General features: G+C 45.9%; 13 protein-coding genes, 1 long non-coding RNA gene and 1 other non-coding gene across 20 annotated transcripts; 6 read left to right on the forward strand and 9 right to left on the reverse strand.

Moving 5' to 3' along the window:
- Positions 1 to 19,724: 19,724 nt before the first annotated feature.
- Positions 19,725 to 21,229, reverse strand: LOC100839195 (protein REVEILLE 6). Its single transcript, XM_003566464.4, has 3 exons — positions 20,746 to 21,229; positions 20,183 to 20,642; positions 19,725 to 20,045 (listed from the first exon to the last, which is right to left on the reverse strand). The coding sequence occupies exons 1-3, from the start codon at positions 20,895 to 20,897 to the stop codon at positions 20,001 to 20,003; spliced, it is 657 nt and encodes a 218-aa protein (XP_003566512.2). The 5' UTR covers positions 20,898 to 21,229; the 3' UTR covers positions 19,725 to 20,000.
- Positions 21,230 to 21,360: 131 nt separating this feature from the next.
- On the reverse strand, positions 21,361 to 30,558 carry LOC100829801 (arginine--tRNA ligase, chloroplastic/mitochondrial). 2 transcript variants are annotated; one of them, XM_003568812.4, is made up of 18 exons: positions 30,391 to 30,558; positions 29,651 to 29,769; positions 29,429 to 29,553; positions 29,249 to 29,324; positions 29,002 to 29,103; positions 28,695 to 28,910; positions 27,842 to 27,922; positions 26,788 to 26,871; positions 26,597 to 26,701; positions 24,488 to 24,666; positions 24,242 to 24,326; positions 23,901 to 24,102; positions 23,755 to 23,824; positions 23,567 to 23,636; positions 23,194 to 23,283; positions 23,021 to 23,089; positions 22,005 to 22,103; positions 21,361 to 21,784 (listed from the first exon to the last, which is right to left on the reverse strand). In XM_003568812.4, exons 1-18 carry the CDS (start codon positions 30,491 to 30,493, stop codon positions 21,674 to 21,676), a joined length of 1,986 nt encoding a protein of 661 aa, XP_003568860.1. In that variant the 5' UTR covers positions 30,494 to 30,558; the 3' UTR covers positions 21,361 to 21,673. The 2 variants fall into 2 exon arrangements, with proteins under 2 accessions (XP_003568860.1, XP_010231676.1); XM_010233374.3 differs by having other exon boundaries at positions 29,651 to 29,773; positions 30,391 to 30,528.
- A 1,154-nt stretch (positions 30,559 to 31,712) lies between these two features.
- Positions 31,713 to 36,121, forward strand: LOC100839501 (serine/arginine-rich splicing factor RS2Z32). Of its 4 annotated transcripts, none has more exons than XM_010233372.2 (7): positions 31,713 to 31,868; positions 33,354 to 33,550; positions 34,101 to 34,140; positions 34,268 to 34,363; positions 34,614 to 34,810; positions 34,891 to 34,977; positions 35,509 to 36,121. In XM_010233372.2, the coding sequence occupies exons 2-7, from the start codon at positions 33,360 to 33,362 to the stop codon at positions 35,828 to 35,830; spliced, it is 933 nt and encodes a 310-aa protein (XP_010231674.1). In that variant the 5' UTR covers positions 31,713 to 31,868; positions 33,354 to 33,359; the 3' UTR covers positions 35,831 to 36,121. The 4 variants fall into 4 exon arrangements, with proteins under 4 accessions (XP_010231674.1, XP_010231673.1, XP_010231675.1 ...); XM_010233371.2 differs by having other exon boundaries at positions 31,718 to 31,876; XM_010233373.3 differs by lacking the exon at positions 31,713 to 31,868 and adding an exon at positions 33,874 to 33,938 and having other exon boundaries at positions 33,408 to 33,550.
- A 141-nt stretch (positions 36,122 to 36,262) lies between these two features.
- LOC100839805 (receptor-like protein kinase HERK 1) lies at positions 36,263 to 39,971 on the reverse strand. The gene is made up of 2 exons (XM_003566466.4): positions 39,527 to 39,971; positions 36,263 to 39,391 (listed from the first exon to the last, which is right to left on the reverse strand). Exon 2 carries the CDS (start codon positions 39,125 to 39,127, stop codon positions 36,608 to 36,610), a length of 2,520 nt encoding a protein of 839 aa, XP_003566514.1. The 5' UTR covers positions 39,128 to 39,391; positions 39,527 to 39,971; the 3' UTR covers positions 36,263 to 36,607.
- Positions 39,972 to 42,216: 2,245 nt separating this feature from the next.
- Positions 42,217 to 51,234, forward strand: LOC100840108 (cytadherence high molecular weight protein 2). The gene is made up of 18 exons (XM_003566467.4): positions 42,217 to 42,594; positions 43,557 to 43,763; positions 43,920 to 44,015; positions 44,180 to 44,232; positions 44,774 to 44,870; positions 45,617 to 45,690; positions 46,038 to 46,149; positions 47,093 to 47,203; positions 47,755 to 47,831; positions 48,030 to 48,096; positions 48,570 to 48,635; positions 49,197 to 49,304; positions 49,455 to 49,585; positions 49,729 to 49,795; positions 49,886 to 49,953; positions 50,047 to 50,140; positions 50,400 to 50,470; positions 50,571 to 51,234. Exons 1-18 carry the CDS (start codon positions 42,451 to 42,453, stop codon positions 50,905 to 50,907), a joined length of 1,980 nt encoding a protein of 659 aa, XP_003566515.1. The 5' UTR covers positions 42,217 to 42,450; the 3' UTR covers positions 50,908 to 51,234.
- Positions 51,235 to 54,394: 3,160 nt separating this feature from the next.
- Positions 54,395 to 55,973, reverse strand: LOC100840410 (peroxidase 5). Its single transcript, XM_014898594.2, has 3 exons — positions 55,475 to 55,973; positions 54,913 to 55,344; positions 54,395 to 54,819 (listed from the first exon to the last, which is right to left on the reverse strand). Exons 1-3 carry the CDS (start codon positions 55,790 to 55,792, stop codon positions 54,448 to 54,450), a joined length of 1,122 nt encoding a protein of 373 aa, XP_014754080.2. The 5' UTR covers positions 55,793 to 55,973; the 3' UTR covers positions 54,395 to 54,447.
- A 10,526-nt stretch (positions 55,974 to 66,499) lies between these two features.
- On the forward strand, positions 66,500 to 66,573 carry TRNAR-UCG. Its single transcript has one exon. It is a non-coding gene; the product is annotated as a tRNA-Arg (tRNA).
- Positions 66,574 to 68,136: 1,563 nt separating this feature from the next.
- LOC100841018 (probable inactive serine/threonine-protein kinase fnkC) lies at positions 68,137 to 70,786 on the forward strand. Its single transcript, XM_003566470.4, has 7 exons — positions 68,137 to 68,267; positions 68,666 to 68,722; positions 69,135 to 69,270; positions 69,366 to 69,532; positions 69,711 to 70,002; positions 70,205 to 70,359; positions 70,462 to 70,786. Exons 2-7 carry the CDS (start codon positions 68,701 to 68,703, stop codon positions 70,614 to 70,616), a joined length of 927 nt encoding a protein of 308 aa, XP_003566518.1. The 5' UTR covers positions 68,137 to 68,267; positions 68,666 to 68,700; the 3' UTR covers positions 70,617 to 70,786.
- Positions 70,787 to 70,855: 69 nt separating this feature from the next.
- LOC100831036 (probable GTP diphosphokinase CRSH1, chloroplastic) lies at positions 70,856 to 73,868 on the reverse strand. The gene is made up of 4 exons (XM_003568816.4): positions 73,413 to 73,868; positions 72,098 to 73,030; positions 71,366 to 71,644; positions 70,856 to 71,251 (listed from the first exon to the last, which is right to left on the reverse strand). Exons 1-4 carry the CDS (start codon positions 73,797 to 73,799, stop codon positions 71,114 to 71,116), a joined length of 1,737 nt encoding a protein of 578 aa, XP_003568864.1. The 5' UTR covers positions 73,800 to 73,868; the 3' UTR covers positions 70,856 to 71,113.
- Positions 73,869 to 77,259: 3,391 nt separating this feature from the next.
- On the reverse strand, positions 77,260 to 78,044 carry LOC100831343 (ubiquitin-40S ribosomal protein S27a). The gene has a single exon (XM_003568817.4). The coding sequence runs from the start codon at positions 77,943 to 77,945 to the stop codon at positions 77,478 to 77,480; it is 468 nt and encodes a 155-aa protein (XP_003568865.1). The 5' UTR covers positions 77,946 to 78,044; the 3' UTR covers positions 77,260 to 77,477.
- Positions 78,045 to 78,554: 510 nt separating this feature from the next.
- On the reverse strand, positions 78,555 to 84,589 carry LOC100830732 (protein MAEA homolog). The gene is made up of 7 exons (XM_003568815.4): positions 84,251 to 84,589; positions 83,868 to 84,062; positions 82,654 to 82,776; positions 79,646 to 79,831; positions 79,260 to 79,393; positions 78,961 to 79,147; positions 78,555 to 78,853 (listed from the first exon to the last, which is right to left on the reverse strand). Exons 1-7 carry the CDS (start codon positions 84,542 to 84,544, stop codon positions 78,752 to 78,754), a joined length of 1,221 nt encoding a protein of 406 aa, XP_003568863.1. The 5' UTR covers positions 84,545 to 84,589; the 3' UTR covers positions 78,555 to 78,751.
- Positions 80,354 to 82,647, reverse strand: LOC112270629. Its single transcript, XR_002962952.1, has 2 exons — positions 81,037 to 82,647; positions 80,354 to 80,879 (listed from the first exon to the last, which is right to left on the reverse strand). It is a non-coding gene; the product is annotated as an uncharacterized LOC112270629 (long non-coding RNA).
- Positions 84,590 to 86,680: 2,091 nt separating the features above from the next.
- LOC100830109 (dihydrolipoyl dehydrogenase, mitochondrial) lies at positions 86,681 to 90,387 on the reverse strand. Its single transcript, XM_003568813.4, has 2 exons — positions 89,998 to 90,387; positions 86,681 to 88,218 (listed from the first exon to the last, which is right to left on the reverse strand). Exons 1-2 carry the CDS (start codon positions 90,253 to 90,255, stop codon positions 86,968 to 86,970), a joined length of 1,509 nt encoding a protein of 502 aa, XP_003568861.1. The 5' UTR covers positions 90,256 to 90,387; the 3' UTR covers positions 86,681 to 86,967.
- A 3,666-nt stretch (positions 90,388 to 94,053) lies between these two features.
- LOC100832643 (tropinone reductase-like 3) lies at positions 94,054 to 98,194 on the forward strand. The gene is made up of 6 exons (XM_003568823.4): positions 94,054 to 94,320; positions 94,417 to 94,533; positions 95,759 to 95,893; positions 95,984 to 96,109; positions 97,525 to 97,626; positions 97,773 to 98,194. Exons 1-6 carry the CDS (start codon positions 94,189 to 94,191, stop codon positions 97,920 to 97,922), a joined length of 762 nt encoding a protein of 253 aa, XP_003568871.1. The 5' UTR covers positions 94,054 to 94,188; the 3' UTR covers positions 97,923 to 98,194.
- Positions 98,195 to 107,259: 9,065 nt separating this feature from the next.
- On the forward strand, positions 107,260 to 112,181 carry LOC100841624. 2 transcript variants are annotated; one of them, XM_014898211.2, is made up of 7 exons: positions 107,260 to 107,404; positions 108,690 to 108,796; positions 108,897 to 108,961; positions 109,044 to 109,514; positions 109,970 to 110,482; positions 110,571 to 110,786; positions 111,285 to 112,181. In XM_014898211.2, the coding sequence occupies exons 2-7, from the start codon at positions 108,706 to 108,708 to the stop codon at positions 112,020 to 112,022; spliced, it is 2,094 nt and encodes a 697-aa protein (XP_014753697.1). In that variant the 5' UTR covers positions 107,260 to 107,404; positions 108,690 to 108,705; the 3' UTR covers positions 112,023 to 112,181. The 2 variants fall into 2 exon arrangements, with proteins under 2 accessions (XP_014753697.1, XP_003566519.1); XM_003566471.4 differs by having other exon boundaries at positions 110,574 to 110,786.
- Positions 112,182 to 114,506: the final 2,325 nt, after the last annotated feature.

Consider the following 114,506-nt stretch of genomic DNA (forward strand, 5'->3'; position numbering starts at 1 on the left):
GTGTTTTAGGAGGATTCCTAGGCCGTTTGGGAGTCCCTCAAGGGCCTGGCCAAAAACCACCTAGTTCCCCTCCTATTTTTACCCCACGAACCCCCTTTTGGAGCCTCGGCTTTTGATTAGATAAAGTTTAACCTTTGCTACTTTTGTGTAATCGCGTGTGTCGGTTAGACCACCTGTTTTACCGTCATCAAGACTCCAACTATATTGAGTACTCAGATTCGTGAACCTTCATATCTCCTATTCGCAATTTCAGATTGCTTTTCATCTTGTTCTTACTTGTTCTTGGATTGCTTGCAGGAACAAAGACCTTCGTGGTCAGGTTGATCGTGCCCCCGCAGGATCAATAACCTTCTGGAGTTGGTGTATCGATCGATAAGGCGCTGCCTCCTAGGTTGTAGTCGGATCGTCAATGTCAACTCCTACCAAATCGATAATTAGGTATCTCATCGAAAGATCGGGACACCCTCGAGGCTATCACTTACCCGCGCCATCTCCTAGACTGACGCAGGTGCTCTTCGTGCAGTTGCCGGGAACGCTCCGGCTGCGCCCGCACCCATCGAGGTGTGGGTAATCGACCTCACCGGTGAGGTCAACCACGATGCTACCTCTGCCGGGGCCCTTCAACAATCTGCCCCGGCACCTGCTGGGGTAGCGACTGCTGCCGCAGGCGACGCCACGCAGACGACGCCACCTGCGACAAGTGACATGGGGCAGCCTCCGCCAGCCGAAGCAAGCAGCGGCGCCCTAGAGAAGCCCCCGAGACCCCAGCCCGCCCCTCTAGACGGGCAAGGAGCGGCGGGGCTCGGCCAAGCCGAAGGCGCATCTTCGAATCCTAAGCGCCCTAGGGGTCACAGACGGTTGCGGCAGGGTCCTCCTCCTCCGCCGGAGCCGCCTTCAACCTGGGAGCAGGGGAGCTCGTCGGGCGGTCATGGGGTCGGATTACTTTCGCCCCCAGCATGTTCCCGCAGGGGCACCAAGTGATTGACAACATCCAGCAGCAGCAGCGGATGTTCGTCGATTTCGTCAACGACGCGTAGTAGCACCATGCCCGCATCGTGGCGGAACTGGGCGCGGCGTGATGGGAGGCGGAGGAGCAACGCACCGAGCTGCAATGGCTGCAGGGGAGCTTCAGCAGGCGCAGCAGGCCAGGGCGGCGCCCGCGATGCAAGGGGTGCCAGAAGCTGAGGCCCTCCGGCAACTGTGGGACCTCTAGCAAGAGCACCAGCGGGAGCTCGAGCTAGTGAAGGCTACAGATGCCAAGAGCGAGGAGGAGCACCAGGCGGCTCTGGACTCGTTCCAGGGGCATCTCTGGGAGAAGACGGACTTACTATCCAACTACTCCCCAGAGATCCAGCGCCTTCACCGCGAGGTCGGAGAGCTGGAGACGGCGGCTGCAACAGCAGCCGAAGCCTCGGCGTGCCGAGAGAAGGAGCTACAGGACCAGGCTCGCTCCCGGGAGCACGAGCTTGCGGGGCAGCTCAAGGCCGCCCAAGATGCCACCTCGTCCCTTCAGGGCGAGCTTGACATGGTGCGGCAGGAACTCCGGCTCGTCGACGAGGTCAACACCAAGAAGGCGTCCGAGATCGGCAGGCTGAAGTCCGAGTGCCGCGAGCACAAGCTGCAGGCCCAGGAGGCTCGCGGTGCGTGCACCGAGCTGCGGGCCCGCAGGACGGGGGAGGTAGCCAGGCTGAAGAAGCTGGCGGACTCGGCGGTAGAGGCACTGCAAGGGTTCGACATCCCAGTGACCTCCTTCAACAGGGCGAACATGGGCAGCTTCACCTCCTTCTTCGCAGACTTCGTTGGCCGGCTGAACGGCCTGCAGAACTGCGTCGCGGCCTTCGGGGACCTGCAGGTCAGCCTTTCAGCCGAGCCGGTCGCCGGGCATATCTTTACCCGGGTCCACTCCGCCCACCCCGACTTCCCGTTCGAGTCGGTCTTCGACGCCTGGTCGGACGAGAAAGAGGCCAAGACCCACTGGGAAGCGGTGCAGAGCGTGGTGGACGAGATGGTGGTGCGGATGCAGGGCAAGGCCGTTGAAGCTGAAGCCGCTGATGAGGAGGTCGCCGGAGAAGCCCTCGGCGTCGAGTATGCTCCTGATGCCGACGCAGCCGCCCCGGGAGCGCCTCCTGCATAATTACCTGCTCGTTTTTGTTTTCCTGCAAATGGCGCAAGGCGCCTTAGAACTTTTTGTGTTAGCCTTTCCATGTCATTCCAAATGCTATTTGTGAACTCGTTTGCTCAAGCTTCATTATATTCAATGCTACTTTACTTGCTTTTTCGTCTAAAACTAGCTTGCCGGGGAGGGGCTCCGTCCTTCCTGTGTTTTATCCTTGCGTATCCGAGGACTTGCCAACTACATGCTTGGCCAGACTAGGGACCCGAGACGGACCCGCAATGCCGACCTAGGACCAGACAGCAGCGGCTAGTCACTCCGCCTGCCGGTTAACTATCCCAGCACGCATGCCTCCGGGACGGACCCGCGAGCCACGTGTGGGGGCGTCCTCCCCCCGCAAGCGTCCTTCCTACGCTCCGGCAACACGGGGGCTGAGCTTACCTTGGCAAACCAGTGTTACTAAAGAAAGAGCCAAGGACACAAAACAAAGTACTTAGCTTTTCGCTCTCTTTGCTCTTGCAGCACCTTGTTGAGAGTCGTGGCAAGGACGTGGTGGCAGTGCACCCTCCAGCGGCACCCTCGGAGCTGCGGAGACATGCACCACCACCGCGTCTTTGCGACGCCTCTCGCTTCTTGCATCGCCATTTCTGGTGTCGTTCCATAATAGATGTGGCAGGGCCGCGATGGTGGGAACACCCTCAGCGACAAGCACAGAGGGATGCACCACCATCGCCTCTCTGCGACATCTCTTGCTTTTTTGCCCGTTGCTGGTGTTGCACTTGCCCCGGTCTTTAAATAGCCGAAGTGCTGCCCTTGCCTCCACACGCGCGGGACCACCGGTTGCCGTGTGGAGGCACTGGCCCTGTCTCAGTTTCTTGCATCAAGTCTCGAAGTAATTGCCATATATGTACAACTTACTCGTAAGACGACGACACCCGTGACCACCCCACAAGCATCACAGTGTGCCTTCGCCCCATCTTTACCCTGCATGTCAGATTCGTGCAGTGCCCATGGTGTATAGCAAAAAAAGTCGAAATGCACGGAAAAAAAGCAGAAACTGGACAACCTCCTCCCTCCCAGCCCCCGGGCACAGAAGAGTCGACCTCAGACTTGGGTGTGAGCATTCTCTTATTTCCATGGTGCCTTACTGGCACGTAACACGTTGCAGACAGGTCCGGCAACTGCTAGGCCTCGTTCCGGGGTGTCCCGGCAACGAGCTTGGTTTTCGGGGTTCCGGCAGCCCCCTGCTCACAGCCGAGGATGAGGAGGGAATTCTGTGCACCTAGAGCAGGAGTCAGAAGCACACATTAATAGCAAATCACAGTTTTCATTGAAACAACACTTATCTTTATTCAACTTTGTGCTAGCGAATTACAATCGGGCTTTGCCCGGCTACACTAGCTTAAAGAGGCACGCTGCCGCAGCGTCACCCGTGGGTAAGGCGCCATCGTTTCACAGGTAGAACTTGCGCAGGTGCTCAATGTTCCAACTATTGGGAACCGGCAAGCCTTCTTCGGTTTTCAGCCGGACAGCCCCCGGTCTGGTTACCTGCACTATCCGAAAATGGCCTTCCCAGATTGGAGTCAACTTGTTCCCGGCCTTCGTTCCTTTTATCCGGCGCAGGACGAGGTCTCCAACCTCGAGCCCCCGGGGACGGACTCTTCTGTCGTGATAACGACGGAGTCCCTGCTGGTAGCCTGCAGCTCGCACAGCAGCCCGGAATCGAATCTCCTGGATGAAGGTAAGGTCATCAATCCTCTGCGTGTGTTGGCTCTTGTCGCCATACGTGCGTACCCGAGGTGAACCATGCTTGAGCTCGAGGGGCAGCATAGCTTCTGCCCCGTAGACGAGGGCAAAAGGAGTTTGACCCGTCGCCCGACTTGGTGTGGTCTGCAGTGACCACAGCACGGGCTGGAGTTTTTCAACCCAGTGCTTCCCGTGGCCCTTGAGCTTGTCAAAGGTTCTCGTCTTGAGCCCCCGCATCACCTCTACGTTGGCTCGCTCTACTTGCCCGTTGCTCCTAGGATGAGCAACAGAGGCAAAGTGAATCTTAGTGCCCATGTCCTCGCAGTAAGCTTGGAACACCACACTAGTGAATTGTGTGCCATTATCAATGATGATGCCGTTAGGCACACCAAACTGGCACACAATGTCCTTGAAAAACTTGATGGCCGCCTGCGCCGTGACGGCTCGGACAGGCTCCACCTCGATCCACTTCGAAACTTGTCGATGGCCATTAGCAAGTACTCGTAGCCACCAACCGCTCTCGACAACTTGCCGATGATGTCCAGCCCCCAGACAGCGAACGGCCACGAGAACGGGATGACTTGCAGGGCTTGCGCAGGCTGGTTCCTCTTCTTGGCGTGAAACTTACATGCTTCACAGGTCTAGACTAATTGCCCGGCGTCGGCTAATGCTGTTGGCCAGTAAAAGCCATGCCGGAATGCTTTCCCAGCTAGTGCCCTAGAGGCCACATGGTGCGAGCATGTGCCTCGATGTATATCCTCCAGCAACGTGTGCCCTTCTTCCTGGGGCACGCAGAGGAGCATAACTCCGTTAGGACGCCTCCGGTAGAGTTCCCTGTCCACCAGGGCGTACATTTTGGCTTGCCGGGCTACTCGCTCCGTGGCAACGTCTTCCTCTGGGAGGGTCCCATCCCTGAGGTAACGAATAATATCCGTCCCCCAGGGTGGTGGTTCTCGCTCGTGCATGCCGCAAGCTTGGTGGCATCGTGCCCCGCGGCTGCTGGGTCTCCTTGAGTTGCCGGAGGGGCTTCCCCGGCAACCATTTTGGGATCGACAGAGGGCTTTGATTGCCTCTGTACGAACACCCCAGGAGGCACCCTGCTGCGTTCATCTGCCCATTTGGATAGTTCATCCGCAACAAAGTTGTCCTTGCGCTTCACGTGCTCAAACCGGAGCCCCTTGAACTTGGACTCCAGTTTTCGCACTTCCTCCACGTACGCTGCCATTTGGGGGAGTCGTAGTCCTTCTTTACCTGGTTGATCACAAGTTAGGAGTCCCCGCGAACAACCAAGCGCTTGATGTCGAGAGCGATTGCCGCGCGTAGCCCGGCAAGCAGCCCCTCGTACTCTGTTGTGTTGTTGGTGGAGTTGGCGAAGTCGAGCTGTATTACGAACTTGAGCTGGTCTCCAGTGGGTGACTCGATCACCACTCCGGCTCCGGCGCCCTGCAGGCAGAAAGCGTCGTCAAAGTACATGACCCAGTACCCTTCGTCCAATCTGCCGGGAAGGCTCCCTTCCGGCTCTTCTTCCTCTACGCCTGTCAATGTCCACTCCGCGACGAAGTCGGCAAGAGCGGCACTCTTAATGCTCTTGGTGTTTGCGAAACGCAGCCCAAACTCCGCCAGCTCCATTCTCCACTCGGCCACCCTCCCAGTGGCTTCACGGTTGACGAGGACCCGCTCTAGGCAGAACCCCGACACCACCGTGATGCTGTGCGCCTGAAAGTAATAGCGCAGCTTCCTTGAAGCGAGCAGGATCCCAAGCAGAAGCTTCTAGACTTGCGGGTACCGTACCCAAGCATCGTGCAGCACCGTGCTGGCGAAGTACACGGGATGCTGCACTAGCCGCTTGCGGGGTGCAGCCTGCGTGGGCTGTCCCTCGGGTCCAGGGGCAGAGGTGGTAACTGGGGGTTCCTTCGGCTCGCCGGGACCCCCGGCTCTTCTGTCTCAGCCCTCGGGACTTGTTCTTCCCTCTCAGCAATGAGCACGGAGCTCACTACCTGGTCCGTCGCTGCCAAGTATAGCAGCAACGGCACGCCCGGCTTGGGGGGCGACGAGGACTGGCAGCGATTTCAGGTACTGCTTTAAGTCCTGGAACGCCGCTTCCGCCTTGGGGGTCCAATTGATTGGGCCCTTCTTCTTCATCACCTTGAAGAAAGGAAGGGCTCGCTCGCCCAGCCTTGAGATGAAACGTCCAAGCGCCGCAACGCACCCGTTGAGGCGCTGGACGTCTCTAACCTTGCGGGGTGCCTCCATCTTCTCGATCGCCTCGATCTTCTGTGGGTTGGCTTCGATTCACGTGTGAGACACCAGGAAGCCCAGCAAGTGCCTCGAGTCCATGCCGAACGTGCACTTCTCGGGGTTAAGCTTGAGCTTGATCCTGCGGTGGTTATTGAACGTCTCCTGCAAGTCGCCGACGAGCGAGTCCCTCCGCCGCGACTTGACGATGATATCGTCCATGTAGGCCTCGATATTCCGGCCTAGCTGGGGTCCCAAACACTCGCGCAAGGCATGCTGAAATGTTGAGCCCGCGTTCTTCAGCCCGAAAGGCATGCATGTATAATAGTAGCAGCCAACCGGGATGATAAACGCTGTTTTCTCCTCATCTTCGACCGCCATCTTAATCTGATGGTAGCCGGAGAAGGCATCCAGAAAGCATAAAGACTCACAACCTGCTGTAGAATGTACTATTTGATCGATTCGGGGTACAGGGAAGGCGTCCTTAGGACATGCACGATTGAGATCAGTGAAATCTACACACATGCGCAATTTAATTCCAGCCTTATGGACTACAACATGATTTGCTAAGCAAGTAGGGTACAACACTTCCCTGATGGCCCCGGCGTTCTTGAGCTTCTCCACTTCCTACTGGATGAAGTCCTTGCGTTCCTGTGCTTGCCGGCGAACTTTCTGCTTGACGGGCCACGTGTCTGGCCGCACCGCCAGCCAATGCTTGATCACCTCCTTGGGCACTCCGGGAAGATTGACGGCTCCCGAGTGAACACGTCAGAGTTCTCCCGGAGGAAGGCAACGCGGGCGCTTTCCTAGTTTTTGTCGAGGCTCGCACCGATGGAGACGGTGCGTGCCTCGTCGCCGGCATGCAGGGGCACCTTCTTGACCTTGGTGCCCTCCTCCTTCAGCTTCGCGCCCTTGCTAACGCGTGGGCTAGAGCTGGAGCTGCCCCTGGCGTCCTGCCCGGGAGCGGCTCGCGCCTTCTTCTGTGCGGGTTGTTGTCGTACCAGTGGCCCACGGGGTCCCACTGATACGGGACGCGTGGGTCGCCAGTGACAAAGCCCTATCAGGAAGGACTCCCGGGAAGCGACGAGCCCGGGAAGCCTGCCTCGAGGAGACGACCCCTGGCGAAGCTACAGCTAAGGGCCGAGTACAAGATCCTCCCGAGAACCCCGATCCCGGGAAGCCGAAGGAATGCCTCCCGGCAACTAGCCGGTGCGCTAGCCGGAAAGGTGCACCCCAGCAACCCACACTCGGGCATGCAAGCGGGACCCGCAGAATAGTGGAGACAGGACAAGACGGCGGGCGCAGTGCATTTAATGCACCGGCAAGAGTCTTATCGACAGGCCTAGTCTTGCTGAGCAAGACTAGAGCGACTACCCTACGAACCATTTTTCTACCGTGTACAGTGGACTGGGCGCTGCATCGCATCCAGCACGGATGAGTAAAATTGTATTCTATGCGATCGTGACACGCGTCTAGGGACGTGTCACCCTGCATGCATAGGCACCGGTCAAAGGGTTCAGCTTAGTTGGACCCTGAGTGAGTAGAACATAGCACGGTGTTCACCTAAGTAGCCAACCCGAGAACTCCTCGGGTGATCTGTACACACTCAAACTTGTGAATACAACTCAAAGCAGGACGTAGAGTATTACACCTCCGGGTGGCCCGAACCTGGGTAAAACTCTTATGTCTACACTTCGTGTCTATCGCCACGCCGGCGATCGCCGGAGCGATCCCCTCGCCCTCCACCGAACCAAAAAGGGGGTGCTCGGCATCCTCGGTGCCGGAGACCGTGCTCCGACAATTGTTCACCCGCAAGTTCTGAGCACCGACGCTCGGGACATACGACAGGACCGTGAACCCCAAGGATTTTCTCCTGACCTATACGTTGGGCATGCACGCAATTGGCACTGACGACAAGGTCAGGGCCAACTGGTTCCCGACGGTTCTCAAAGGATCAGCGAGGACTTGGTTGCTCAACCTGCCCACCGGGTCCATAGCCTCCTGGGCTAACCTGCGCGAGCAGTTCATGAACGTGTTCCAGGGCGGCTACAGGCGCTCGGGAACCATGGCGGAACTGCACACGGACGTGCAGAAACCGGGGGAGACGTTGCGGGACTTCACCAACACATTCACCAACCTCTCCTACTCCATCCCTAAGGCGGAAGCGGCCGCCATCATCAACACGTACGCCATCAACGTCCGTGACCCGAAGATGCGTGAGAAGCTCAACACGCACCGGATCCGGACCACAAGGGATCTCTACGCTCTCGCGCACAAGTGGACGATGGCCGAGGAAGGGCGCTTGGCGCCTGAGCTTGGCGCCAAAGCAGCGGCAAACCCACCAGAGGGCTCCGGGAAGAAGAGCTCCCGGAAACGCGGCGGGAAGCAAATGCTTGCCGCGGAGCCGGGGGCTCCCCAGAGGCCCACCAAGAAGGCGGCGTCGGCAGGAGCATCGGGCAGCAAGCCGCAGCGGCCGCGCGCTGCCCCATCCACACCAACGCCACCCACGACGCACAGGACTGCCGCACTCTCCAGAGCATCAAGGAGAAGCGCGACCAGCGCCACAACGAGCGCCGCGCTGCCGGGACTTCCTTCAACTGCGGGGACATCTGGCACCTCTCCCGGGACTGCCCAAACAACCCCCGCGGCGGAGCAGGCCGGGGCGCAGCCGGCAGCGACAAAGGAGAACCCGTGGGGGGTCAGGCCCGCGGCGGCAAGGACCGGCCTCCCCGGGGACGCGACAAGCCTTGTGCTTAGCAGCACGGGGATGTCTACAGCGACGACGACGCCGACGAGCCCGGCTTCTAGGAGCCTCGCGACGTCGCCTGCATCCATGGGGGAGCGGATGCTCTCACGTCTCATGCCGCCGTGAAGCGGCTCACGCGTGAGGTATGCGCCCTCCTCCCCAGCGTGGAGGTGCAGCAACCGTTGAGGTGGTCGCATGTGCCGATCACCTTCAACTCGGACGATCACCCGATCCGTACCTTGGGTTCAGGGGTGCTCCCGCTCGTAGTGTCGCCGATCATAAACAACGTGACGGTGACCAAGGTACTGGTGGACGGCGGGGCAAGCCTCAACCTGCTTTCCGCCAAACTGGTGGAAAAGCCTCAGCTACCCCTGGAACAGATGAAGCCCACCGACCCGTTCCGGGGATCAATCCCGGAGTGGTGCAACCCATGGGGCGAATCACGCTCCCGGTGACCTTCGGTTCCCGGGAAGCGTTCCGGACTGAGCACATCATTTTCGATGTGGCTCACACCCCATTGCCGTACAACGGGATCATTGGTCGGCCAGCGCTGATCAAGTTCATGGCGGCAACGCATTGCGCCTACGGCGTGATGAAGATGCCGTCAACATACGGCATTCTCTCCATCAAGTGCGACCTGAAGGACACTGCTTGGTGCGTGGGCGAGGTCGTGAAGACCTCCGCGGTGGCGGATCCCGGCGACTACGACGTTGGCGGGAGCGAGGATCCACTTGCGGGTGAACAACCCACATGGATGAAGACGGGAGCCGCTCCCGAGCAGGATGCCGGGGGCAGCTCCAGCTCCCGCCCGCGCGTGAGCAAGGGCACGAAGCTGAAGGAGGAGGGCACCAAGGTCAAGAGGTGCCCCTGCATGCCGGCAACGAGGCATGCACCGTCTCCATCGGTGCGAGCCTCGGCGACAAATAGGAAAGCGCCCTCGTCGCCTTCCTCCGGGAGAACTCTGACGTGTTCACTTGGGAGCCGTTAGATCTTCCCGGAGCCCTAGGGAGGTGATCGAGCATCGGCTGGCGATGCGGCCGGGCGCACGGCCATCAAGTAGAAGGTTCACCGGCAAGCACAAGAACGCAAGGACTTCATCTAGCAGGGAGTGCAAAAGCTCAAGAACGCCGGGGCGATCAAGGAAGTGTTGTACCCCACTTGGTTAGCAAACCCTGTTGTAGTCCATAAAGCTGGAAATAAATTGAGCATGTCTGCAGATTTTACCGATCTTAATCGTGAATGTCCTAAGGACCCCTTGCCTGTACCCCGTATCGATCAAATAGTAGATTCTACAACGGGTTGCGAGTCTTTGTGTTTCTAGACGCCTTCTCCAGCTACCATCAGATCAAGATGGCAGTCGAAGATGAGGAGAAAACAACGTTTATCACCCCGGTTGGCTGTTACTGTTACACGTGCATGCCTTTCGGGGTGAAGAATGCGGGCTCAAAATTTCAGCACGCCCTGCGCAAGTGTCTGGGACCCTAGCTAGGCCGGAACATCGAGGCCTACATGGACGATATCGTCATCAAGTCGCGGCGTATGGACTCGCTCGTCGATGACCTGCGTGAGACATTTGACAACCTCCGCAGGATCAAGCTCAAGCTTAACCCCGAGAAATGCACGTTTGGCATGGACTCGGGGCACTTGCTGGACTTCTTGGTCTCTCACAGGGGAATCGAAGCCAATCCACAGAAGATCGAAGCGGTCGAGAAGATGGAAGCACCCCGCAAGGTTAGAGACGTCCAGCACCTTAACGGGTGCGTTGCGGCGCTCGGGCGTTTCATTTCAAGGTGATGAAGAAGAAGGGTCTGATCAATTGGACTCTCGAGGCGGAAGCGGCGTTCCAGGACTTGAAGAGGTACCTGAAGTCACCGCCGGTCCTCGTCGCCCCCAAGCCGGGTGACCCGTTGCTGCTGTACCTGGCAGCAACAGACCAGGTGGTGAGCTCCGTGCTTGTCGCCGAGAGGGAAGAGCAAATCCCGGGGGATGAGGCGGAAGGGCCGGGGGATCCCGGCGAGCCGAAAGAACCCCCGGCTACCTCCTCTGCCTCTGGATCCGAGGGACAGCCCATGCAGGCTGCCCCCTGCAAGCGGCTAGTACAGCATCCCGTGTACTTTGTTAGCACGGTGTTGCGCGATGCTCGGGTACGGTACACACAGGTCCAGAAGCTTCTGATTGGGATCCTGCTCGCTTCAAGGAAGTTGCGCCATTATTTTCTGGTGCACGGCATCACGGTGGTGTCGGGGTTCTGTTTGGAGAGGGCCCTCACCAACCGTGAAGCCACCGGAAAGGTGGCCAAGTGGAGAATGGAGCTGGCGGAGTTCGGGCTGCGTTTCGCAAACACCAAGAGCATCAAGAGCACCGCCCTCGCTGACTTCGTCGCGGAGTGGACGTCGAGAGGCATAGATGAAGAAGAGCCGGAAGCGAGCATTCTCGGCACATTGGACGAATGGTACTGGGTCATGTACTTCGACGGTGCCTTCTGCTTGCAGGGTGCCGGGGCCTGAGTTGTGATCGAGTCGCCTACTGGAGACCAACTCAAGTTCGTAATACAGCTTGACTTCGCTAACTCCACCAACAACACAACAGAGTACGAGGGACTGCTTGCCGGCCTGCGCGCGGTGATCGCTCTCGACATCAAGCGCCTGGTTGTTCGCAGGGACTTCCAACTCGTGATCAACAAGGTAAACAAGGACTACGACTGCCCCAGATGGCAGCGTACATGGAGGAAGTGTGAAAATTGGAGTCTAAGTTCAAAGGACTTCGATTTGAACATGTAAAGTGCAAGGACAATTTTGTTGCGGATGAATTGTCCAAGTGGGCAGCAGAACGCGGCAAGGTGCCTCCAGGGGTGTTCGTGCAGAGGCAGTCGAAGCCCTCTGTCGATCCCAGGGCAGTTGCTGGGGAAGCCCCTCCGGCAACTCAAGGTGACCCTGCAGCTGCAGGACACTATGCCGCCAAATTCGTGGCATATACTAGCCGGGAGCCACCACCTTGGGGGACGGATATTATCCGCTACCTCAAGGACGGGGCTCTCCCGGAGGAAGACGTTGCCGCGGAGCGAGTAGCCCAGCAAGCTAAAATGTACGCCCTGGTGGACGGAGAACTCTACCGGAGGTGTCCTAACGGAGTCATGCTCCTCTGCGTGCCCCAGGAGGAAGGGCGCGCGTTGCTGGAAGATATACATCGAGGCACATGCTCACACCATGTGGCCTCCAGGGCACTAGCTGGAAAAGCGTTCCGGCACGGCTTCTACTGGCCAACAGCACTAGCCGATGCTGAGCAATTAGTCAAGACCTGTGAAGCATGCCAACCAGCGCAAGCCCTGCAAGTCATCCCGTCCTCGTGGCCGTTCGCGGTCTGGGGGATGGACATCGTCGGCAAGCTGCCGAGAGTAGTTGGCAGCTACGAGTACCTGCTCGTGGCCATCGACAAGTTCTCGAAGTGGATCGAAGGCCGGGAACAAGTTGACTTCAAATGGGAAGGCCCTTTCCGGGTAGTGCAGGTGACCAGAGCGGGGGCTGTCCGGCTGGAAACCTTGAGCACCTACGCAAGTTCTACGCAATAATTGGAACATTGAGCACCTACGCAAGTTCTACCCGTGAAATGGTGCGGCAGCGTGCCTCTTTAAGCTAGTGTAGCCGGGCAAGGCCCGATTGTAATCCGCTAGCACAAAGTTGAATAAAGATAAGTGTTACATTGGTAAATATTGTGCTTTGCTGTCTGTGAATGCTTCTATCTCCTGCTATAGGTGCACAAAATTGTCTCCTCATCCTTGGCTATGAGCAGGGGGCTGCAGGAACCCCGAAAACCAAGCTCGTTGCTAGGATGCCCCAGAACGAGGCCTAGCAGTTGCCGGACCTGTCCGCAACGTGTTACCTGCCAGCGAGGCACCGTGGAAATATAAAGATGCTCACACCCAGGTCTGAGGTCGACTCTTCTGTGCCCGGGGGCTGGGAGGTAGGAGGTTATCCAGTTTATACTGTTTTTCGTACATTTTGAATTTTTTGCTATGTACCTTGGGCACTGCAGGAATCTGACATGCAGGATAGAGATAAGGCGAAGTCACACTGTGATTCTCGTGGGGTGGTCACGGGTGTCGTCGTCTTGCGAGTAAGTTGTACATATATGGCAATTACTTTGAGGCTTGATGCAGGAGACTGAGAAAGGGCCAGTGCCTCCACAGGGCGACTGGTGGTCTCGGGCGTGTGGAGGCAAGAACAGCGCTTTGGTTATTTAAGGAGACCAGGGCAAGTGCAACACCAACAACGGACAAGAAAACAAGAGATGCGCAGAGAGGCGATGGTGGTGCATCCCTCTGTGCTTGTCACTGACGGCGTTCCCACCATCACGGCCCTGCCACATCTCTTATGGAGCGACACCAGAAGTCGCGATGAGACAAGCGAGTGGTGTTGTAAAGACGCGGTGGTTGTGCATGCCTCCGCGGCTCCAAGGGTGCTGCTGGAGGGTGCACTACCACTGCGTCCTTGCCACGGCTCTCAACAAGGCACAACGAGTGCAAAAATAACGGGAAGCTAAGTATCTCATTTTGGGTCTATGGTTTTGTCCTTTTTAGTAACACTGGTTTCCTGGGGTAAACTCGGTCCCTGTGTAGCCGGAGCGTAGGAAGGACGCTTGCAGGGTGAGGACGCCCCCCACACGTGGCTCGCGGGTTCGTCCTGGAGGCGTGCGCGCTGGGGTAGTTAACCCGCAGGCGGAGTGACTAGCCGCTATTGTTTGGTCCTAGTCCAGCCAATCATGTGGTTGGTGAGTCCCCGGGTATGCAAGGCTAAAACACGTGAAGGACAGAGCCCCTCCCCGGCAAGCTAGTCTTAAGCAAAGGAGTAAGTAAAAATAGCATCTGGTATATATTAAAGCTTGGGCAAAACAAGTTGACGAGTAACACTGATAATGACAAGGGAAAGCCAACATAAAAAGTTCTAAGCGCCACGCGCCACTTGCAGGAAAATTTTAAAAAAAAAGAACGAAGGGAACTACGCGGGAGGTGCTCCCGGGGCAGCTGCGTCGGTGCCAGGGGCGTCCTCGGCATCGGGGGCTTCTCCGGCAACCTCCTCAGCAGCGGCTTCGTCTTCAACGACCTTGCCCTACATTCGCGCCACCATCTCATCCACGATGCCCTGCACTGCCTCCCGGTGGGTCTTGGCCTCTTCCTCGTCCGACCAAGAGTCGAAGACCGACTCGAACGAGAAGTCGGGGTGGGCGGAGTGGACCCGGGTTAGAATCTGCCCGGCGACCTGCTCGGCCGCAAGGCCGACTTGCCGGTCCCTGAAGGCCGTGACACAGCTTTATAGGCCGCTCACCCGGCCGACGAAGTCTGCGAAGAACGAAGTGAAGCTCCCCATGTCTGCCGCATCGAAGGAAGCCACGGGGATGTCGAACCCCTGCAGTGCCTCCACCGCCGAGTCGACCAGCTTCTTCAGCCTGGCCACCTCCCGTGTCCTGCGGGCCTGCAGCTCTGTGCACGCGCCGCGAGCCTCCTCGCGGCACTCGGACTTCAGCCTACCGATCTCCGATGCCTTCTTCGTGTTGTCATCGTCGATCAGCTGGAGTTCCTGCCGCGCCATGTCAAGCTCGCCCTGAAGGGATGAGGTGGCATCTTGGGCGGCCTTGAGCTGCCCCGCAAGTTCGCACTCCCAGGAGCGGGCCTTCACCAGCTCGAGCTCCCGCCGGTGCTCTTGCTGGAGATCCCACAGCTGCTGGAGGACCTGCGCCTCCGGCACCCCTTGCACAGCAGGCGTTGCCCCAGCTTGCCGCGCCTGCTGGAGCTCCTCCCGGAGCCGCTGCAGCTCGGTGCGTTGCTCCTCCGCCTCCCGTCGCGCTGTGCCCAGCTCCGCCACTACACAGGCATGGTGCTGCTGATGAAGAAAACGGACAACTTCATGTGGACCCAACAAACAGAAGTGTCTTTTCAAGAGTTGAAGAAGATGATTGCTACGGCGCCGATATTGGCTTCACCCGTGGCCTGAGAACGAATGTTACTGTATGTACCAGCAACGAACCGAGTTGTCAGCGCCGTCATAGTGGTAGAAAGAGAAGAAGAGGGAAAGTCGGTCCAGAGGCCGGTATACTATTTAAGTGAGGTGTTATCGTCATCAAAACAGAACTATCCTCATTATCAAAAGATGGCATACGGTGTCTACATCGCGGCAAAGAAGCTGAAACATTACTTTGAAGCACACCAAATCCAAGTAATATGTGAAGCCCCTATCTCGGAGATTATGAGTAATAAAGATGCAAGTGGCCGAATAGCCAAATGGGCTATCGAGCTAGCACCATACGCGCTGCAGTTTGACCGACGGGATGCAGTAAAATCTCAGGCACTGGCAGATTTCCTGGTTGACTGGGCCAAGATGGAGTATGAGCCACAATCGCCCGAGACAAGTTATTGGAGAATGCATTTCGATGGGTCCAAAATGAAGAGCACGCTAGGTGCAGGCATAGTCCTTACCTCGCCTAAGCGTGACCAGTTGAAATATGTGTTGCAGATTCATTTTGCGGCATCCAATAATGTTGCCGAGTACGAGGCACTTGTTCATGGGCTGAAGATGGCCAAAGAAATATGTCGTACCAGTGGCCCACGGGGTCCCAGTGATACGGGACGCGTGGGTCACCAGTGACGAAGCCCCGTCAGGAAGGCCACCCGGGAAGCAGCGAGTCCGGGAAGCCTGCCTCGAGGAGACGGCCTTTACGAAGTTAAAGCTAAGGACCGAGTACAAGATGCTCCCGAGAACCCCGGTCCCGGGAGGCCGAAGGAATGCCTAAGTAGCCAACCCGGGAACTCCCCGGGTGATCTGTACGCACTCAAACTTGTGAATACCACTCAAAGCAAGACGTAGGGTATTACACCTCCGGGTGGCCCGAACCTGGGTAAAACTCTTGTGTCTACACTTCGTGTCTATCGTGACGCCGGCGATCGCCGGAACGATCACCTCGCCCTCCACCGAACCAAAAAGGGGGTGCTCGGCATCCCCGGTGCCGGAGACCGTGCTCCGACAAAATCGGTATTCGTCGAATCCAATGTTTCAGTGACTCCGACCTGGTGATCCAACAAGCCTCTGGTAATTGGGATGCATTGGATGCCAATATGGCGCTATATCGCTCTCATGTGCAGAAAATCAGCGGTCCCTTTGAAGGTTGTGAGTTCAATCACATACCCCAAGCGGAGAATGAATGTAACATCCCAATTTTTCCAAACTTTGCATCATGCATTTGCACTCATGAGCATCATGCCATTTATGCACTTTGAGCACCTTTAAACCAAGGATTTAAAATTTAAAACCTTTTATTAAGCCTTTTACCTTTTAATCTTACCTTGCATCTTTTTGGAATTTTCCAACCCATGGGGTTTTTGACAACAGAAAGGGGTTTATTGCAATAAGATAAGCGACCCCATAATTTTTGGAATTTAATTTGGAGTTGAAAAACTATTTTTTTTTAAATAACATTGCATTAGAGGCAATTATCAGGACAAAAGTATTTTCAAGTATTTTATTTTGAAGGGAATTTAGTCCCAAGAGTTCAATCATAAAAGTATATGATTCTGCAAATTTTCTCAAATTTATTTGAGTTCATTTCGAGTTCAAAATCAATAGTTATCAAAGAAACAGAAAAAGAAAAGGAGAAAAAGAAAAGAACAAAAAAAAGAAAAAAAGAATAACGGACCGGCCCGGCCGAATGGGCCGAACCGGTCCGGTCACCCCCCGCGCGCGCGTCGACCCTGCCGTGAACCGGCCCCACCTCGCGAACCGGCCCGGCCAGCCCGGCCGCCGCCACCCGCGAGTGCAACGGCCCCTGACAGGTGGGGCCAATCTGTCAGCCTTCTCCTACATCCGGCCGCGAATCTAGCGCCCGCCCGCCATTACACCCGCCTTCAAGACGCGATTTAGAGCCCCATCTATAAGACCCTCTCACATCACTATAAAACGGACACTCCCCTCTCCGTTTCCCCCCGCACCCCCCTCACTCCACTCGCGTCCACGCCGAGCAATTGCTCACCGGAGTTGCCACACCGCCGGCCATTCTTTCGCTCGCTGTCGTCACACCGGTGAGCCTTGGTCCAAACGCCCATCAATTTCCCCCTCCTCTCTTCCTTGCGCAACTTTTGACGTGAACGGCGGCGGCGATGGCACGGGAGCGGCGGCGCGGTCGGTTCGGGCGACGTGGGCAGCTCAGGGAAGCGCGCGGGAGGCGCGGCGCGTCGTGGCGGAGTCGGGGGCGGGGTCAGCGAGGCATGGGGTGGCCGGCGTTGTTGCCTAGGATGGCGCGAAGACGGCGGCGGGTGGCGGAGCTCCGGTCGGCATCGGGCGAGGCGTTGCAGTGCACGAAAAAGGAGAAGAAGCGCGTCAGGGGGTGCGCGAGGGAGAGAGAAAGACGAAGGAGCAAGCGGCGATGAGGATGGCTCTATGAGCTCGTCGGCGCGACGCAAAAATGGCGGCGGCAGGCGTGCGGCTCTGGCGAAGAATTCCGGCAGCGTGGGCGCTTGTGAGCGGGGGCGAGCAGAGGGGAAGAACAGAGGGGAGCTCAGGCTTTTAAAGGACGCGGCCGGCTCGCTCTGGGAAGGCCGAAATCGCCGGATTCCAGAGATTGCGGCGGCGCGGACTCGGCGGGCGGCTTTCGTAACGGGGAAGAAGTAGGTGACGGGTGGGCCCCACCTGTCAGTGGCTGCGGGCGCGCGCGCGGCTGGCTGGGCCGGCTCAGGCCGGTTCGGGCGCGCGGAACTGGGCCGGGCCGGTTTTCTCCTTTTTTTTTCTTTTAGCCTTTTCTTTTTTTCCTTTTTTTATTTCTTTGATATCTTTTGATTTTGAACTCCAAATTGGCCCAAATAAATTTCAGAAAATTTGTAAAATCATGTTTTATCATGATTCAATTTTTGGGAGTAATTTCCCCTCAAAATAAAATATATAAAAATACATTTGCCCATGCCTTTAGGGCTATATAACTATTTAAATAAAATAGTTTTTCAACTCCAAATAATTATCCAAAAATTATGGGATAGCTTATTTATGCAATAAACCCCTTTTATAAATAAACCCTATTGGTTTGAAGATCCATAGCTCAAATGGGTGTAAACCCTAGGGTTTAAATTGAAATAAAATCTTTTAAAGCCTTTTGAGATTCAAATTTGAATTCAAATATGCAATTGTGGCATGATGCTTATGGATGCAATGCACATGTAAAAATTTGAAATTTTAGGATGTTACATGTTATAAATTATGTGCACTAGGGAGAAGTATAATTTAGCATCGAACACAGCCGGTCCAAGTATAGTTTATCATCGAACACAACCGGGCCGGGCGGGCTAGGTGAGAAACAGCTAGATAAGTAGTAGAAGAAGAGTGAAAAAGACGTCAATATTTGTTGAGATCATGGCAAGAAGCCACTTTATGTTACGATCCATAAACTGCGCTTGTGAGGTAGGAAGCTCAAAATATTTACCGATGTCTCTGTAATTTATCTGTTTTCTATTACAAATTTTGCTTAGAAACAATGCGGTTTAGTGCGCACTGAAGAGGTGCGTTAACAAAATGACTCGTCAAAACCGACTTGCAAGGAAAAGGTAAGACGACATATCTTTTATATAAAAATAAAAAGAAATAATCAACATTTTTACAGGCTAAATAAGTGACAAGAAAAAAGAAACCGACACGAAATATATTGGTGATCATCATCTCTAGATAAGGGTGCATCCCGTGAATAGCTCCTGGTAGCACTCTATTGAGGCGGGAGAGAGTTTGGTCCTTTGGTTTCTTTGCCCGTCTCTCTCTTTTCCGATCACTGATAGGATGGAACTGAAATCAACGCTTTACGTGAGATGAACTTTTGGACTCTATTAGGCTGCAGAGCTCAGTACCTCCATGTGGAGGGATACATGGAGGGATCAGGTCAACAAATAGCTCCTTCTAGCACATACTCTGTACGTATGTACTCCGCGCCGGCTCCAATCATGTCACCCATCACAAAGAATAGGCGATGCTGCAGAGTCCCCAACCTGCCTACTCCCGCACGGCACGAGACTCTCTTTCTCACCGTCCCCGAAACGCATCGTGACATCGAAGCGCTGCACGCCGAGGCGCATGTCGGCGGCGAGGCTGTCCCTGACAAACCCGGTCAACCGGACCTGCCGCGCCGTCTTCCTCGCCGCGGCGCACATCGTCTGCCGCGTGGGCCCGATGGCGGCGAGCAGGACGCCGCGGTACCACACCTGAACCTCGGTGCCGGACGGGAGGCACTGGGCCCCCATGAAGGCCCGGGAGGCTGCCGAGGGTGAGGTTGAACTCGGGGTCCACCGTGGGCCCCCCGAGGTCCGCGGCCGGGTCCAGGCCCGAGCCCCGAGGCCGAGTCTATCGCCACGGAGTAGTGCGGCTTCTCGCATATCTGGGAAATGGCGAACACGATCCGGCCGAACACGACGAGCAGGATCGTGAGCAGCGTGCCCCAGAGGCAGCATTCTACTGCTGCGTCCTTAATGATCCGGTTGTTTGTTGTCCGGCCGGCAGATTTCTTCCTTTGATGCTTCGCGGGTTTGGCTCTTGGATTATACGATAAGACGGAGCATCACAGGGACCTTGGCTGGATATAAATACAGGATACACGGACCTTGTTTTCTCTTCGGAAACGATTTGCCAGAAATTCTCTGCCGTTTCCTTGTCGGAAACGGTCACCGAGGTACTCCGCGGGTTTTCCGAAACGGGGACGAACATATATGCTGCTGGCCTCCTGGCCTCTCCGGTCCCACACTTGCTACCGATATATCTGAAGCAACGTGCTCTGCTGACATGCCGCAGCTGCAGACATATATACTTTGTCGAGATCCGGTAGTCAACTAGTCATACACTCGATGGTTGTAAACTGTGATCGGGATTATTCACCAAGAAGAAATGCATTGCTTCAATTTGTACTAAAAACGACAGGAAGAAGGAAAGAAGCATGACAGTTGCCAGCAAATGTCCGATTTTTACAGGAGCAGGATGGAGCCTCTTTTTACACCGTTCCTCCAAACTAGTTTCTTTCTACACTCAAGTCAAGTCAAAGAAATCTAAAGAAAGATCTAGCTAGCAGCCCGTTGCATAATGTTGATCCACGCGAGAGACCGAGAGTGCATCCATTTTCTCTGACAAACGAGGAACCACCATGCCATGCCTAAGCAAAGAGGTTAGCTTGCAGATTGCTTAGCACGAGTAAGATCTGCAAGCACGAGCAGGAAGAAAAGGTTAGGCGAGAACTCACAAACACAGGGCCTAGCTAAATAGGCCCGTCGTTTCATAATTCTTGTCTCAAATTTGCCTAAACATAATTCTTGTCTGAAGTGTTTGGATGCTTACCGTGTCGACGACGAGAGGATCCATGCCCTGCAGCAGCAGGCACCAGAGCCGCGCCTCCACCGGGACATTCGCCGCCGCCGTGGCGTCGTCGGCGCCGAAGAAGTCGCCCACGAACCGGTAAACCTGGGCGAACCGCAGGTCGTCGGGAGACAGTGGGAGCTCAATGGCAATGGGGGTCCCGTCCTGGTCCAGCCAGGCGCCGTCGAGGTCCGGGCAGAGGTATTCAGGCGAAGCGCGTGGCCTGTGGCACTCCTCCATGCTGGGCACCTGCATGTCAATGTTGTCCGGCTGCGGCTGCTGGAGAAGGGCGGCGGAACGGCGAGGGTGGAGAGGCGGCGGCAGGCAGGCGGCGAGGCCGAACTTGTGGGCCTTGAGGAAGAACTTCTGGGCGTGGCTGCGGATCTGCACGCTCGTCTTCGTCGCCACCAACGCCTCGATCCTCTTCCAGTCGCGACCGAACCTGCAATGCAAAGAGGAATGCTTTCTCGTTCAGTTTCCAGAGTTTTCCATGCGCAAGCAGAGATAGCAGAGATGCCAGAGGGTCGGGTGATAGACTGACGTACAGGTTGAGGGCGTGGAGGAAGCGGTCGTGCTCCTCGGCTGTCCACCTCTCCCGCGGCCTCGTGATCGTGTACGGCTTCCGGAGCTTCTTCCTCCCTATCGTCGACGCTGACGACAACGCCTGCATTCTCACGCCTCCGAACATCGCTGCCATCAGTCTTCTTCTATCCCTTCTCAACTTCTTTCTTTACAGGAGCAACACTGAGAATTTCTCTCCTTTGCAGCTTGCAGAGCGGCAGCGACTCCCGAGTCTCGACTGCAGTGGTGATGAAAAACGGAGCTAGCTGCCCCGACGTATATGTAGTGTTCGGTGTTCGGCCGACTACCCGGGGCCAGGAACCGAGGCCGTGTGAGGCGTGCAAGACGTGCAGAATTTGACACGGTAAACGTGGCCTTCAGGCTCCGCTGACTCGTCGCACGTGCCAAGCGAAGAGATAAACGTGGCTTTCGGGGATCAAAGCCCTTCCAGACTTCCAGTTCCTTGTCAAACACTTGGTTAGGCCGACGGAGGGCGTCCAGCCTGCCCAAACTTAAGGAGCATAACAGAAATTGCACAAAAATAGCTGCACCACAGCGGGTACCACAACGCTGCCGTGCATTGCTAACCAGAGTCCCTCGACTACAAAAAATAAGACGCGTACAACGAACAACATAATTTGCCTCCTGGCACTTCAATGTAAATGCGATACACCTCCCAGGGTGTATTCTCTAGAGGGGGGAAAACAGTACTGTAGTAGACGAAACGGACAAACAAAACTAATTTGTTGACTATCAATTGCTATATAGTTTGCTTCTCTTCTCAAATGGGACAATCGATTTGAGTACGTTAGCTACACCAACTGGGTTACAACTTAAAAGGGACAAAAACTGCAAACCATGGAGGGGTTTGTGTGAAGATGAATAAGGGATGTAAGATAAAACATTGGCCAATCACAGCTTGTAAACCGGCGTGATCCCAAGAAGCTGGAAGCACTGTCGCATCACAATTGCAGTTGCTTCGCAAAGCAGCAGCCGGCTTGGCTCCTCTGGCGATCCTACCACCTGTTGTGTTCGGTAGAGACAGCGGTTAAATCTCAAGTGCTCAAGATCAACGGTGGAGTACAAGTATTCTAAAAAATGCTACGCAGTGGCTAGTCGCCAAATGTATGGTTAGTGGGACCCTAGATGGTAGGGAATGTTAATTAGCGCCTATGTTGGGCAGACACCGTTGACATTTTTTCATTTACAGGGAATTAAGCGATGGAAACAGAGAAAAGTATACCTGACAGTTTGTGTAGAACCTTGTAAACATTTCAGACAAGTTGTAAAGATATTCACACAGCACACTGGGAAGGAGATTTGTGCATGCCTCTTCGACAACCTGATGCACATAGCAGAACATAAATTAATACAAAAGAATAAAATCACTCCAAATAAAGCCACACTCTCTGCAATCATATTAATTTGAATAATCTGAGAAATAAAGAGCCAGAATGCTTTGCTAGTATTTCGGTGACTGGTCGGTGCAGCGGGGTCTACTCTTTTCACAAATGAAATTGTAGGCATTTCAATTCTTCATTTGTATTTTCAATTAAGTCTACGGATAAGCCCACTTCATCCCCTGAACTCTTGTGAAAGTTTAAGTTTCAACCTTGAAGTACAAAACCAGATGTTTCAACAGAAGTGGAAATGAGAGATGAATGGCATCTGGCACCATTGCTCTTATATAGAGAAACAAGAGAAAAACACCATGAATAGCACACTGGAGCTTTGGCTGAGGGCAAAAAGGGCACAGGGGTCCGGGGAAATAGCAAAATTGGAACAATGGAAGTGAGACAAGGCCATAGGTGGCAAAGTACAGGACCATGATGGTGGACTACCAGAGGGCAGCAAGACCTCCAAATAAAGCCACACTCTCATCGGCAGTTAAAGAGCCTCAAGGGCGCTGTCTTTCTTGAGGGTGGCACGCCAGTAAGTTGCATGTTCAGTGCGCCACCGCACGGACTTGTCGCAGAAGGACATGGTGTGCGCACTATTATCCTTGCCATGGTCTTCTCCGCATACTCTTTGAGCATGTCCATGACAGTGTCAGAGACAGGGATGGAAAGATGGCAAACTGCGTGCAGTGGAACCTGCTCATGTCTAAATAATTGACATGCCTGGTGGAGGATAAAGTCGGCATATCTGACTCTTATGTCTAGCATCCTAGGGTTGATAATCACGACGTGGCACCTCGCTGCTCGACAGTACTCCAATGATACTATTTCGCTCAATTTAGCTAGTAAGTACCAATCATACCTCTGCAAAACGGATAAGATACAATCCCAAGACGCGCTCATCTGGATGGCCAAGAGAAATGCTCCCACTCTGAAAACAAAACATGTCAACAATTTGAAATCCATCTCTGATGGCTGAAAGAATTGGCAGTTACACCATTGACAGCATTAACACATAAAGGCAACAAGCATTACCTTTTTTAGCTCTTCTACATCCATGTTGGATTTCCGTATAATGGAGCAAATACGAGCATGAGCATACTGAAGGTAGACAGCAGTATTTCCCTGTTCACAAAGGGAAAGAGGATGTAAATAACAATTTAGAAGAGTAAGCAAGAAGATGACTGGGTCAGAAAACACCCATGAATATATTTTCCATTTCATGCAAAGAAAGATCATACAGTAATGCCATGCCAGCAACAGAAAGACACAAAATAAATAATACAGTATTTAATACAGAGCTTTTGGTGAAGACTTTTAAGCCTTCCACAAAAAGTTGAGAACAAATAGATATCGAGGATGCTAAGATACAAGATAATCCAGTGAATGTGCTGGGGTTTGAAAGTACCTTATCACTTAGCATCTGTTCAAAGCTAAATGTGTAATTGGTCAATCTATTGTTCTTCAGATCTGCATACCTGGATTGAAGATAGAAAAGCATAAGAATACTAATTGATACGATTCAAAAAAGCTTAGTTATTCATATTTCAGTCCAGCAAGTTTTGTCTTCGTGAAAGAAGAAATTTTGATGCATACTTGACAGCGCCGTGTCCTACTGCCTCTGAAGTTTTTGCTAATTCCTCATCAGTCCAGTCAACAATTTTACCTAAATAAAACCATGCATATTTTATCTCAAAGGTTATTAAATTTAGAACACAAAATTCCATAATTGCAATGCTTACCATTTTCGGTGAGACGTTGGAGAAGCTCTGATTTACTTCGAGATATAGCTTCATCAAGTAGGTCTGCCAACCGTACAACATCAGTAGAACGAGTTCGGAAGCGCTTGCCATCTGCTCCAAGAACAAGGCCAAACCCAACATGACTCGTTTTTGGGAACTTTTTTTCTTTTGGATCTGGGAGCCAACCAGCCATCCTGGCAGCCTGTAATGTAAAAGAAAGACAGCAAAAACGAAATGAAATCTCATTGAAGCAATGAAGAGCTAAAACGGTTCCTTCATCTGACGCAAATACCTTACAAATCATGTGTTTCTGGTTAAGATAAATGGCACTTTATGCTTACCTTGAAAACCATATCAAAGTGCTGCTGCTGACCAACATCTGTCACATAAATAATCCACTCTGCCTTCTCTTCATTAAGCCGATACCTCCATAAAACAAAAAAAGGTGTAAGTTCACAGTCTATCAATATGTCAAAACTAGACTGCATCTATGATAAATGTATCAATTTGGCTTCTAAAGGAAACAGCTAAATTACTCAAGAGAGATGAGGTACAGAAGGAACAACAATTATTATTCAGTAACTAACCAAAGAGCAGCCAAGTCTGTTGAGGCATAGTTGAAGCCACCATCTCTTTTGACCACTATCAAAGGAATTTGATGACCTTCGATGAATATTACTCGAGCACCCTCACTTTCTGTGATCAAACCTTGGTTACTCAATTTCTCCAAAACTTGTGGAATATAAGGATTATAAAAGCTCTCCCCCTGAAAAATGAGTAATTAGCTTTGCTTCAGACTGTTTCAAAACATAAATCAATAAACTTTTTGGTTGCTTCTAAGTAAGAGACAGACAGGATGTACAGAAGTATTTAATGGTAAGCGAATGCAAGTAAGTACATACAGCTGCATTGATCAGGATGGTTTTAGATGAACAGCAGACACAAAAGAAGAAAGTGTTGCAGAAGTTTTGAAAAAAATTGTGTGAGTTTTGAAAAAAAAATGCATTAGTGTTACCACAAGCTCCAGTATGAAAAAAAATTGTGTAAGAACCTGATTCGTTCGATTCGCGATTCAAATTCACGGTTCACAAGTTGCTACCTCGTATGAATCAGGTTTGTTAGGGGGTATACATCTACGATTCATGAATCCGCAGTTTTTGAGTCGAGAGACGCTTGTAGGTATATGTATATATAAGTATAGCAAACAGCTATAGAAGATCCTAATAAGTCTTGTACTACTTGAGCTGGGCTAACATTAATAAGGTAGACGTTCCCAGAAAGATATGTTGGGAGATTAGTAAAGTGCATCGACATTGCCAGCCACGGGACCCATCATCATCCTCAAAAAATGTGCCATCGAATTCTTCAGTTCTTTACAGGAAAAATACCAACTCCTGAGTACTCTCCCCTGCGAACTACAGATCAGGACAGGATGGTATCCTATGGACGTCTGTGGCTGAGCTGTGCCAGCCTCCTAGATGCAGGCAGCTTCTGTGCATCTCCTGGCAAACCATAAAAGGAGAGGAAGCTGTCTTTCGAGCATTCACGACTGCAACTTGCTGGCCGCTGCAACTTCTCCATATCGCTCTTTTCGGCAGAACCAGGATAAGCCCCGGTAATTTCGTTTTTGGTGTCAACCGTTGACTTTGATTTGGTTTGTCGGTTCGACTGGATTCGTGAATCAGAGACCGAATCCCACCCGACCACGTAGATTTCGAACCCCAATCTGGTTCGATTGATCGGGATCAGGGTTCGAAGCCCTTTCCATCAAATCTGGTAACTATGCTCCACAAACACAACTCTGAAGCCCTGTAAATATCTCCAAGAAATATGGCTGGTAATATGAAAAGCAAGAAATTGGCCAAAAAAGTCAGGTTTAATAGGTTCCAGGTTTGTTTCATGTTACTGGAAATCATGAATGCATGATAACATAGATCAAGGGCATAGTAGCTTAGCTGATATAGCAACAATCAAAAGGTGAAGCTAAGTTGTAAACTTTTGGCAATTTTCAATCACTGAGACTTCACATAACATTGAAGGAAATAGGTCTAAATGTTTCGTCATGCTGAATCAACTAAAATTTAATGTTTGACTACGCAGAAACTATTTCAGTATGATTTTCAATTAGAGAAAGAAAACACAAAGCCTTCCCCCTCTCTTCTCTTATTTTAATGGCTGCTGTTGGTAGGCATGCTTTGCTGCTTATGGGGCTTTATGAATTGGGTTAGTCTTATGCCATTGGAACATCAAGGTGTGCAAGGATCTATCACTAAATTGGTGATAATGAATGAGTTAATTTGCTGTAAACTAGGTTAGGATGTGTCTACGAAGTCGCCTCGCCACATGCCATAGGGCATGGGTGTTATAAAGTTATGAAGGGATGGGTCGCTGCGACTCACCATACCGCTTTTGAAACCATAGGTATGGGTTGCAATAGCGTAGTATTAGGCTAATAGGCTCGTGCAAAATTCTATCTATCAATGCAACGAGATGCACATTGCACAGATTTCAGTTTTAGAAAGTACAATAGATCATTTCGCATACGACAAGCAAGGAATGTTGTTAAGCAAACATTGTAGAAACATGTTTCGGTGTTCACATAAACTCCCATCCAAAAAATTCATGTCCCAGCTACATGTTGAAACTTGATGAGCAACCTTTTTTAAGTAGTCAAATCTCAGTATAAAGTACACTACCTTTTCTTCAATCTGTACATTTAAGATCTTGTAAACCTGGTCAAATTCGTTCCTGCTGATTTCGCATATCTTTTTCCAAGCAGCACGATATTTCTCCTCACCTCCCTACAGAGTACATATTGCTTAGAAAGTAAGACAATAAGAGAAGACCAAGATTTTCCTGGACTTCAAATCCAAGAAGGCGAATTTACCTGTAGCCGAACAACAGCTTGTTGAGCCCTATCTTTAAATTCAGCATCATCATCAAATCTTGCTTTGGATGCTTTATAGAAAAGCTGCAGCAAATGACCAAATTGGAACATGATTTTTGTCTACTGAATCATAAATTCTAATGTGATGCAAAATAAGCACTTTCCACACCACCTTTGGTCTGATAAGCACATAGATCAAACAAAATAACTTGATTGACACCAATAAGAAGCAATGTAATACAGTAAGAGTGCAGGCATGCGCATGAACCAAAACGCAACAAATATCTTGAAAGTATGCGTTTCAGATTCTCTATAGTATTCATACTGAATACTCCCTCCATACCGAAATAAGTGACGTGGATTTGTATAAGAATCTATACAAATCCACGTCACTTATTTTGGGACGGGGGGAGTATATGCTAATGATATCCAATTCAGATTTGCTTACAAGCACAACTTCCATGGGCTTCGATGAATTAAATTCAGAAATGTACTTTGATGGACCACAAGGTAAGGGAAGCAGGTAGTGTCGCATGCTTTGCTAATTTCATCCATATGTTACTGAATTGGTCAAGGAAAATCATTACACTGATAAAACGGATGCATAGATTAAGTAGTTAAAGATACAAAATATATAAAGTTATCTGAGCGCAGTAGCATATAAATGCTACCAAGACGGAGGGAGTATGATTTATTCTGGGGGATTTGATGATTTCTCGGACCACTTTACTAGGACTTCGATCATTTGGCCAATCTCAATATCACTTACAGATGGCCCCATACCCCACATGTCAGTGACACGGGACGGGGCAAATCATCAAGTGCAAAGTAAAGTGGGGCAAATGATCAAATTTCCCGATTTATTCTACCACAACAAACTGCCCTGCAACTCAACTCATATTTAAGGAATATAGCTGTTACATGGAGATCTACTGCCAAACCCCATCCATGCTTACACGCATAGATGAGCATGTAGATGCTGTAGCCACGTGTTTTATAATCTTTTATTCCACATATGCTACCATAGTACCATCAAATGGATGGAACACCTTACCTGAAGATCGCCAATAGCCTGGTTGCCAACTTCCTCCCAATTCGGAAATTTTTCGAATAGATATTCTATGAGCATTCCAAACTGCACGAACAAAGACAAACACAGTTTAGTACCTGGAGCAGTAAATTCTTTCAAATTCGAAGGCGTCCATATGGTTCGAAAGCATCCATATGGGGAAACATTTTTTTCAGATGATAGTTCCTAGGGAACAAGCAAAAGTAGATATGTCTGCTAATACAGCATCATGGCTCCAATTTCTTCAGCACAGCACAAAATAGTTCAATCAAGTATAGTTTCAGCTTTTGCTATAGGCAGATAATAGACAGGAAAGCCTGGATACTAAAAGTAGAGCATGATAACTAGAAGGTTATAACCAGCGGTCAAACAGATAATCAAAAACATGATGGTGAGTTGGTGACTGGATAAACAAAAAAAATGGATTGTAAAGTGGGAATAAGCCCTAGGGTAACCAACTACGGAAGTGCAGAATTAATGCACATTTTTATAGTTATGAATGAAGCACATCATATTGTACAAGGTCATAGGTAAAGATATCAAGGAAAATAGCACCAGCAGAAGCTGCAAAACATTCGTTGGTCCAAAGAACAGCACCAAATGCAACAGTGTTTCGCAAAACTGAAGGCACATGAAGCAAAGATTAAAGGATGCGGACACAAAAAAGGTAAACCCCTGGTGGGAAAGGAAAGGATGAACCGGGTTTGCATGATCTAATTCCCTACTTCCCGCAGGAAACAAAAAGGATAAACATAGTAAAGTATCATATGTTTGAACCAGTATTTTTCATCAGTAAGCGAATATTAAAAACTAAAGGTTGTGGCATGCGGTCCGTTACCTGTGTACCCCAGTCTCCGACATGATTGCGTCGGAGAACTTCAACATTTGAGAACTCAAACATGCGTGCAAGGGTGTCACCAATGATTGTTGACCTCAGATGCCCAACATGCATCTCCTTTGCAATATTAGGGGATGAAAAATCAATAACTAACTTCTTAACTGGCAGAATTGGCGCCCAAGTTTTGATACCATTCACAAGCATATCTTGTATTCTCTGCAACAATGTAGTCCATCGGCACTTGACGGTAAAGAATTGCAGGACAAATAATACACGCAAAGCTTGTAGATAAAACATCCAGCCAGACCTTTGCAACCCAGTTGTTGGATAAGACAATATTCACAAAACCAGGACCAGCAACAGAGGTTGATTCAATAACATCGCAGGCAGGCAGGTTCTTGGAAATGGCCTGAGAAAAAATTAGCATGTATGAAAAAGGAACAATGAAGGAACAAGGAAATACTGGTAGCAGAGGCTATGGAAGAAATATCCTATTCCACGAGATCTTCTTGAAGTTAAACATCAGCACTACAACGAGCAAGGAAGATTCTAACCTGTCCAATCGCATTGGGGTTTTTGAAACTTGTCCCAGATCCTTTAACTCTTGACCACAATCCCATTGCATTGTTGCTGCATATGGTTTGCATATAGTCACTTGATGAGCACATTGAAGGTATGATAACAAACAGGAGTAGCCGATGTGTAGCAAGCATAGCAAGAAGCCAACAAAATACCACTGGTAGTCACCAAACTTTGCTGTGCAAACTTCAACCATCGGTTCAACATCCACTTCAGGCACCGTCGCCCGAAGCGACAAAACCACTAAGTTGGAGATCTGCTGCTTCACACTCCCAGCTCCCTGTGCAACACATTTGCAGCCGTCACCACCTCAATCAAGTAGTTCCAGGCAAAACACACACAGCAATTATCTCCAGAACCGGCAACCCAATACTCACCAGCGCTGCCGGTTCCTGTGGCTGGGCAGAGACGGAAGTGGAGGTTTCGTCTCCCATGGTGGTGGAAGCGTAGCAGGCACTCCTTGGCAGCCTTGCGGAGGAAGATGCTCTACAGTGACCTAGCTAGATAGGCAGCGCAAAAATGAGCAAACAGGCCAACATTAGGCAACAAAAACGGCACTATGAAGTGAAAACTTGAATGGCCAGCGAAGTCCCTGTCCACGAATTCCCAGCTCCAGCTACTAGAATTTCCATAAGTTAACTTCAGCAGAGTGGATATTGAACTGCGGCCCTTATCACACACCCCAACCCCACCCACAATTCCAAAAGTTATGAATAAATTCGCATGCTCCTATCCTATGCTCAACTCAACTGCCGCAAACGGACTAAAGCTGAGAACCCCGATTCCCTGACACGGGAAACTAAATTAATCCAAGCATCCTAAACCCTAAACCCCGCAAAAAGTCCACTTGATAATCCGCCATTAATCCCCAGCTCCAGCTACTCGAATGTTCATAAGTTAACCTAGCAGAGTGGAGAATGAACTGCAGTACAGGCACGAACTCTAAACCCAGAACCGCACCTGAGTCAACCCCCAAAATCCAAATTCCTGCGGCGTTATCGGACCTAGCGACACCGCGCCGACGCGGGGGCGGAGCAGCGCTAGTCGGGTAGAAGTAGAACAACCGGAGCGAGGGTGAAATCAATCGAATGGGGGGAGGAAGGAATCAAGGACTGACCGAATCGCGGGGCGGCGCGGTGGGCGGAGACGAGGAAGAGTCGCGAGGGGGTAGGCGCCGCCGCTGCGGTTGCTGCTGCTGCTGCTGCCGCGAATGCCCGCATCTCGCCTTCGCTCCGTGAATAAATACGCTGACGCCGCGTGCGAGTGCAACGGGGCAAGGGCGAGGCGAGGGTTTTCGGCTTTTCGCTGCCTTATCGGCCCCGTCCAGTCGTTCCCTAGGGTAAGCGTGGATATGGAGCCCCAAAATGATTTTTTTCGTTCAAAATTTTCTCAAACGAGCGTGGTTGTAACGTGATTGAGTTTGGTTCACGCGAATTCGGTTTCAGGCGCAGTTGCTTAGCTCAAATTATTTTATACGGAGTAGTTTGATGTAGAAAATAGGTAGAGGCACCAAAACTTAGCTTTAAAAGCAAAATCTGACAAAAAAAAAGGTTATCATAATCCATCTCAATGTCAGACTCAACCTGCCTTCGTCCTTGTAAAAGTATTCATCCTAATTGAACCAATCAATATAAGTACGCATTTTTTTTTGACTTGTCAGTTGTTTCCTTGACCTTTTATAGTGGGCAAGCATGCATTTCAATATTCAACTTTGATTATATCAAAATATACAATTTTGTCTATGACGAAATTATACCATCATGTTTATATCCGAAATTACATTTTTAAGTGATACAACTTTTATACCCCATAACACGTATATTGTTGGTATAATTGTTGTCAATGTAAAAAATTTAAATGGGTATGCATGTTCACCATAAAAAGATGGAGGAAATGGCAGATTTTGTGTCAGTCACCAAACCTACTTATGTGGTGATGCTAGTTTTGCGAGACAGCCTCACGTCAAGCACTGATCTAGGTTGTGTTTTTTAAATTGAAAAACAACCAATATGCGTTTTTTATAACGCAAGGCAACTTCGGATTGATGCAAGAAGTACAACATCAGACAACCATTACTGTTTCCACGTGGTCCGTTTACATTGGGAAGGACAATTTGAGTCTTAAAAGATAATACTCCCCCAGCCAAAATTATTTGTCACTGATCTAATGTACTGAGACAAGTAATATGGATCGGAGTGAGTTATGTTTTTGAGAAGTAACGGCGAGACATATATAATCAAATGGAATTGCAATGAGAAATTCGTAAAACGCTAACATTGACGAGATTGGCTCGATTTTTAAACAAAAGCACAACGGTTCGAAAACAAAGAGCACGCAAACACAATGTCACCGCTTATAGCTGGTGGGCCCCAGTACCAGTGATCCAAGCCGTCGTCCATCTCTGGACCACCCCAATCGCCACCGTCCAAAAGCCCCAAACCCACGCGCCCATCATATAAACCACGCCCAACACCGCCGCCGATAGCTCCTCCGTCTCCGTCTCTTCGCCGCCTCTCCTCGCCGGCTAGGGTTCCCGCGACGCCGCCTCGCCGCCTAAGGTTCTTCCGACGCCGCTTCGGCCTTCTCGCTTCGCTGGTAGGTTGGTAGGTGCCACCACCTGAACCCCGACCCGAGCATTTCTTCTGCGCGATTTTTTGTCTTCCTTCGGTGTCCTCCGCTGTTCGGCTTAATTTTGCTGGGTGTTCGGATTGCGTCCTTGCTTGTCGGTTGGTATTAGATCGTCCGCGCCGTTCGGTCGTACAGTATGTCTTGGATTCTGTGTTCCTTGGTTTGATTTTGTTCGCGAGTTGTGCGTTTTTAGGTTCCATTGTTTGTTTGCGAATGCCGAATGGTAGAATCGATGGGCCGGGAAGATGTTCTTCGTCAGGAATTTGTAGAGACGTATCCTTGTTAGCTTTGAATTTCGTAGCCTTTTTGGTAGGTTTGGGCAACGTTCGTGATAGGGTTTAAGGTAGTACAGTTTTCGTGCTGTTTAATTGGGCTATGCTCTGAGTGATCATCTCTAATGAAGCCTCAACATTTCTCTTCCTACTATGCGAGAAAAGCTCGGGAGTTCAATTATGCTGTTTCGAGTATAATGCAATCTTCTTCAGGAAAGTGCAAAGCACTGCGTATCATTTAAATGATAGAAATACGATGGTTTACAAGCCTAATACATGGTCATTACAACCGAGTACGACCATAGCGTACACCAACTTTTTTTTTGTATTAGATGGAAAACATCAAAATGGCCCAAAAGCTACCCAACACCTCGGTGGTCATTGCAGCAGACACATCATCAAACCAGCAATGTCCTTAATGGTTAATGCCTTCCATGCACACACCTGGCACAACACATAATACAATCTTCAATAGGAACCGTCTTTTGTGTTATCCATTGCATTCCAGTCTGCTTCCACCTTTAGATGGCAAAGCTTATTTCGATTGCCTCTTGTATGGAAATTCCATTCAACTGTCCTAATTCTGAATTAATAGATAGCTAATGTATCAAGGTAATTAATGATCACGCGGCAAGTTAATGGAAAGTTAGGCACAATTGCATGTTTAGACACTTTTCTGTTTAATCTGTTATATGACGTTACCCGGGCATGTTTTGATGCTTATCTCTTTTTAATGTTTTGATGCACTCAATCTCCTGCAAAGCTGAAGATATAGCACATTCTTCTGCTGGAATTATTTTTGTGTCACCTGGTCCTGGTGCATTCCTGCCCTCTCCAGATATGTGTAATGAATGGTTTATTTCGATTTGACTCGAGTACTCCACTGTTGTATGTATGGAGATTTTATGACTTCTACTGGAGTTAATTTTTTGTGTTATCTGGTGTATCCCATTCCACTTCTGATATGGGATAGTTTATTTCGATGCTACTCCACTGCCGTTTATATGGACATTTTGTAGACGTGTCTTAAATCTTTCCAGTCATTGAATAGATTGACCAGTGTATCTAGGTGATGATCATGCAGCAGATTAGTGAAAAGTTAGGTGCATCTCCATGTTTACTTATGTTTATGTCATACAATGTTCTTGGTGCATACCTTGATGTGCTCATTCTTTTACAGTCCAAGATGCCTCGGTACGATGATCGTTATGATCGGTACGGTGACCGTTACGATCGGTACGATGATCGTTATGATCGGTACAGTGACCGTTACGACCGGTATGATAGATACGGCGACAACACCAAGTTGTATGTGGGCCGCCTTTCTACACGCACCCGTACACAGGATGTTGAGTACCTCTTCGGCAGATATGGAAGGTGAGCAATTTGGGTCTGAATCTGTGCCCTTTTATGCTGTTTTGAGTTGTTCCTGAAATGAACTTGTACCCTTCGATTTAGCATGTTTTCTTGTGGAATCTGGAATCATTTAATTTGCTCTACGCAATGTCATATTCGTCCGGATTATGGGTCTTCTTGGGTTCCTCGGCATTGATTGATGTGGCCCAGAGATTAGGCTGCCATTGTATTACTTATTTATTGATAGGCCATTTTTAGTTTACCATTCAAAAGAGGTGTCTTGTAGCTACATCAACTCTTCATAATTATCCTTTCTGGCCGTGACTTGGGTAATCTTGTTGAAGGTATTGAGGGGCTATTACCCAACCTTGGTGTCCATGGTGGGAGGGTACCTTTGGTGGAAATTGGTGTCTGTACTCCGGAACTTATAGAAGATTTTGGCCATTCTTTGGGGAAAAAACTTCTGCCTATTTTATATAATGATGTTTAGTTTAACTGACGAGTGATAACTGGTGATGCATTTTTGTTACCATCTTGATGGTTTTGCTGTTTCTGTCTACCGTTTTCGCAGGGTGCGAAATGTGGAGCTGAAGCATGATTATGGATTTGTTGTGAGTATACCTTCTTAGTTCTTACAGCTCTGATTTGCATGTTCTATTCCTGGAATCCAGCTAATTGCCTACATCATTGGATTGACTACTTCCTGGGATATATTCGTTTTGCTGGATCATATTGCAGGAGTTTAGCGATCCCCGTGATGCAGATGATGCAAGGTATGAACTTGATGGCCGAGATTTTGATGGGAGCCGCATCATTGTTGAGTTTGCCAAAGGGGTAAGCTGGTGCTGTTTATCATTGTTTTATACTACCGTAACTTCTGCCTGAATTCTATGTACCTATTCTATGCATGTTTTGCGGCTACTTGACTAGAGATTTTTTGAATACTAGAATGGGAGCCGCATCATTGTTGAGTTTGCCAAAGGGGATGATATCTTTTGCTTATCTTCTTGCTTACACCTTTGCTTTATGCTTTCCTGTTACTGGCTTCCTGACTTACATGGGCATGCTTGTGTTGATTTTCTAGACCCCGCGTGGTCCAGGAGGTTCCTTCAATTACGTGGGCAGGAGCCTCCCTCCTGGTTCTGGCCGTTGCTTTAACTGTGGGATCGAAGGCCACTGGGCTCGTGATTGCAAAGCCGGGAACTGGAAAAATAAGTGCTACCGCTGTGGAGAAATGGGCCATATTGAAAAAAACTGCCAGAACAGTCCTAAGAATCTCAAGTATTTCCTTGAATTCTCCAGTGAGCTTGCTTGTGACATTTCACCAGTGCATACTTAATTTGTAACTTCTGCAAATGTAGGCGAGGGGGACGCTACTCAAGGTCCCCATCACCTCAGCGTGGAAGGAGCCGAAGCAGGAGTTACAGCAGGGGCCACAAGGGTTACAGGTATGAATTATGAACAGTGTTTCCTTAATTTGAACTTGTTGCCATGATGATTTTGTGGTGTTTGTGCAATTGGGCTATGCTTCATTATGTGTGTATCAAGGCTGAATATGTCTTGGTATACTAATGTAGTAACTGAATCTTGTTAGCATTAGAATTGGATGTATGAAATACTGTTTTCTTACTAGAATTATCCCTCTAGAGATTGGTCAAAATTGACCATAAAATGCAATATGTATTCCTTTTGCTGCATACTAGTAATCTTTAACTCTGATCTCTTCATTCCCGGTTCTGCTATTTGTTGGTATGTATGTGCCGTGTGAATGTTAAGCAACCAGATTTCTGGTCATGCTCTGCTGACTGCTGGCTAATAATTCAGAAGGCTTTGTTGGTCATGAGTCTCGTAAATTGATGGAGCATGCAGTACTTTGTACAGCATGTGCAAATTGTGCCTTTTCATTCTTCTCTGTCGAGTTACTTTTCTATTGCTGTTTGTTATTATCAACAACAACTTTCTGCTTTGCTTGTTACCAGTCAATCGCCTTCTCCAAGGAGGGATGTCCTTGAGGAAATGCCTTCTCCAAGGAGGGATGATCGTGGCGCTGGTCTCAAGGAAAGGCGGCCAATAAGCTCCAGTTACAGTCCTAGGAGGAGTGCTTCACCTTCAGGTTGCAACCGTAGCCCAACATCGAATGGCATGAGCCACCCACCAAGGAAGCAAGCTGAAGGCAACGGATCGCATCACAGTGCGAGAGGCGACAGCCAGAGCCCAGCCCATGACAGGCGCCCAGCCACCAATGGGCGGGGCTTGGCCCCTGAGCATGATGGCAAATCTGGTGTGCCACCTGGAACTTGAAACCTTGTCGCTGCAGCATCTCTTGGAAGGAGCAACTTGAATGTTGGTAGACTATGTTGATGCATGAAACTTCATGTCTGAGGAATGTTGATGCGCGTTGTGCAACCTTCTGTCTATTTTGTGTGTGACGGTACCAGTGTTGTCCAGACTTGTACTCAGGGTCAAGATAGTCAACTTCATGTCTGAGTACTGCCTTTCATGAAGTTTTTGGCTTGTTGCTGTCAGCAAAAATATTGTCTAAGCCTTGTTGAGTTTATGCTTGTTGTGGTCAGCAATATCCATATTTGTTTACCTTTGTGCAACAATTTTCTGTGAAGTTCGTGGGGACATTTTGTGAAATTCCAACGTCCCAAGGAAGTCCTTAACACTGGAATGTTACATAAAAGGAAGGAGACTTGGAAACTTCTAACAGATAATCAACTCATTCAAAACAGCACATGTAAAATTGTCCAATTCCTCACAAAAAGACTGAGAAACTTCTGACAAATCATCAAATATTCAACAAGCAAATGTACAGCTGATGATTGGCCAATCAAACACCGTGAATACGACACAAAAAAATAACAAAAAAAAGTCAAGAAACTTCTACTAGATGAAAATATCAGCAATCCATTCAGAGAACACATGTACATCAAGACTTGAATGCAGATCAGAACTTGCGTTGCTATGCATGAGGGCAAAATCATACACGGTATGGACAATCAATAAACATCAGTTGTCTCTAGCTCAACACGATCCATCAACCTTTCCAGTAGCACATGACCAATTCAGCCCAGTTCACCTCCCTTCAGTGTTCATCAGCTGTGAGAAGGCATCATTGGTCGACATCTGAGAGTAGTTGATATTCGTGTGGCTTTCGTCTGCGGTGCTGATCTCCAGGGAGCCTACTCTCCTAGCTTCTGAAGGGAGTTCAGATATCTGATTCATGCTGTCGATGTTTGTGATGTCAGGGCCAGACTCCTGCAGCTGAAGCACAAACTCCAGATTCCACAGGACATCTCCCATGGTAGGGCGATCGACGCCGTACTCGGCAAGGCATTTCTCAACTGTCTCCCCGTACTTCCTCAAAGATTCCGGCCTGATTGTTCCAGCGATTCGTTGATCAACAATCTGATCAAGCTCTCCCCTCTTTTGCCACTTGCTGGCCCACTCTGCAAGGTTGATCATTTCTCTTGGAAGTGACGGGTCAATAACTGGCCTTGCACAGATCACCTCTAGCAAGACCACGCCGAACGAGTACACATCGGACTTGTCGGTCAGCTTCTGTCTTCGGTAGTACTCAGGGTCAAGATACCCAAAACTGCCTTTCACCGCTGTGCTAACATGTGTCTGGTCCAGTTCAGGCCCCGTCTTCGAGAGGCCAAAATCAGAAACCTTGGCCATGAGATTCTCATCAAGGAGAATGTTTGCTGACTTGACATCACGATGGATGATCGACTTTGCAAAACCAGTGTGGAGGTAGTGGAGCCCCCTTGCAGCTCCTATGCAGATTTCCACCCTTTTCTTCCAGCTGAGTGCAGGTATATCACTACCATACAAGTGACCCTTGAGAGTGCCTTTCTCCATGTACTCATACACCAAGATCATCTCATTGTGCTCATTGCAGTACCCAATAAGAGATACAAGGTGGCGGTGTCGCAGCCCCGATAGCAGCTCGATCTCCGTTCGGAATTCCTTGATCCCTTGATGAGACTTATGGTTTCCCCGCTTCACAGCAACTTTGGTGCCATCCTGCAGAACTGCTTTGTATACCTTCCCAAAGCCTCCAACTCCAATAATCATTTGCTCATCAAAGTGATTTGTTGCCTCTTGCAGCACAACGAAAGGGATCTGGTAGGTCGCATCACCGTTAGTCCCAGATGTAAGAGTGGTCCGGCTGGTTGTTCGGGTACCTGTGCTAAGAAAGCTAATACCATTAAGAGTGAGTGGTGTCCAAGCACTTGAAGTTCGGCTTGTCGATGCCGTTTGCGGCTTCTTGTTCTTCTTTCTTCTGAGGACAAAGCAGAGAATAGCAACAGCGGTAGCAGCACAAACAGCTAGAATAGAGCCCAATATGATAGGCAATTCCCTCTTTTGTGATGGTGGTGGCTGCACGATCTCAACAGTTCCAGTACTGATGTTCATCTTCATGATCTCCAGGCCATTCAGGATGCCATCTTGCGCCACATTATTCAAGCTGGAAGGCCCAATGCTGACACTGAGCTTGCCAGACGGATCACTTGATTCCAAGATGACATCTGTGTAGTATGGCACGGCCAAGGTACCAAAACCTTTTTCGGAGAGATCAAGATCTTCTGCTGCTGACCACCGATCCACATAAACATCAAAGTAGAGGGCAGCCATTGCCTTGCTTACTATATCACACAAATGGAACCGGATGAGATAGCTTGCACGACGGTCAACATTGAATTGCCATGTCATGTTGGATGCTGAAGCAGTGTTGTTTTGCGCAACCAACCGCCTCGCAGTATTGTAGACACTATCCGGTGCATCCTCCTCCGTTGCTGCTCCTCTTTGGTAATTCAGTTTCCCTTCGTAAGTAACTGTTTGAGTGGTTGTGGAATTTAGGAAGAAGCTTTGATCAGTATCCCATGATCGCCAGAGCGTGTCATTGTCAGCAGTCACCTTCCTTCCACCCACATTAATCCTGTAGAATGTCTGAAATGGCTGCGCTGCAAGGCCAGCATACTGTCTGATAGGATTCACACTTTGCCCCAAATCCAGAATCAGATCATCAGGAACCGATATGACTTCAATAGCATTGATGAAGGATGTGCTGTTCCCTAGTGGCACAAATGTGAGAATGAGCATGCCCCTGGTGATGTTCAAAGAATACTCCCTGACCACCGGCGAGGAATTGCTCGGCGGAGTGAAATTGTCGAGTAGCACAGCATCCTGCGTTGACACTTTGAACTTGGCCACTGCAAGATCATAGCTTTGATATTTGAAACTGAAAAAGTGCAGCCGGACAAAATGCCGGCCACGGCTCTTCATCTTGAAGGAGTAGGACGATGGCACACCGAATATTCTTGCAGTTTGATACAGAACAGCATAGTCAGAAGCCGGGACCGAATCCAGGAAGGTGTTTGCGGCGACACTCTGATGGGATGTCAGGATAGTCGACTTGGAATTGTCGGCTTCAAAGACCCTCCGTCCGACAGAGGCGTCGACCGTGGAGCCGCAGTTGATGAGGTAGTTGTCTGCAGGGGTGAATTCAGCATTGCAGGTACCAGAAAGAACCGAGATGCTCCAAAGAAAGACCACAGCTAACTTTCGTTCATTAGTGGCAGTACCCATGATGAATCCAGATACAAATTGGACTACAAGGAAACAAGGAATTCCACGAAGATGCAACCCGCCAGTTCAATGAAAAGGGGAAGCTACAGCAGTTCAGTAGGGCCCGGTTGATTAATTCCACACCAAAGCTGAGCACATTTCAGACTGCAAGGAGACACTCAAGCTCGAATTTTCAGTGCCAGGCAGGAGCAGAAACCCTTCCTCGTCAGGCAAGCAAGAACCTTATCAAGCACACCCGCAGCATCGGTCGACCAAGAACTGGATCTGCACAGTAGTTGCGTAAAGACACGGTCAGCACCGACCATCTCCAACATGCAGCAAACCCCAAAACAAAACAAAACAAAAATCACTCGATTAATCGACCCAATTCCCCGAACCGAGAGAGGAGGGGTTAGTTACCTCTGCTGGCCTCCAAGCATTTCATGTCCGCCCAAGCAATTTCGCCGGAAACTCCACCACGAATTTCGCCGGAAGCAGTTTCTTGAATGCCGCAAGAACAAAGAATCCCACGCGGAAAGGAAAGGGAGCAAGCGAAACGAAAGCACCTCCTTTGGGACGAAGCAGAGCAACCAAACCCAATGGCTAGCGGGGAAGTGTGGACGGGGTTGATGATGGGAGACGGCTGGACCGCTGGCTGGAGTGATGGCAGCCAGCAGCGAGGTTGGCAGGATTGCCAGTGGAGGAAGAAGAATGGCGTCTGGCGAGTGGAAACGGCAACGAGTGGGCAAACGGCAAGGTTTGGATGTTTCCTCCGTCTCTTGCAAGAACGGGTCATTAATTAGGGAGGGGCTGGCTCACAGAGCAGAGAGAGGAAAGTTGGGTGGGGAGATGAACATTGCAGAGAGGTGCGGATGAGCTGGGTGGGCCCATGGACGGTGAAGGAGGTTGCTTGCTCCACTCCACTTGGCACCCAAAGCTCCATCGACGCGTTTGTAGGAAGTTTGTGGAAAATGCTGTCAAGAAAAGAAATTTGTGGAAAATATGATAAAATCGGTGTGTTTAGAACACAACTAATTAGCTAGCGAGCACGATTTGGTGGAATCAAGTGCACATGAGTGTTTGTCGGAGTGCGTGAAGAACTATTGCCCATTTCTGTCGGGACTTTTTCTCGATTTAGCGGTCCGTCGTGATGAGGTTAGGAACTATAGTCATGGATCCCCAGGAGTTTAAGGGTTGGCGGTTAAACTCGCGAGCGGGAAGAGAGGCGCGCGGTAGCATTGCCTCTCGTGAGGTGATGGATAGACGGTCAATTTGTGTTGGTGAACTAGTTGACATGACATCCGAGGAGTCCTGGATTGTGTCCAAAAAATATCTTTAAAAAAAATACCGCATTTCCAAGTATATGCATATTTGGTATTGTTTCTATTCTTTTTCTTATCCTTCCTCTTAACATAAGTACACCAAAAAATGACGACTTTTTTACATGTTTACATATTGGGACCTCCTACATGATGATGAATTCTATGGAAGACGCTATCTTCTCGTGACAAAAAAGAAACAAGATTCAATGCTCTCTTCGTAAAAAAAATATTAAGTGCTAAACTTGGCAACTAAATCAACATGCATATAAAAGAATCGAACATATAGGTATGTAATTTATTTAGACTCTTTTGGCATTTGAATTCTTTTATTCACAGCGTAACTTTGACTCACCCGTTGCTCTAGTAAAAATATACTGGTGTTTCACATGGCACTCTGTTTTTGCGAAAGAAATAGCTCACCCCGCACTCCTATTTTTATTTTTCATGCATAATTCATAGTCCAAAACAGATAAATAAAAGAAAAAAACAGCAGCACATCCACATACTATCGGCAGCTAACCGCAGGATCCTCAACAACATATCGATTCAGGCCGCCAAAGGACCCACACACTTGACTCCAATTGGCATCCAGCTGAAAGAAGTTTGAAAGTAAAGCAAAAGAATTTTAAGTGATATAGGCAAAAGAAAGAGCAAAATTAATAAACATCAAGAAAATGTGAAAACCAGGAAGAACATGTCCTGAGTTGAGCAGAGAGAGCCTTAAAAGAGAAAACAAGAGAAAATTAAAATAATAACAAAGGTGGCGGATGATATCTAATTGGGAGAAGATCTTGACGTGTTGATGTCATCTAAGTTGGCACACAGGTCAGCCATAGCTGTACCATCCAGATAACTGACGTTTTGAGACTGGGAGATGTTGACGCATGGTAACACGCAATTACAGACGAAGGATGTGTTGTTCCCTCGAATGGAAAAGATCCTTGGTAATGTTGGATGATTACCCTGTGGCCACCAGCGAGGAATTGCTCGACAGAATGAAAGTGTCAAGGAGTACCACGCCCTGCATCGACACTTTGAACTTCGCTTCAGAGGATTGTACCTTTGATTTCGATATCTGAAACTGAACTGAAGAGGTTTAGCCAGGAAAAATGCCGGACGTGAATCTCCGTCCTGAAGGAGTAGGACGCAGGCAATGCCGAATGTCCTCCCAGTCTCAAGCAAGGATAAACCTTAAATAACATCCACAACATCGCTGGTAGAGTTGTCTTCTGACCAGCGACCGGAAGACCCTAGCCCATCATCCCACCGCCGTCTCAAAATAAGTGACATGAATTTATATAGATTTTTATACAAATCAACGTCACTTATATTTTGTGACGGATGGAGTATTTTTTCGTTTCGTTCATAAATACATAAAATACAAGATGTTCTAGTTTCGTACTAAGTCAAATTCTTAAAGTTTCATCAAGTTATAAAATATCAATCAACATCAAATTATTTTATTAAATCCATCAAGATATATATCTTCATAATATACTTGTTTCATTGTTTGATACCGTAGACATCGCTACAATTCTCTGCAAAACTTGATCAAGCTATAAGAAGTTTGACCTAGGATAAAACTATGACATCTTTTATTTACGAACAAAGATAGTAATACAATGATACTGATTTTTTATATAAATTTGGTCAAAAGTGAAGAAGTTTAAGTTAGGACAGACTAAAACATCTTATATTCAAGAACGAAAGCAGAAGTTCTTGCATGTGCGATTCTTTTTTCACAAAGTTTTACCAAGGAAAGTGTTAAGCATAAGCAGCTGGCTGGCGTCACTGGGAGTGGGAGAGAGAGAGCCCCGGAGCAAACCACGGGAAGAAGACTCGGAAAGTCCAAAACCCAAATCCAAAGAGCACGTCGCTACCACCTCTCCCTCTCTCTCGCCGCCGTGGTCTTCACTTCAGTTGAAGTCGTCGCCGCCGCCCTCGTTGTCGGCGCCCGTGCCATTCGAAGCCCAAAGCCCTTAGCCCTAGCTTCCCCGCTGGAGGACAGGAAAGGGGACGGAGATGTCGTCGTGGCTACGCAGCGCGGTGAGCCGGGCGGTGGAGGCCGGCGGCCGCAGCGGCGTCGCGCGCGCCGTCAAGGGGTACGCTGACGCCGTCGCCCACCACGCCGGGCAGGCCGTCTCCGACATCCTCCACGACCGCGGGGTGAGTGAGCTCGCCGACCCTTCCTTGCCCTCCTTCGACAGGGCATCCTCCTCTTTGGCTTCCCGAATCCAAATTCGGCAGCGTGAAGTGGGGTGGGGATTGTTTGACTGAGGTTAATTCGTTGCATCGGCACGTCAATGTGATGAGCTCAGTGCACTTGTTAGGAATCCAAGCTTTAATTTGTGCCGTGCGACTAGTGTGGTTAGTGCCCTAGCTTGTTTTGGCCTCGAATTGGAGGACTGAGAAGAGCTTGTCAGTGCGAGTATTGCTTTGACGAGTTTTTGCTTGTGTGCTGCTGAAGTGTCCTTTTGAATCCATTCACACACAAGAAACATCTCATTCTTAGATCGTTCATGTTTCCTTAGTGGCATTTTGAACACGGTGGTTGTCTTGTCCATATGCTTGTGATTTGTTTGGTTTGACGAAGTGATACATCTTAACTACAAACCTAATGTTTTTTTATTTGAGAAATGAAATACTGAGATACATCGCCACTTCATACCTCATGAGCACATGGCTAGTTGAAAGTAAGGGATGGGGCCATTCCGCCATAATCATGATGCTATGCTCTCACGACGGATCAGTTCATCAAAACAAAACCCTATTTGTGTTTTCTAGGCTTGATGTGGTTAGTGGTCACAGTGGCAAATCAAATACAAGTATGGAAGGAATCAAGGAAGTTTCCATTTTTACAGTCGTAATGTCCATGTCAATCTGTTTCTTTACCATTACAAATGAAGTGACTTTGGAATTAGCTCACATTGTCTGTGTTGAAAGAGTTGATTTCTCAGGAAGTTATCTAGATACTATGAAGTGGTTTTGTTACACAAGTAAACAGATTAAGGGTTGGATTCTTACTCATGTTTTGGATGTGAAGAATAGCGGTCACTGGTCAGGTTGCAAGTTTGCATCTGCTTTCTGTTGTTTTATCTAAGACGTGTCTGTTACTGTGTGATCTACAGGGCACACAAAACTACAAAAGTTTCAAGAAAACAGTAGCACGCTTGGAAGAGGCAGCAGTTTCATGCCGTGGCAGTGAAAGAGTTGAATTGTTGAGACGTTGGTTGGGAGCATTACAAGACATTGAAGCTGAACTTGCTGGTTCAGATTTGAAGGATTCCGAAGATCATGATTCTGTTGGTGAATTGGATACTTTAAAACAACCACTGGTGAGATTGTGTGTTTCATCTTTGTTGGTTTCATCTAGTTATTTGAGAAGACATTGATTTTAGTTAAGTCTTCTATTATTGTTTTGCACATACCTTGGTTATATTTTAGACTTCACTGAGTTCATATATTTCTGTAAACTGAATTGTTGGGAGCAGACTTTGTTTTATGATCCTGATATCGAAGGAGCACCTATGAACTTCCGTGACGTGTTCCTGTACAGCCAGGCACTCGAAGACATTTCACAATCCATGGTGAGTTTGCCCAGCCGTGCTGCCCTGGACACATAATTAATTATCTATTTCAGTCTTTTTTTCATTCCGAAACCAGTCCATACTTTCAAGTTCCAATACTAGAATGTTATTGTTTTTTCTTAGACAGATTAATGCTAAAGAGTACTAATCTTTTCTATAAACAGATTCTTGAAGCTCCATCTGAGGAAGAAGTTTCACTTCTCTTGGAAATTTTTGGGTGAGTTGCTTCTAAAATAACCTGCGATATCTTTTCTTTCTTTTGATGTTTTTTCAATATTATTAAACTTTTCCCAGCCTACAGACCGAATTTATCAATATTATTAAGTGAATTGCTAATACAAGGTTCAACACTGTTACTTCCTTCACTGACTTTTGACTTTACCATATCTAACTAACTCAACTTTACTATTTTCGATTAGATCTTACGGAAAGGAATAAAACAGAAGTTCACATATGCATACTGTTAGCAACTAGCTGCTTCTGATAAACAGCACTTCTTTTGCAATTGGTTTTACCAATCAGATATAACATTATGTGTTCCTTATGTTGTTAGCTTTCCACAGACACTTGAATGCTCTTAACTGTTAGTTACTAAAATATTCATTAGTAATTTATTGTGGATTTTTTTTTTCTGAGAAACCATACAATCTCAGCTATGTCACAATTCATGTTATCTTTATTGACTTCTCTCCTATTAGTTAATGTTTTACTGAGTATAATAATAAACTTACTGTTGCAACTAATGCTGTTTTTTGCAGCCTGTGTCTCACTGGTGGGAAAGAAGTCAACAAGGCAATCATGGACAATGTGCAAGACTTGGCCAAGGCCTTCTCAAATTACAAAGATGAAGTCTTGGTAAGTTCGTCGTTGCTTTTAATCGTATTTATTTCTGAAAACCACATCAATTTTATGCTATGTGTGTTATAGGTTTCTCAGCATAAATGGTATCTGATACTAATTCCTTACTTCCTTGGTTGTTCTGTTACTTGTATAGTTTAAGTTTGCCCTAAAGAGAACTTTAGTGTAATTGGTCACAACAAATAGATGAAGGTTTTCTCTTCTGGCTAGGCCTATTGGATCTAGCACCATCTGCTACTATTTTTCTGTTGAAATGGTTGAAATTTGTAAGTGAAGTGCCCACGTGGCACTATTTTCTCCTTCAAAACTGCTTCCTAATTTTATTTAAGAAATGAACCAATTTTTTATGTTGCTTACTGTCAGCATACACATGGATACATGCACATTACCTTCAATAGATTCTTCTAGATACTTCAAATCAACTTTGATTTGATGAAGAAATTCAGATGAACATATAGTACCATGCTAAATTCTTTTAATTGGGCTCCACACTCTGACTGTTCTTACTCCTTGCTTCAACACTGGGGAAGGGCTTATGCAGTATTTGGTTTCGTTGAACTGCAGAAACCTAAGAAACCTTTTCTTAAGCAAAAAGAGGTAGCTTTTTGCTCGAAGTCTTATTTATGGCAACATTTGCTGATGTGCGTATTCTCATATATTTCTGAAAAACTGAATGTGATGCACACATTACTAAATTTTGTAATTGAAAAGTGTCCAACAATCCATTCGATCTGTGTGAACAGGTGAAGCGTGAAGAGCTACTTGAATATACGCGGAATGTGATTTCAGGACTAAAGAGAAACGCTGATATTATGAGGTGAATTACTTAATCTGCTGATTAGTTGTCTGTTATTTTGAGTGTATGTTGCCTCTCGAATTTCTTTTCAATTATCAGACATTTTAGTTTGTAGCTTAACACAGAACAAAAACATCTGTCAAATGATGTTCGAATTTTACTTTTCTGATTACAAGCTACAAACTAAAGCTTGTGTGAAGACCTCTACAGAATTTTGGGAACATCAAATACTGTGGATCAACATTAGAAATATTTGTGCATTCCTGCAACACCAAGATCCTCAAATACTTATAGAGATATGTGGTGCTTTTATTTAATGGGTTTCAGGCTATATTAGCTTCTTAGTTGCACTCCATAATTAATTTCAGGATAGATGCTGAAACACTTGAGTTGTGGAGAAAACTAGACGAGAAGGAAAAATCTCGGTCAACCGAAGATCAAGACAAAGCATCAGAGAAGATTGTTGTTGCCAATATTGAGGTGTTACTTAGCCATATATATTATGAGTTTGTGCTTGCTTCCTTTTTTTTCATTTACCACGGTTATTACATTGCTCCGTGGCTAGACGTGAGAAGAGGTTCTGCATTGACAGTTCCTTATCTGGCTTGAAAGTTTCTAAATGGTGTGTTTAGCTCTATAAATCTATGGCCCGGTACTTGTCTCTCTGTTCAAAAGTATATTTTGTTCTCGATTTTTTCATGATCTCTCTTATGTAAGTTTGGTCGTCATGTTTAATTATTTAACAATAATGTGTTGGCATAAAAATAATGGTGTCATGCTGCAAAATGAACACAAAAATGGTATGATCTCACATGATCAGTCTAAATAGCTATGTATGTATACGTCCAAAGTTAGGAAAGTTTGCCTTCACAACTGCAAAACATTTTATTTCGAAAAGGAGGAGCGTTTTAGTCGGATTTAGATGGGAATGTATCAGGTGCTATCCAGTGAAAACTTGCAATCCTAGCCATTAGATCTTAAATAAATAGATTAGATGAAAGGTGGAAACTCTAACCACTTAAATGTGTTTTATGAAAAAAATAGACCTCTAGTCGTTTGTTATTTATTTATTTATAAAATGTGTTTAAGTGATTAGAGTTCCCCCTTTCATCTGATCCATTTATTTGATATCTAATGGTTGGGCTTGAAAGTTTTCAAGTTTTCACTGGTTAGAGATTTTCACCTGCTACGTTGCCAATTTAGATATACATTCTTATGCATATGAGAAATGTCCTACCTGAAAACTAATAGGATTAACTCTATGATTATGGTAATTTGTATATTCCGTCCTTACTGTACATGCATATTTATCTATTTACTCTTGACTGATCAATTTTTGTTGATCTTTGTGTTCTTGTTTGGGTGATGTTTCTAAATTTCAAGTGTTTTTCAAAGAAGGTAACTGTTTTTTGTTTTCCCCCAGGCTTTAAAAGAAGCACTTACTGAAGTCCGCTTTTGCTCTAGAGTGGAAGAACTTCTACTGAAGAAGAAGTCAATTACTCATGGGGACTCCATGGAGCTGCATTCTCAGAAGGCATGCTCATGTTTTATGTTTATGACCTTTGTTTGACATTGAATTATGTTGCCTTACATTCCTTGCTGTTATTTGGTTAGTCCCACTAGAGTGTAATTTTAGGTTAGCAATCCTAGCCAAGCATCAATGTTGGACGAATTACAAACATTCTCTAGTTATCTTTGTTTGCAATTGCCGACGTTGTAATAGCAGCTCCTTTCTTCAACGGTAAAGTTCTGCTTTGATAGTTTCCTACTGTCATACATACATCTCCATTCATCTGCTTGGATTATTACTTCTTTGGAATCCTGGAATTTGAATCACCGTATAAGATCTGTAATCATAGGCGTATGAATTTTCATGCTGATTCATTTCTTGCTTTTGCTGGTTCTACTTTTCATGTGATGGTTGACACACTTAAAAAACAATGATATGATATAGTTATATCCCGAGAAAGTCCGTGAAGTAGGATTTGTGCTTCAAATAGTTGTTTTAGTAATCTCATCATTAATTATGTTTAGACCTGCAAATATGTGGTTTGGAATACTCACAATCTTCACAAATGCTTGCAGGTTGATAAACTAAAGGTCCTGGCAGATTCCCTTGCTAGTTCATCCTCCAAAGCAGAACAGCGTATTATAGACCACAGGTACTCTTTGGTTCTCATTTTTGTTGCTTTGTCATGAAGTTGTATCTTTCTGTGGCTTCGTTATTTTTTGAGACCATCTGTGGCTCATTTTCTTTTGCATATAATTTTTCAGACTCATTTATCCTTGCACGTATAAAATGATCAAAATATAGTACCAGCAACTTTTAGGTCAGGTATTTACTTTTGATCTTATACCAGGCGTCAGAAAGAAGATGCTCTGAATTTTCGTGTTAAAAAGGAGAACGAAGTGAATGCGGCCGAAAACGTAAGTTTACTATATTGTATGCATGAGTGAAATACATTGGTGCATTTTTGGGACTTTAATTCCACGAATCAATATAATCGTGTTCCTATTTGGAACTTGCTCTCATTTGGATTCCACATCCAACGATCTGAATGTTTGCCTTCCTCTGTAGTCCCTACAGACTTCCTGTGTCCCAAACAGGGTCAGCCTGTCAGTTTCCATCTGCTAAATCCTGTAGTTATGTCCAATAACATGCGTCCGTACACTTTTGTTTATAGCTTCTTATTTCCTAAAAGTTGCATGTTGGTTACCCATGTTTAGCATGTGTGTGTGTGTGTTGGGGGCGGTGTCCTCAGAACATAGGATCATGTTTGCAGATATGCTACAAAACACGTATGCATATGATTAAGTTCTTCTTTATGTCTTCTACCCTGCTTATGGTTGTAATGAAATGTGGCCTCCTTACCTTCTTTTCTTCTTATTTCCTGATAAAGGGATTGCTTGCTGAGATGACTGAACTGGAGAAGCAAAGAGATGAGCTTGAGGCTCAGTTGAAAAAGGTACGTTCCCCCCTTGATTTAAGATTCCTAGAAGATACATTTTGATGGAGCATATCAAATTTTAATCATGTGCACTCCTTGTGTATCTAATCTGAATTCTGATCTTATACATATATTTTGGTATGTACAACCTTGTTTGAAGTTGGATTATAAATATTCATTGGTAAGCTTAAACTGTGGCTAATGAGGCCCGTGACAAGATCATTTTCCAGTATGCAAGAATACAAGATGCAATAGAGTTAAGGTACCCTGGTATATCTGACCCGGTGACACCTAAAAAAGGAAAAAAAAAACCGTTAGTCGCCTTGTTCTCATCGGAGGAATTCGTCTGGAAAAAGTAAGACACGAGAAACTGCATTAGCCCCCATTTTAGACAGGAAGTTCAGTTAGTATCCACCATTAAGCATTAATGTCCATTTCGAATTAAAGCATGAATCTGGAGACGTTTCTGTGTCGTTTTCTCTATAACAGACACACTGTGAAATTTGAGATTTTAGTACCCCCACACCATCTTCAGTTTTTTGAATTATGTTCTCTTGTGATGATACTTCTCATTTGCAGGTCAATATATCAATAAATGCTGCTGCTGCACGGCTCAAGACAACAAGGGAAGAGAGAGACCAATTTGACGAAGCGAATAATCAGATCATATTTAGTTTAAAAACGAAGGTGCTGATACTTTCCTGTTTGTGGGGGATTGAGCTTCTTTTTTGACATTCAACAACTTTTTCATCATACTGTTAACCATCTTTAATTTCTTAAAGATATATTGGTTACCCAAGATGGTGCTTGATTCTTTTTCTTTTGGCACCAACTTAGGAGGATGACCTCTCGAAATCCATTGCCACATGCAATGTGGAAGCCAATGTAGTCAAGACCTGGATTAGTTTCCTTGAGGACACCTGGCAGCTCCAGTCCTCGTACAATGAAAAGAAGGAAAAGAAAACAAGGTATGTAGCACTTGTTGCTGTACCCTGATTCTTCTTCTCTTATCATGTAAAGGTTTAGTTAGAAACCACCTGTATACAATCTATTCTTGGATAAATTTAGGTGCTACCTGTTTTACCTCTGTAATATGTTATGGCCTTTGCAGTGATGAGTTGGAGAGATGTGTGAACGATTTCCTGAAGTTGACCAAACATCACCTTTCAGCCTTCAAGGTAAGGCTGTTCTTGTTTCGTAGCATCCATCCACTAGGATGTACGTCTCCATTTCGTGATGTCCCAATCTATGAATTTTGTATTTATCAGGAAGTCCTAAGCCCGTCAATTGAAAGCATTCAAACATATGTGGATAATTTGGCAGTCTTGAACTCAAGGTGCGTCACTGTAGTCTCTTTCTATTATATATTTCTCCTTGTACTGAAGCTGTCCGATTGGCTTTGTAATTAAATTCTGGACTTCTCTTGTAGGGAAGAGGCAACAGAAAATGAAGACGATGAAGCATCCAAGAAGACGAACCCACGTAAATCCCTTGAGGAGGAATATTTGGAAACTGAAAAGAAGGTTTCACTCGGCAACTTTAGCTTCAGCTTGCTTTTCAAATTCCAAGTGCTGTTTTTCTTTTACAAGTTGATCTGCACGTTCTTTCACATCTCTTTTACATGATACTCTGAAGTATACTTGAAGCATGCTCCATAATGATATGATCATTAGTCAAATCAATTATTCCATATTTTTATTTAGTTTGACAGCTTCTAAACCTATTCAATGTCTCGTACAAAATATAGATGTAACTGACTGATGGTGGTGACGATATTTTCAGATCATTGTTGCTTTCAGCATCGCTGATCACATAAAGAAGTTGTTCTATTCTGAGCATGGGGCTAATTCAAGGTATTTTTGGCTATTCTCTCATCATGAATTATTTTCAAATTTGTATCCATGTGATCTTACTCAATGGAGTTGGAAGACTGAACTTCACGTATTTATTCAGGAGAGATGACCCAGTGGTGAAGAACCTAATTGACGAGATCGAGAAGATGAGGGAGGCATTTGAATCTATAGAAAGGCCGACCCTGAGCATAGAAGATCACAGATCGAAGGCACTACCTGAGGAAAGATCTGACTTGAGCCCTTCGCCTATTCAAGCGCCTGCTACCCCTAAAGCTGCGCACATTGACTCTCCGAAATCTCCCATGAAGCCCGAGCATCAGCTGGATCCTGATGCTGAACTTGCAAACCTGGGAGCAGACTTTGGGAAGGACAGCAAAGATTACTCCGGCGAGGAGATCAGCGGATGGGAGTTTGATGAGCTCGAAGAGGAGAGCTGACATGCTGTCGGTATCAAACAACAAAACTCTACTAGATTCAGTTTGGCCGCACTGACATGTATGGCTCCACTTCTGGTGTACCCCAACAAATGTGCACAGTTGGATGTATATATATAAATTGGTTGTTCGATTATGCGGTTACTGTCTGCGGATATTCAGATCGACCTGTGACCTTGGCAAGGCATTTGCTATTTGTTTGTTCTTGCCATGACCATGTTGTCTTACATGTGTACTGATTACTGAACAGAACTATTTGTAAGGCTCGCAAGCCTCTTGAGTCTTGACAGACTATTGCATCTTCAATACACACATTGGGACTTCAGTAAATTTTGCTTGACAGCACTTTCATGCCATGAGCCCGTGGCGTACTCTGCTCTCCGTTTTTGTTGGCGAACTCATCTAGTGCGTTTCAAATTGAATGCATATTGTGCTTCATCGTTTGAACCGGGAAGTACAATAATAGTTTGAACCGGGAAGTATAAACTCTTCTGTTTTGTATGTTCGTACTCTTTTTTCTTCTTCTGACGAACCTCGTCAAGAGGGGCAAAGGGAGTCCTGCGATTTAAGTCAAAGATGATTGGTCACAGGGCTCGGTTATGTCAAAGAGAAGCAGGCCCGTCCCTTTGTCTGTACTCTTAGACCCACTGTACGTTGGGGTCCATTGTACGTTTAGACCCACTGTTTGTTGATTTGCCAAATTAGTGAAAGAAGAACAAATATGAATTAAATGATCTAAAATCATAAATGATAATGATCCAATTGGAGTACAACTTTCTTCAAGAGTTAAATCCATTGCAGATCCTAAAGCATTGGTGTGGTGTCATAATAGTATGAAAATGTAATTTTAGGTCATAAAAGTATTTTAAGTGTGTCATCGGCAGTCCTAAGCACCGCGGAGTTGATCAACGCCATATTATCAGCATAGGTTTTGGCGGCAAGACTCCCACGTGAAGTGGTTGGGAATTTTTTGCAATAACCCCCCTCCCTCCATATAAAGCATTTTCCCCTCATCTTCTTCCTCCGTTGCTTTGAGCCCAGCGGCGACTGGCTAGAGCTCGGGAAGAAGATGCTCGCATGGCGCTCGAGCGTGTGCGGTCCGGATGAGAGGGAATCACGAGGCTGGGGCCTAGTCAGGGATGCGAGAAAAGCTCGCCAGAACTAGAAGAGGAGGCGCTCATGCGAGAAAGAAGAGAGAGGGCCGCGATTTGGGGTCGGGACATTTCTAGGGGGCAAATTGCATATCCGAATATACTTACGTAATCCTACGTGGCCGGTCAGCGCCGGTCAACGGGGCACCTGAGCAGGTATGTGCTTAGGACCGTCGTTGGCACATTTAAAATACTTGTAGAATTCAGATCTGTATTTTCATACTATTAGGACTTAGATGACACCAAATCGATGCTTTTACCACATGTCGTGCATTTCACTCTTTTTTCAATTATGTACTGTACGTACTATCATTTTTAGTCCGTGACATTGCACAAGGTATCGTGCTAGTGTAATGTATCCATTTTGGAAGTTTGGAGTGACAGCCTCAAACATAGGTTGAGCCGTTGAGGGCTTTACGCTGGCTCGACAAAAACTTGGATGTTGGTCCCGATGACTTCCCATCTTAAATCAACAACACTAGACGGGATTTCAATAGCAGAGCGCGACTCGCCATCGACTCGTACGGGTGAAAGAAAGCGGAGAGTTATCTGAAAACACGTTCTTAATGTAATGCTGGAATATTTAATAAAATATTTTTTTAATATAAAAGGTTCGATTGACCTTAAACGATAACCGTGCAAAGACCACTGCTAGAAGGCCACGCCGAGAAACCTCGAAACCTTCTTAACGTAGGAGACACCGCTCGACTGAATGACGGCGCCTTCGTCCTCGGGCGGCTGCGCGGCCAGCCGTCCACCACTTCCGCCCGCGCATGTAGAACGGCACAAGGTTCTCGACGAAATGTCCTCGGGCGGTACCCTCCGGCGCGCTACGTTCGACGAAATGGCCATGGAGCAGGTCCTGGACGAGGCGAGACGCGCGCGAGGTGCTCGACGAAATGTCCAGGCAGGCAAGTTAAGCCTCGCATGGTCGCGTCGCCGCCGCGTCATGCCGCAGCAGGTTCGGCATCAGCAGGTCGGTTAACTTCCTGTGTATATACTATAGTTGTAGATTACATGAGCAATGGCTACGCGCTCTCCTCAATGTTCCTTCCAGGACTTGACATTTTTGGTCAACGCACCGTAATAACTTTGCACAGAAGTAAGCTAAGACATAGAGGGAGAGCGCACAGATATATCATTTGTTAGTTATTCCACAAAACCCTTTCAATGACAAGGCAAAAAAACATACAGTCAAGATCTAGGCTCACATGTGTCCACACACTCAATTAATAGATAAGATGCAAGCAAGATAACCTTAAACAGGCGCTGTCAGAATTGACATTATTCAGTTCTTTCTACCTCTGAGAGTGACGGTCTAACTAACCGATAGTGAATATGCGCAGACCTGGAATTTCTTGACAGAAACTGATAAGCTTGTTTGCATTGATTAGGGCTAAGCCCAAGTTTCATAAATCTACAGTAGTGATTGATGACAACATTGCAATTGGTGTAGCATGGTGGACTACTGGACTATTCCGTAGCAGAAAACCAATCCTCATCAGAACGGATTGGGAACCGCTAGAAACTTACCCTGTCAGGCCAATGTTCTTTATGCAATATATATTGCAGTGAGAAGTGAATTGAAGACACTTGTTTGACCATCTCACTTCTATCTTAATCGGTATGGTTAACATTGAACTAAGACCAAAGACTTTTTTGTTAGTGACTAAATAGTGCAAGAAAAACACCACGATGTTCAGCAAGGTTGATTTCAGTGGTCGTGAGATGTGATGTCAGCCAACCAAGTCGTATGAAGTAGGATGATGATTCATGTACAAAGGAAATTAAACAATTTCACCTTGCTGTTTGCAAGAAACTGCAGTTCAGTCAACTTCCTGACTAACTAATCTGTAGCCCTGGAAACCTTTATTTAAAGTAATGTTATTTTCATGGGGAAAAAACAGAGATTTCTTGTACCAGAAGTGACAAAATTCTGTCAGTGGCTCAGTGCAACAATTATTAGACAACGTAATATTTAGGACATACCATTAGCATACTTTAAAGAAGACAGTAGTTGAATTTGGTTCTCAACAAAACTGGTGTCGAGTCGAGTACTTGTCAGCAAATTGAGTCAAATAGATTGAATTAAAGTAAGGGTGCTGCTGATGATCGTATCCTCATTGATCTCACCGCTTTAATTAGGGCTAAAACATACGTTTGGGTAGAGAAATGCACACGGCCACACGCTTAATTTGCAGAGGAATTGAACATTTGGCACTGCCGGGCTGCCGGCTCATTTACTTCTCTTGCAAACAGGCTCACAAAATGTACTGATGACAGATAAAACAGCACATCAACATTATTAATTTATGGAACTTAACAAACCAGATTATTTATCGCATCACACTGACATCACATCACACACACACACACATGTACTGACAACAGATCAGCTCGCAGCCACCAGCTGGGTGGTGGTAGGGTTGATGACCCTGCAGTTGCGCCTGATCTCGCCCTGCGACCTGGAGAGCACCTCAATCTGGCCCAGCTTGATCATGGACCGTGCGAAAGCCGTCTTGAACGCAGCCTCGCTGCTCACGAAGGAGTCCACCAGTGCTCTCATGGTGGTGTTGGTCAGCAGCGCCGCATCAGACTCGAAGAGGCCCAGGTTGTTGACGAGCCCCAGGTAGTATTTGTTGTCGAACCTCACCGGCGTCATCAGGTCCATCAGCGTCGTCATCGTCGGGAACGTCTGGTTGCTGTTCGGCGGGCAGATGCCCTTCAGCAGGAACGCGTACGCCTTGCTCAGCGCCGGATCAATCTGAAAATAAGGAATCAATTCGTGTATTATGATGATAATATAGTATATCTCTTTTGGATTATGTGTTTTGTTGTTGAATGATTATATTATTACTTTGTCGGATGAGTTGAAATTGTAGAGGCGGTCGGTGAAGCTGCTGCAGTGGGAGACGCCGATGGTGTGGGCGCCGGAGAGAATGACGATGTCGTCGAGGGTGAGGTTCTTGCGGGCGAAGCCGGTGGCAAGCTGGGAGGCGGTGGAGGTCGGGCCGGGGAGGTTATCGTCGGCATTCTGCTCCGTGGAGACCTGGCCGTCGCGGCGGCCCGAGGGCACCTGGTAGCCGAGGCCGCCGGAGAGCACGACACTGTCCCGCGCTGCGAAGGCCAGGACGTCGGCGCAGGAGACCACACCAGGGCACGCCGCCTCCACGGCCGCCTTGGCACGGTCCACCACGTCGAAGAAGCGGAGGCTTGGGTTGTTGGCCGCCGAGTCCTTCTCCGCCCTGTTCCCCGGCGTCGAGTCGATCAGCACCGACCCGTCGCACCCCTGCATGCCAACGGGTAGCCATGCATGTCAGCTGTAAGTATAAATGAATTGCATGTTGTCCTATCCTAATCAGTTTGAGCTTTTACAATATCATAAAACTCGGGCAGGGAGCATGCGTGTGGTGGCTCACTTTGACGAAGCAGTCGTGGAAGTGGAGGCGGATGAGGGCCGGAGCAACGCCGGAGTCATTGACGAAGGCGGCGGCGACGGTCTGCTGCACCAGGGCCTCGGCCGATGGGCAGGTCTGGTCGTAGAAGCCGACGTCGATGCAGGCGCCCACGGCGGCGGTCCAGGCTGCCAGGGTCACGACGGCGAGCGCCGAGGCCAAGCTGGAGAAGCGCTTCATGGTGGCTAGCTGCACCGTTGCTCCTGCTGCTTTGGAGCGTGTATGTCCGTCTGGGTACACTAACACGGGTGGTTTTATAGGTCTTTGGGTCGGTTGGGTCATTGGCTCGTTGCAAGGGAATGCAGTTTTAATTTAGTTGTCTATTTCTTCTCTGCTGAAAGTACAACTGTTCCCCTCTCAAAAAAGAAATGTATATAACTGTTCCCCTCTCAAAAAAGAAAACTATGCTGTTCTTCTTCCTTGGTTGCTTGGTCAGTTAACCTTTGAGTTTGAAGTAGCTTACTTCCGAAATTTAATGTGCATATGCATACCCATTTCTGCATCTTAATTTATACTATTCTGGTAGTAGTTGCCAGCAGGACTTAACTTACATACATGTGGGTCTTCATATATCTATATACTTGGTTTTATTTGAGGGTCAGTAAATACATGTATAGATGATCTCGTGGACTTGTACGTGCCTAGAATCACACTTACAAGTTTCAAAAATAAAATAATAATAATAGTTTGGTCTGATTTGGACAAACAATGTGCATGGCGTATCCGACGAAAACTCTATAAAAAAAACAGTGTAGAACTTTCCAAAACTTCTAAAAATAGGAGTAGCATGTTTTGGGGAAATGATGTTCTATAATACGCGTAAAATTTCAAACTAAAATTCAATTGTGTTTGGGAGGAATTGAAAAGATAAATTTATAAATAAATAGTGCCAAAAGTGAAGAGTCGCTATTCAAGGTATGCTTTTTTGTGTGGAAGTTCTATATATGATTTTCATGGAGTTTAACCATAGGGGTTACTTGATATTTCATCATTTACATTAATTACATCGGACACCCCATCATTTTTCGTTGCACAAAATTAACTGACGTGGATTTGCATAGTATATAGATTCTTATATAAATCCACGGCAGTTAATTCGGAACGAGGGAGTAGATATGAGGTTACTGAGGTTTTTATTCAAAGCCTTTTGCTGAGACTGATGCGTGATTATTTTTCTAACAGTACTACCCGGCTGGTTGTATAGATGGATGTACGTCCACGGATCAGATCTTCCGCGTAAGCTCCTTCTAAGTTGTTTACTTCCTTGAATATGTAATGCTTTGTTAAGATTGTGAAAATCAGAGCATGTCATGATCACTTGCGTGAATTAATTAGTCATTGTGAGGGAAACGTGTTGTGGAAATGGTTATTTGTTTTTTTTTTAAGGAAAACACTTTCCATTAATTCAAAACGGTCGAACGATTACAGTGGGGTCCCAAAACGGGGTCATCAGGCCATGGCAAGGCCTCAAACAGAGAGCCCGCTGACACACTAGTCCGTGCATGCTGGGCTAAGTTATGGGCCATCACATTAGCCGTCCGACTTATCCAGGAGCAACAGTGGTCATCGAAATTTTGGAGCAAAGCCTTAATGTCGGACAGCATGAAGCAGATGCCCGAACGATCTTCAGTGTCGTTGCACAGCCCCGAGATTAACGCAGTGCAGTCAGATTCTAGGTGAAGCTTGGCGCGGTGGTCTTCACAGAGGATAGCAATGCCGTTCTTCGCAGCTCTAGCTTCCGCTTCAATGGCAGAATCACACCAGCCAATTCTCCCCCACGCCGACCTGATAATCGACCCAGAGGGTGATCTCAAAACTGCTCCCCACCAAGCCTCACTGGTTTGCAGGACAAAGCTCGCATCAACGTTCATTTTCATCCATCCCTGGCCTGGAGGATCCCACGACACTGGAGCAGGAGGAGACCTGCAGATGGTGTTCTGAATCGGCTTTGAGGCCTGGGGGCAGACCATCTCAGTGACCGTGGAACTATCAAGACAACTTAGGATGCCTTCGTCAGTACCCTTTAAACACTCCATTGCCTTCGAGTAGCTGGTAATGAAGTGAGCAGAATCCTCAACCGTATCTTTTCCATCCCCAAAAATTACATTGTTCCGTAGGTGCCAGGCCCTCCACCACAGGAACAAAAGCCGCTGACGTGTGGTCGTGTCCACAGAATCGAGGATGATCAGAGCCCAGTTCAGTCCCTCTTTGTGCAGATCAGCTTCGGCTGGTAGCTTCCAAACCTGTCGCATGCGTCGACGGAGATCCCTGGCTCTCGGGCATGACATTACTGCATGGAAGCTGATTTCATCCTCGAGACCGCAAACCGAGCAGGTAGGGACACCCTTCCGGAGGCGGCGGCACCGAAGAGATTGCACAGCAAGGGAATTAGTCGCCAACTTCCATCCAAAAACTCGAACTTTCGGTGGAACCTTAGCCTTCCAGATAACATCCCAGATCTTACGATCACCTTGCGGGCAGCAGCTAGTTTCCCCTGGGGAACTGGGAAGGGAGAGGTCGAGGGCGAGACGATAAGCTGATTTAACGGTGAAAATACCAAGTTTCTCACCTTGCCAAGCAATCACATCTTCAACCTGACGGGACGGGAGCTTTATGTGGGCGATCGTATCAGCATCATGTGGGTAGAAGATCTGGTTAAGGAGAGGAACGTTCCAGCCTGACCGGTCCGGAAGAATGAGGTCAGAGACTCGTCTGAGGCGTGTAGGCGCCGCCTTTCCAGACACTCGCAGGTTTCCTCTCGGTAGCCAATTGTGTCTCCAAATGTCCACAGAATTACCATTCCCAATACGCCATATGTACCCTTTCTTGAGAAGCTCGAGTCCATGCTTGATTCCCTGCCACACCGGCGATTGTGATTTGATAAACGCCGTGTCCAGCAAGTTGCCGTTCGAAAAGTATTTTGATCTGATGAACCTAGCACAAAGGCTGTCGGGTTTATCAATAAGCCGCCATGCCTGTTTCGCCAGCAAGGCCTGATTGAACAGCGCCGTTCCAGATTTTCGCAGAGGCCTTTTGAGAACTTAAATACACTCATCGTGTACGTAGGAAGCGACTGAACAACAGACTTGATCAGGATTTCTTTGCCCCCGGCAGTCAAGTATTTCTCTGACCAATCGCTGAGTCTCTTGGCCTCTTCTCCTTGATCGATTGGAACCGGCCATTCTTCATAGCACCCTCTGGAACAGGCAGCCCAAGATACTTTTCATCGAAAGTGGTATTCGACACACCCAAAACAGCAGCAACCGCAACACCATTCTCTTGAGTAACATTTTTGCCGAGCAATATGGAGCATTTGCTTGGACTAAGCAGCTGCCCGGTACACTTCTCATATGTAGCCGGGACGTTTTTAATTACTTGAGCTTGATCTTCCGAGGCTTCAAAGAAAAGGAGGCTGTCATCTGTGAAGAGGAGGTGGGAGATACCGGGGCTGCAGCGAGTGATCTTCAGGTCCCTTAGACTGGCATCCTCAATCTCCTTCGCAATCAGAGTGGAAAGCCCATCCGCCACGAAAAGGAATAAGAATGGCGACAAAGGATCCCCTTGTCTTAATCCCCTAGTAGGCTTAAAAACATCAAGGATATGACCATTAATTTTTACCGCATACCTGACAGAGCGCACGCAGGACATGATCCAGGAATCCACTTCTCAACGAACCCGAATTTACGGAGGGCCGCTTCTAGATAGCCCCAATCCACACGGTCATATTGATATGGACATGCTAACCATGGATACGACCATTAGAACCCTAATTGTTGGTGTATCTAATAACAATTATAATCAGGTGAATTCAATTATAAAATGTTTTCAATATGTTACTTGCAAAGAGGCGCAGCTACTATCTTGTGTAATCTTATTATGTAGGCATCTTATTGAACTTTACAAGTCCAAAGTGAAGATGAAGTGTGATAGCCTGCAAAGGGAGATTCAAAGTGAAGCCTATCAAGTCTACTTTCCAACAAATCAAACGGCACATGATTCGGAGCTTGCCAGAGAAAGATATCACGAATTAAAGTTGAATCCGATTCGGGTCCGAACTGTCAGAAGATCCGAATTTGTTTTAATCACCCAGGCCGCATACGGAGTCCAAATCAAACAAACAAGTACTTGTTGGAAAGGTAATTACAAGACCTTTCCAACGGATCTGGCTCCATCAAGAGATTCGACTCGTGACCGTGGCGGACAAAACAAGCGAACGGATCTGTTTTTCTGTTTCCTAAAGAGTTGTAGTTTGTTAGGAAAGTTAGAGATAGAGTTGGATTTCAGTCTCCTTACTCAAGGTGGACGAAAATATCTCTCCCTCCTCCTTTATATACCCCATGAACCCCCCTAAGGAGACTGAAATCCAACTCTATATAAAGGAGGGTTCATGGGGTATATAAATAGGAGGGAGATATATTTTCGTCCACCTTGAGTAAGGAGGCCGAAATCCAACTCTATCTCTAACTTTCCTAACAAACTACAACTCTTTAGAAAATAGAAAAACAGATCCGTTCGCTTGTTTTGTCCGCCACGGTCAGCACGAGTCGAATCTCTTGATGGAGCCAGATCCGTTGGAAAGGTCTTGTAATTACCTTTACAACAAGTACTTGTTTGTTTGATTTGGACTCCGTATGCGACCTGGGTGATTAAAACAAATTCGGGTCTCCTGACAGTTCGGACCCGAATCGGATTCAACTTTAATTCGTGATATCTTTCTCTAGCAAGCTCCGAATCATGTGCCGTTTGATTTGTTGGAAAGTGGACTTGATAGGCTTCACTTTGAATCTCCCTTTGCAGGCTATCACACTTCATCTTCACTTTGGACTTGTAAAATTCAATAAGATGCCTACATAATAAGATTACACAAGACAGTACTCTTTGCAAGTAACATATTGAAAACATTTTTTAATTGAATTCACCTGATTATAATTGTTATTAGATACATCAACAATTAGGGTTCTAATGGTCGTATCCATGGTTAGCATGTCCATATCACCTTCTGTCTTCGTCTTCGAAGGATCCGTGAGCAGGGCAGCAGGTGCATCTACGCCAGGATCTCCCTCCCGTCCGTCCACGGACAGCCTTCTCATCGCATGCGCCGCAGTCTTCGCGGCCGGCACAAGCGGGTCAGACACTGTGCGGTCAGACGACACAGCAGTCTATCCCAGAGCCACCTCCTTGGGTAGGGCCGCCGGAAGGGCGGGGGCTTGCCCCACCCGCAGCGGTAGCATGTCCAGCTTCCTGGCCGGGGGCGTGTAGTGCAGCTTCTTCTTCGCCTTCATGTGCTCGCCTGGGAGGTAGAAGCTGCGCCGGTCGAACCTCCTGTACGGCGACGCAACCTGGTCGATGGAGAACCTGTATTTCTTCTGTTCTTCTGGGATCAAGCAAGAGCGGGCGTCGTGGCCGACTATACCACAGAAATAACAGAACCGTGGCATACGCTCATACTTAACGTCGTACCTCGTCGGGCTGGTGTCTGCCTTGTCCTGGATGCGAACCTCGCTCTCGATGGGCTTCGTGATGTCGTGCTCGATCCTGACGCGGAGGAAGTCATCCCACACCTTTCCGTGGTTGTCGGCGAAGACCATCCTGACTGGACCGATCAGCTCCCCAACCTTCCTTCCGGCCACTGCATTCATCATGGGCACGGGGAGGTCGAGGATCCTCACCCACACCGGCATGATATTGATCTTCATCTCCGCGATCGCGGACTTGCCGTCGTAGGCGGCAACGACCATGACGCCCCCAGATAGGTCCAGGGGCCGCCGGCTAGGACGTGGCGGTAGTCTCCCTCGTGCATGAACTCCATGAGGAAGCGGCCTCCGGCGAACTCCTTGTATTCCAGCCCGCCGCGGAGCTGCCAGATCTCCCACAAGCGCTGGAAGAGCTTGGTGGCGCTGAAAGTGCTGGTGGTGACGAAGCGGCCGACCACAAGCCACTGGTCAGCCATCTCCAGCTTGAGCTTCTCGAAGTCGACGACCAAGATCTTGGCTGGACTAGCGGCAGGCGGGTGCCGGACCGACGTCTCCTCCTCCGGCCCCATGGCCTTCACTCCGAAGTTGTTCTCCTCCCCTTCCACAACATGTTCCTTCCCCGGTCGTCGGACGAACTCGGACGCTCCCTCTCCCACCGAGCTCCCCTGACCCTCCCCCGCAAGCTTCCGATGCTCAGCCATCTCAACTCTCCAAGGGGGGTCTGGCGGTGTGTCGAAATTCAACTGCTTCGAATGGTTCTCGACTTCCTGGTACTCCCGCCCGGGGTAGCACTCGTAGATATACCAGTGGGGGCATGCCGATTGAGATCATCCAGAATCGGCATGGAGCCGTCACCGCCAAGGATCCCGCATCCCTCATGAGGAAAACAACAGTGAATTCGGGACCGCCGATCTGCAGAGGCAACTGCCAGGATCGGCATGGAGCTGTCATCGCTGAGGGATCCGCCTCCCTCGAGAGGAAGGCAGCAGTGAATCCGGGATCGGCGATCTGCAGAGGCAATGTCGCGCCTGAACCGGATCGGATCCGGTGATGTTTCCTTCTTCACGCCCGCCATAAACGGGGGCATCAATTCCCGCCGGTTGCAACTTAAGAACGGGCGCCGGATCCGTGATTGGGATCGCGTCACCCCGCTCGCCGGCAAGGGCCACGGAGGCGGACCTCCCGCCTGTCTCCTGATTTGGTGGTGCTCGAATCAAATCCAGCATCATCTGGCGGAGTTCAGCGACCTCCGGGAGAAGATCTTCGCGGATCGGGGCAATCTTCCTTAGATCTCCACCGCTGGCGGCGTGCGCCTGAGCCGCACGGAACCAACGTCGGAGACCTTCCCTGTCCAACCACGCATTCACGTCCGGGTCCGCAAGGCGCGAGACACCCAGATACCCAGCCCCAACTGCCGGAAGAGGTGCGGCGGCCATCCGGCCGGATCCGTCGCCTTCGGAAATCCTCACCCTAACAGACATTCCGTGCCGACTCTGTCATGGGCGAGCTTCGACAGGAAACTGGAAATGGTTATTTGTAGTTCCATCTTGTTGACACACTCATTATACGGACAAAATTGAATGTTGAAAATTCTGTTCCACTACCAGTCTGGATTTTATGGGACAATTTGATGCATAACTTAAAGTTATGTTATTTTTTGACTGAAAACTGTAGGAAAGATTCTACAGTATATATATATTCCCCAGAAAAATAAATACAGGGGAAAAAGGGAGCAAAGAAAAAAGAAAAAACTGGATTTTCTTCCTTCAATCTGATTTTTTCCCCATGCATGTACTCCGATAAACTAAACTTATTATGCACTAGATATAAAATCCTAACAGTCAAATGAATACCCCAGAAATCTAATGCTTATCATCTTCTGGTTTTGTTTAAACATGCATGTCACCTTGACATAAGGAACGGGTATTGAGCCTGATGCTGCCAAAGTTGAGAGCATACGCTCTATACAATGTTTTTGTATTCTTTCTGTTCTGACTTATGTACCATTGTACTATTGAGGAACAACACATGGGAAAACCATTGAACAATCAAACAACTCTTCCTCCTAAATCAAATTTATTCCTCACAAGACATCGAGAAATAAAAATCTAAGTAGTGGCCAAGTGGGAGGGAGTGGTTGCAGTGCAAATGCTCGCAAAAGGTTGAATTCCTCGTGTTGTTATTCAATAAGCATATATGAGTACGAAAATAATGACAATAAGAAAAATATATCCAACGAGGTTGCAACTTCAAGAAGTCCAACTTTAGCCCAATTTGATTCAATCAGCATGACACCCTAATTAATGAAGGCATGCCCTGTTACGATTTGTATGTAGACACACAGAACCACAGTCAAATCATATTGGATAACTTAGGGCCTGTTTGGGAGGGCTCCATTCCACCTAAACTTCACTCCACCTCTAAACTCCACTCCATCTCAGCTCCACTTCACCTGATAAATGTGTTTGGCACAAAAATCAGCTCCACTCCACCTCTAAAATATCTTGGCACAAACATCACAGAACTTAGCAATTGCACAATTGGTGTGGATGCACTTTCGTGTAGGACCACAGAACCTAGCAATTGCCAATTGCAGAACCTAGCAATTCGCGGGATGGAGAAATCAACAAAGAACTTGCCCAGGCCGTGACAGACGAACACAGAGGGACGGAAGAGTAGGGGAAGTAGCGTTTTTGCTTCCGCAAAGGGCGGCCGCCGGACCACGAAGTGGCCCTCCACGCGGCGGCGGCGGCGCCACGGAGGAGCAGGAGCGGCGGACCTCCACGCGGCGGCGGCGGCGCCACGGAGGAGCAAGGGCGGCGGACCTACACGCGGCGACGGCGGCGCTACGAAGGAGCAGGGGCGGCGGGCTCTGCTAGGGCCGGAGATGCGCCGCCAATCCCGTCATGGGAGAAGTACAACTCGTACGGGGAGGAGCCGAGCAGGGAGATGAGGAATCAGGGAGGGTCTCGGGAGATAACGGTTCGGTCTTCATAATGGCATTGGTGGGTAATTAATCCCTACTTTAGGTGAAGTGGAGCAGGTGAAGCATCTATTTCTTTACTCCAGTAAAATAAACTAGATGAGTGTACTGTTCCACTTCACCTGACACATGAAGTTTAGGGTGTTTGGGACAACTTCACATGCTTCACTGGTGAAGCTGTGAAGTGGAGCTGTACCAAACAGGCACTTAATGCTAATAATACTTAAGTACAGTACAAGTGTACAACGTAAACAGTCCAAATCCTAAATTTGAAATTTCTAGAAACACAACACCACTTTTGTTTCTTGAGTTAATTTGTTGCATGCCTTTCGGTATCGATCCTTTGCACAAAAAACTCCTCAGTCGTATCATAATTTTCTATTCATATTCATGTTTATGCACGCATAAATTAACTACTCTTTGGTTACAGTAGAAAAATCTCGCAGATCCATGGTTAAGCCAAGAATACAAAAATTTAGTGAAAGGGAAATCTTGCCCTTGTGTGGGTTTTAATGAATGATGACAACATGGTTGATGAACTAATGAGTTACACGGAGTGTTTCAGGTTTTAGTTCCTCAGAAGAATTGGTTTAACCAACATCGAAGACCCCTAAAAATTGAAGTACAGGTACTGGCTTGAAATATGAAGAACTCAGTGAAGAACGGTGAAGAACATGAAGCGTAGCATTCTTCATAGGTCTTTCCGTAGCTTTTTCTTCATTTGAGTATAGGAACGCCGTACTATTAAGGGGGGGTTTGAAGTGTGGACCTGGTTCAGGTGAAACCTATTCTTCGTGTTCAGCTTAGGCGAAAACCATTTTCTGTGTGAGTGTTTTTCGTCGGAATGAAGAATGAAGCATTTCAGGCTTCACAGAAACTTCCGCGTGAAGTCTTCACTCTGATTTCAAATGTGTTTGAAAATCTGTCGCTTTCGTGCTTGACCACCTAATCTAACCGTTGTGAGACAAAGAGATAAAATGTGAGCTGGAGTCTCAGAGATCACTTTATCCAACGGGTCACAACGGCTAGATAAGCCGTGGCCAAGGCTATATAAGATGACCCAACCCAAAGGAGTTCGGTGGTGATCCCCAGTGAGTTGTTTTGAAGAACACCAGATAAAACCCTTAGAGCTGAACTGAGCGTGAAGAATGGGATTCCCTCTCTAGCCGAGCACTTGAAACTTGTTACTCTTGGTGATTGGCATCACCTAGACGGTTAGGAGTCAGCGTTGAAAAGCAATCAAAGATTGTGATTTGTCATCAACCAGTCTGTGAAGGTCCGGAGATCACCTCAAGATCTACCACGAGTAACTGGGCGAGACTTAGGTCTTACCTCAGGAGAATTGGATGGACTTGTGTGTCCGCGAGTCTTGTGTGACTCAGCCCCTCAACGGAGACGTAGGATTGTGCCAACAATCTGAACTTCAGAAAACAAATCCCTGTGTCTTCAGTCCTGGTGATTTCATTCCTCATCTTTTTACTCTCTGTTGAAGTATAATTGATTCTATTGTGTTCTGTCTTCATTGCTGCTGTTATAAACTTGTTCATCTTTTTTTTTTCCGCTGCTACTCTAAAATTGCTAAGTGTAATCCCTGTTGTTGAAGTACTGGGACTGTTTTCAGTCTTCGTCTTCATATTTTGAAGAAAGAATTAAAACTGGTCACATTCATCCCCAACCCCCTCTGTGACGTACTCGATCTTTCATTTAGTAACTACCACGCGCTACTCACAAAGACATATTTCCACGATCAAACAAAATCTGTCTTTTGTATCTTGGAAGGAAGGAATATCTGTCTCCATTACGCATTTCCCACGGAATAAGATGACACGCAGATTAATTTAGTTAGCATTTTGAGATTGCATCCACAAAGTGTCAGTAAAGGAAAACTAACTCCAAATTAACTTATGTCACGGTACTCGCACCTAATATCAAATTTGTTTTGCAGTCATTTAGTCAAGATGGATAGCAGTAATTTACATATATGGATGATATCGCAATCCTTAATGTTTCATATGGATTTACTTTTGACGAATGTTTCATTGTGATTTAAATAATTAACCTTTGATGAGATTTAGTGCAATTAGGGCGACTATGGTTGATCAAACATATAGAGAGGGAAAAAAACATTAACTAGAACTAGAATTCTTAGCTCACCTAACCCAATGAGGCAGGCATGGTACGTATCTGCCGTATGGATCAGATTAGGGTGAAGGCTGTATGGATCAATTTGTTGGTACAGGACGTAAGTATAAGAGATTTTCTACGCTCTTCGAGCACTATATATATACATCCATTCTCATTTCGAATTTAACAAAAAACAAAAGGTGGTGCAAAAACCTCGAGCACTATGTATCAGGTCCATTATAGTGTTGAATCCTCGATATATACCAGTATACTCCATACGATTTATACATCTGGAACTCCATTTGTTCCCTTATCTCCAAATATCCGTCCCAGCCTATTCCTTTTTCACATCTCCTTAAGTCACTAGAAATGAAATTAATAATCTGCGGTGTTAAGTTTCACACTAAGGACCGCATAGCGCAGTGGATTAGCGCGTCTGACTTCGGATCAGAAGGTCGTGGGTTCGACTCCCACTGTGGTCGGTTGGTTATTTATTTTCCTTTTTTTCTTCCTTCAGATGTTCTCGTGGGAGTAGATGGATGCTGAAAACATGATTACCAAATATTCCATACCATGAATCTGACACTGATTATTTTGCTAAATTGCTGCACAAGTTTATGCACATATTTTGTACTAGCTTAGTATAAAATTGTATTAAATCTGAAACACTTATTATGAATCAGAGAAAGTACTATTTTTTTTGGTACACACGTGTACTTATTTACAGTTGAATGATGTACGCCACGTCTCTACAAACTAGTAGTAGGCAGAAAAATGTATGTATATCACGTACGTACTGCATTAAAGCAAACACACCGAAATGAGACATGTAGCTACATGCAGCTAGCGCAGTGGAGGCCGGTAGCCATCTGTCACCGCGAAGAGCTTGCAATTGCGCCACACCGAACTCCACGACACGATATCTCTGACCCGTCCCAAAAGACCGTTTGTTTCACCTTTATGCAAACTAACGAAAGGAAATTAAGGAGTAATTTGCAGCCGAAACTTTGTTAGCGCACCACACCGCTGGAGCTCGGCACGTAGTTGTTGTAGCGTTCCTCGAGTATGCCGAAAACAGATGCTGCCTATTCCCATGAAATGAAAACAAGACATGGCACGATGATGATGATCGATCAGGCCCTGTATTCAGTAAAGGGCCCAAGCTAGGAGGCAAGGAGAAGTTGGGCAGCCATGAACGAGGCATGAATGCTATTGCTCCTTATCTCAACTGAGGACGAGCATGAAGGTTTTGCTAAAAAAAAGAAACAAGAAGAACAAGGCGGCACAATTGATACAAGCATCACCCTGTGTATGGATCATTGTTCCAAACTACTCCTTCCGTGCTGAAATAAGTGACATGGATTTGTATAAGAAGCAATACAAATCAACGTCATTTATTTCGTGACGGAGGGAGTATTTTAATTTTATCTTAGCCTAGTAAGAGGTTGGTTTGTGCACATGTCGAAGAAATGAATCTACTTCACATCTTACGACTTACTACATGCCAAGTTTTAGTGCACGTCATAAGTTCTCTGCAAACATTTATATTTTTGTGACATATAAAAAAACAAGTAATATATATTTTGAGCTTCTCATCTCCATAACATTATACAGACAAAAAGTCAACATATTTTCTCATGAAAATTTACATGTACATATTCCATTCTAATATCATTTACATGGGGTTTTGGGGGATTTTTTTTTAAATGGTTTGAATGTTTGTATGTTCTTTAAAAATAGAATATCATGTATGGCTAGAGGGTTTTTTGCTTCTTTTTTTTGCGAAGTCTATAGAGGTTTTCTATTAAAGAGAATTTATCCACATGTTAAACGTAACCATTGGTTGTCTACTCTCTTCTGGCAAAAACAAAAAAATTGGATATCTACTCTCTCTCTCTCTCTCTCATTTTTACAAGTCCTTTGGTTATCTACTCTGTACAAATTGTATTTCAATTTTTCGCTGGTTTTGATGTTTGGCCCGTCCCAAAAGACTGTACTGCCCTTCGTGCACCAAACAAACGGCTGCCTCCGAAAAGCAGGGCAGGGTTGAGCAAGCCACATCGCATCTCCCCTTCGCCTCCATAAAACCCTCCTTGTGGGCTGTGGCGTAGTGGGGCGCCTCACGGGAGTTAGGGTTCAAGGGCAGGCGGCGACGAAGGCACCGCATCTGCGCGAGGTATGATCCGCCCCCAAATCCCCCACCCCATTTCGTTTCTGTGAGATCGTGATTAGTGATCGTGTGAGCTGGGAAAAAAAGGAAAGAGAAGTGACCATTTTTCGGGAGTTTATTGTGGACGGTTTGGGGTTTCCTAATGCGAGTTCTTGGCTTTTTTTTTTTTTATAAGAGGGTTCTTTACCGATCATGACAAAAGAAAAATCATTTCTTTTTTCAATGATCTGCTTTGTTTGTGGAGGCCGGAGGGATCTCTTGAATCTTATCTTCATTTTTGTTTCCGTGTAATTTTGAAGATTTCTGGGGAGAGGAAATGGTCCTTTGTTTCTCATGTGCACAACAACTCTGAATGTTGTAAATATATAATCGATTCATGTCGTGGTGATTGGTTTCGATTGCAGAGAATTCCTGGGGAGATCGAGGAAGTGCAAGAGCTATGGGCAATTCGTGTGTTACTGGTGTGATTTCTGTCCAGCTTTGTTTTCGCTTCAACTATTTGGATCCTTCCCTTCTATAAACAAGATTCAGACTGTCCCTTGTATGAACAAAAATCAGTTGTTCCGATAACGGCAGTTTATATTAACGCAACAAGATGATGCTACAAAATAATAAATCAGAGAAGAGTTGAATTGTTGTACTAGAAGATAATCTAAATGTATTATGCCATGCAGAAGCAGATTTTCTGCCTTTTTGGCCAAAACTCCTACGGTAGCATGTTAGGGATCACTCATCACAGATAACTGGGAAAGAGGTGTTTATTTACACTGGCGTATCAACCGCCTTTTTTACAGCTGTTTTGACTCCGTAGACTGTAGTTCTAACTTGAGCTGCTACTGTGATCTAACTGTGATGATGTTACCTTGTTTTTAGTGAAATCCAACGATCCAGAGTTTTATCGTGATGGGCAGCCAACGTTCAAGTGGAGGATCGATGGTTTCTCCTCGCTGCTTGCTAAGGATCAAGGATGGACCTGCTCCAGTGTGTTTGAGATCAGGGGGCATAGCTGGTGCAATTAACATGCTAGTATTTCTTTTTATCTATTCTTACAGAGTGGCTTGATGCATGTCATGAACACACTTGTTTGTTGTCTCTCTCTTGCAGGTACTTGCAACTGAACCCAAGGGACACAAAGAGTGATGACACCGATGAATATGTTTCTCTTAGGCTTGAGCTGTCCCAAACATCTGTGAGATCCGACACGGTCGTGGAGACATATTTCAAGTTCTTGATATATGACCAGTCATATGGAAAGCACCATCAACAGAATGGTAACTTGGCAAATTGTGCAATCCTGAAAAAGGAATCTGGTTCTTTAACCTTCCTAAGCTAGTCGGCTACTAGAATCATAACCTGTTTCACAAAGAGAAAAACATCAGTTCAAACAAAAGAGAATAAGCGTCAGTTCTCTATTTATATATGCCCTACATTTTGATATTTTGTACGCAGTGAACCACAAATTTCAGCCTACAAGTACAAGCTCTGGGACCTCATGCCTGATCCCCCTCACGAAACTCAAGGAGCAGTCCTCTGGATTCCTCGTCAACAACTGCTGTGTTTTCGGTGTTGAGTTCGGCGCAGTTGTCACTGTTAAAGCTAATGGTGCGTCAGAGACACTGTTTGTTCAGAAGGTTAACAGCATCTGCAGTGATCCCAAAGTCTACACCTGGAACATTGACGACTTCTTTGCATTGAAGAGCCCAAACAACTCTCCAGAGTTTGAGCTCTGTGGACACAAATGGTGATACTGTCTTGAATTTCAATGCTTAACATGTTAATGTCAAAATTCGTTATTTGTCACTGGTTTTATACATGATCGAATTCCACTTTAACATAAAGGCTGCCATATATACTAACTCACTGTATACCACGTAAAAAAAAGACCATTGCAGTTCTTACTGATGGTTGGTGGAAGTAACTATGTGATGCTCTCCGATTTTCAGGTTCATCACCATCTATCCATCTGGAGCCGATAAGGATGAGAACTACCTCTCTTTGTTCCTGGGCATGAAGACGCCAGATACGCAGAATGCAAAGCTGGTAGAATTGAGCATAATGATCAAAGACCAGGAAACTGGCAAGCACCGGAAAGCAAAAGGTTAGCTCTTTTTCGCTCAACTAATGGACTGGTGCTCAGATACTAAATAAATAATTATCATCACATTTCCTGATTGACACACTGTTTTTTGTTGACCTCTAGGCCGGCGCCAATTCTCAAAGAAATCCCCCTCATGGGGATGGCACAAGTTCATATTGCTGGAAGATTTCAAGGACTCATCAAATGGTTATCTTGTGAAAACAAAGTGTTGCATCGAAGCTCAAGTCGCAATCATTGGTTCCTCCCAGATGGAGTAGATTATTTATCCTCGGCATATATATGCTCATGTCTGTTTAAATTGTCTGTGGTTGGACTGAATTAGGATTCTGCCTCCGTATCTTTGTTTGTTTGCTTGTGTTTGAACTACTAAATTTAGCTTCCAAAAAAAAACTATTGAACGTGTCAATCCCAAATAAAGATTCAGAAATGGGTTTGTTTCTTAGGTTGGTCATGTCTTGCTGGGAGGTCTCGTGCAGAGTGGCCAACTTTTAATAAGTAGTAAGTAGTACCGAAGCATATCCATATTAATACTTGTAATTGGCAAGTATGTACAACACAGCTAGCTTCTGGTACAGTGTGGAGAACAACCTCAACTTTTCAAGACTTTGCTCTATAACTTTACATACAATCAGCAAGTATGTACAATAAAATGATGTGATCACATCTCAATGCAGTATGCACCAACATCAAACTGCAACAAGTTGGTGATTTGGTTGGTTTCAATTGGTTCAATTCCTTCAAAAAAAAATCCACTTCAGATCACTAGCAGTTTGTCGCCGAGCTCCTTGCGGTAAAAGTGAATGAGACCTGCGCTGTCGATCATTTGCAGCTTATCCTTTAGTATCTTTGTGTAGTGGTCATCCCTGTCCTCCAAGCTTCTCATCAACTCAACCTGATAACCAGAAACAATTCAATGGTATCAGAAACTGTGTGCCCCAACGAGCAATTTCCAGAATAAGGAAGGGCAAGAATAATTCATCAACAATAGAAGTTGTACGGAACCCACCTGTCTCTGGAATGACTCAAATTCGTCGAAGCTCAGGGATCCGTCACTGTTTGCATCAAGGAGATGCATTAGCTCCATAGCATCCTTGTCCCCGGCACCAAGATCTTCCATCACCTCTGTGAGCTCCTCTATGCTGATCCTCCCATCCCCATTTTTATCTAGCAGGCAGAAAGCCTGGTTCTTGCATTCACCGCCCTGAGAATCACTAGCTGGGAGGTCTCGAAGGCGCAGAGCTGCCAACTCTGCCGCGGCCAACATAATAGCCTTGAGCCTTTTAGCCTGAGAAAAAAAAAATCAAGGAATGCTGATTCTTAGTCATGCCCCCCAAAAATTCTTTCAGCTTAGTCTAAAAAAGGTATAAAAATATTGTTCCAGCATTACATGATAAAATCTCTTTGATCAACCATCAGTAGACAAGTGTATCAATTTGCAACATAAACAAAACCTGGTCATTACCATCTAGGTTGTGAGCTCTGAACTAACTGTTTATGGCCCAATGACAAACTTGGTAAGAAGCCTCATATGCAAGATCTATTTTAGGCAAACCTTGGAGGAAGTAGCATTAAATATAACTCAACAAGTCTGTAGATTTTTTTGGTTCACTGGTTACAGCAAAATACTTATCTAGTATGTTCGAAAGCTACTTCCAGTGTGCCTTATAAAATCCAAAGGTTGTCTGTACTGGAAAAGTGGAAAGGAATGAACAGAATGAGAATTAGGCAGATGTGGCACCTCTCCAGGATCAGTAAGACCACCCTTGTAGAGAGAGTGAGACGCTTCTCCACCAATGGCAATTATGTGCATCTCCTTGGTGCGTATTTGTATCTCCATTAGTGGCCTTGTCTTTCCAGGTTCACTTACATCGATTGCCACATGCAGGCTTTGATAGCCATTTCTTTTTGGCCGTGTGACATAGTCCTTTGTCCTACCTGGTACTTCCTTCCAAAGAGTTCGAATGATTTCATGTGTCCTGTAACAGGCCCTGGGGCCCCAGTCGCATGATCCAACATCACATCGAGGGTCCAAGATTACCCGTAAACCAAGTATGTCATTTACTTCTTCTGGTTTCCGACCATCTTTTACTAACTTCTTCATAGTACTGAAACGGCTTTTGTACCGCCCTTCGACTGATATGTCCTGCACAATCTTGTTCAGCTCGTCATCAGATTTCAGTGCCTGAATCAACTGCTCCTTGTAGGCTTTTATCAAGAACTTGCACTCGGCTTCTCGGTTCCTCAACCATTGATCGACATGGTCATATGAATGAGGAAACAAGTACCGAAATGAAAGATCCTCTAACTCCAGTGATAGATCGCCCGCCCCAACAGCATGGGCAAGTGGGGCATATATCTTCATTACTTCAAGAGATTTTATCCTCTGAAGATGCTTGGGGAGGTACTCAAGGTGTCGCATCGTGTCGAGCTTCAGAGCAAGCTCCAAGATTACCGCACGGATGTCGTAGTACGAAAGAAAGAACTTTCTCAACGCGCTCACACTTTCATCGTTCAAGATGTCAACCTTCGAAGGAGCAAGCTTAAGCCTTAAGCTCTCGTGCAGTAAGTCAGCTATGCCAGTCCCAATTTGCTCTTTTACATCACTCATGTTTATAGCTCCCGCATCAAGCGCTTTCCTCAGTATGCCGGCTGAAATAACTTCCGCGTCCATCTGCCATCATGCATACAACAACAATGGGAAAGCCCTGTTAAACATGAGATCTTAAGAGCAGATGAATAAACGAAAATAATGCTTAACTGCATTATGAAAAAAAAAACAGTGCGAATCTCTTATGAATCACCATAACCTTATAGGAAAATGGAGGTGATCAGAAATTGGTAAAACAAAAAATCAACCAGGGATCAGTAGTCCGAGATAAACACTGACCATCAGTACTGTCAGTTCAATTATTACAATGATGCCCTCTAATCATGGTAGGAAATACGAATGAGCAATCAAATGGAAAGCATGATCCAAACAATAGCATTCCCTGACATAAAACTGGAGATGAACAGAGGTGGCGGTGCTATAGGGTCGCGGGCTCGGTAAGTACCTGGAGGTCGGCGAGGGTCGCGGCCACGGCGAGGGCTCGCGAGAGGGCCCGGCCGCCATCGCCATCGCCGCCGCCGCGGAGGGCGGGGAGGGCCAGCTTGAGCGCGCGGAAGAGGAGGCGCGACGAGGAGGTGGTCGCCAGCCCCTCCCCCATCCGCCCCGTCAGCTCGTTGAACGTGCCCACCAGCTCCGCCACCAGCCGCCCTCCCCCCTCCGCCGGGGTCCATGACGACGACGAGGAGGTGGACGGGGCTGAGGAGGAAGTGGAAGCGGCAGAGGCGGGGAGGCGCAGGCGGTGAAGGCGAAGCGGGCTGGGGCTGGGGCGCGGGCGCAGGCCGAGGCGGTGCTGGTGGCCGCCGGCGGGGACGGCAGCGGCGGCGGTCGCCATGGGTGGGGGCCCGCCTCGCGGGATGGATTGGGAGCCACTGGCTCGCGCTTTGCCACGTAGGATTCCTTGGCCGCGCGGGAAGAGATGGGTTTTTGATCCGAGGTTCGCTGCTTGTTCACTTCACGCCAAGTGCGGCCACATTCTGAAATTCAACTTTTCAAATTTTAAATATTGCGAAACAAAATTAAAAAAACATGGCCATATATCAGGTTATATGACATATATGCATGCAAAATCATTACTTTCTCCGTCCAACAAAGAATGTCTCAATTTTGATTAAATTTTAATACATCTATACCGTAAGTAGATACATCCAAATTTTGACAAATTTGAGACATCTTTTGTTGGATGGAGGGAGTATATACTTACCCGCAAAATAATTGGTTATATACTTTCGGTGAAAACAAAGCTTGTATTAGAACTATTTTCCTGCCGCAAATGGTATAAATAGTGTGAAGCAGGCTTGTAGCTCGGCCTCACACCAAACTACTCGATCTCACAACCTATGCTTTCATCGAATGCGATGAACTTGGTATGTATATTGATCGTCTTGCACCGCCTTATCACCACATCCTCAACAAACTATGTCAAACACTAATCCGAGGCTCCCTCTATCCCTAACCTTTACTCAGAGAAAAAATTTAGTAGCGCTATTGCACCTTGTGGTACAATCCCTCGACGAGCTCATCTTACCTTGTCTCGTAAACTCCAAGTTTCTGTGGTAATTTTAGACTTGTTCCCCGCCCAACTTTACTTTGTTGTTGAAACTAGCACATTGGAAGATTAGTCGGCCAAAATATCAGGTTCTTCTCCTACCAATATTGAATGTAACATGTTGAACTAGATCTTCATGAAAACTTGCACGATTTAGATTAGGGATATCATTTTGTTTCTTTCTCTATCAATAGAAAAACCTCCCGTCATTTCTTATTTTTGTCTCATCTCATTTGATCATCGACTCATTCTTGACGAAAGCAATGGTAGTAGCTCCAACACCAACTTTGTATGCCCAAGAGACAACTTTGCTTTCTCTTGGTTTGTGAGGTCTTGATAAGACGACCTTTGCATTCTAGGTTTGGTTTCTTTTTCTAATTTCAAAATAGCGACGATGGATGAAATTCCATTGATAAAGAGACATTTCCAACAGACTTATGAATGACGGGTCATAGGTTATCCTACCAAGGGATATTTCCAACAGACCTGTACAAGAATGAAGAATTGAATTAAAGGGCTTTGACCCTGGGAGTAGGTAATCTGTTCGTTGTCCTTGTCTCTATCTCCAATCTTTTTCTTTTTTTTGAATGGCTCTATCTCCAATCTTGGATTAGGGAAGGAGATATTCGTGGCTCTTGGCGGAAGAAAGTTCATGTTGCTGGACTACCCTTTTCCATGTCATGGAGACACCATTTGTGACATGGAACGAAAAGAGTTTCTGGGAAAAATTTGATTTTACATAAATTCAATTAACAGGGTATAAAGATTGATTAAACTGAATCAATAACTGAGAACAAAATTTCCACATAAAATAAAATAATTACATATGATTCTGAGTCAAAATCACTATCACTATATCTTATCTAAAATACAAACACACACCGTTTAAGGCGAACCGCTCATTTCAAATAACATTACAAACCAAAAGCTACACCAACTTCATGACGTAAACTGTATTGACTGTAGACGATAGTAAAACCAGCAGGAGACCATTGTTTCATGTCCTCTCTTTTTTTCAAGATTGTTCCATACGTCCTCTCGCCTAGACTTCTTCAAGGGTTCAAACCGTACAAAGGAGACAGATAAACTTAGTATTCTTCTATAGCTAAAGAGAGAGGACATAAGCGTTTGGTGCCATAAGAAATGCCACCACGGCGACGTCGCTCGTCAACAGCCGGGTAAACGTAGGCGTTTGGCGCCACTCAGTGCGCACGGGGAAGCGGAAACGAACTTTGGCAAAAACATTATCGCCAGGAGCAAAAAGCAACCAATTATGGCATAAGATCTGGTATGATATCGAATGACGATCAAGCATGCCGTGCGCTTCACACAGGCAATTTGGTCACACAGAGACAATAATCCAATTAAAATCACCTGCTTCATAGTTCTCAGGATCTTCTAAAAAACTCTGCACGATAATTCTGAACTATTAAGCAGTTGGACTTCACTCTTAAGCGGTGGTGAAACACATCGACACACACACACACACACACACATCAATAGAAGAACCATCAAACAATCCCAACAGTTTTCAAATAACGATCACGCGTGCAGTATGCTTCACACAGGCAATTTTGGCACACAAAGACAAGCAACAGTCAAAATCACCTGCTTCAGGACTCGGAATCATCTAAAACAATCTGCAAAATAATAGTACTGACTTCCCTAAGCAATTAAATTTCACTCAAGGAGTGGTGAAACACTATCAAACAAAGCAGATAATAATTCCCCCAGCGGACAGGAATGAATTATAGTATTAACACAAGCTTGACACACCAAAATGGTCCAAAACCACACAATTAAGAACACCAATAAATGTCAGTTACCACATGAACATCACATCAACAAAGATAAAACTAAGTCATCATGGATGATAGATTATAAACAATAATTTAAGCTCACATTGGCTCAGCAGTAAGTAAACAAATACCAAGGAAAGATGCTACTCAACATTCAGAACAAATCTAAATCTAAATGAGATAACTATGAGAAAACAGTACCAACAAGAATCCAGCTTGAGCACCCTAGAGCACTGTAATGATCATTTTCAAACAACCTCACATAAGTAGCTAAGCCTAAGCTAACAAATCTTTCACATAGGCGAAACCAACGTACAATACCTGTCACATCCACAGCAATTAAAGCAGCATGAAACATGGAATTAATGAACATTCACAAACCCAAACAACACTGACGAAAATCCACCCGTAGGATTGGTTGTTGTTTGAAGCCATAGCAAGACAAATGCATCACGCTACCTTTGTTGCTTCAGAATGAACTTCCTGAACACGCCATTGCAATAATGTCCATGAACATACCAAGCGGTAGACAAACATCAGGGCAGCACTATGCTCTACACTAGCAATCATTGTGCTGCCACTGTCCATAACCAATAAACCTACAAGAGTACATGTATGCAAAGACATCATCTAGCTTCAGTTCAACACACATACCTAGGACCCACTACAATCAAGCAAAGCACTTCAACGGTATGGAAGGAACTGTATGAGCTAACACAAAAATTAACCCACCAAAATAATCAACCCATGGCAGTGAAGCAACAATAATATCACTATAACCATGTAAGACATGGATATCTATCGGATTACTTACCTGCAATGAAAAGGGAGTACCAGACACTAAAAAAATCTAACACTGAATATGAGCGTTAAACATTTCAAGTCGCCGCGCCAATATCAGATCAACAAGTGCGAGAATACGATAACACGATATCCGATCAGGTAAATTAACGTCACCCAGAAGGATAGCATATTTAACCAAAATTTAAACTTGCATCGCAACAGCTCAGCAATAGGCAATCAAATATTATCCATGAAACATACTACTCCAGGTTTCAGTTTTAAAGACAAACGGAACACATATCTAAACGAGATGTAACGAACACCTCAGCAGAGTTCATGATACGGTAGGGTAAAAAAGCAGAGAGCCCCGCAAAAGCCACCTCTACGCCTTCTGGTTGTAGACGTAGGTGAGGCCGCACTTGCCGCAGTAGTGGCGGTCGAAGTGGTTGGCCATGAATGTCCCGGCGCCGCACTCGGCGTTGGGGCACTCCTTCCGGAGCCTGGTGACCTTGCCGGTGGCGTCGTCCACCTTGTAGAACTGGAGGACGGCGAGCTTCACCTTCTTGTGCTTGTGCTTTTGCTTCTTGGGCTTGGTGTAGGTCTTCTTCTTGCGCTTCTTGGCGCCACCGCGCAGGCGGAGCACCAGGTGGAGGGTGGACTCCTTCTGGATGTTGTAGTCGGCGAGGGTGCGGCCGTCCTCGAGCTGCTTGCCGGCGAAGATGAGGCGCTGCTGGTCCGGCGGGATGCCCTCCTTGTCCTGGATCTTGGCCTTCACGTTGTCGATGGTGTCCGAGGACTCCACCTCCAGCGTGATGGTCTTGCCCGTCAGGGTCTTCACGAAGATCTGCATCTTAGCGGCGGTGGGGGGGGTCGCCTCCGCGGCGGCGGCGGCGACGGCGGGGGTAGGGTTTGGGTTTGGGTTTGGGTGGAGGCTAGGGTTTCGCAGGCGGTTGTAGAGTTTGGCTTTATAAAGAGGACGCGGGGTCGTGGGCTGTCAGATCTAGGGGTTCCGGATCGGACGGCTGGATTTCGTCGAGTTGAGATCTGTTGGGCTGGGCTGGTATTTGTGGCCCATGAGTCGTGACGGGTTGGGTTGCGAGGTTCCCGCTTTCCTGCTACGGAAGCGCATGAAGAAGAACTCACAAGGAGAACACAGAATCATTCTCTCCACACAACTTCTGGTATCTACGACGAAACTAATCGTTGGTTGGACTCGGCTCTACGACGAAAATCCTTGATCCAACAACATCCACTCTAGTTGGTTCTGATGACATCAACGTGTTTGTATAATAACTATAGTCATTGGTGTTCATGCTGCTTTATTCGGCACTTCAGTAACCTGCTTGTTTCCTTGTTGCTTGCGTCTACTTTAATAAACCTTCTTTTTTTTTTGAGAAAATATGTGGCAACTATGCTTTAATCTGTTTTTCAATGTTTAAATAGAGCAGCAATTCAGTCATTAAACAGGAAAAGTAAATGATGGAAATAGAATCAGTAGTTTCAATTTCAATAGAACTTTTGCTACAACTCAAATTAACTTCATATGATGCACAATACTGTGGGTGATCATCCATTCATTCTATGTACATTCGGACCGCAAATCAATCAGATGATCATCATCTTCCAACACGAGCTATGACAGCATCACCATGATCATCATGAGATGTAGGCCTTGACGAGTTCGGTGTAATTGTAGACTTCTCCTGTCCTGGGGCATGTGATCTTGCCCTCATTCTTTTTGGCCATCTCATCAAGGGCCTGAGATTTGCACCAGCAGCACGCACAAGAAATACATTTTAAGTTCTGAATTCTGTGAATGTTTTTTGGGTTTAGGGGTAGCAGAAGCAGCTCTGTTTGGCACGTACCTTAGTGCTGTACACATAGCCGTTGGGCAGGACTAGCGGTGGATTCTCAGTGTCCATGAGCTCCTTAGTTATGTGGCACACGAGCTTCGAGTGGTGCTGCTTGGAAAAGGGCAGCGGCTCTGCAAGTTTTCGGAATCCGTCCAGGGACAGAGGGTCTTCTTTGGGGCAGTTGCCCTCGAAGCAGAATCTTTGCAAGGTCAAGGAGGAAATAAACAAGATATTCGGGTCATGATACCACAGATTTAGATTGTGATAACAAGTGAGAAAGGGGGGGAAAGTATTGATCATGTGAAGGATACGGAGTCTTGAGAGCTGTCAGGCCTGCTTGCAGGTAGATGTTCAGTAATGGCTCCAATGTCATGCCATATAATTTATAGAATTCTTGTTTAAACTGATCCACAAGAGAGTCCCACTGGTTCAGCTCAAACAAGACCTGCGAGTAAAACAGTGTTAGCCAGGTACAAAATCAGCAATACCTTTATACTGCAGCTCCCTTTTCCTAGATGTATACTGCAGCTCTCACTGTTCCACCAGTACTCCAAGATCCGTGCAGACCATGCTTAAGCACGGACATCTTACTCCAGCTGGTATCATATTTCTGATGAAGTGATGCAACTAAACCAAGATAATATAGACAATGCTGCTAACCCAACTAAATCAAGATAATATAGACAATGCTGCTAACCTTGTAAGGAACACAGTTTGTAGTGCTTCTGAAAACTAGTGTTGCAAAAACACGTTGCAATTCTTTCATGTGTGTAGACGCCCAGGGAGCAAGGTATTTCCGACCATATGCTATAGCCTGCAGGGAGTTCTTAGCCCTGACTAGTTCCACAAACTCTTGAAGTCTCAGTAAAAACTCAAGCTTACTCTGCAGGGTAAATAATATAAGACACTAGAATGTACCAGAGAAAGATTGTATTGAGATAAAGAAGGTAATATATGACAATGAGAAGCTAGCAAAATCTGGATTCTTTAATATCTTTGGAAAAATGTAAAGAGGAACGGTCATACCCTATCTTACTCATCAATATTACCATGAACTCTTTGTAAATTATACTGTATTTCTTTTGATCTGGACGTTTCCAAGCATTAAGATGCATAGAACAAATCACTTCCGTCTTTGAATGCCGAATATAAAGAAAGACATATGACAATATCCATGCCAAATAGTTATAAATGTTGAAAACGACCTATCCGGCATCAGGTGACCAACAAGTTCAATAGTTTCAAAAGCAACTAGTATGATTGATGAACTATCAATAGTCATAGTGTCACGTGCTTAGGGAATTTGGGGATTAGAGGAAGCTCGCAGGAAGTAAGGGTGCTCTACGGGAGGACGAGGCTTGTAACCTCGTCGCCCCGTGGCAGTGAAGAGTAAAATGCACCGTCAGTCACTGAACTTGTGTTGCCCGTGCAATCTAGTCCTCATTCTCTGAAAATGCACATTTGAGTCATCAAACTAAAAAATACGGTGCAATACGATCCTATACGACCGAGAGCTACGTATTTTGATGACGTGGCATATTTCTGACAGGGATGGCCCACATACTGACAGGTATTTGGTTGGTTGTACATTTTTGCAGAACCCCCTCTGCAACTTTTTTTTTACTGTCCAAATCCCACCGATTCCTCCAGCCTCTCCACGTCTACGACACCATATTCCACGGCTTCTCTGCCACCCGCCCGTGCTCGCCAAGTTCACAAATTGAGGACCAGTCCATTGTTGTGCAACACAAGCCATTCCCACGGGCCTGGAATCTGATCCGAGGTCTCATGCCGCCGCGCTGCTAGTGCTCTGGTCCACGCACCCCGGGTGGTCGCCGGCGGCGATCCGCTCCGAGTTGATGACCACAACCATCGTCACCGACAACCAGCCACGGCCACGGTGTTCGTTCAAAATCATTTGGAATCAGAATCTGATTGACAGGAGAGAAATATCAGTTCTCAATTTTGTTCAGTTAAATGGTTAAAACTTGATTACATGTGGATAATGGCTGCTTAGTCACCGCTGTGGCCAGGGTCAAGTTCAACCAGCCGTGCCCAAATCCAAACCCTCACTAACTGAACACCTACCATAGTGATTTCAGTTGGCGTAAGCTTCTTCCTTTCCATCACGAGGCTGAAGCAAGGGCGGAGCCAGAAAAAAAGTCAAGAGGGGGCACTTAGACATTCTTAAGAAGCTCTAACTTAAATTAGTGGGGACATCAATGGTGAAAATCTAACATTTGTACTAGTGAATCAAAATTGAGTGGGGGCATTGGCCCCCATGGCTTATATGCTGGATCCGCCCATGGGTGAAGCGCATCCTTCCTAAATCCATTCACTGCCAAACACACGTTCAGTCGGCACAGAGGTGAACGAGCGAGTTCTTGACGAAGACGAGGGACACGAATCCGTTCTCGCATGCCTCGGCGTAGATCGTGCATTTCAGTCAAATTCAGATCCGTTTGTTTTTTCAGTCCATGATATAACCAAATTGGATGGATCTTCCACCCGTTTAGCTAAGAAAGAATAGATACAGAGGTGGATAATAGATCGATATGAAGATCATGAGCTGCCCCATAATGAAACCGCCAGTAGTCGCGAATATCCCCTTCTTCCCTAATCCAAGATTGGAGAAAGAAGATCTAAGAGGGCCCTATGGGGAATGTGGTCAGAAATCCTTAATAGAGTCCGACCACAACGACCGAATTAATTATCCTCATCGAGAAACTTAGACTACTAAATGGAAAAGATTTGAAAATCATGGCATGGGTCTCCTTTTTTTCTTTCTTTAGAGTTTTCTATATGCAGAATTTCTCGATGTTTTGATGAGAATTTCTTGACTTTCCAAGTCCTTCGCCGTAGCGGAGCGCGAGGAGGCGCGCGCAGGCCTGGGCCCGGGGCGACAAACAGAAATACCTCGGGCACCGACCTGAACTACCCACTGATCTCCGTGGTGCTCCAAGACAGTAACCAGTCCCGGCGGCGTTGCGCAGCCAGCCCAGCGGCGGCGCGTGGCAAGACGCACAGCAGCGGCGGCACGAGACCGGGCATCAGATTGCGGCAGCTTGCGGTCTCGGCAGCCCAGCGGATTTTTTTTTTTCAATTTGTTTTGCTTTCAGTCTTATAAACGAATCGATGGGCTTTGGATAGAAAAGAGGAAGTCGCAGAGGGGGTTCCACAAAAATGTACAGCCAGCCAAATACCTGTCAGTACGTGGGCCATCCCTGCCAGAAATGTGCCGCATCATCAAAATACGTAGCATTTTACTCGGCAGGGAATTGGGGTGCCCAAGGCACAGGGGAAAATAGGGTTTTGGGTTTTTGCTTGCTTGCTTTATTGATTGACTGGGGGGGGGGCTATAAATAGCCATTACAAACTTGGGGATCAAGCTAGGCTCTTACAGAATTGGAATAGGACTCCTAATCAGATTGGAAACAGTAGGGAAAACCTTCTACCGGATGAAACCTTTCTATCTCCAATCTAGACTCTTAGTTACTCAAATTAACTAAGCTGACCCAGACGTTAGGTCCTTCTCTGCCCTAGGTGGCCGGCGCCTATACGTGCGCCCCCACATGACACATAGTCTCAGAGATCATGGACCTATTATTCACCAGTGTTCTATCATATGGATAGATTCATTACTCCATCTCAATGTTATGCATATTGAAGAATACCAATAATGAAATAGCACGGAGTAATACAAACCTTTGATTTCTTTAACCGAGATTTATTTTCTGCACACCAAGCTAAAGCAGGAGCAATTTCCTTATTCTGAAGAGAATCAATTACTCTTTTCGCATCTAGGAAGACATCAATATCAACAAGGTCCTGCATATCAACAGCTTCAGGTTAGGTTCCTGACCGACAATGAAGGCAGTAGGTACTAACATTTCTTAGTTCCAGCATGATTTGATAGATAACATATCTCATTATCTAAATAATTATAAAAAGCAGCTGGTACTGGTAGAAAGCAACTCCTATTTCAATGTTACAGCTTCTTGTTTAGGCAATAGCATCACAAACACAAAGCAACATGTTGTCACAGGCACATAATCACACAATAGCACCAAAAAGCAGCACATTAGGCAACTGGCAAATAATCACATCTAGCTGGACACCTCAATAATAACGTTATGTCCAAAAGGAAGAGAAATTAAATTACGTCATCTCCATGACACATGGTTTGAGTAAAGCCTTCCAAACAAATGAAAGAAGTAGAAACCGAGATGTATCAATAAAATCTCCTTATTCAGCAACATGCTGGTAATGTGAAATCAGTAGAATATAACTCTAACTGAAGTTGATTCATACAGCTCAATGCGACATCAGCCAAATACAGGACACCAGTAAGGCATTTAACTCGTTCATCTCATGGGATTAGTCCCGCCTCATAGGAGTCAAACCCCGGTGGACGGCTTGGTGTCCGTGCATCCCCAACAAACCAAGTGACGCTTGGTTCTGAGTCAATAACAACACCAGTTGAAGGATTATCCATGGAATGGAAGTTACCAGTTCAATTCGGCGACTCTGAAATCTTGTATGAATATGACTGATAGTATCTACTTCCGTAACAAAGAAGCGCAATCTCAAAGCTTTGTTGTGAAAATGCAAATCAAAATTATATGCAAGCCACAGCCCACTATTTGTCTGCCTGCTGCTGCTAAATTAGATGATTCTCACTTCTTTTTTGCGGGGCACAAAGATCTATTGTCTTCCTATTCCTACTTAAAAAATCATCCTCAATCCAACCATGAGTTTCTTTTTTGCCACAACAGACATCGACACCCTCTCAATCCCAATGCCAGGTTTTGTTCACTCTACTTACAGTTTGCCAAGTTATACTTCCCTAAATATATTCTGTATAACTACGTGAATCAAGGTATTCAACCAGTATCTCCTCTTGCCCACCATTCTTATACCTGAATGCCAGAGGTCTCAGCGAGCTTGGCGGCAGTGTCGTAGTATGACATCCTCAGCATGTAATCAACTAGGATGCGCTTGAGCCGCATGTCCTCCCACTCGCCGTCGTCGCCGGCGCTGGCAGCGGCCAGCCGGTCCAGCCGCGCACGGCACCTCTGCACCTGGAGCTCCTCCGCCCGAGCGCCCTCCTCCATCTGAAGGTCGTCATCAGGAATCAATTTTTCGGCAACTAAACATAAAAGAGAGGCACGATCCTTTTCAGTAGAATCTGAGAAACACGAACTGATTAGCTAGAAAGCTGGGATCTTTTCTAAAAACAAGTATGATTCGGCCAGAGATTGGGGGATGGATGCGTGTGGGGACTGGGGGGGTTGGACAGTGCCTTGCGCTTGAGGCCATGGAGGCGAGAGACGAGGGAGGTGAGGTGGTCCACGGCGGCGGCGGCGCCGTTGTCCCCGGGCGCCGCGGAGGCGGAGGAGAGGACGGCGGCGATCTCCTTCTCGGCGAGGCGGTGGTTGGTGCGAGCGGTGGCCCTGAGGGCCTCCAGGGGCACGCGCACCAGCTGGTGCTCCAGCCGCACCGACTCCGCCGCGCGCGTCTGGCGGCCCGCCGCCGCCGACGGTGCCGGCGAGGCGGACGACGGCGACGGCGATGGCGTGTCGATGGCCATCTCCATCTTTTCTTTTTCTTCGGACTCGCCCAGAAGAGAGAGAGAAAGAGAAAAGGAGAGAGAGTTGTGGATTTGCTGGAGATTAAAAAGGAGAGAAGAGAAGAGGAGGTTTTGTGATGCTGTCTGGGTACTGATGTGCTGCTGGTGTGTTGTTTGGGCTTAATTATTCCTGGTCCAACCAATTGTTTTTCCAGTGCATCCATAAAAAATGTGTTTTTTCCCATAGGATAAAAGCAAAGGGAGATTATTTTATGAGAATAATATAAAGTGGAGTAGATCAATTCTGTCATGATCTGGGTCATGTTTGGAAAGTGAGAATGCGAGGTTGTGAAAGTTTATGGCACACACTAGTGTATGCTTTAAAGGTTCCAAAACACTTGTGACTTCCTCGTGCATAATTTGAAAAAGACACGTGTATAGTACAAATTATTATTTATATTTATATAAAATGTGTTTTTCTAGACCTAAGTCCAACAGGAACGTTGTTGCCCGTGAAGATACAATACATATTAAGGAGTTCTAAACCAACTAGGCTAAATAGTGATACAAGGCCGTGCATGGGCACAAACCCTAACGACCCACAGTTGCATGCCACAGTACCAATCTATACAAATCTACGTCACTTATTTGGGACGGAGAGAGTAGTTTTTTAAATGGGACATAAAATTTTAGAATGGAGGAGTATTTATTGTGCCACATACCTTCACTTCCATAAGTTTAAGAAGCCACTTGATCAATTAACATTGGTTTTTTACCTTAAGATCTTTCACCAGTAAAATCAACTAAAGTACCATAAAAAATAGAATTTCATCAACATCTGAATTTTTTAATATATATTATTTATTTTATTCTTTTGTATCTAGCAAAATTGTAAGGTAGAAACAAAAAAATCCTGAATTCCCCATTTAATCCGGAAAAAAAAGAGATTTTTGTTCGTAGAACATCGATAAAGAAAAAAAAACGACTATCGGATTTGAACCATGACCCTCGCATTACAAATAGACATCCTTCATCCTGGGGCGGCAAATATAGTCCATTTATTCCATCTATATTTTCTTTATGTCATTACTTTGCCAAAATAATCGTGACTGGTTACGAATCTTGACGAGTATCTCGAAAAATGAGAACATAAACATAGGTAGGCTGAGTTGACCAGAACCAAACTACTCCCGTAAGACAAGAGTTTTCTTTTCCAACCGCCAAGTATTTTCTTGAAAGGATCAGCATTCCTCGACCGCCTTCCGCTCCTTATTTTGCAGCTTGTGATGGTGGATAGGTATCCTTCGATATTGGAAAGGGAAAGAACTATCCACACAATCGGAGTGCCCAATATATTTATCCTCTGTTTTGGCCGCTTTACCAAAGAGCTAGGTATATTCAGATCATCCTACAAACGATCACCGTTGTAATACCTCAATAGGTCCGGAAATGGACCAAAATCTTTCTATCTGCCACGAAAAAGAATGAAAACAAAATCGTTTACATGCGGAACATTGTTGAAACATAATTTTCCATATTCATACATGTGGAATTCCACATATCGACTTTGTGGCTCAGTCTAAAGTTCGACCAAAACCCAATCTCATCCAAATCAACCTCATAATATGCCTAAATACCTAGAATCTCTCCTGAAACGCCTCCATGACCATGACCCATCGCAATCCCACATCTTTTGTGCCTCCACGTTGTTGTTGCATTGACCCCGGCTAGCGTGCGCCTCTTCGTCAGCACGACAATTACTTCGTCAGCCGCCTATCCTCCACCCCTCCGAACGCCTTCACCCCCTGATTTTTATGTTCCAGAAAACATTCACTTTATTTACCTCCATATTCGTTCTGTGTTCATTTTCGGTAATGTTTACTTCCACTTTCGCTAAAAATACAAAAACAAATGTGATAACACAGAGTTCCATCCCTTTTTGGCCCTACATTTGAGTGTTTTGTACCCTGATATCAGAAATCACGAGCATGGGCTCTTGGCCTCTTGCAGATCACTCGTAGTTTTAAGCATCTAAGACTAAGGGAGGACTGCCCTGATACAGAGCTGTGGACGAGCACCAGCTGCTTCATCACAGTGATAAAATGTGTGCAATATGACCTCGTTATGCTGCAAGATAAAGCCATTCGAGCACAGCCATACATGTAAAGACATCAAAATTTGGGTAATCGAATTGAGGTAGATGGCACAAATACAGTGAGATGATAGTGTGATATTTCTTCTCGCATATATTACCTGATGAAAAGTAGCTCTAATCTAGGGAATGTCGGCAACATTAGTTTAGCATATTATTTGGGAGTGCGAAGGTGTCCATTCACAGTTCCCCAGAGGAAACGAGCTGACAAAAAGGATGTTTTGAGAATACATCAATTCAAAATTATTTCAAGAACTTGGCAAGTGTTTGGAGCTGGCAGTTGAAATCATATCACGAATCACATGTGGATCGCCTTGTCGTAGGTCTGCATGCACGCCTCCTTCAGGGCCTCGCTCACTGTCGGATGTGCGTGGCATGTCCGGGCAATGTCCTCGCTCGACGCTCCATACTGAAGTGCAAGCACAGCCTCATGGATGATCTCTCCCGCACCAGGGGACATTATGTGTACACCAAGGATTCTGTCCGTTTCCTTCTCGGAAATTACCTTCACCATCCCTTCAGCATCATCGATTGCCTTTGCCCGACTGTTAGCCAACAGGGGAAACTTCCCAACCTGGTAGGCTACTCCAGATGCCTTGACTTGTTCTTCCGTCTTGCCAACAGAGGCCACCTCTGGGTGTGTGTACACCACGCCGGGTACAGTGTCATAATCAACATGGCCCTCCTTCCCCGCAATAAATTCAACACATGCAACACCATCTTCTTCAGCTTTGTGTGCAAGCATTGGTCCAGGTATCGCATCCCCAATAGCATAGACACCCTTAACGTTTGTCATAAATCGCTTGTCGACAAGGATCCTTCCACCCTTGTCTGTCTCAACACCAATGGCATCCAACCCAATGCCAGCAGTGTATGGGACTCTGCCGGCAGATACAAGGACAATATCAGCATCAATAATAGTCTGCTCTCCACCAGCTGCAGGCTCCACAGTTAACTTGACACCACTTCCAGAAGTATCAACCCCAACTACCTTTGTCTTGAGCATGAACTTCATTTTTTGCTTCTCCAGCATACGTTGAAACTGCTTCCTTATCTCTCCATCCATGGATGGGACAATATCAGGGGCAAACTCAACGACAGTGACCTCAGACCCAAGCCTGTTCCAAACAGAACCCATCTCTAGACCTATGTATCCAGCTCCAATAACCACCAACTTCTTTGGTATTTCTGAAAGTGCAAGAGCTCCAGTAGATGACACAATCTTTTTCTCATCTATTGTAACTCCGGGGAGAGATTTCACATCTGAGCCAGTGGCAACAATTATGTTCTTCCCTTTGACGATAGTGCTACCACCATCGACTAAATCCACAGATACCTCTGATGGGGAGACGAGCTTCCCGAACCCTTTAACATATTCAACCTTGTTCTTCTTGAACAGGCCTTCAATGCCTTTTGTAAGCCCAGCAACAGCCTTGTCTTTCTGAGACATCATTGCAGGCAGATCTACCTCTAGATTGGAGAACTTGACACCATGGTGTGCAAAAGAAGACTTCGCCTCATGGTACATATGTGATGAATGCAGAAGAGCCTGGAATGGTCAGGAAGGAACACACATTAGATCCAAATGCTACAACCGAACGACACAGTTGCAATTTTGCAGGTTTCCGATATGCTAGCTTCAAATTACAGCCAAACCACAATTTTTAAAACAGAAATACAATAGATTTTGCAGCAGTATTTGAGGAATCACCTCTCGGTGTATTTATCTGGTTTGACCACATAACAGGTGATAATATATATTAAAAACTAGAAACCATACAAATAAGCTAAATGCATGCCTGACCAGTGTAGAATTAGCAAAACAGCTTGAAGGTTGATCAACTAAAAATTAACTTGAAGTAAGCTTGGTATTCCAATGGAAATCTACTTATTCCCTCCGTCCAACAAAGGATGTCTCAAGTTTGTCAAAATTTGGATGTATCTAGGCATGACTTAGTGTATAGATGCCTTCAAATTTGATCAAAGTTGAGACATCCTTTGTTGGACGGAGGGGGTATACACAATACTTAGTTGAAATTGAACACTATGGAGAATCAAGACGAGAACTGAAGGCTCTATTTGAGCATATATCCTCTCAGTAACATCATTGAGAAGCTAGAGCAAGAAAGTAAAAACTAAAGAAAACAGAAACTGAATGCTTAAAGCTTGAGCTCTCAAAGTACTTGAATTTGACATCATCTCTTCAAGGAAACTGCAAATTCAATTAACATTTTTTGAACCCACAAATAGAGAGCATTATAAACAACTGGTATTGCATTCGAACAATATAACAGCATTCAAGAGTCCAGACCAACTTGTGAGGTTTATTTATGATCCATCATCTAGCTTCTAAATTTATTTGAACATTGGGAAAACACCGCGGCTATTTTATTGGATCAGATCAGTTGACGCCACCTTATATGCACCGCCAGACCTGGTTTCAACCAGTAATACGGTAGTATGGACCCTAAGAGCTAAAACCAACACAGATATTGGCAAACCCCCAGTAATACTAAGTTATGGACCCAAACACCTAAAACAACACAGCTATCTACAAATGGTATTGGGAATTAGCAAATGAGGAAGCTGGGAACACATAAACGTACACAGACTAGCACAAAAATTGTATAACAAGATATAGAATAGCTAAAGAACCAGACTCAAATGACGTAAAGAAAAAATCATATAAAACAATTGACACTAGTTGAGGTCTATCTGATATTCACACCCCACGTTAATGTCATCCGTGTACACTACCAAATGCCTGCCTTTGTTTGCAGCAGTTGTGGCATATCTGCAATTGTGCATATGAGATGTCAATAAACAACGAAGGCACAAACCTGTTGCACTATAAACTATCAAAATTTTGGTACACCAACAAGAGCTATCACCTACTTCTAACACATTTACCACTGGAGGGCATCAACCTGAAGAAACAATGCACTACACCACTACCTTGCAATCAATAACCCAAGCAAACATCAGCTACAAAATAGGTCACCAAAAGTCCAAAACATCCCCGCACTGAATTCTCCAGCTCATCCAGTGTTGAGTGATGATAATGGTAGCCTCATGACCTCATCAGCATGCCCCCAGAGTAAACCCCTGGAAATTGCATAACCTACAAGGAATCAACTAGAACAAAGTCCACAACTAACGCCCAAATCACCACAAGTTACGCGCCTGCGCCCCGCAAACCCTAGCGCCGAAATCGTGATGCGACACGCACGGATCTACGACCTCCGGGCTATCTCCAACGACACGAAGCTAGCGCATCCATCTGGATCGCGTATCCACAAAGGAGGCGGCGGCGGCAAGAATAAGATACCTTGGACGGGATGCAGCCGACGTTGAGGCAGGTGCCCCCGAGCGCGCCCCTCTTCTCGATGCAGGTGGTCTTGAGCCCGAGCTGCGCCGCCTTGATGGCCGCCACGTACCCGCCGGGCCCGCCGCCGATCACGACGACGTCGCTCTCCTCCGCGGACGACGCGTACCCCCTCCACGCGGCGGAGACCCCCGCCGCGTGAGGCCGCCGCAGCAGCACGGCCTCCGCCGCGCGCCTCCTCGCCAAGCTCGCCATCGCCATCTCGCAGACCCTTCCTCCTCGCTTCGATTTTCCTTTTGGGGGGAAATATACGTGGAAATTCTCCTCTTCTTTTGGTTTCTGACCTTCCGCGCAAGAAAGAAGAGGAGAGAAATGGCAGAGTTGTGAATACTGAACACGAAGGGTCAAGGAATACTGCCACGACTCACGAGCAGGTGCGGTGTACACTCTGCGTGCAGGGAGTGGGCGACCATGATCTAAGGCCGACATGTGGGCCATCACGTACGGGAAGTTCATCCGGGCCCAGCCTGTCAGCGTGAAGGAACCGGTACGTGGCTACTGGGCCCTATGGGAATTTGGGAAGGCCTTAACTTTCGCAATTTCGGGCCCAAAGTTGAAAGAGCTACGGTGCAAAGAATTTTGACAAAGTTGGGGCATATTTCATCAAATGTACTCCGTAGTACTCTTTCATTTCCATAATTCTTGTCTAAAATTTGATAAAAATGGATGTATTTATTTCTAAAAAGTGTCTACATACATGTAGACAAGAATTATGGAACGGAGGGAGTATCTTCGTATCACAACGTAGGACGCAGAATTTTTGTTGGCAAGAAGTGTCAAAATATACAATGTCAGACTATGATATTGTTACGAATGCTATATTAAAAAAATGCTACTTAGACTGGTAACTATTCTCTCAACTGTTGTCTTTTTTTAGATCATCACCAGCTTTGTACCCGTGCTTTGCTACGGATCATCACGAAAAGAAATAGGAGTGTCTATTTCTCAATCGACTAAAAAATAGTTATTTCTCGGTTGGCAATTGTAGCTATCCAATGAATTTTCTTATCCCTCGGACTTACATTAACCTTGCACAAAATCTCAATGATTGAATCAAAAGGTTGTTATGAACGACTTAGAAATAGTTATTTCTCAGTCGCTTAAGAAATAAACCGAAAATAAAACTTACAACATAAGACAACATGATAGTCAGCTTATGATAGGCTTTGCTGAAGTTGAACTCTGAACCCAAACTAATGGAGGTGGGAGAGGAAAGACAATAGCAGAGACTATGTAAGTGAGGATTGTGATCTAAAGTTTTAACTCTTGAGTTTGTACAATTTACTTGATAGGGGTGACAAGAGAAGGATTAGAAAGAAATGAATTGACGACCACCAAATCCAAACTTTACAAGTAGGAAAGATACTAACTTTTGTTCGTGAGAAGTGTCAAGATATACAATGTCAGACTATAATGTTATTATATATTCCCTCCGTTTCATAATCCTTGTCTCAAATTTTTCAAAAAATTGATATATCTATTCCTAAAAAGCATCTAGATACATGTAATATTTCGGCAAGAATTATGATACGGATGGAGTATGAATAAGTGGCCTGTGCGTTGCTATGATCTTCACAAATTATTTATATTCAGAACATGCTACTTACAGACTGATAACTATTCTCTTTATTGTTGCCTTTTTTTTAGAACATGTGGCAAACGTTGCTAATGGGCTTAGGTCAAGCCCATAAATTCTGGCTGCTGTGGTAGCAGAGATTTGCAGATGAAGGAAGATCAACTGTAAATGATATAAATGTATTTCATAATGGATATAATGATCTTCTTTTATCATCGCAGTTGTTGATATTTTTTATTAGAAGATTGGTCAAAGTTAAGAATATTTGACAATAAGCAAAAGTTACACACCCCATATTTTGGAACGAATGAATATAACTTTTGCATCATCTTTGTTCGAAGCTATTTTTAAAATTTATTAAAAAATATATGCTACATATACTCCCTCCGTTTCATAAAGATTGACACGCTTTTGAAGTAGAGCTAGTTCAAAACCGCGCCAAACTTTATATGGAACGGAGGGAGTATATAATACGTGTATCAAATAAATATACTACGGAGTAATTAACCCAATCCACGCAGCGGACCAGTGCAAAGCAGAGTCATCCGGCGAACCACGTTCTGTTCGCCGTTTAGTACCACCTCGACCGTGACGTGCGGATTCAACGCGTAGATATACCTTGGCCGGCCACACGTAGCGCCGCGCGGCAAGCGCGGTTAGCACAGCAGTCAAATCGATTCGTACGTTGAGACCACAAGCGGTAGCGCGAGGAGCGGAGCGGCTTGCCCCTCTCGCGATCGACGGCGCGCCGCCGGTAGCAAAAGAGAGCGGCACAGACAAAAAACGGACGCAAAATAACCGGAGGCAGCCAACGAACGACTATAGTTGAATAATAAAATGAACGTGTTAAACCGAATAATAACCGGACACAAACACACGCGGACGAACCGACGGATTGTGAAATGGAGAGGCGCTTCCTAGAACAACAGCAGAAGATGACGCGACATACAGATAATTGGCAGCAGAGGATGATGACACGTTGCGACGACATACAGATACAGATAAAGCCGGTTCAGGATTCAGTTAGCTCGATCGGGGCACCCTTCTCAAGAGCGGCGGCGCACTCGATCCGACTCTCGTGTAGCTACTCGATGGCGGGTTGTGTTCTTCGGGAGCGGCAGCGCGCTTTGGCGTTACTATTTCTCATAGCACACAACACGTGTGCTTTGCTTTTTCCTCTTTTTTGAATACAAATATACATGTCTTAACTTGCGCTTAAGAAAAAGAGATCTCAAAAAAAATACTCCGTACATGTTGTAACGGACTGATAAAAGAGTAAATTGCAGAGGAACACATAAGTAGCAGCTCTTGTAACAGAAAACCACGAATCCAAGTTTTTTTAACTAATACCACGACATGAAAACTAATGAATAACAAAAAACCCGAAAGTGGCCGGTTGGAGCTAGTTAGCATTTGTGGCCCACATGTCATACACAAGAGCCGGTTCTTTGGCTCGCAGCTCATTCCCGGCAGCCGAGCCGACTCTTCATTTACACGTGGACGAGCCGGCTCGTTCCCCTCTCCTTCCCGTTCTTCTTCCCAGCTACGGCCACGAGTGCCCCCCGCCGCCGCGCCGAGCGCAACCGCACAAGACGACACCACATCCGCAGGCGCGGATCTGAGCGTTAGTGGGAGAGAGATCGGTGGAGATGGCAGGGAGGCTAACCGCGATGGGGTCCCGCGTCCTTGGCGGCCATGGCGCCGCCGCACGTGCCGCAACCTCCGCTCTCCGGCACCGCGCCGGCATGGGTCTCCCCGCCGGCAGACACATCGTTCCTGACAAGCCCGTAAGCTAGGACACAGCCCCCCCCCCCCCCCCCCCCACACACACACACCCGTCTCTCCTTTTCTCTCTTCGTGTCATCGGGGGGATTGGGGGGTGCTCCTCGCAGCTGCCGACGAACGACGAGCTGGTGTGGGACAACGGAACGCCCTTCCCGGAGCAGGGACGACGAGCCAGTCCCAGACCCCGGGCGTCCTCTCGGCCAGGCCCAGTTCTGCCGCCCTGCAAACCCACCGGCCATTACCGCCGGAGCAGCAGCGGCGCGTGTCCCGATCCGGTGGAGCCTGTCCCGATCGAGGAAGACGGACTCGAGGTAGACGGTGTCCTTTCTTCGGCTCAGCAGCTGTTGGCTCGGCTCAAGCCGATGGCTCAAATAAAAATTATCTCAGAAACCTGTCTCTTGAGTATGACGTGTGGGTCCGAATCATTAACTTGGATAAAACCAATGATTTATGTGTTTTTTTTTACTCATTAGTCGGTACGAGTTAAAAGCTTTTGAATTCGTGGGTTTTTGTTACGAGAGCCTCTCGATGTCTCTGTGCAATTTACTCTCGGTAAGACTGCGGCCGGCCCGTGAAACGGTGAAAGGCCTGGCGAAGATTCTCGCCTTTTCACCCAAACGGATATCCTGCTCTGCCTAGTTTGCATCGACGCTTCTCCCACTTGAAAACGGCAACGCACACGCTTCCATCGGGGAGGGACAACAACACAGCTGCAACTCTGCAAGCAGAGCAAAGGGAGCGCCGCGAAGCCGACGATTCAAGCCTGACCGACGATGGAGGTCAAGTGCCGGCGTCTGGAGGGGAAGGTGGCCGTCGTGACGGCCTCCACGCAGGGCATCGGCCTCGCCATCGCCGAGCGCCTCGGCCTCGAGGGCGCCGCCGTCGTCATCTCTTCACGCAGGCAGGTCGACACTCTTCCCCACCCTCCTCCTGCCTGGTGGTTCTCGGTTGCCTCTGCGCCAGCTCGTTTCTCTCTGATCTGGGTGGTTTCTTTGCTGCAGAAGAACGTGGACGAGGCGGTGGCGGGGCTCAGGGCCAAGGGGATCACCGTGCTCGGAGCCGTCTGCCACGTCTCCAACGCGGAGCAGCGCAAGCACCTCATCGACGCGGCCGTCAAGGTGAGTTTGAGAATTTTGGGATCTCTGGCTCTGACTGTAGTGGGCGGTGATTCCGTGCGTCGGTGCTGTGGTTACTTATTACAGTATTATCAGATTCGTTACTTAGGAGTTGGGATGTTGGAAGAGATCAGCACTCTGTAGTTCAATTTTGGTCTGGGGTGAGGATTAGGTTTACGACTGAGTTGTTCTTAGCATATTGACTGAATTCAGCATAGCATTCTTGTTGCCTGTTGGGCAAAATGTGAGGGGGGCGAAACTGCAGTTCTGAACAAAGCAGTTTTCTGTCGAAACCCAACTAGAGATCTCATTTGGAGAGCAGTATATGTGCATCCACAACTGTGGAAATTTTTTAGTTCTTTACTATGTAACTAATAAATTGAAACACATTCATCCACGTCTCCACCTGATTTTCCAAACTTGCTTGAAGTTATTTAACAAAAATATATCAAACGAACCAACTAAAACTCAATGAACCACAATAACCAACCACCTAAAAAATCTCTAACAGTAATGGAAGATGATGCCTGATGCGGTACACAAATCCGTAGGTGTGGCACCAGCCTAGGCGGAACTGAGTGAGCCTGACAGCATGGCCAAGGTGTGGAATGGGCCAAGTCGACAGTAATGTCCTAATGTGACCAGTTATATAATTTGTATCCATAGCAAATCACGGGTATTCAGTTAGTTTATTTAAATTGTATAGTTGCTACTCAGTTGAGCTTAAATTCCCTCCATGTCTGATGATGTGAGCTTACACTACCTCCATGTCTGATGATGTAATAAGAGTCTATGATAGATTCACACAGTTAGTGTATGAACTTACATGTACTTATGCTTATAGCAACCAAGCATTAAAATTATTGTAGCAGTGAACAGTTTGTAGTTTGTACGTCGATTTGTGATATAAGAGATAGTTTGGGGATGAAGAAAGAAGAATCAGGGAGCAGAATGCATTTTCTCTCAGTCGATAGGCAATACCATTACACGACAAGGCTTAAAACCAGGTTCTCGTGCAGCCTGTCCATGAAGCTAGAATGTAACGCAATTAGTGACCTGAATGACATGAGCCAGCAGCTGACACAGCCCAAGTGCCTGGAGTTCAAATTATGACGGGTCTCGCCTCCTTTTGTGGGTTTTTTGTTCGTGATGTTCATTATCATTGGCACCAGGCGATTCTGTTCCTGTACAGAGCTGCTCCATGACAACAATTATTTATGTTTTGCAGAATTTTGGACATATTGATATTGTTGTCTCCAATGCCGCTGCAAATCCCTCCGTAGAGGGCATACTCGAAACGAAAGAGTCCGTACTTGACAAGCTATGGGACATTAATGTTAAAGCTTCCATTCTTCTTCTTCAGGTAAATGAATTCTGCATTCTAAATCACAATTTACATGTTCTATAGATCAACTTTTGTGCAGTACATCACTTATTCTTTTCCTTATGTTAGGATGCCGCACCACACTTGACGAACGGATCATCTGTGATAATAATTTCTTCAATTACTGGTTATAATCCTGAATCAGGTTTAGCGATGTATGGTGTTACAAAAACTGCTCTTTTGGGTCTCACAAAGGTATATGTTAATCCTTCGTAACTGTTGTGTTGGTCCTGCGTCTGCGTATTGATTCATATCAAAGCTGTCTTGTCATTCTCTTTATATAAAGAATGGAGAACAATGTTCCGTTGTGTTCATTAATCCCTTTGTTTCACTTTATTTTTGTCCACAAACCACCATGTGCATAACCGCACAGACCTTGCAAGCACTGAAACTGAGAAAAAGTTAACGGGGTGTGCTTAGTTGTTACCTATCAAATATTAAAAGATATGCTCCGAACACCTAATCTCTTAAAGCATTTAACTATGGGTAGTCAGTGGAATCATTGCATCTTGATTCGCTCAATGGACTATTACGTTCAAATGATGATTCTTGGGAGTTGGGACCATGGACTGATATAGTAAAACGGACAGGGTAGTTGTTATGATAAAAATATTATATATGTGAGAACATATTTATTGTAAGCTGTTAACTAGTGCACAGTTGATTAAACAAGGATCACATTTAGGTAACACTTAATTATATGTGAGAGTTATGTTCGACAGCTGAGACATGCTCCTTCCTTGTGGTGACACTTGACTTTAGAGAGCAAAGCTGACCCTATCACGGTGAGTGTATGCTCCTAAGAAATTATGCAAAATGATCTGGTAGCTACAAGTTAATTACAATTAAACCTTAAATTTTCTCTAACTGGGAATTTTCTCGCTGTATAAGTATAAGAGATTGAATGTTGGACTACCTTGAGAAAGTTTTTCAGTTGGATACTACATTTCTTCCAAATCCTTGCACAATACCGCGATAATTGTTTATGTACTGTGAAGTATATAGACTACAGTTAACAATATTCAGTGATTTTCACATCCGTGAAGGCCTAACCATGATTTATGTGACTACGAATATGCAAACAGGTGCTCACAAGCTCGATAGAAGTTATTTAATTAGCATGATGACTGTTGCACTCACATATGGCGCCAGATATTGCATGGGAGCTATAGTTTAGAATACCAGTATACCACATTTCCTGGACTTAAAAAAGGAAAATTATAAACTTTGTAAAGATATTATATTAGTGATGATTGTAGATTTTCTTTACTTATCCTTGTGTGCACATGATTTTGAATTGTTTTGTTGTGCATTTCGAAATAATATCAAAACACTCACACGTCTGGTATGATTGCTCAAAAATATGATCACAAGTGCATTGTACAAAAACAAAAGAGACTATAACTACGCTGTACAAAAATTAAGTGCAATCATATCTTTTTCTTTTGTATGATGCACATATTATAATATTTGCACATTTCTTTTGCACATGATTTTTATGTGGTCACCTGTAAGCTTACATATGCTTTTCCTTCAAAATTGTCATGGTATACATTGTTTTGGACCTGAAGAGCTCTTTTCTCCACTGATTATCCTTTTCTAATTTCTAGGCTCTTGCTTCCGAGATGGGCCCAAAGACTCGTGTTAACTGTATAGCTCCTGGTTTTGTTCCTACACGTTTTGCTGGCTTCCTCACAACTAATGAGACCCTTGTAAGTAGTACTCCTTTTCCGTATATTTTGATTGCAAACTATTTCAGAACAAATGTTTACTGTGTAAATAGTTATAGTTCCTGCACCAACAAAATCCAATATATGTATTCTTCCATGGACATGTACCTAACCAAAACATTTTACAGAGAAAGGAGCTTATCGAGAGGAGCTCGCTCAAGAGACTGGGCACCGTGGAAGACATGGCTTCAGCCGCAGCGTTCCTGGCATCTGATGACGCGTCGTTCATTACAGCTGAGACCATTGTCGTTGCTGGAGGAACACAATCCAGACTGTAAACCTGGCTGAAGTCCGGAGGCTCAAATCAGCTGAAGTTGAGTACATTACATTGGCATGGTCAATAAATCTAGTGCTGGTATAGGTACGCTAGTACTGCTGTGTCGCCCTTAGATAATCACATGTATACTGTAATAAATTTGATGACAATTTTGTTTTGGACGCAATATCATCATTAAACTTGTTTGGATAGTTCGATATAGTCCTTGAACTAAAAAACTGCCCTTGTAGAACACCAAACTTGTTTATATACTGTATATCTTGCTTTCTCGCTGATGTGGCACTTTTGCGATGAACGGGGCCTACAACAGCCACCACGAGTAGTCGTGTCTAGCTTGTAAGCTCTAGAGTAAATTACACCGCATGTCCATGAACTTGGCAGCGATATTTAGTTTCATCCATTAACTTGAAAACTATTCAAATGACTCACTAAACTTGACAGCTTTGTTCATTTTAGTCCAAATGGTCAAAATCAGGTGAAATTCGTCCACGATGGCATGTGTCGTGGACCTGGCTGGTGTGTGAGGGGACTTTTCACAATTTTCTATGGACCTTTTCTGTTTAATCCCCTCGAATCTCTAGAATGGGGAGACGTTGCCCTCGCCGGTGAACCCACTTCGGGTTGGCATATGCGGCGTCCACGCGAATGGCTCCGTCGATGGGTTCGGCGGCGGCTACTCGAACAGCCAGATCCACGCTACATGCCATCATGACCGAATTTCGTCTGAATCTAGCCATTTGGACTAAAATGAGCAAAGCTGTCAAGTTTAGTAAGTCATTTGAGGAATTTTCAAGTTAATGGATGAAACTGAACATCGCTGTCAAGTTCATTGACCCGCAGTGTAATTTCCTCTAAGCTCTAATACATCAGTTCTGTCACAAATACTTGTTGCCATTAGCACAAAGGGATTAACCAATCTCCTTACTCTGCCGGCTTATGGAGAGATATAGGGAGCGAAGCAGGACCTACACATCGTTTTTATTGACTTGAAGAAGGCTTATGACAGGATACCAAGGACGGTCATGTGGTGGGCATTAGAGAAGCACAAAGTCCCAATGAAGTACATTTCCCTCATCGAAGATATGTACTCTAATGTTGTGACAAGTGTTCGCGTAGGAAGTAGTGAGACTGATCCATTTCCAGTTACGATTGGACTACATCAAGGGTCGGCCTTGAGCCCATACATTTTTGACTTGGTGATATAGATGAGGTCACTAATGATATACAAGGAGATATTCCCTGGTGTATGCTCTTTGCTAATGATGTGGTTCTAATAGAAGAGAGCAGGGTGGGCGTCAGTAGGAAGCTAGAGCTGTGGAGACAAACCTTGGAATCCAAGAGGTTTAAGCTCAGTAGGACTAAGACCGAGTATATGTGGTGCAAATTTAGTGGCTCTAGGTGCGCTGACGGAGAGGTTAGTCTAGGAGGGCAAATAGTGCCTAAGAGGGACACCTTTCGATACTTGGATTCAATGCTGCAAAGCAATGGGCGTATCGATGAGGATGTTAGCCACACGATCAAGGCAAGGTGGATGAAGTGGCGGCAAGGGTATGGAATTCTATGTGACAAGAAGGTCCCACATAAGTTAAAAGGTAAGTTTTATAGGACGGCCGTCAGACCTGCCATGCTTTATGGAGCGGAATGTTGGCCCACCAAAAGACAACACATCCAACAAATGAGTGTGTCCGAGATGCGTATGCCAAGGTGGATGTGTGGACACACAAGAAGAGACCGGATCAGAAATGAGGTGATTCGTGATAGGGTAGGGGTGGCATGAATTGAAGAAAAACTTGTACAAAACAGACTTATGTGGTTCGGGCATGTCCAACGGAGGCCACCAGAAGCACCAGTAAACAGTGGAATTTTAAAGGGTTTTGATAATGCTAAGAGGGGTAGAGGACGACCTAAGTTAACATGGGTGGAGGCAGTTAAAAGGGACCTAAAAGACTAGAATGTGTCCAAAGATCTGGCTTTCGACAGGGCTGCATGGAAATCTGCAATCCATGTGTTTGAACCTTGATTTTTTCTTTGTTTTTGTGTTTACCCACATTTTTCTGTTTGGGTTTCATATCTAATCTACCCCAATTTGCTTGGGACAAAAGGCTTAGTTGTTGTTGTTGTTGTTGTTGTTGTTGTTGTTGTACGTACTCAATCAATAAAGAATATCAAGGGCGAGAAGTTGACTATAACGAAAGCAATTCCTATCGACATGAATCTGCGCACACCCAACACCACAATTCCATACTCAACAAAACCTGAATACATAAACTGAACTCATAAGAACAAATTTAGTTGGCGGTGGACGTGGCATTTGGCATGGGTCACGATTATCAAACCAATTTTTAATGAGCACCCAGGTCCTAATTTTATTTTAAGTGGCGCATGCGAGGTCCTAAGCTGGTTCCGTCCCGTTTGACCTGCCTACGTGGCAAGTTGACGCGGTACACGTCGGCAGGGATGCCACATTCAAAAGCAATTTCATTTCAATTTCAAAGGAGTTTCATTCATAAACTTGAATGTGAGAACTTTATGAATGAAACTCTTTTGAAATTGAAATGAAATTGTTTTTGAAATTAAATGTGAGAAGTTTATAAACGGAACTCCTTTGAAATTGAAATGAAACTGCTTTTGAATGTGCCCTCCGTTGACGTGTACTGGGTCAACTTGCCACGTAGACGGGTCAAACGGGCCGGAACCAGCTTAGGACCACATGTGCGCCTAAATAAAAATAGGACTTAGCTTTGCAATTTCATAATTTTAGGACTAAAGTGACACCAATTCAATAATAGTAGGACCGTGGATGTATTTACCTCATCTTTAATTGCAGAGACGCAAATGGATAGAGTACACTCTTTAGTTAAATAAATAAATTGTTCTTTCAAAAAGTGACGTAACTTTGCAAATTTATTCATTTGATTGAACTAACCAGGGTCGGAGAGTACTTTAATGATGACTCATTTGCATGATTGCATCTCTATTTTATTGGATAGGAAGATGGGAACATCCAAACCAGAATATGTCCTTTCAGTTAAAAAAAAAAGAATATGTCCTTTCGGGTGCAAATGTACAGCTAAGATGGAACATACAATCCACCACTTTGTATATTTTGACAGAACCCTTACATACATGCCTTTCTCACTGTCACTCTATCCCTTTCTCTCGTCCTAAATGAGGGGGTTTCGTATAACAAGTCATGCAACAAAATGACCGATGGTGCGCTCACTGGTTGTATATCTCCCTACTCAGTAGTCACCATATGTGTCGTTAGTTCGTTTTCAACAAAGGCAAGGCACTCCTGCTACGTATCCCAAATCTCCGTTGTACGGGATAGTTTCTTACTGTCTCCTTCGATAGTTCCACCCGAAGGAGAGCACTTCTGTACAGCCACAAGGTTCTTCGTTTGTACAGCCACAAGGTTCTTCATTTGTCTCTACACAATGCTTTTTAAAAAGAACGACCAGTAGAGGTTTCTTCTATAGGGTCCATAGCACGAGAACTTGTACCACAAAATGAGAACATGATTGCAAAGGGAAATTCAATTTATTGGAATAGACATGCTTAACATACAACTTTCCTTTTCAAGAAGCCCTGAACACACAGAACAAGAGATGAGATTACTTCACCACCAAGAAGTTACAACTCTTGATCTTTGGAGCACACAATACAAATGTGGAAGGAAATGGTACAACTAGTACTGCTAGGGTCAGGCTGTATTCTTCTGCCGATGCCTTTGCAACACTCCTGCTTGATCGTATTGATCTTACATATACCCCTAAATTCTTGACTCAAATATAGATGTATCTATTCTTAAAAAGCGTCTAGATACATGTAATATTTCGACAACAATTTAGGATCGGGGAGAATAGCAATTACAAGGTGGATCTCGCTCATAACTTTGAGTCTATGGAGGCAGATTGATCTTGATGAGGGGGGCCCCGATCTTCTCAGAGAGCAAAGTGGATAACTTGTATGATTCTACAAATCTTCTGGCTGTTCACCCGTTGCCGCACGACGAACTTGCAACCCAATGGAAATTCGCAACACCACACATTTGCGCAGTAGTCCGCCGACCACAAGCGGTTTCACAATCTTCCAATTCCCAGCGAAACGACAGATTACGCTCGAACTTTTCAGTAGATAAAACACCCTATCGAAACGAATATGGTGTAGGTAAAATTCCTGATTGAAACAAAGAGGAATTATATACTTTCAGATGAATGCTTGGAGCAATTCAACAAAAGGTTCTGAATAAGCTAAAACGTGGTCCCCAAACAAAATCAACACCCTTTTTAGAGTTCATTCAATGGGGCAACAATGGTGCTGAAATCTTTTACAAAGCGTCTATAAAAACCAGCAAGGCCATGAAAACTTCTAACTTGACTAACATTGACAGGAGTAGGCCAATTTTTAATTGCTTCAATTTTAGATTCATCAACCTCAACCCCATGGGCAGAAACAACATAACCCAAGAAAATGACCCTACCTTTGCAAAATGTACACTTTTCCATGTTACCAAATAATTTAGCATCACGCAACACTTGTAAGATTTGTCTAATATGATCAACATGTTCAGATGCGGTGCGGCTATAAATAAGTATATCATCAAAATACACAACCACAAATTTGCCTATGAAATGCCTTAAAACATGATTCATTAAACGCATGAAAGTACTAGGTGCATTAGTTAACCCAAAAGGCATGACTAACCACTCATATAAACCGAATTTAGTTTTAAAGGTTGTTTTTGACTCATCCCTTCTTTCATCCTAATTTGATGGTATCCACTACGCAAATCAATTTTAGAGAATATAGCAGCACCACTCAACTCGTCTAACATATCTTCTAAACGCGGAATAGGATGACGATATCGAATAGTGATGTTATTAATCGCTCTACAATCTACACACATGCGCCAAGTACCATCTTTCTTAGGCACTAAAATAACAGGAACAGCACAAGGACTTAAGCTTACGCGAATATAACCTTTATCGAGAAGCGCTTGTACTTGTTTCTGAATTTCCTTCGTCTCATCGGGGTTCGTACGGTATGGTGGACGATTGGGCAGCGACGCTCCTAGGATCAAGTCAATTTGATGCTCAATCCCTCTCATCGGTGGCAAACCAGCGGGGACTTCATCCGGAAACACATCGCTGAATTCCTGCAAAACATGAGAAACACTAATAGGCAGCGGGGTTATCTCGTTAGTAGAAAGAAGGACACCTTTGCCAAGCACAAAAGGCTCCAAAGTAGGATCCTCGCTGAACTCTCTCAAATCTGATTTGGTGGTTAGCATTACTAAGGAATTCTCTCCCTCACCGTTCTGTTTACCACTCAAATTTGGCTTGTGGCACTCACTCACCGAAAGTGGAGTCGCTCGTCTATCTAATCTCTCACGCTCATTCTCACGATTTACTTCAACTTTCTGCCGTGATTCATTAACGATCTGTTGTGGTGTCATCGGACGCAATATCATCTCCTTGCCATGCCAATTGTGACTATAAGTGTTAGCTCTCCCATTGTGACGAACATTTCTATCGGATTGCCACGGGCGTCCCAACAGCAAATGACACACGGTCATTGGAACCACATCGCACTCGATGGTGTCCTTATATGGTCCAATCTGAAACTCAACACGCACCATGTGGCTAATCTTCATCTCGCCGTGATCAATAAGCCACTGAATATAGTATGGATTGGGGTGCGGTAAATACTTCAACTTCAGTTTCATGCAAAGCTCTTTACTAGCTAGATCGTGACAACTTCCTCCATCGATAATCACCTTGCACGCCTTGTCGTGTCCCACAACGGCCTTGCTTTGAAACAAATTGCAGCGCTGCTCCTCAGCCCAAGCTAATGCTTTTGATGAATTGAAGAATCATTTAACTGCTGCACCTTTCCTTGTTTTACCTAATTTTGCTAAACAATTTGAGATTGAGTGTGATGCTAGTGGAATAGGTATTGGTGGTGTTTTGATGCAAGAGGGTCGTCCGATTGCATATTTTAGTGAGAAATTGAATGGAGCACAATTGAACTATCCTGTTTATGACAAAGAATTATATGCTCTTGTTCGTGTTCTTGAAGTTTGGCAACATTATTTATGACCTAAAGAGTTCATTATACATTCTGATCATGAGGCTTTAAAGTATTTGAAAGGCCAAGCTAAGTTGAACCGACGACATGCTAAGTGGGTGGAATTTATTGAATCTTTTCCTTACATTATTAAGCATAAAAAGGGTAAAGAAAATGTGGTTGCTGATGCTCTTTCTAGGAAAGTTGTGCTTTTGAATCAATTAGATGTTAAAGTTCCTGGATTGAAGAGTTTACGTGATTTATATACTTCTGATCGTGACTTTGCTGCACGTTATAATCTTTGTAAAGATGGGAAAGGATGGGATAAGTTTCACATACATGATGGGTTTTTGTTTCGAGCTAACAAACTTTGTGTACCCGAGTCGTTCGTGCGTTTGTTATTGCTGCAGGAATCACATGCCGGCGGCTTGATGGGTCACTTTGGACGTGAAATGACTTTGCTTATGCTTAATGAGAATTTTTATTGGCCAAAGATGAGGCGTGATATGGACAAGTTTGTGAAAAGGTGTATTACTTGTCATAAGGCCAAGTCCAAGCTGAAGCCTCACGGTTTGTATACTCCTCTTCCTGCCCCTAGTGTTCCATGGGAAGATATTAGCATGGATTTTGTGTTGGGATTGCCTAGGACCAGGAGAGGACATGATTCTAAATTTGTGGCAGTGGATCGTTTTTCTAAGATAGCGCATTTTATTCCTTGCCACAAGAGCGACGATGCGTCGCATATTGCTAATCTGTTTTTTAGGGACATCGTGAGATTCCATGGAGTACCACGGACGATTGTTTCTGATCGTGACGTGAAGTTCATGAGCTACTTTTGGAAGACGCTTTGGGAGAAGCTAGGGACGAAGTTGCTGTTCAGCACGACTTGTCATCCCCAAACCGATGGCCAAACGGAGGTAGTGAATCGCACATTTTCAACGTTGCTGCGATCAATGATCAAGAAGAACCTGCGTGCATGGGAGGAGTGTTTGCCGCATGTGGAATTTGCATATAACAGGGCGGTACATTCAACAACGCAGCTTTGTCCGTTTGAGGTGGTATATGGTTTCAAACCCATTAGGACACTTGATTTGCTGCCACTTCCAAGTCAAGAGCGTGTGAATATGGAGGCGTCCAAGCGTGCTGATTTTGTTCGGAAGATACATGAGAAGACTAAAGAAGCAATAGAGAAGAAGGGCAAGTACAATGCTGCACGTGTCAATACAGAGCGAAAAGAAGTGCTCTTTCAGCCCGGCGATCTGGTATGGGTTCATTTTCGCAAGGATAGATTTCCTGAACAACGCAAGTCCAAGTTGCTGCCACGAGGAGATGGACCATACAAGGTGCTTGCCAAGATCAATGATAATGCTTACAAGATAAATCTTCCGACCGATAAGTTTCGCGTGAGTAATTCGTTCAACGTTGCAGATTTGACGCCATATGATGGAGAAGACCTTGGAGCGTCGAGGTCGACGCCTTTTGAAGACGGGGAGGATGATGAGGGCATCCCTAGTCCTTTGTCATCTTTGCCTAATGATGATCTTGCTGTTCAAGATAAACCCAATGATCTACGCATTGGACCAATTACACGAGCACGTGCCAAGTTATTAGAACAACAGGTGAACTCACTTCTAACTGCACCTAATGTTTATATTGATGAGAATTTTATACTGCTTAAGTCTTTGTATCTTTGTGTAATTAGGGTTAGAGTTGGACCACGTTTTAGCTTATTCAGAACCTTTTATTGAATTGCTCCAAGCATTCATCTGAAAGTATATAATTCCTCTTTGTTTCGATCAGAAATTCTACCTACACCATATTCGTTTCGATAGGGTGTTTTATCTACTGAAAAGTTTGAGCGTAATCTGTTGTTCCGCTGGAAATTGAAAGATTGCGAAACCGCTTGTGATCAGCGGACTACTGCGCAAGTGTGTGGTGTTGTGAATTTCCATTGATTTGCAAGTTCGTCGTGCGGCGACGGGTGAACAGGCGAAAGATTTGTAAAATTATACAAGTTATCCACGTTGAGAAGATCGGGCCCCCCTCGTCAGATCTATTCTAAGCCGTAAAAAACTATCTCTCTAACGCAGCCTGTGGTGATACACGGCTAATCAAGAGTTACATGCCTATTTTCTTGCAGTACAAGTATTGTCTTCCTCTTGGGCCGTGTCTTCGTTAGGCAACGCAAGGGGTCTTGCCACCACTATACAAATTCTCGATCAGCCCCATACCTTATTTCTTTCTTACATTGGAATCTATCGTGACCTGTGTCTGGAGTGTAACCTCCATTAGACCCATGCTTCCCGCGTGCGCATCGCTCTTACTTGTTGCTTATTAGGCGCCTTGGCATGCTTAAGTGGGGTTGCGTTGGCTTGATTAAGATTTTTGGTTTGAGCCCAATTTTTTTAGGAAAGTTTGAGCCCAATATTGCCTTACCAAAATTTTGATTGACAAGATAGTGGTCAAGGTTTTGTTTGCCATGAGTTATCCAACTTTAGTAAAAATAAATAAATAAACTAGAATTGATAAAGCATTAGCTTAGCAACCATCAAAACAAACATCAAATGTTTTATCATGACCAAATATTGGCTTGGTGCACTTGGACATAAATCCAAACACCTCTGAATACTCCCTCCATTTCACAATATAACGTGTATAGATTTTTCTCATATGTTTCACAATACACCTCATTTTTCTCTTGTTACCCGCACCCGGCCAATAACTACTCATATCAATTTATTATTAATTCAATATGAGTGGTCAAACACTAGAAACGAGAGTTGTCTTGGTCCAAACGCACAAATTTATATGAGATGTATTTTGAAATAGAAGAAGCATATATTTGTTCCTTTTCATAATTCTTATCAAAATATTACATGAATCTAGACACTTTTTAGAAATAGATATATTATTTTTTTCAAATTAGAGACAAGAATTATGCAGATTTGGGCCTTTTCTTGCTCGTCGCCTGAACCCCCACCGCCATCCAGGCCCCTGGTTCCGCAACGCCCGCATGTCAGGCAGGCAACACAGCACGGACCAAAGTCCAAAACGGAGAACCCCATGTCTTACACACACTGATCCCGAGACATCTCCCGTCCCGTTCTCTTCTCCGTCGGAATCCAAAGCCGCCGTTCCCTCACTCGCCCACTGCCTCCGTGGCCCCACGCGCGAGCCCCGCATGTCAGAGGAGCGAAAGAAGGCAGATGCGCCCGTTCCGCTAGTGAACTTTGCGCATCCCGGATACACCGCACCGCACTGCACTGGCCTCTTCCGCTTCCCCCACGCTTCTTTTCCCGCTTTTTGCTTCCTCTCCCTCTCCCTCCTCCCTCTCTCTCGCCGCCTCCGCCTCGGCCCCGCTAGGGTTTCCGCCGACGACGGCCAGCGGTCGACCGGACGCCCGCGTCAGTGCTGGTGAGCATCTCTCACCGAAACCCGTACGGCGTGCTGCACTGCTGCTTGCTTGCTGGGGGTTATTTGTGCGTTTTCCGCGTTTTGGGGGGTACGTACGGTGCAGTGAGGGTTTTGTCCCGCGGCGGGGCGCTCCGATCACGTGCTGCAGGGTTCGTTGCCGGCGGTAGCGTTCTCTTGCACGCCCAAAAGCCCTTCTCTGCGCTCTGTTTCCCGTAGGGTTTTGCTGCTCGCTTGCGGTGGGGCGGTGGGTTTCGTCTTCGGGGTTTCTAGTGAGGGTGCTTGGCTTCGAGGCGGTGCCGTCAAATCGTGTGCCGTGGGGTTGGGGATTTGTGGAGGATCAGTGCTCGAACGACCTAGGGTTTTGGGCTTCGCTTGGGTGGGGTGGGGTGGTGCGGTAATGTGGTTTGGTTTCGTTTGCTCGTTGGGATGAAATGGAGGTGATTTTGTGATCACGGAAGTCGTTCTGCAGTGTGGTATTTTTTGGGGGTGCTATTAGGGACGTGCTGCTTGGGTTGTCAATTTTGCTAGTATAACAAATTCATAGCTGTGGTCGGTGTGCTGTGCTGGTTGATTGGTTAGTTGCTTCTGTTCGTTCATGGGTTCTCTAGGAATAGAAGAAATGGGGCAATGTAGAGTTTAGATCTGAACCGTTTCAGGTTGATTGTCTGTGGGTTAGCTAGTTACTGATTGGCGGTGACGCTGATGCATGCCTGTTCGAATTGCTGCACTTTGGTGGTTGCGATTGTTACAGTTGGTTGCATGGCTAATAATAGGTACGTTGCACATACCATTGATTATTGTATGCGCGGAATGGCGATGTTGGGGGTTTTGGTGATGGAATTTTGGCCAAGGTTTGTTTCATGTGGATTTTTTCACCGGTTTCCTGATCGGTTTGAAGCCAGGATATTTCGGAGCTAATATGCAGTGCTCTGTTTTACTTTTAGCAGATGGGTTAGAACTACTGTTTTGCAAGTCAGATTTCCATAACAAGTTCATATTGGATGTTTGCTTACGTGATCTGATTCTTGTCTTGGCTTGGCTCCATGTTTTTCTAGATATAGAATTGAGGGAACATTAGGAAATTAATGAATAACTTAAGGGGCATGTGGTGCTACTAATAGTTTATTGGGAATGGTGCTACTAATAGTTTATTGGGAATGTTGGAATTGTTGGCTGCTTGGGTTCCCTTCTGTGTACAGAAGCCATGTTGTCAATTGTGGTGATAAACTGATCTTATTGATTATTATGTTTGTAGTTCCATATTACACCTGTTCCCTTCTTTCAGAGTGACTGCATCTCCCATGGATTTTGAGGCAGACCCCGAGCTTGTATTTGGAGAGGAATTCTGCTTTCCTGCCACCGCTTACTATCCAACTCCATATGCCCCAGCTGGTAATATTTCGGGCTTCATAATATCTTGATTAAGTGATATGTCTTGCCGGTGGATTTTGTTACTTATTGTGTCGCCTGACTCTTACTCTCTTGATTGCAGGAACTAACCTGCCTGCTGAGTTGTATGAGCCCCAGGAAATTTGGGATCAATATCTACAATACTCGGTTAGTATTGCACAATGTTAGTTCGTTCTTAACTCAATTGTTTCCCAATTGGTTTGATTAGGTAGCATTTGTCCTTTGGCAGGGCCAGCAGGCTGAAGGCTCATCATGCTCGTATTATGTTGTCCCTGACTATGGGATTACACATTCTCCCATTGGCCCTTACCCTTCAGAACCTTCTGTTATAGCTGATGGCAGATTTGTTGGAGCCCAAGGGTATCTTGCTAGCACCACTGACAGCACATACCATCAACCAGTTCCCACAACCCCCTATGACGCTCATCCATTTGCTGCACAGTGGGGTCCAGCTACCACGTCGCAAACTCTTACATACACTGATAGCTTGTTCATCCCCAGTGGACAAGACCAAAGTATCCCTGTTGCCCCAAACAAGAATATTACGTGGAATCCATCTGCACAGTCAACAAGTGTTTCTTCAAAGAAATTTCAACGCAATGCTATGCTGCCAAAGGTGCAACTGCATAGTTCAGATCCATGGAAGCAAGATCCAGCAACCAGAACCATGGTGCCTGCTAAGCTTCGTCACATTCCACAGGTATGCCACTGCCCTCATTCTTGTATTTGTTGATGTTGAGTTCACCTTCTATTTTATGTCACACTTCAATAACCAGGCCCTGTTAACGGCATACATGTCTGTCATTCCATCTGTTGTACGGAGTACAAGGTAGTGTTCTTTTGTGGTTTTGCCCTCTTATATGGTAGAACAAATTTGGAAAGAGCTTGGATAATCGATATATAATTAACTGAAATCAGTATTGATATTTTCTGCATTTATGACAGCTGAAAACAGTATTGATATTTTCTGCATTTATGACATTATATACAGAAGAAATCAACTTACTGCTGGATGCATCATGCATGTACTCTTACTCATGCCCCTGTCAGACATTCTGATGGCATGACCATACATTCGACACTACAGTCCTTGTGTAAAAGAAGATATCTTGTAATTTTCTATGTGCCGTTGACAAAACTCTTTGTTATGATTAGGCTTCACGGCAATATCTACAAGGGGGAGTTCCTTCGGTCACGTCGTCGCCACAGACTAATCCATCATGCAACTCTAATGCTTCATATGATGGATCTGACCTTCGCAAGATGGCTGTAGCTGAAAAATTCAAACCAAGTTCGAAGCCCAGAAGTTGTTTATATGGTTCCACTGGAAGGTTGAGTTGCCAGAACTTAGGTAATGGAAAAACTGCAATAGGATCGTCAGAAATAGTTGTCAAATCCTACACATCAAGCCTCCACATTGGCGATCCAGAGGGGAAAATCATCATCAGGCCTGATCAGTTCAACAGAAATGACTTCCAGGTGGTGTATCCCAATGCAAAATTCTTTGTTATCAAGTCCTGGGGCGAGGCAAATGTTCACAAATCTGTCAAGTATGGTGTCTGGTCGAGTTCTATTCAGGGAAACAAGAAGCTGGATCGTGCTTTTGGTGATGCTCAACTGATTGCTGCAAGTAGTTCTACCACGTGTCCTGTTTTTCTGTTCTTTTCGGTGAGTTTATCATAACCTAAGGTGTATGGCCTCTTGTATTCTGTTCCCCATTCTTGAATTTGAATTGCTGAGCATAATCATTGTCTAGCAGGTCAACCAGAGTAACCATTTCTGTGGTGTTGCCGAGATGGTTGGCCCTGTTGATTTTCGAAAGAACATGGACTTTTGGAGCCAGGACAGATGGGTTGGCAGCTTCCCAGTGAGGTGGCACATCATAAAGAATATACCAAACGTTGCCTTGCAATATATCCTGCTGCAGAACAATGAATACAGGCCTGTCACCTTCAGCAGAGATACACAAGAGGCATGTTTTCTGAGATGCATATCCCGAAATAGGATGATTATTCGGTGTACATGTTTGTGGATCTAGTGTATAAGTCACTGTGTGCATGCTATTTTTCAGTACTAAACCTGCATACTGCTGCTTTCATAAGCAAACAGAATAAAAACAGCATGCTAAATCAATGTTTTGCTAGAAAGCGTTGTTTCTTTGGATACCATTATCTTTACTCCTATAAAAGGCTCAATTGGTGGTGGCGGGCTGTCACCTTCGGAACACGCCACTTGTTTTTTCTCTTGCATCAATTGTTGATTCGGCACAAACTGTTGAGACTCGAATGAATAATTGTACACCATTCTCTTTAAACATATGTTTTTTGTCTGTAGCCATGCATGGGTATTGTGCTAGTCATTAATAAGGGTTTTGTTCAGTTAGCTTTTTTCTGTACAGTTTGGACAACATCGTACCTTTCAGCGCTAGTTTCCTCTGTCTCTGAAACCTCCCGCAATGTCTTACTTGCAGATACACTATGGTCCTGGAACTAGTATGCTCAAGATTTTCAAAGCTACCAGAGTAAATGAATGCCTGCTTGATGACTTCACAGTGTACGAGGAGGAAGAAGCAAGAAGCATAAAATGCACAACGTCTAAGCTTAGGGGTGATGCTCCACGTTTCATACCTTTCCCTAAACTATATGGCCGTGGTGCCTGTGTTCCTCGGCAACCTAAAGCTGACAAAGTACTGGTGGACAGAATTATCAGGGAGTCGCACAATCTGGCAGACAGGCTACGTCATGTTAATTTGGACATGCATCAGGGTTCATGGGAAAAACCTGGGAACTTGATTAGAGATTGTGCCACGACATATGCACAGAAAGATATCCATTGCTACGGAATACAAGCTCCTGAGAATGTGGTGAAAGCTGTAGAATTCCAGCCCCTAGCTTCAAACATGCTGGCTGCTTTTGATGGAGAACTCACCAGGGAAAAGGTTCAAATCACCCCACTTGGAAAGGAGTACCCACGTACTGTTGCCAAAGTCTCACCAAAAGCACCCGAAGAGTATCAAACTGAAGATAAGATCACCTTGGTGCACAGTGCATCAGCAGCTCCAGATACGATTTATCAAGAAAAAAAGATCATCAGGGAACAATGTTCTCATCCAATCAAGTCGCAGGTGAGTGAAGCGTGCTCACGTTGCTCGATTGATGATGTCATTCGCATTGGCTCCATGCTGCTCCCCATGAAGATGTCCAGCTAAGAGATCCAAAAACATTTATGTTACCAGCTCGAATCGTGGTGGTGTTGCTTATGAATAGGAGGGTTCTCTTTCGGCTCCTGACTTGCCAAGTTCTTGATTACCTGGAGTGTATCCGTTCACAATTTTATACGGTAACCTGTGGGAATAACTCACTTACAATTTTAGGTTTAATGGGGAAGGCTTCGATCTTTTCAGTATCCTTTTCGTTGGCTTACAATCTCAGAACTTCCTGAAAAAGGAAATGCAAGATGCAGTGATATGTTGTTAAACCTCTTGGTAGTGTGGAATTGTGGATACCTGAGCTTGATCCATCTCTTTTGCTGTGTTAAATGGTAGTAATGCTAATGATATCATCTCAGTTGTTTTCCCTCCTTTCTTTTCCACCTTCAACGCGACCGAAATCTGAAGTTGGTACCTCGCTTTCTCTGATTTCAAATATCTATTATACGTATCCTGATACTTGAGCTGCCTGGTTGTGCAATCATGCAGCTAGCTGTTTGTACTGGATTAGGTTCGTTCGTGGTGCAGTTTGCACAAGGGTAAGCCTAGATGCCGTACTTAGATAGTGCAACCACCGTCTGTTCTGCTGCTCTCATCGTCTTTTGGTGAAGGCTGAGTAAACAATGCAAGTATCTGGCCAGGGTCCTGATCATCTATACATTTTCTGTACGCATCTAACCTTGTACTCGTATTTAACATAGTCTTGGTTGCTGGTCACACCTACCACGTAGTACGAATCTAATTATCAAACCATAACCTGCTGACTTCGTTTATATGCAGACAGAGGCAGCAGAGCTCGGGGTCACTTAACACTACTGAACTTATATAGCCTTTTAAAAAAATCATCCATCTGCTGCTAACCACTCGTAGGTACAGTTTTTCTAGTACCAACTGCTACCAAACTTGGTTTCCATCTGCAGACACGCGCACAAATACTAGCATTGCTAAAGAAAAATGTTGCTAATCAAATACAATCAATTTTGAAACGGCTTAAATACAATCAATTAGGTGTTAGCAGAGTGAATGGATCTGATCTGGATCAGGTTCTCTTCTTTCTTTTCTTCCCTGTGCTGTGTCTGTGTTGTATTTTATTTTATCCGGGCGTCAAGGCTGTCACGAGCTTTTCATATTGTTCTGCTTTGCTCGTCGGTACCAACTGCCACCACTGCTATAGCCATGAGTAAGCCCATGATGTGGGAGTAATACTATGTTAACTGGTGATCCCTTTCTATTTTGTGTGATCTCACGATGGATGGAGTCATGGAGTGGGTGTCAGTTTAGTAAGCTCCTCGTGCTGCATGCTGCGCTCACAGGACGGGGACGAAGCCGCGTACGTGCTTGGGCACATGCTAGCTAGTATTGCTAGTGCTGCGGATCATCTCCTTGTTCCTTTTCTTAGGTTCCACTGATGATAAATTAATATGTCGCCGACTGCTGCTCCAACTAACAGCTCTCGGTTTCCCATTTCTTCCGTATCCTGGCCGGACGAGGGGTGCAAACAAATGTTATATCCCACTTATTTCTATTAGGTCACCAGAGACTCGCTACTTCAAAATTTTATTCGAAATATAATTAATAATTAAAAATTTACTAGTTACATTTGTAAATATAAGAAGTCCTAACTTTGTCTAAAGTCAGACTTTTTAAAATTTTAACAAATGTATAGAAAAATATGTTAACATGTAAAATATTAAATAGGAATAGGTATACTATGAGAATATATGTTACGGTGGACTTACTAAATTAATTTAAACTTTAAAGTCATAGAAATTGATAGATCTTTCTATAAAATTTGACTTAAAACGAGTTGTACTAACCTTGTACGGAATTCAAGACACTTATTATAAATCGGAGTAACCGAGTAAGCAGGAGTAAGATGGGAGTGAGTAGGATCTCAAGCTTGCGTCCCAACGTACTACAGGACGCTTCAGCATGCCACGATTGCACGTTACCGGCCGGCCGGTGTGCCGTCGCCGTTGCGGTCGAAAAGCTTGGCAAAACCGGAAAAAGGAAGCCAATCGAGAAACCAACATTCCACCAAACACGAACGAACGACCTGGACCTGCGTTCATACGTCAATGAAACGGGACATGAGCAACAACTAAAGCGCCTTTGGTGTTGTGTGCGTTCTACTTTCCGCTTGGACCGATGTCACTGAATCTTGATTCATCGCATCGCATTGCACCCGTATTAGTCAATGATTATGTGGACGATTAATTAAGGCCTTATGTGCGTTCTACTCTCCGGCCGGTAAGCATGATTCTGAGTTGCAACGGAATTGTAGAGGAAATTAAGTTCATGATATGAGATCAGGGAGGGAGTTTATGATCGCTAAAATTCACTCTGGTAAGAATAAGTTTAGTATGGCTCATGCAACTAGATTAGGCCAGCGCGTTTTTCGCTTGGGTGCGATCCTCTGATCGGAGAGACACCAGATGTAAATCCTATTTAATGAAATAAAATCTCCCTTTTTCACAAAAATGA

Source organism: Brachypodium distachyon, chromosome 2, assembly GCF_000005505.3.
Source record: "Brachypodium distachyon strain Bd21 chromosome 2, Brachypodium_distachyon_v3.0, whole genome shotgun sequence".
Classification (NCBI taxonomy): domain Eukaryota; kingdom Viridiplantae; phylum Streptophyta; class Magnoliopsida; order Poales; family Poaceae; genus Brachypodium; species Brachypodium distachyon.

What these genes read in the sequence shown, in the direction of transcription:
- LOC100841018 (XM_003566470.4), top strand. Translation starts at nt 68,701, where the DNA reads ATGGGCAATTCGTGTGTTACTG. An exon ending in GAGATCAGGGGGCATAGCTG is followed by an intron (nt 69,271 to 69,365) that starts GTGCAATTAACA and finishes TCTCTCTTGCAG; the next exon opens with GTACTTGCAACTGAACCCAA. An exon ending in GAGCTCTGTGGACACAAATG is followed by an intron (nt 70,003 to 70,204) that starts GTGATACTGTCT and finishes TCCGATTTTCAG; the next exon opens with GTTCATCACCATCTATCCAT.
- LOC100841624 (XM_014898211.2), top strand. Translation starts at nt 108,706, where the DNA reads ATGGATTTTGAGGCAGACCCCGAGCTTGTATTTGGAGAGGAATTCTGC. An exon ending in CTGTTTTTCTGTTCTTTTCG is followed by an intron (nt 110,483 to 110,570) that starts GTGAGTTTATCA and finishes ATCATTGTCTAG; the next exon opens with CAGGTCAACCAGAGTAACCA. An exon ending in TCAGCAGAGATACACAAGAG is followed by an intron (nt 110,787 to 111,284) that starts GCATGTTTTCTG and finishes TCTTACTTGCAG; the next exon opens with ATACACTATGGTCCTGGAAC.
- LOC100839501 (XM_010233372.2), top strand. Translation starts at nt 33,360, where the DNA reads ATGCCTCGGTACGATGATCGTTATGATCGGTACGGTGACCGTTACGAT. An exon ending in CTCTTCGGCAGATATGGAAG is followed by an intron (nt 33,551 to 34,100) that starts GTGAGCAATTTG and finishes CCGTTTTCGCAG; the next exon opens with GGTGCGAAATGTGGAGCTGA. An exon ending in TTGTTGAGTTTGCCAAAGGG is followed by an intron (nt 34,364 to 34,613) that starts GTAAGCTGGTGC and finishes TTGATTTTCTAG; the next exon opens with ACCCCGCGTGGTCCAGGAGG.
- LOC100830732 (XM_003568815.4), bottom strand. Translation starts at nt 84,544, where the DNA reads ATGGAGATGGCCATCGACACGCCATCGCCGTCGCCGTCGTCCGCCTCG. An exon ending in TCCATGGCCTCAAGCGCAAG is followed by an intron (nt 84,063 to 84,250) that starts GCACTGTCCAAC and finishes GACGACCTTCAG; the next exon opens with ATGGAGGAGGGCGCTCGGGC. An exon ending in CAAACTGTGTTCCTTACAAG is followed by an intron (nt 79,394 to 79,645) that starts GTTAGCAGCATT and finishes TTTTACTCGCAG; the next exon opens with GTCTTGTTTGAGCTGAACCA.
- LOC100829801 (XM_003568812.4), bottom strand. Translation starts at nt 30,493, where the DNA reads ATGCGGGCATTCGCGGCAGCAGCAGCAGCAGCAACCGCAGCGGCGGCG. An exon ending in CACAGGAACCGGCAGCGCTG is followed by an intron (nt 29,554 to 29,650) that starts GTGAGTATTGGG and finishes TGTGTTGCACAG; the next exon opens with GGAGCTGGGAGTGTGAAGCA. An exon ending in ACCCCAATGCGATTGGACAG is followed by an intron (nt 29,104 to 29,248) that starts GTTAGAATCTTC and finishes ATTTTTTCTCAG; the next exon opens with GCCATTTCCAAGAACCTGCC.
- LOC100839195 (XM_003566464.4), bottom strand. Translation starts at nt 20,897, where the DNA reads ATGGCAGCGATGTTCGGAGGCGTGAGAATGCAGGCGTTGTCGTCAGCG. An exon ending in TTCCTCCACGCCCTCAACCT is followed by an intron (nt 20,643 to 20,745) that starts GTACGTCAGTCT and finishes TTTGCATTGCAG; the next exon opens with GTTCGGTCGCGACTGGAAGA. An exon ending in ATCCTCTCGTCGTCGACACG is followed by an intron (nt 20,046 to 20,182) that starts GTAAGCATCCAA and finishes TCGTGCTTGCAG; the next exon opens with ATCTTACTCGTGCTAAGCAA.
- LOC100832643 (XM_003568823.4), top strand. Translation starts at nt 94,189, where the DNA reads ATGGAGGTCAAGTGCCGGCGTCTGGAGGGGAAGGTGGCCGTCGTGACG. An exon ending in TCATCTCTTCACGCAGGCAG is followed by an intron (nt 94,321 to 94,416) that starts GTCGACACTCTT and finishes TCTTTGCTGCAG; the next exon opens with AAGAACGTGGACGAGGCGGT. An exon ending in CTTCCATTCTTCTTCTTCAG is followed by an intron (nt 95,894 to 95,983) that starts GTAAATGAATTC and finishes TCCTTATGTTAG; the next exon opens with GATGCCGCACCACACTTGAC.
- LOC100840108 (XM_003566467.4), top strand. Translation starts at nt 42,451, where the DNA reads ATGTCGTCGTGGCTACGCAGCGCGGTGAGCCGGGCGGTGGAGGCCGGC. An exon ending in AAGACATTTCACAATCCATG is followed by an intron (nt 44,016 to 44,179) that starts GTGAGTTTGCCC and finishes TTCTATAAACAG; the next exon opens with ATTCTTGAAGCTCCATCTGA. An exon ending in AGAAACGCTGATATTATGAG is followed by an intron (nt 45,691 to 46,037) that starts GTGAATTACTTA and finishes AATTAATTTCAG; the next exon opens with GATAGATGCTGAAACACTTG.
- LOC100831343 (XM_003568817.4), bottom strand. Translation starts at nt 77,945, where the DNA reads ATGCAGATCTTCGTGAAGACCCTGACGGGCAAGACCATCACGCTGGAG.
- LOC100840410 (XM_014898594.2), bottom strand. Translation starts at nt 55,792, where the DNA reads ATGACCCAACCGACCCAAAGACCTATAAAACCACCCGTGTTAGTGTAC. An exon ending in TCCACGACTGCTTCGTCAAA is followed by an intron (nt 55,345 to 55,474) that starts GTGAGCCACCAC and finishes GTTGGCATGCAG; the next exon opens with GGGTGCGACGGGTCGGTGCT. An exon ending in ATTTCAACTCATCCGACAAA is followed by an intron (nt 54,820 to 54,912) that starts GTAATAATATAA and finishes CCTTATTTTCAG; the next exon opens with ATTGATCCGGCGCTGAGCAA.
- LOC100839805 (XM_003566466.4), bottom strand. Translation starts at nt 39,127, where the DNA reads ATGGGTACTGCCACTAATGAACGAAAGTTAGCTGTGGTCTTTCTTTGG.
- LOC100831036 (XM_003568816.4), bottom strand. Translation starts at nt 73,799, where the DNA reads ATGGCGACCGCCGCCGCTGCCGTCCCCGCCGGCGGCCACCAGCACCGC. An exon ending in CGACCCTCGCCGACCTCCAG is followed by an intron (nt 73,031 to 73,412) that starts GTACTTACCGAG and finishes GCATGATGGCAG; the next exon opens with ATGGACGCGGAAGTTATTTC. An exon ending in TTGAGTCATTCCAGAGACAG is followed by an intron (nt 71,252 to 71,365) that starts GTGGGTTCCGTA and finishes TCTGGTTATCAG; the next exon opens with GTTGAGTTGATGAGAAGCTT.
- LOC100830109 (XM_003568813.4), bottom strand. Translation starts at nt 90,255, where the DNA reads ATGGCGATGGCGAGCTTGGCGAGGAGGCGCGCGGCGGAGGCCGTGCTG. An exon ending in TCGGCTGCATCCCGTCCAAG is followed by an intron (nt 88,219 to 89,997) that starts GTATCTTATTCT and finishes TGACCATTCCAG; the next exon opens with GCTCTTCTGCATTCATCACA.